Source organism: Elaeis guineensis, chromosome 5 (assembly GCF_000442705.2).
Source record: "Elaeis guineensis isolate ETL-2024a chromosome 5, EG11, whole genome shotgun sequence".
In the NCBI taxonomy this organism is placed as follows: Eukaryota; Viridiplantae; Streptophyta; class Magnoliopsida; order Arecales; family Arecaceae; genus Elaeis; species Elaeis guineensis.
The window spans coordinates 121,430,039-121,566,366 of NC_025997.2; the positions used below are offsets into that span (position 1 = coordinate 121,430,039).

A 136,328-nucleotide genomic window follows, 5' to 3' on the forward strand; every position below is an offset into this window, starting at 1 on the left:
CTGCTTCGATTTGAGAATGATTTTATTTACTGACAAATCTGAATCAATCCAAATCTATTTTTTATATATCAAAAACTAACTAAATCAAATCGAATAAAATTTTAAACCAAACCAAACGTATGGTTTGGTTCTATTGGGATAATTCAATTGACCCTCCATTCCGATGCTAAATCAGCCTTATGGACATAAAATACCGACTAACAATCAGTTGGCCGACCTATAGTCGACTATCCTCAGCCATCAATCAACTTAGCCATGACGACTCGGCTAATCTTAAATCAATGACCATCGATATATCAGAGTTACCGATCGATGTTCATTCAGATCTCTACGACTACTACCGAAATACGATCATTATTATCGACATACAGTTGGCTTACCTGAAACTGCCAACACATGAAGCGCGTAATGGTCAGAACATGATCAGTGGCGGATATAACCATCTATCTGACGATCATATAATGTCAGAACATACGGAACCCATGTGTCTAACCATTACAGATGGTTACCAACTACTTATCTATAAAAGGAGGTAAATGAACAGCATTTGGTAAGGCAATTCTGAGCTGATATTCTATCACTTTAAATATTTTATCTGCTGTTCACCACTCTCCACTGACTTAAGCATCAGAGGATCTTTGTCAGACATAATTTCAGTTAGTACGGACTTCTTTTGTAGATGCTCTTTTTTGACGACGGATGCAACAGGAGATTGACCGCAACAAATTGGCACACCATGTAGGGAGAGAATACGAGCAACCATGGCTAAGATCAGAGCTCAGCATTCAACGAAATCCGTAAGGCAATCTTTCCACCGAAAAAATATTCCTCCTCCTCCATTGGCAGAGTCCAGCTCTTCGCATCTTGTAGTCACTATGGATGCATAAATTGCTGCCTTGATGTAGCAAATGAAGGTGTTCATGGATGCAGTTCACATTCTCCAATAGCAACAAACACAGCTGCAGCAGCGACTGCTGGTGGAGGAGCTGGTGGCTCATTCAGTGCCGTCTAGGCACAGCTACTATCCTCCATGGTATTCACCTTCTTCATCTCCAGAATGATGGTGGTCTCGGCATTCTCACCGAGTCGAGTAACCACATTCTCAGCATTTTCACCACACCATCCATCCTTCGGGGCGATCTCTTTCTCCTTTTTGTGTACATGTATTAAGAAGAGAAAAAGGCCACGTGAACCTTCTCCTTCTCTATCCTCAAATTCTTCAGGGGACTCTACCTTCGGATTATCTCAATAACGATGGCTCGATGATTACGAATGCAAATTCAAAGGGATCGACCGCCAACTTACCCGACTTCAGGTGGAAAATTGAAAATCTTCTAGCGACTACGACTTCTACACTATCCAACCTCTCTCTCAGCGTATCTTGGATGAGCCGATTCTGTTTCGATTTAAGATACCGCAGATGGAGCCATATGACGGCTCCATCGATCCAATTGATCACCTGGAGAGCTACAAAGCTCTCATGATGATCCAAGGGGCAATCGATGCCCTCTTATGCATTAGCTTCCCAGTGACTATTCGGAAGGTTGCTCGAGCCAGGTATTTTAGACTGCAGCAGGGGAGCATAAACTCCTTTAAGCAGCTCGAATATTCTTTTGTGGCCCATTTCAGTACTAACCGAAAGATGCCACGGACGTCAGACAATCTTTTCTCCATCAAGCAAGGTGAGACAAAGACGTTGAGAGATTTTGTGGCTCACTTCAATATGGCTACACTTGGGGTCAGGGACCTCAATGAGGATATGGTAATATCGATCATGAAGAGGGATCTGAGGGGATCTAGATTCACCTATTTTCTAGATAAGACTCTCCTCCGGACCTATGCTGAACTTTTGAAGCATGCATACAAGTATATTCACATGGATGAGGGTGCTTCTGACCAACGCCAGACATAAGAAAAAGATCAAAAAAAGAAGTAGAAGAAAAGTGAAGCTCCGATCGAATCAAGTCGGTCAACCATCAATAAGAGAGCTTCACCTCTACGATGGAGTCCAAAATTGAACAACTATGGTAGGTATGACTCCTATACTTTTCTTTCTGCTCTCCATGCATAGATCTTGATAAAGATCGAAGGAGATGAGTATCTTCGACACCCCTCCATTGATGAAAGTGCCACTGAAGAGTCATGATAGGAAGAAGTACTGTCAGTTTTATCATAATTATAGATACGATACCGAACAATGTATCTAACTCACGAACAAAATAGAGATCCTGATTCGATAAGGCTATCTCAAAAAATTTTGATAAGATCGCTCGACTCAACATTTCATCGACCAACAACCTCAGCTACAAACTGAGGAAGCGATCAACAATCGGCCAACGATGGGAATGATCAATATGATCTCTGGACAACCGAAGGACCAAAGGGCAACTTTCGAAGAAGAGTCGGCAAAGAAACGATGACTTGACAATATAATTTTTTTTTTTGAAAGATGATGTCTGGAGAATACAAACTCTTCATGTTGATGCTGTCGTTGTCTCGGCGACGATAGTAAATTATGATGTAAAAAAAAATTTAGTTGATAATGGAAGCTCAACTCTTAACTTTTTTTCGAATGCGACTATCGACTGACCGACTTAGAAGAGTCTCGACGTCATTAGTCAGTTTTACTGGAGATGCAGTTATAGTGGAAGAAAAAATTACTCTTCCACTAACCATGAGAACAGATCCATAATAAAGTACTGTTCTTCTGATATTCACAGTCGTCTGAGTTCTGTCGGCTTACAATGCCATACTTGGACGGCCTGGACTTAATGCTCTGAGAGCAGTAGTTTTAACATACTATTTACTAGTCTAATTTTCAACAAAAAATGGAGTCAGAGAAATACATGGAGATCAACAACTTGCTCGATGTTGCTTCCTGATCTCCGTAAAGAATAATCAATCTAAAGACTCTTTGTCCATCGATAAATTGGACCAAAGAAAAAAATGAAAAAAGGGGTGAGCCAGTAAAGCAACTGATTTTCATCCCATTAAAAGAAGAAGATCCTGAGAAGATGGTCCAAATTGGATCGCAGTTATCTGATCCAGAGCGACAACAACTGATAAATCTATTAAGAGCAAATACTGACATTTTTGCCTGATCGGCAACTGATATGTCGGAAATTTTTTAGAAATAATAACCCATTGGCTGAACATTAATCCCAAAGTTGGACCGGTAAGATAAAAGAAAAGACCTTTTACTCCTGAAAGATAGAAGATCATCGATGAAGAAGTTGACCAGCTCCTTGCAGTTGGCTTCATCAGAAAAGCTAATTATCTCGATTGGCTCGCCAATGTAGTGATGGTGAGAAAAGCCAATGAAAAATAGAGAATCTGCATCGACTATACAAATCTAAATGAAACTTATCCGAAGAATAGTTTTTCTTTGTCAAAGATTGACCAACTAGTTGATGCAACTTCGGAAGACCGACTCTTAAGCTTCATGGATGCTTTTACAGACTATAATCAGATTCGGATGGCACCCAAAGATGAGGAGCACATTACCTTCATAACCGACAAAGGCATCTACTGTTTCAAAGTAATGCCATTTGGTTTAAAAAATATCGGAGCTACTTATCAACAGCTAGTCAACAAAATATTCAAAGCATAAATTGGATGAAATATGGAAGTCTAGGTATATGATATGCTGGTGAAAAATTTTCAAACTTCTGATCATGTTTGAGATTTGGAGGAAACCTTTGACACACTTCGATGATATCAAATAAAATTGAATCCGACTAAGTGTGTATTCGGAGTAACTTTCAAAAAATTTCTTAGATTTTTTATGTCATAATGAGGAATTGAAGCCAATCCTGATAAAATAAAAACTATTATTAATATGAAGTACTCAAGCTCCAAGAAAGAGATACAACAACTTAATGGAAGGATCGCATACTCAGTCGATTCATCTCAAGATCAGCAGAAAGATGCTTGTCCTTCTTCAAGACCTTGAGACAAGCAAAAGACTTCACATGGTCAGACGAGTACCGATAATCCTTCAAAATTTTAAAAGGATATCTAGCATTTTCACCATTGCTTACAAAATCAAAGGTCAGAAAAATTTTATATCTCTATTTGGTGACTTCGACAGAAGCAGTTAGTTCAGTACTCATCCAGAAGGATGAAAATCGAATTCAACGATCAATTTACTACACTAACAAGATGCTTAATAACACTGAAATAAAATATTTAAGGGTGAAGAAGATGATCTATACTCTAATCATATCATCACAACGATTTCATCTATACTTCCAAGCACATTCCATTGTTGTCTTAACAGACCAGCCGTTGAAAGTAATTTTATACTGACCTGATACTTCAAGTCAAATGATGAAGTGGACAATAAAACTCAGCAAGTTTGATATTCAATATCGACCACGACCGTCGATGAAGGCTCAAATTTTGGTTGATTTCATCATCGAGTATACTATATCTGATAATAACTCTGAGGATGAATGCAATGATAAATTAAAGCAAGTTGAAACTCCTGAGCCCGACTTAACATCGATGTGGGTCCTACATATTGATGGAGCATCCAACGTACAAGGCAGTGGAGTTGATTTCATCCTCACCAATTTTGAAGGGATTGTAACCGAATATGCCTTTCAATTTAACTTCAAAGCTTCAAATAATCAAGCCGAATATGAAGCTCTCCTTGTCGGCTTGAAGATTACCAAAGAACTTGACATAGACAACCTGAAGGTCTTTATCGACTCACAATTGATTACAAGGCAAGTCAAAGATGAGTTTGAAGTTCGAGATCCCGTTATGATGAAGTATCTTCTAAAAGTGAAAGATCTTACATCAACTCTAAAATATTTTGAGATCTCTTACATTCCAAGAATGGAGAATGCTCGAGCTGATGCACTTTCTCGACTTGCAATCACTTCATTCAACTCACTGGATCGGACGTTCATCGAATATCTCAAACAACCAAGTATTGACAAAATTGAAGAAGTGCTACAAGTCAATGATGAGCCAAGCTGGATGGATCTGATCGTCCAGTATCTGACTGATGAAACTCTATCTGCAGATCCTTCAGAAGCCAAACGATTAAGATGGATGGCCTCATAATATATTTTAATCAATAGACAACTCTATAAAAGGTCATTCTCTCTTTCCTTACTGAAGTGTTTGAGATCAGCAGATGCCGACTATGCACTCCGAGAAGTTCATGAAGGGATTTGTGAAAATCACTTGGGGGCAAATCTTTGGCTTATAAAGTCTTACGATAAAGATATTATTGGACCATCATGAAAAAAGATGCAGTTGAACTTGTATGAAGATATGAACCATGCCAGAAATATGCTAATATACAACATCAATCGGTCAATCAGCTTACATCAATTATTGCACCATGATCCTTCGCATAATGGAGAATCGACATACTCGATCCTTTTTCTCCGACATTCATCAGAGAAAGTTCATTGTAGTTACCATAGATTACTTCACCAAATAGGTATAAGTTGAACCTTTGACACAGATCGCTTAAAGTAAGATGGAAGACTTCATTCAAAAGTTAATCATATGCAGATTCGATCTACCGTACATTATTATCATCGATAATGGTCGATAATTTGACAATCAGTATTTCAAAGAGTTCTGTGCAAAATTTTATATTACACACAAACTCATATTAGTCGGCCATCCACAATCTAATGACGAAGTAAAAGTAACAAACCGAATAATCCTACATGGTGTCAAGACCAGACTGAATGAAACTAAAGGTCTCTGGATAGAAGAATTATATCTGGTCTTATGGTCATATCGAATAACTCTTCGAATATCGATGGAAGAATCACCATTCAACCTGGCGTATGGGACAGAGGCGATGATTTTACTTGAGATCGAATTACCATCAGCAAGAGTAGAACAGTATAATGAGTCGAACAATTCAGAATGTTGGAGAGCTGATTTAGATTTACTTTCAAAAATCTAATAGCAAGCTCAAGTTCGAATGGCAGCATATCGACAGAGAGTAGTCCAGTATTACAATTCAAAAGTCAAGCCAAAGGTCTTTCGTCCGGGAGACCTGGTCTTAAGAAAAATAGAAATTTCAAAGCCTCTGGATCAGAAAAAATTATCTCAAAATTGAGAAGGATCCTACAGAATAATCGAGACACTTCGATCAGATGCATATCGGCTAGAAAGTCTTGATGGAATGACTATTTCTCGAACTTAGAAAATCAATAATTTGAAGATGTGTTACCAATAAAGTTGTTCCCAATGTTAAAAAAAATATTGGAATTTAAAATCATAAAAGCTTTGATCAATTACATCTACGGAATGATATTAGATCGATAAACAATCGATCATTTTACTGACTACATCCCAATTTTTCACTGTAAAAATTGACTGACGGACTATATCTCGATTTTTCACTGCAAAAATCGACTTTAGTCGAAAGACTATTTATGCCGACTTAGCTTTAGCTAAGTGGAACATTATGCCGACTTAATTTTGATTGAGTAAGAAATACATCGACTTGACTACGGTCAATTGAAGGATATTTGGCTTACCACCGTCTATCAAATATCTAAATATATCGATTTGACTACGGTCAGTCGAAGGATATTCAGCTTATCATCATCTATCAAATATCTAAATATCTAAAAGATATACAAGGTATATCAATCGATATCTGACTAATGGATAAACTCTACTACAGTTATTATTGGACATCCAACTCATCGATAGATAATCGATTGTTCGATTGTGATTCCACGATATTGAAAGTATAAATGAAAAAAGAGAATCTGTACTTAAAATTTTTTTTTTTCATTCATTAAAGAAAAGATTATAAAATTGGATCCAAGATCCAATTACAAAATTGAACTATCTGATTACAAAAAATAAAAAAAATGATACATCGATAACCAGTCGGTTTCTTCATCTTCTTGCTCCGGCACAACCTCAGTAGTTGGAGCAGGTCCTGGTGCAGCCGGTGCATCTCCTTCAACCGACGCAGCACCCTCTTCAGCGGCCTCTTCTCCCGAACTAGGAGGAATGATGCTGCTCCAGTTCAAGTGCGGATATAATTTTTCGACCGCATCTCGACCGTCCTCGTATCTAACACAGTAAGAGGCAAATTCGCCCTTAAGAATCTCATCCTTGAATTCTTCTGAATCTTTAAAGTTTTCGATAGTCAGACTCAAGGTGCCTTTCTCCGACTCAGCTTCAGCCTTCGCAGAGGCCAACTCAGCATCGGTTAGTGCCGGCCTTTCCATAATGGCCCGATGCCTACTGCACTCTGCTTCCAGCTCTGCGATGCATCCGTCCCTTTTTCTCCGAAGCCGACTGATGGAATGCTTCTTGCTTCTAATCCGGGACTTGAGAGACATGATGTTTTGTTGAGCCGACTCAAGTTCGGCTTTAGAGGACTGAAGGTTGGTCGTCAAATGGGAGACCTCTTCTTGCAGCATCTTCTCCTATTCAATTGTCACCTAAAGCTGTTCGACGATCGCAGTCTTTTCGGCGTTAGCGGCCGCCACATTGTCCATCTACATCCAGTGAAAGCTGGTGATTTTTCGATATCTGCTATCTAAAGCGTGCATATCGTGCGCCCATTGAAAAAAAAAAGATAAGTCAGATAAAAAAATGGAGGAATGTGGAATTTTGAAAAATTATCCCAAGCATCGTCGGGTAAAAAAAAGAAAATATTTTGGACACTGTCTGATTTCTTCTGTTCTCCCTATTTATTGGTAGAAGCACAGCCTTGATGAGTCATCTGGTCAATAATAGATTGGCCAAGGCTGACTCACCCATAGGAATTTTGATGTCGAAGAAGGTGGAGAGGCCCGCAGATGACCCATCGTCGGTAGAAGTAGTCGGTGCTTTCCCCCGGTCTCCAATCAATGGTCGCACGCTTGAGACTGCCATGAAGTCAGTGCTTGACTGCGCCCGAAATTGCTCTGCTGGAATAGTTGGCACAGCTGCAAATTGTTCAGACTGGACCGTGACTTCTGATTCGGTCCGAACCCCCCTAATGGAGCCATTGATGGTTCTACCATGGCTTCTTCGTCTCTCACCGTCCCGACTTCAATGGACAGTACTTCAGTTGGAGGGAGCATTGTTAGAGCCGACAACACTAGGATCGGCTCGAGGGCTGTCTTCAACGAAATGTCGGGTTTCCTTGCTGGTACTGATAGGGAATCAACCCAACTCTTTCTCGATGGTCGGAAGGATCCAGCATCGATCGCTGTCCTCTTCTTGGCAGCATGCGAGCGGATGTCAGCAATCGAAACTTGTGCCCTCATCTGTATAGCTGCAATCAAAAGATAAAGATCAATACAAAATTCAGAAACAAATAAAAGAAAAAGTGAAGTGATTGATTATGTTATACCTAAAGAAGTTACCGAACTAAATCCGGCGTCATAGAGAGCCTGTTCGGTCATTAGCTCTCGCTACAGTGAAACTTTCATATTTTTAGTTCGAGAAAATCTTTTTGATCAATAGTATCCACTCGACTATTCTCGTTGGGACCAGTTCTCGGATCGTCCCAGCATGAAAAAAAATCCCAAGGAGACGAAGAAGAAATAAAGAAGAATTAATTCTTCCATCCATGAATAGATGATGGAAGACCGGAGATAAAAGAAAGATCCTTCCTCGAGTTGAAAAACCATCAACCTTTGGCTTTGGAGTGAGGACAAAGAACAAAAAAAGTCTGAAACAGAGAAGATTTCAGACAAACTCCAGAATCAAAAATTGAAGATCAGTTTAAAGGTCCTCAATATAAAATGCAACCTAGCCCGGAGGAAGAAAATTCATCCGACTGTCCAGACCAGGAGCGGAAAGCTGATATTGCTCTAAAATACAGTACTATTTCTGAAGCCATTCAATATTGAGCTCGAATAAGGAAGAGACTTCCATCTTCGGATCCAAAGGAGAATCATCGATCGGATTCTCCAACCGACTATCCCGAGAAGATGAAGCTTTCTTACTTCTACTCGCCATTGCAAATAAGAACAAAAAAAAATCCTAAGAGAAGGGAATGGGAACTCAATCTGGAACTACAGATTTCGTAAAGAACAAGACAACTTGGGGAGCTCCTGACACTGGGGCAGAACCTTCTGTTGTAGAGGAGAGTGACGAATGCAAAAGTAAAAAATCCAAATGAAAGTGACTTTATATATATAGGATCCCTCAACAATCCAGATGAAGTCACTCAAATCAAGATCTCCTCAGATGTCGACATTTAGCTACATCAAGATCGACTATTGATCGGATGGTTCAACGCACTTACTCCCAGATCAAGCCACCTCACTATTATCTGCATGACAGTACAGAGCCAATGACATCCAGACACGTGGCCAAAATTTACTAGTCAGAATCAAATCATTCAAATTTTTTGGATGCTGAATTATCTTCTCGAAATGACATCTTAATGATGATCTCATTGTTATCGAAATGATAAAATAGTTGGAGACCTCTCATATTTCAAAAAATCGTTAAGCCTGCAGTCGAATTGGGGCTTAAGACAATACGTGATAAATTTTCTTCATTCAACGTGACAGACCACATGACAATATATATGTCGGAGTACTTTGGACTTGAGAGTAGGGGGAAACTGTTGGGACAATTCAATCGACCCCCAATTCTGACTCTAAATTGACCTCATGGATACAAAATACTGGCTAACAATCAGTTGATCAATCTACAGTCGGCTATCCTCAGCTATCGACCGACTTAGCCACGACGACTCGGCTAATATTAGACCAATGACTATTGGCATATCAGAGTTACCGACTGATGCTCATTCAGATCTCCACGACTACTACTGATATACGATCATTATTACCGACATACAGTTGGCTTACCTGAAACCGCCAGCGCAGGAAGCACGTAATAGCCAGAACATGATCAATGATGGATATAACTACCCATCCCACATTCACATAATGCCGGAACATATGGGACCCATGTGTCTAACTATTATAGATGGTTGCCAACTACTCATCTATAAGAGGAGGTAAATAAACAGCATTTGGTAAGGCAAATCTAGGCTGATACTCTACCATTTTGAATATTCTACCTACTGTTTATCACTTTTCACTGACTTAAGCATCGAAGGATCTCCATCGGACATAATTTTGGTCGGTGCAGACTTCTTTTGTAGGTGCTTTTCTCTGACGACGGGCGTAACAGGAGATTGACCGCAATAGATTAGATTTTTACCGATTTGATTGGTTCAGATTCGATTTTTGCTCACCTCTAGGTATAATATAACATGTTTGAGTATAAACCAAAAAAATCAAGGGAAAATGCTATGAGCATTCTTATTTTTTGGCTAAACTAGTTTGCTTCTAGAAAGGTTTGTCCGCATCATGCAGACTAGAACAGCCTCTCCATTTAAAACTACCCTTTTCATCATTAGCTAAAGAACTTGACAGTGAAAATAAGAGATTTATTTGATACATTCTCCATTGATTAAAATAAAATAATATGTTGCATGCAAATCGAAGTTGAACTGCTGACATTGGATGGAATCCGAAGTGAAGCGATAAGGCCGGCTTGAAGCTAAAGAGTTTGGTTGGAGGAGCTCTCCTAGTGTCTGATCTGACATAAAATTAAAAATAGAAGTCCATCTGCCAAGGTTTGTCCGACAGAAGATCCTTTGATTCTTAAGTCAGAGAGATTCTATTAGAACAGATGAGAATTGAGAGAGTTGCAAAGTATAAGAGTGTGCGAGAACTTAAGAATGCATATCTGGAGGTCCCCTTGCGGCCCTTTATGTAGAAAAGAGATCGATGTCTCTTATCAAGTAAAGTGGAAGTAAGTCTTAACTGCTTGATGATGATTCTCATATTGTGTATATAGGGAATCTTAACTACATTTGTGGTGGTTAATCTTCAATTGCACCTATCGTCGGTGAAGAGCTACCTGCAAAAGAAAGTCCACTAGCCGGAGTTGTATCCGACAGAGATCCTCCAATATTTAAGTTAGTGGGGAGTAGTCGAACAGAAAGTTGAATATAAAGTATGGCAAAATATCAATCCAAAAATATTTTACCATCGTTGTTTCTTTACCTCCCTTTTATAGACAAACTATTGGTAACCGTCTGTAACAGTTAAGCACATGGGTACTATTTATTTCGATATCATGTGATTATGAGATGAACGGTTAGCATCCATTAATGATCGTGTATGTAGCTGTTACGCACCTTTTGCGCTGGTAGTTTCTGATATACCGATGGTATATCAGTGATCTGAATGTACCGACTGTATGTCGGTAACTTTGACATGTCGGTGACCATCGCTGTCAGGAAAGTCGATTGAGAGTTGTTGACAGTCAATCGACTTACCAATTGATAGTCAGTAGTCCGTATCCATTGGACCGATTGAAAGTTGGATGATGGGTCGTAAGTATTGTAGTTGAACCAGAACTCATTCAACAATCTCACTTTAATGGCCCATCATCAGTCGCTGACATATAGTCGATTGACTGACTATGAATCGGGGGGAGCAAGTTTGATTGCCTCAATAGTTGCCCTCCACTCCCAAGTCTAAGGTAACTTAACACATGGCTTGATACATGGCCTGACACGTTGGATGATGGGAGTTATATCTCGAGCCCCAATTCAGTGGTCAATTCGACTACAGGTATTAATGATTTTCTCGAAAAATCAAAAGATCTCCAGCCATTTTATCGTTTCGATGGTCGTGCGATCATCATTGGGGTGTTGATTCAGGGAGATGGTTATTTAATACTGCAATCGATTAGGCGACTGGATGATCCGATCGATTTGATTCTGACTAGTCGATTGTCGCCACGCATTCAGTTATTATTAGCTCCTAACTGTTCACGTGGATAGTGATGACATGGCATGATCAGGCGGTAGGTGTGTTGAAAAGTTCGATTGATGGTTGGTCTAGACATCACCATGTATCAAAATCTGAGATAGTCTCGATTTGAATGAATTTATTCCGACCGTCGATGGATCTTATATATATAAGACAGCTGATCGACCAACATCCATTTAGATGTAGGAGGCGCTTGAGATACCGTCGGCCCTAGATTGGCCGGCTCTGGTTCGGGTGTGGGGGTTGCCCGAGATATCGTCAGCATCACGTTGGCAGGTGGTGCTTCGATGACCGTGATGTCGTCACCCCCATCTGATCCCCAACGGGCAGATGTGATTCGATCGGTGAGACTACTGACGGGGCTGATAGGGCAATGACTGACTCAATGTTGGCACCTGGGATGACTATCGACGGAATGTCGGTCTGACTCACCGCTATCGATGGTGTATCGTGCTAACTTTTCTTCGGTGCTTGAGACAGCTCTGCACCGACAGCAAGCCTCTTCTTGACAGCGAACTATCGAATATTAGCTGCCGAAACTCACACCGAAGATCGCATAGCTGTAAGCAAAAGATAACAACTCAGTCACAAAATAGATTGAGTAAAAAGAGGTCGAGTAAAAAGTAAAAGACCAACTAAGCTATACATATGGTAAGCACCAAATTGAGTCCGGCATCGTAGAGAGTCTACTCCGTCAACAGCTTTCGCTGCAAAGGGACCTCCATGTTTTTCAATCAGAGAAAGTCTTTCCGATTGATGACTTTGACCTAATTATGTTCATTCGGGCTTGTCCTCGGATTTCTCCACGTGGAAGGAAAGTCCCAAGGCAGGGAAGAAGAAATAAAGAAAAATTGGTTCTTCCATCTGTGGATGGAAGAAGAAAGACCGAAGATAAATGATAGATCTTTCCTCGGATTGAAAAACCACCAACCCTTGATCTTTAGGTGTGGACGAAGGATGAAAAAAGCACGAAAGATTGAGGGCTGAGGATTGGTGGGGATCATGTGGCACAATAAAGCAAAACTGACGATTAGCCGAATAGAGTTTGGAGCCAATTGAGTAGGGCAAATCCCATAATAATCAAAGAGATTCCGAACAAACTCCGAAATTGAAAAATGAAGATTGGTCCGAAGGTCCTCTACATAAATTTCCACCTGATCCGGAAGAGGAGAACACACCCGACCATCCAGACTGGGCATATAGAGCTGAAATTATTTTGGGATGCGATATTGCTCTGGAGCCAAACGACATTGGATTCGGACAAGGAAGAACCTTCCACATCTTGATCCGAAGAAGAATTGTCAACTAGATCACCCGATCGACGATCCCGAGGGAGCTCATCTACTCTAACCTTCCCCTTGCCCTTCCTACTGCTACTGCCATCAGAAATGATGAAGAAATAAATTAAAGAATGCAAGAAAGGGAAGAAAAGAAGGAAGGAGAAACCTAACCTGGTAACTAAAAGAGACCGGAGATCACAAAAATGCAGGAGGAAGAAGAAAACACCCTCAACACCTACGAGCGAACCCTCGTTTGTAGAGGAGCAACAGACAAAATTGTAGTAGAAGACTTAAAGTAAAAAAAGCAGTCTTATATATATACAAGACCCGTCGACGGTCGGGATAAATTCATTCAAATAGAGACTGTCCCAAATTTTGATACATGGCGATGTCTGGACCGACTATCAGTCGGACCTTTCAATGTACCTACCGCCTGATCATACCACATCACCACTGTTTATATGAACAGTTAGGAGCCAATAATAATTGAACGCATGGCGGCAATCGACTGGTCAGTATCAAATCGATCGAATCGTCCGGCTGCCTAACCAACTGCAGCATTAAATAACCGTCCCCTCGAATCGACATCCCAATGATGATCGCACGACTATTGAAATAACAAAACGGCTAGAGACTTTTTGATTTTTCAATGGAATCATTAATACTTATAGCTGAATCGACCGTAGAATCGGGGCTCGAGATATAACTCCCATTATCCAACGTGTTAGGTCATGTGTCAAGCCACGTGTTAAGTCTTGGGAGTGGGGAGCAACTGTTGGGGCAATCGATCTTGCTTCCGTCGATTCACAGTCGGTCAACCGACTATATGTTAGCGACTGACGATGGGCCATCAAAGCGGGATTGCTAAATGAGTTTCGATTCGACTACAACACTTACGACCCATCATCTGACTTTCAATTGGCCTAATGGACACGGACTACCGACTATCAATCGGTAAGCCAATTGACTGTCGGCTTCTTTGGCAGCGATGGTCACCCGACATGTCAAAGTTACTGATATACAGTCGGCATATTCAAATCACCAACATACAGTCGGTATATCAGAAACTACAAGCGCAAAAGACGTGTAACGGCTACATACATGATCATTAATGGGCGCTAACCGCCCACCCCATGATCACATCGTGCCGAAATAAACGAGATCCACGTAGTTAACCATTACAGTTGGTTACCAATAGTTTGTCTATAAAAAGAAAGTAAAGGAACAGTGATGGTAAGACACTTCTAGGCTAATACTCTACCACACTTTATATTTAACTTTCTGTTCGACTACTCTCCACTAACTTAAGCATCGGAGGATCTCTGCCAAAAATAACTTCGATCAGTAGATTTTTTTTTTGCAAGTAGCTCTTCACCAACGATATGTGCAACTAGAGATTGACCGCAACAACATTAATTTGCAGAAATGATTGATCTTCTTGAGACGAGCCATAACTGCCTTATAGGATTGTGGCCGTGCCTTTAATATCAATTAGTTATCTTAAATATATTTGAATTAGAGACATGCAGCTCATTTCCATTAGTCGGGCGGTTCGCTCTAGCTGGCTTATTAGTTTCGGTCAGCACTTCGGTTTATTCTAAGATCAACAACTCAATCAATCCATGAGGCTAATGGCTCAATCGAATGCTAAGACTAGCAGCTCTGTTAATACCAATGTCGTTTCTTCGATTGGTCGTGGAGGTCAGGTTTACATATATAAACCACATCGATATGTTTTAAATTCAATTCCCATTGCTAACTCGGAAAGTTGACTTTTGTGAAAAGAGAGGTCCATTATTTGGAGGAAAAAAAAAGGTACCAAAATCTTGCTGTGATTGCCACCGGATTATCGGAAGAGTACTTAGGAATTTCTCTGAGCTGGTGAGCGGAGGAATTATTCCATTGAAATGGGCCGAACAGTGGACTTGCAGTCCTGGCCCGCAGTGTAAGCAGATTAAGCCACTGGTCTTCGTTGTGAATTGCTGGCTCACTTTTGGACCAGGGCTGATCCTGATCGTGGCCCAAAACTCACTACTAACCCACAATTTGGATAATAGTTAATCATATTTCATAGGATCACTTCTCTAAATCTAAATCAATCAACGTATTTTTGACATTATCCAGTCAGGTGGAGGGCTTATTCTAACCCAAACTTAAATATCTATTTCTTCCAACTGTAACCCAACAGTCCCAACCTCCCCTCTTCTTTAGCTAACTTCGGTTGGGCTAAGTGTGGATGGATTAATTGGATTAGGTTTAGGTCATATCGGTCATTTAAAATTGGAGGAAAGTTTCAAACATTTTTGTCAAGTTAGTATTCGAAGATTTTGTTTGGATGCATTTGTGCAACCCTATGACTTAATAAGGCTTAAGATATGGTTAAATGAAACATCGGGTCGGGTTGGTTCAAGTTGCCTTTTAGCTCAACCTTAAGCACTAATCCGGGTGCAACAAGAGTTTGGGTTGGGATTTGTTGAACCCTCGGTCCAACACAAATCATTAAAATCTCAGCAAGTCTCTACCCAATGAAAAGGTTGAATTGGTTCAACCTAATTAACGATAAGCTGGTTCTCAAGCAATTTTGAGGGGCAATAGTACAACTCGAACTCATCGGGTTAATATGTTGGCCGATCAAAACCCTATCCGACCGATAAAATGCTAGCATAGACTTGACCAAATCTTGATCCTGAGTTTAAGCAGCAATACATTGCCTACTCCATCGAGACCGAGAGGAGAACCACCACAGAACTTTCCACAATAGCTCCTCTACCATGACAACGGCTACAATTGGCTGGATAGATCATCATGCACTCTCCTCCTTAGGAGAAGTGGATGCAGATCAATATGCAGTCTACTGATACTCTTCACAATGACTCTCGATCCCTTGGGTTGCAGATGTTATATCCCGTGCATGAAAAGAATACACTGGCACTCCTGCTATAATAAAAAGGACATCCATTTCCTTGCCACGAACTTCTTGTTCATCAAAGAGAATGACTTCGCCATTTCTACAGAGGCTACAAACTTAAGCGAGTTGGGGTCACAAAACACTTTTGGTTCAGGTGGTTGGACCTACTGAGTCTGATCAGATAATCAGAGAACTTTATTTATTATTTCAGAGCATCTGATAATAGAAGACATCACTTAATTTTAGATGGTTGCCATAATAGTTGATGCCACTCCAGCTAACGTACATGCTGAAAGCCACTATAAGGTGGTGGTAGCTTTCTGGAGCACCTTCCCAATCCCTCAAGCAAAAAGGAACCAGATACAAATGCCCCACCACTTGAAAAGAAGCAACGAATCTGGAAGTATGATGAGGAACAATAAAAGCTTTGCTCATAGGAATTTCACTGGCAACTTCTGAGACACAGGTGTTGAAGGACACTGAAAGAAGAATATATGCCCTGGAGATGGTTTACAGAATATATGTTTAGGAATTGGAAAGCCTTGGTCAAAAAAGCTCAAATGAACTTTAATCTACTCCACTATGTTGTATTCTATTGAGTTCCAAATGTCAATCATATGGGGAGGGGATTCTTTGAAGTTATTGTGCACAACTGATTTATTTTTCCCTATTTTTGGAAGGAATAATCCACTAATCCTTAGGTAGAAATATACTTATTATGGTTATTTTTGGGAATGTTAGGGAAGAGAATTGCTTTTGCTGGAGTTTCTTTTACTTATTATGGTTATTTTTGGGAATGTTAGGGAAGAGAATTGCTTTTGCTTGAGTTTCTTTTATGGAGCATAAAAGAATCCAAATTAGATGCCAAATGGACACAAATCTTAGCAAGATATTGCCTATTCCATTATTCTAACTAGGCTACCATTCCTCCTTATAAGGTCTATAAGCATCACTGACATGCTGATCAGGAATCTGATGACAGGTTCAAAACTAAAGAAACAATGGAACCTCATACTGCTTACAACGGTAGAAGCATGCAACCAGACCATATTCAGCAAAGAAGATCGTTTCTTTGTTCTAGACCAAATCATAAACACGCCCGAGACCTGGAGAACGATAAAAGACATTAGCAATAAAATATCATCTGCTACTGCAGTAAGACAATGGTGTACTCAGCTTACTCCAAGGTCATATAGTGTGGTTTGGATCCTCAGTTAAAACTTATGACGGCAGAATTTGATTTCTCCATGAAATAACTTATGCAAATAGTCGTCATAATCTTGTAACAGCACCAAGCAGTGGGAGACTATTGTTGGCAGAAATTAATAAGCGAGGGAGAGCAATTAAATCTTTTAGTCATTTGACAGATGGAGGAACAGGAAATAAAAAATATTCGCAAGCTGAATTGGCTGTAGCTTTCATACCTAGGTGACATAAGCCAAAAAATATTCGCTGGTCTAAGGGGTGTGCATGTATTAGAACATTTTCTTCAGCCATGTTGACATGATATCATAACGCTAGTTGCAATTAACTCTCGCCATCTTCTTTGACCCTTCAACCTCAAGCCACCTGGATTTTCAAGCCATCTCTAGCTAAAGTTGAAGCATGCTGAGCTGCTAAAAACAATATATCCCATTTAATTCACAAGGGCAATTTCATCTTATTGTCACATTAAAAGCAAAACGAAGAAAATCTTGCCGTCCTCGCATTCGTATGGTTATCCTGATCATGGATATTTTTCTGATGAGACCTCTCTACTTTCCTGATCCAAATCCATTGTATTTGAGAGGTTCGTGTTTTATCTCTTCTATAAAAAAAGAAAAGGAAATCAAGCTATTCATATACTTGCATATGATTTATTCCACAGAATGACTACAGTAGAGTCCCTTGCCTCCTGACAACTATCTAATATTGACTGATTTAGATGAAGCGCAGGATAATTAGAAGAACAAAAAAAAAATGAAAAAAGAAAAAAAAAAGAAGAGGCAAACAGCAAGTAAAATATCATTTGGTAGAATCTCCAGTTGTGAGTATAGTTCAAGAATCTTGAAATGAATATAAAACCGTATTTAAAATTCAACAAAGACATGTCTGGATTCCTGACTTTCCTATTCATGTGATAACCCTCAAATGGTGGAAAGAGCTTGGGGTGTGCAGATAGGAGGAAGTTGGGAGTAAGAAGACCTCCAATCCCACATTCCAAAGACATTTGAGATCCTAGAGTTCACCTTTTGATTGAACTCTGTTCCAACAAAACAAATAAGGATTTGAAATGGGCAACCTCTACCCAATACCCTATGGTTCTCTCAACCAAACACAGACATTTGCCACTTGTGTGGGGCTATCAAAGATCCAGAATTTGGGTAACAGAAGAAACCCTACTTGTAATTTGCAGAATTGCATGCACCGCAATCTATGAACAGCAGAATAAGCTGAAATTTGTAAATCAAGACAGGGTGACAAGGACCCTTCCAACTGCAGATGCTTCAGCCAAATATGCTTTCTTGGATAAGCCAGGTGGTGGGCCCTAAAGTTTGAAATTTCAAATTCCAAAATACCATGAGTGTGAACTTGAGGAACCCACATCTCTCACCTTTTTTTACCCTCCAGAAAACACAGTCATCATCAACCTTTCCTTAGGGTGTATATTGCAGTATAGGTTGACATTAGAGGACCAATCAGAAGCTCCACACTGCATGAACAGCAACCAACCAATTTATTCACAATATGAAAATTCCTACTGAATCCTAAGACACCATCAGAATCAGGAACTGTTATCCTTACTTCCCAGGCTAGTCCTATAAATTACCAACCAAAGAATAAAAGTCACATAGTTGATCGGAAAAGGAAACATATACATTTCATATGGAAGATGGAATACATCAACCATTAAAGGAGAAAAAAGTTTCAGATGCCTCTGCTCTTTGCATCATTCGCCTTTAAGGACAGGTCTTTCTCTACTGACCTGGATGGTTGGAGGAAATGCTAAACTGGATGAGGGGTTACCATCACTCTGTAAGGGCAACTGGAGTTCAAAGTTTCAAAGGAGCAGCTGTACCAAACTGTCAAGATCAAACAGAAAAGAGGAAACATACTCCTGCATCTTCTTTTCATGTAAAAGAGGAACTCTATCAACTTGTCAATCTTGATTAGTAGGGACTGGTGTGTATATGCCATAATGGAAGTTTTCAAAGCGTTACATCAATGCAAGCTCTTAACACTTTGCTGTAGTCTGTTTTAAAATTCTTACCAGCAAAACAAGCCTCATCTCCTCAATTGTGGTGATGTTAAGATGATGGGATATTATTATGCATAGCCTTGTAATCTGATGTTCTCATTATACATGTAAACCATGTGGTCTCATTTAAATCGGTGGAACAGAGAACTTACATCTTGTAGTTTTCTATCTATTAATTTTTAGTGGCATGTCAATTTACAGGGATAAGAATCAATCTCATGTAACGATACTTCATACACTAAATACAAAACATGGCTTACTTGTTTTTGTCTTTCTTATGTAAAACTATGTTCATGACAGTTCAGATTATGGAGATTAAAATAGGACCATATAGGCCATTGGACAATGCATAAGTTATTCACCTTAAGATGACTACAGAGATAAATTCTCTCAAATTACTTTATTCAAGTTATCTGAGGTAAATGTGCACACTAGTCTTGGCATGAGGACATCAGCAACACAGAGAGTAACGTTTACAGCTATCTTTTATCCTGAACAATATTAAATTAATCAAGACTTCTGACATAAGAGGAATGGCCATATAAGCTTTCCAGAGCCTAGCGTGAGCCAAAATATGGTGTATGACTATAATGCGAGTGATGTTAGAGATTCATGACAGAAGTCTAGATAAACTACAAAACAGTAGCACATATGAAACCTGTGTAACAATGTAGGCATACAGACAAGGAGCATGATTGCTAACATAAATAAGTAATAAAAAATTACCTGTAATCAAAGAATTTGACATGGCAATTGACATCAGATTCTGACACGAGCCAAATAATTGAAATTGCAGACATAAATTATTTAGATTTGTAAAAATGAACGTATCTACATAAATGAAAACAAAGTGACATGCATAATCATGGGCATGCATGCATGTATAAAATTTCATGAAAAAAAAAGATTCAAAGATAACAAAGATAGTCAAGTGGTCCAACATGAGCAATTATGAAGTATGAAAGAGACCATCCTCTTTTCATTTCAGATATTAGTATGGTATATTTGCACTGAATTCGAGTCCAATAATTGGTGCTCGACTGATGGCTTCACATGAATGGCGAGTGAATGGGTCTCTCCTCTTCTGTTCTGCTATTTTGTTGAGTAAGTGCCAATCTTAATAGAGGAGACAAAAGGGATTCTGTACCTTGCTTTCAAACAGTACAAATGAAGCATCCACTAACAGTATAGATTTGCTTTCAAATATGATGTTCTGCTTCTCAATGCATCAGTCAACAGAACCTCAAGAACTTATGCTATCATTATACAAAATTGCTAAGGTTCCAACTCTTGTGGTCCTGAACCAGAATATATACCATTGCAATTTTTTAAACTGCACAAGAAAACTCATGGAATGCCAAAGCATCATGGACCAATCTCCAAGAATGACCTTTGAAGTCCCAAAGAAACAAGCCTTCCACATGCATTGCATCCAAGAGATTAGTCATTTCAAGCCACACGGGATGGGGCTATCCCGGTTTTCTCATGGAACAGGATGTGCCACCATCCCGTCCCATCCCGATACTTGAAATAGAGGATGTCCCAAGACGTCCCGATTAGAATACTGGGACACTAGTGGGACGGCCCTATCCTGACATATGGAATTATATCCCATCCTGATGTCCACTGGGACCTAAATCCTTGATTTCAAATAGTTCAAGGAACCATGAACTCAAAGATTTTAAGAAACATCAGGTTAGTGGCAGACTATTACATTTGGAATTCCCCTTCTAGGGGAAAAAGGTGTTTTTTTCCTATAAGGATCAATACAACTACAAATAAATGGTTATGGATATATTCCTATACATGTATCACAAATAAAATATATAGCATAAAAAGTTGATGTGCATAATTTGCATCAAGATTTGTTGTGCTAGTACCGAAGTCCGAACCGGTCAGCCGGCAGTATGGTAAACACTCCTGTGTGGTCTCATATCGGACCCGAACAGATACAGAGAGAGGACATAATAGGAGAAAGGAAGAGAGAGAGAGAGGAGGAGAGGGAAGGAGAGGGGACCTCCGGAGGCCATCGGAGGGCAACCAAGGTCACTACACTACTATCGAGCTCCATGAAAGATAGAGAAGGGCAGAGAGAGGGAAGGCGAGGGAAAAGAAGAGAAGAATTTTGGTGGGTTGGCGAGACTGTTGCATCGTTGCTAAGCCGATGGATGGCTAGAGGAGGGGCTCCACCCTCCTCCCAATTGAAAATAGGGGCTAAAGCCTCCAAAGGCCTCTCCTTTTCCTTCTCTCCCTCTTCCCTCCTCTGGCTTCCACCAAACTTGGTTGCGGCGCAGCGACCTCAACTGCCCTCCAATAGCCTCTAGAGGTCCTCTCTCCCTCTCCTTCTTCCCTCCTCTTCTCTCTTTCTTCCTCTCTTCCATCTCCTTCTCCCTCTCCTCCCTGATTTCTCATTTCGATAGCCAAAATTGTCCCGATCCACCACCAGAACGGCTCGATATGCCCCAAACCGAGCGGTTCAGGACGGTTCTGAAAATCCTAGTTTTTGCATAGAAGAATTGACCTAAGAATTGACAATAAAAGTTGACATGGTCCACAAAACATTAAAGCAAAGACAACGTATTATATCAGTTACCATGAAGATTGGACAGGATTGAGTGTTTTGTTTAGAAGATTCCAAATGCTTTTCAGCTTTATAAAGAGACCCTTACATGCACTTCTCATCACCATGAGAAGGAATGAAATCCAAAGCTCATTCCCCAACAGGAAGAGAGCATTGGAGGTCTACATAATAGAAGCAGATCAGTGTTAGGCACTAGCAGCTTCCAAAAGAGTTCTAGCACACAAAAGGAAAGGGTAAAAAGAAATAAAGGTAAGAAGCTACAAATAGATCATGCTTGCATTACATACACTTCTTTCATTATCTTCAACCTGATATCCATTCAACAGCAGGAAATGTATCGCCAACATCAAGGACAGAATGACCTGTTCTCTTCTAGGGCAGCCTTTCCACCAGTCCTACAAGCAGGAAATGCTCCAGGAAGTTCAGGACTATTTCTCTCCACTGATGCTAAGCCTCGATTGAAATGGACACCAGAGCTCCATCAACGTTTTATAGAAGCAGTGAATCAACTGGGTGGAGCAGACAGTGAGCATACAGATAAAGAAGAATACAAAAGAATAGCAGCAAAATTTGCTTCTTCCAGTAGAAAATGAATTCTTTCAAGTTTGCTAATTCAAAATTTTCATGTTTCAGGGGCTACTCCAAAAACAGTTATGAGGCTCATGAGCATTCCAGGACTGACTTTATATCACCTAAAAAGCCATCTCCAGGTACCAATAGATTCTCTATTTTTCACTTGAAAATTTTGATCTATGAACACTGAAAATAAGTTGGTATTCCGGTTTTCAGAAATACAGGCTTAGTAAAAATTTTCAAGCTCAAGCTTGTTCTGGGACTACCAAGAAAGGTAGGAAAGCAGTCTCCCAAAGTTTATCTTGGACATCTTTAACATATGGAATGATGTAAAATTAGATTCACCATTTCAGTTATAGGATCTGTAATAGCAGCTGACAGGACATCTGAAGTGAGTGGACCACTAATCAGCAATACAAACATTGCCTCTCATTCATACAAGTAAGTTGTCAAAAAAGCAAACACTAGATTATTCTTCTAAGAAAGTGGCACTGATTGTATGTTTCTGAATCTCAGAACCATGCAAATAAGTGAAGCACTTCAGATGCAAATTGAAGTGCAAAGACAGCTACATGAGCAACTTGAGGTGAGGGCCGGTAACTAAATAGCTAATACTGTTTCAAATGATGACTGACCAACCAACAAAATCCTGCTTTGGGTGATAAACTCTGCATTTTGAAGCACCTTTATTTTAATAATATGAACAAAAAGAAGATTCAATCATAAGCAGCATTCAACTGCAGGCACAGTTTTAGTGCTAAATGCCTTATGATTTGTTTTACAGTATTACATAATGATAAAATAGCGACATCATGACAAAGCACACAGACAGATAGAAATCCTGCCACCCCAAGAAACACGAGAGGTATACAGATGCAATCAAGTTTGCTTCCAATTTTCATGATGTAAATGAAGAGGAAGAGGGTGGTGCCAATCTTTGAATTCTTGCCAATTTTATAACAGGAAGAGCCCCTGGCCACCAAGGCATGAGGGGTATTGCTAATTTTCATGACATAAAATGACATGAATGAAACAACAAAAAACCTTCAGTTTATTAGTTCTGGTTGTTTAACACATAAAGTAAATGTGGCGCAAAGAATATGTGTGATTCCCATTTTTTAATCTACTCAAAGGGTTAAAAGTTGCAAGAAAGCTACCCTGGACTGAAATAATAAAGTTCCTTTTTTTCTTCTGTCCTTTTCCACCTGGCTAGTCTCTCATATCATGCCAATAGATAGAAGACAAGCCTTGGTCTAAACCAGAGATTATACTGGAATCAAACAGGTGCAGAGGCACTTGCAGCTCCGGATAGAGGCCCAGGGAAAATACTTGCAATCAGTGCTGGAGAAGGCCCAAGAGACTCTTGGAAAGCAGAGTGTGGGTTCCATAGGGCTGGATGCTGCCAAAGTGCAACTCTCTGAACTAGTTAATGAAGTGTCAAATGAATGTATCGGTACCGCATTTCCAAGTCTGAGAGAATCTTCCAGTTTACACACCCTGAAAGGACAGGCAGCCCAATTTGCTGACTATTTGGGGGATAGTTGCTTGACTTCATATAAAGATCTCCAGAAGGACCGACAGACACATCATGTCAGTGTTGGATTGAGAACTTATCCTGGAAATTCACCATTACACACACAACAGATAGGGGAGGATTCCACCCTTGCACAGACTTGTTTTGCATGGTGTGGGAATGTGAATGAGAGTAGAACACTACCTTCATCCAGAGTAAAAGAATCTGAAATGACAATATTTCCAGTCAAGGAGTCCAACATACTACCAAAGAGTGTGAAACCTGAAGGAGAAAATATAGGCAGTATTAGCCTTTCCGAGGCAAAACAAAATGAAGGTGATGGAGAAGACCCTTGTCTTGAAATGCCAAATGGCAGGAGATCAGCAGTCCAGCAAGAGAGTACAAATCAGTTGAATGGATTTGCATTGCCATGTCTAACAGTGCAGCTAGATCTAAATGCCCGTGATGACAATGATCGTTCTCTAGGCTCCAAGCTGTTCGACTTAAATGGTTTCAGCTGGAGCTGAGGATGTTGTGTAAAGCAAGCAGCAGACATGCTTAATGAATAACATGCTCCTTTACTGATATTACAAGTTTAGATTAATAGTCAGCATGTGGAATAGGCTGTATTAGAAGCTGATAGCTAACAATAGTATTAAACCTTGAAATGGTTAACAAGATATTAAAGTTCAACTCATGATTGAGTAGACAGAGACTATCCCTGCGGTATGGCATAATAGCTAGTGTTTCTGTTGATGGAATTGTATTAAGCAGCAAGATTTTTTTTCAGTCTATCATGATGTTGGCAAACTGAGTAATGAAATCTAATTAAGCATCTCTAGATTTCTTTCTGGAAGGTTGCAGCTGCATAGATTGAAATTGACTACTGAAGTAGTATGAAAAACTCACTATGATGGTAGTGTTATACACACAATGTTACTTTGCAACACCACAATCAGATGGTCAATAGATATCCCAGGAAGAACTGCATTGCATCCATAAGCTTTGCAGTTAGTCAGGATTCATACAGGTTCTTTTTCACATGATTTCTCATATTTTTGTTTCATCAGCAGCATAGACGCAAAATGATCCCTTTGGGGTTACACTAATGTCATGCTTTCTTCCAGGTGAGCTATATTGTTTTCACACGGTTACTAACCCACTACACAGCAATAACAAATCCTCTATTCAATATAGCTAAAAGAATTCTGTTACATTGCCAAGAAGAATTAAAATTTGATTTGATTTCATCGATCCAAAAAGTGAAACTAACCTGAAATAGAATATTGTGACTTCCCCAAACATGAAGCACATGGACTTTCAACAAATTGTCTTGAAAAAGACCATGCAATTAGAGGAAACGATGTCTCTGGTAATGTAGCCATAAGCAGACACTTCCAGTCAATTCCAACACAATAAGCACTATTACACTGTAAAATTATCATGAAACAGTAATCTTAAGTAGCAAGTTTTTTAAATGAAAAGGGAAAAAGATAGTCTGATCCTTATGCAGCATTTTTAACTTTTTGTGTCCTTTCTTGCAGGGACATTGTAAAGCAACATGATCAACACTTTCACTTCCTGTCGCATCACAAATTTCGTGCTGCTAACTACTTCAGAATCGATTGCTTTCCATATTACTTGTCATCAATTAATATATGTAAACTTGTTTCTGATTCAAATTTATTTTTCCAGCATCTTCCTGTTAAGTAGGCAATTTGAATTTTAGACCACTGTAAATATTTCCAAAACGGGACAAACCATAGATCCTCAATGCAATGCTAATATTCATAATTTTTTCATCTTGCAATTTATTGGCTAGTTAACTCTACTTCCTGTAAATAACCTAAGGTATGTGTAGCCAAAGATGATAATGTAGTGCCATGATAAAGATGATAATGTAGTGCCATGATAAAATTGATGAACAAGGTTGATTCAAATATTTAACAATATGTCTCAGTCTACCTATATGGATATCTTGCATAACCCTGAAGCATTGGCTATCCATGCCAACCTCTGCTCCACGACAAGTCAACAATACTTCAATGAGAACACATCTAAAAATCATATTTCTGCTTCAAGTTTCTAGCTTCCTGTGGTAGTTCCAGAAATATCCTTTCACCAACCTATATTCCATAGCTACTCTCACTTGGACAAGTAAAATTTTTAGGTTTTTTAAACCTGAAGATGCAAAATACAGTAATCTCAAATGAAAAAGAGCTTTAGAAGTATATGACTTGAGAGATGTCAAATTATTCTTCAGTCAAACTTACAGAGTTATAATAGTAACTACTTGAGCAAATAAAAGCTACCATATCGTAATTTGTATCAAGAAAAGTTGAAGGGAACTCCTATGGGTGTCAATAATGAGAGGCATCAACTGATTTGACAGTCAAAATAGTCAAACCAGATAGGGATACCCATGGAGCCTCTCCAATCTCATTGAGAATCAAATTCTATCATTACTCATTAGCCACAAAAGCAACTACAATTTAGTTGAATTCCATATTCTCCTCCACCAAAAAAAGGAAAAAAATACATTGATAATTACAATATCGTCATTATACAAAAGGGTATACAGCTTTGAAACTTTACAATAAAAATAGTGATGAAAAATTCCTTGTACCAAAAAAATAAGGATGAATTTTGAAACACGTCTTTAATATGTGATACACAAATAGATACAAATTGTGAACAACATCAGTAGTAGAAACATACAAAAGATACCACTACCCCAATGATGGTTTCTGTGATGCACAAACAGAAAAACAAGGATGAACATAAAAATACATGCGTAATTACGTGATGTGTGGTTTTATGTACAGAAGCACATCAGCTCATACACAGCTTTTCATACCAACCCAGTATGGTATTGGTAATATATGGGAGCTCGATATGTCCCCATAGTGATAAATGGCACAGATGTTGCATCTTCTTCAACAGTTCACCATGTGCTGATATAAGGACATGTTATATCTTACCAACTTGTACGGGCAAGGTATTGATACAGAGTCTGATACCAAGACTTAAACATTGATGTGAACCACGAATAAATACAAATTTAAACAATATTAATAGTGGAAAGATACAAATGATACAGCTATCCTTCTGACGGATGACATAATAAATCTTTTAAAGAACTATTAAAGATCATACAGTGCATTTTTTTTAATGGTCAATGATCCTTTGTTGGAAAAAAATTAGCTATACAAGCAGAAACAACCTAGAATATGTAATTTCTGGACAGTAAACTCACAAAGTAAGACTCATACCAATCATCACTAAAGTATGCAACGAGTGTTCAAACAATGTCTTTAATTGTATACCCAGAGATCCTGACAGGGGAGGAAAAAAAGAAAATAAAGAACATGCTCAAACATCAACAAAGATGCATGTGAATATTCCAGTCAGAATTAAAACAGATTGATGTTTAGGTCCCTAAAACCAGAGTCTAGATTTGGTTGTTGTATTAAGAAAACAGAAAAAAATGGACTCCAAGTCTTTTTTGTCAGGAGTTGACCCCACAAGATTCTTGGTTCCTTAAATGCCTTCAAAGATGGCTTTGAGAAGATCCTAAAGAAGTATAATTTTAAACACAGATGCTAATCTTCTGTTTTATTCTAAACATTATCTGTACTATGATGGCGAGTTCCATTTCATTCAAAAATAAATCATGGCTTATTTTAGTGTTGGAAAACCAAGATAGTAGCATGAAAATATTCCAAATCCCTTTGCTTCTTCACCACATAGAAATTTAAATTTATTGAAACCATAGAGTGACAAGCCAAAATATGGTCAACCCTTACCCCCTATTTGGCACGAAGGATGGATGGAGGAGGAAGGATGGATGAGAGAGAGGATAGATAGATTTTTCATTCATCCTTTCATATGTTTGGTAAAACATGGAAGGATGGATAAAAATAATTTTCTCCTTTGTTTGGTATAGGAGGAATAAAAAGAAGGATGGATGATATTTATATAACATTTTTACTAGGCTATTTTTTTATAAAAAATATTACTATTATTAATTTATAACACATATTTATACTAAAAAAATAAATAATATATAAACTTATAATCATTATAATCTATAATTATATGAAAAATTATATAAATATTTATTTTTAATTTAATTTAATTTAATAAAAAAAATTATAATTAAATATTAATTAATTAGATACATAACTAATTGCTTAATAATTTAATTTAAATAGTTAATTAATATTATACAAATAGTTAATTAAAAATAGTAAATAAAAATAAAGAAATAGAAGATAATTCTAATTATTTAATTATAATTATCATAATTATATACTAAAATTAAAATAATTAGTAATAAGATTTAGTAATATATGATTAATAGTATATATATATATATATATATGTATAATATGAATAAAAAAATGAAGAAATATTATAATTTTTTTAAAAAAATTAATGAGGGATAATTTTGTTAATACAAAAATTCATCCATCAATGCCCATCCATCCTTCCTTGCATCCTTCAAATTTAGGAGGATGTAAATTGATGGGCCAAGATAGCTGGATAATTCTTTCTTTTTCATCCATTCTTCCTATAATTTTTTAAACCAAACAGTAGATGGATGACATCCATCCTTCCAACCTCATCCATTCATCCTCTCATGATCCCAACCAAACATAAAGTTAAGTCTCGCACAATCAACTTTAGAATTCTTAAGCTAATCACTAGCAACCTCATTGCCTAATTGAGAGAATGTAAATTGGTAGACCAGGATATATGGATAACTCCTTTTTCATCCATCCTTCTTGTAATTTTTTGAACCAAACAGTAGATGAAGGCCATCCATCCTTCTAATTTTATCCATTCATCCTCTCATGACCCCAACCAAACACAAGGTTAAGTTTCGCACAATCAACTTTAGAATTCTTAAGCTAATCACTAGCAACCACACTAGCAAATTTTGAAGACCGAAGAAAAATGCCAAATAAACAAAATTCACACTAGGATGAATTTTGATCCCAATATTTACTAAGTATTGCACAAATTCAAGGGATTAAAAACCACACTGTGGACATGCATTCTAGTCATGAAATATATACTTCCATAAATTCATGACGAGAGCTTTTAACCAGCAATAGAAAAGTGGGATGTCTGTTCATCACTGCTGCTGGTAGAATCATTTACATCATGAGCCACCTCCTGGTACAATAGCATAGCAATCAAGTCAATCCACCACATCCTCTATTTTTTCCAAGTCATACAAACAAGCCGAAGACCTATCCAGATGAGGCATTATAAAAACATGACTTGCTTGCTGCTAAGAAATATAATCCTGACAAATGATTTATGATTTGTTTTCTGTAAAGCGTGCAACTATATTACATTGAACATAACATACAAGCTAAATCCTTGCGGAATCAGAAGACCACTTTTATCTTATTGGCTCAAGACTTCAGCCTTCTTGGTTTAATATAATACCATATTTTACCCTAAAAAAGATTGCCATGTCTTTTATCCATCTAAAATAATGTCTAAGTTACTGTTCTTTTCATCTTTGAATTTCTAAGAGAAGTTCCAATGCATAACGGTCAAATATTGAAAATAAGTTTAAACAAGTCCTTAAGTATAGCATGCTTCAAGTCCAAGAGTCTTAAGAGCTTATGATTTATCCATCTGAAGCTAAAGTACCTTTAAAGATATTAAGAAAAGCTCCATGGGTATTTTGCTATTCTTTCAATAACGTATTGAGCAATTTATTGATCCTTGTTCATGGTTTATCCACAATCAAATGCAACAATCTGATTCTTTTTTCCCCTGAAAACTGAGTGATGGAAGACAATTCAAATTCACTTACCTCTCTAAAACAGCCAAAATGGATGTCTACATAATTGAGCCTTGCAAGCCACCTTCTAAACATTCACTCAAAGAGCAGATTGATTCTGTCCATAAGATTTCATTGTCTAGTGATATCAGAAACTGCATGAAGTCAGAATGTGATGGTAACAAAAATCCATAATAAAACCAAGGTTCGCAGTCTCAGTAATGGACCTGGACCCTGTATCGGTAGCATGCCTATACAGTGTCGATATACCCCGTATGGGAGTCGGTTCAGCATACCAAGACTTGGCCGTACAAAGTCTCGGTTCAAAACTTATATGGTATGGTATTGCTCGGTATGGTGCGGTATGCATTGGTATGGCAAAACATGAATGAAACAACAGTGCAGCAAACAAAATAAAAAAAGAAGTTATGTTTTTAGAAATATGCCCTAAAGCTGGTATGAAATGTTCTTCCCCAGCTCAATTTTTTAAGGTTAACTTTTTCAGAGACATGTATATTCAGAGGAAGATGGTACAAAAGCACATATTCATCATCCCACAAAGCTAAAATAGCTCAAATGGCAAAGTGTCTCTTAAAATAGATTTTATTTGATATGTATGTGTGTGTGTGTGTCAATAAAAAGAGATTTGCTGCCACTTAGTTTATTGTTTGTAATGAGGAGACAACCAATATTCTCCATACTATGCTTCAATTTTTAACTGCCAATTTCTTGTCAAATGTTATTGCCAATAACTTAAATTTAACATAATTAGAGACAAAATCAAATTTGATAATCAATTTTTTTTACTTTAAAGTATAACCTATTCTGAGATATGATTCTTGGCGAACTTTGCAGTTTGTTTTCCATTTGGTCATTACATTGATCACCTTGCTGTTGAGATTAAGCAAGCAGATCTACAAAACTATCAGAAACAAAACTGTAGGCAATGATTGATGCTTAAAAAGACCATGCAGGATGACAAAAATGAATTTGATGTGCTACCTTTGGTTAGTTGCAGAAACAATACACACACACACACGCACACACTCGACTGGTTAATTCACAAACCTTATAAAGTGAAATATTAGTAGAAGCCATGAATGAGATGAAATTAAAAGGAAAATTATTTTAAATAATTTTATAGTAGAATGGAATTTTAAGAGACCCAAGAATGCTCCAACATCACTATCAGATTCAAGAAACAGTGCAAACTTTACCAATAAGCATGAGTGAGAAGGGAAAGCAAACTAAAGAATATGCTCTTTTAATGAGAACATAATGCAAGGAATACTGCAAACACTTCAATTCCAAAAAAGCAAATAAATAATATAAAAGGGTGATTGAACTATGACATTTTTTTTTTATACGGGGTGAGGGGGGGCTCATTTTTTTTTGGTACAAAATATGAACTATGACATTCATGGCAAACAATTAAGCAGGAAATGAGAGAAAGTAGAAAAAACACTGCAAAAAATTTAGCTAAGCAATGTTGCTCATTATCCAACTAATGACATAAGGCTTGCAAAAGTTAAGAGGTCACTACATCCAACCAAAAAAAAAAAAGAGGCCCTAGTTATGCAAATAAGAGGAAATATAATTCTCCTTAAGTCTAAAAGCTAAAGCTAAATATAAGAAATTATGGAAAAGAAGATCCATAACAGAACAGGAGATCACTCTAACTTGTCATGAAAATATTAACAGCTGAGCAAAGCTAACTCAAAAATGTCATCTAAAACTTTGTAATATTAGAATTAAGGTTCCACTTTCCAGAGCATTAAAAGGGTTATTCAGGATTCCACATTACATTTGCTGACCCTCTGAGTATGCCAAATGCACTTATTTGATACAGGAGGAACATGGATTAAGATACTATTTCATAGTCGGGTATTTCTAGTTTATTCCTATAAAAACATTATAACTAGAAACAAAAGTGGTGTGCCTGCCTACTTCTTGGTCCTACGAACTCTCTTTGGCCCCCACACTTCCATTCTTCCTACAGGGCATCCACAGGGGGCACGAAAGATGAGAACAGTCCGGCCATTCAGTGGCGCCATCTTCTTGAGCTCAGCTTCAAGTTCTTTGTGGTCCTCCCCTAGTTCCAGGGGGCGAGTTCCAAGCACATCCTTTGGCATCGGTGGCAGGCACTTGACGCACTCCTCCGACTCAAGCTGGATATCGAATTCCACCGCTTTACGAAGACCTTTGCAGTAAGGTTTCCCACATTTTCTAGCCTGATGACCGATGAACTCCCATGCAGCAATCCCGGAAATGAACATCAAAACGAATCCAGCAGCATAAGCAACAGGGGCTTGGTAGAGAACATCCCCCATGAGGTCTATGGCCAAAGGTAGGAGCTCAGCAGCTTCATGGAAGATGAACTTGAGATAAGGGACAGTCAGAACACCAAGTGCGCCGAGCACCAGAAATAGTATCACGGTGTCAATGGCGGCGAAGGAGGAGTGCTCGCAGAAGGGAGGGGACAAAGGATTCAAGGACTTGCTCCTCCGGTTGCGGGACTGGCTGCTGCGGTGCTCCGACGAGGCCTGGGAGTTGGCCATGATGCGGTGCTGCTCAAACGTTCTGCAGAACTCGATCAAGCTCCGGCACTCAGCCATTGTTAAATCCCAACAGATCAAACTAACAATTTTTCTTCACTTCTGATAAAACCACCAATCCGGAAAACTCAAAAGGTCGCGATCAATAGCTGATTTTTTAATCGAAAATTGATGGAATAGGCTAGATGGATTGAGATCGGAAAGATCGGTAGGAAAAAAAACCTGACGATTTCGATATCATCAAACCATCCAACGCGTATGGGATCCAAATACACCGAACTCAGGTGATAAAAACCCCAATCCAGATCAGGAATAGAGAAAAACCACAGTGATCTGAGCTCCGATCGAGATCCGTCGTGAACTCCCACCTGGGGTCTTGATTTGTGATCGAACCTAGGGATCGGAGCTCGAATCCGATCGACAGCGTGAAATTTCCGATCGAGGCCAAGACGGATCGAGGCCCCCAAAGAAATCGATCACCGATCGAAAAATTATTGATCCCGACGCCTCCGAGACCGATCCGATCGCTCTCTAATCCAAGAATTGGAAGAGAGGCAGTTTTTGTGCTACGAGCGCCGGCGCGTGGAGAAAGAGATCAGCGCGGATTTCGGATCCGCGAAATAAAAAGAGAGAGAAGGGCTAGAAACCGGAAAGGGGGTATTTATAGTAACGTCGGTCGATGGATGGGGTCGGTGAGGATCTTAACGGACGCACGATTCAGTTCTTGCTATAAAATTACGAGATTGCCAAACGCCAAGATAGTGAATTACTGGAATATATCCGCAACTCTTCTTCACAGCATGAAATTGGGAGGAGGAAATATCCTTCTTGAAAATGAGTTGTGTTTGAATTATTCTATAGGAGGGTGTAGTCCGACCCTAATAGGATCTAATTAGAATCTAACATTGAGTGTTGTAGGATCTGTTTGTTGTGTAAAGATCATATATAACATTAATTTTTATGAGTTTTAATAAATTTGAAGGTGCAATATGTCTTGATTTTAAAATTATCATTTTTATGTGTAACATAGTATAGAAGTGTATTAAAGATTCATTAACAGATAAATTTAAGTGTTTTGAGAGTGAAAAATTGAAAAATATTTTAAATTTTATGTAGTGTTATGACATATGATAATAATTATAAGTATAAACTAACGATATAGAATTAGGATTAGCAATGCTTAATCTATTTAACCCATTTAAACATATTCAACTTGTTGTAAGTTGGATTAGATTACCTATTTAATAAAATGATAAGATGTAGTTTTGAATTTTTGATCTGTTTAATGAATAGAGAGAGTTTTGATTGATAGATTTTTGATCTAATATGTATCTAATCCAACTTGTCTGATCCATCCTTACCTGATTGCTAGTCTTATACTGAATGATTTTTACATTTAAAGACTTTTTTCTTAATTTAATAAATAATTGGTTAAATTACTCTGGAACTAAATTATATGATATTCTATAATAGAAATATATTCTCGAGATGCATCATCTAAGCAACATGAATTACATGCATCACATGGACGATACTAGATCCTAATATGTCTACTTGAACAAGATCTAAAAAGCATAATAGGATTGTTTGTATTGGGATATGCAGATTTTCTTGATAAGCAGCATATGCAAGTTGTTCATTTAGATACGCTAAATTAGCTCGAATATTTGCCAAGCTTATCTTTTTTTTGCCTGCATTCTCTAAGGAAACTACTTTGGGATGCCCGCTAGCACCCATGAGGGACATCCATTCACAAATGCATATTGCACCAATTCTTTAAAAATACACCAATTCTAAATCCGAGATGACCGAGAAAACTTTTTATATGCATGAAATAAGCGAAACCTTAGCATTACTCGTGCCCCAGTTAATAGTGAAAATGAGTACATAAAGTAAAATTTTCAAATATAAAATAACTGTTATAATTTTATTATCCCAAAATTACATGCTTCGAACTAGTCTAAGGAGACTCGGTATTCACAGACAATTCTTACTCCTAGAAGGAGAGGGAATAAAAAAAAAAAATGCAAGATCCTTTTCTCTAAGCAGAGTTGAATCATTCGAAGAAAAAGACGATTTCAGCTTGATGTGGTCAACAGATGTTGCAATGATGTGTAATAGTAGTCATAATCGTGTTAAGTTGGAAAGACCATGAACCTCTTCTTTAACCATAGGGATGAGTTAAAAAAAAGAAAAAAAGAGAGACTTTGCTTGGAGGAATTCTAACCCTCAATCATGTAGCTGACTTCCAAGTCCTCTACCCATCTAAGTGGCAATATATTGGAAAGTATAATTAAGAGCAAAATAAAGTTCTTTGCTGTTCTTGTGCATTTGCAAATCAAATGCTAATAGTATTTATGCACTATGTGGCATACACGAAAGCATAAATATGAACAGGCGCACACGCACACACACTTATGTGTCACATCTTTATCAAATAACGTGGATTATTTATTCCACACTTGCTTGGATTGTTTGTGGTGTCAAGGGTCAACTCCATGTCTGAAAGGAAATTGCTAGTGGATGGACTTATGATCCAAAAACATTAGTGTCCTGCACGCCATCTTCTAAAGCATGGTTAGGCATCCAAGCACCATGCTAAAGTTTTGGATGATAGTCACTAGGTCACCAATTGAAATCTTCCCCCCAATCTTTACCTATCGATACACGCGATTTGGTGAATTTTAAACATGTCGAATTATACGACAAAAGTTACTTGTATAAATGTAGATAATGCAAGAAGAGTGCGGACGTATGGTCATACATCACATTTTACAAAATTCACATCTACTCCTTACTTTATAGCATTGTAAGGTCAGTCAATCTTGGCAGTTAAAGTCATTGAAAGCATCCCTTTTCCCACTTCTTGTTCTTACTTTCAGAAATATACTTTGATTATATAGAGGGGGCCCTATTTCATAATGAGGGCCCCTGCTTTAGTTGCTTGCCAACATCTAAAACTATTATAACCCCAACTTTCTTTTCTACTCACATGAGCTAATAATAATTGATATCAAGCCAATCAGTACCAGAATTATACTCAGTACAACAGGGTATTTATCATAGGTCCCATAATTCCTTCATTCTACACTCTCCAACTTGTCCTTTTACTCCTCTCTTCCTCTACCTTTTGTTGTTTTCCTTTCTTTTTCAACTCTCTTCATGGCCAAGCTCTGAAATTAAGGCCTGTGACTTTTTGGTAGGGATCACATGGAAAGATTAGGTGAAGCAAGTTCAGACCAATAAAGTGATAATAGGCTCGAATTCAGATTTGACGTGGGACACTTTGGAGCCCATCAGGTATATAACCAACCGATGTAGTCATGATGAGTACCCAAACATATGCCAATTTTTGGGGCCACGAAAGTAACAGTTTCACCTTTCCTCTGTTAAGAACGCATAAACAAAATAAATAAGATCTATCATGCATCCTAAAATTCTTTAATTTATTGGATACATGGCCTCTGGTTATGTTTCTATTGTAACATAAAAACCAAAGCCGGGCATTTGTGCAGAGATATGGTGGTTACCACCATCAATATTTGACATCTGACCATTTCATCATTTGTACCTTCAAAAGCATAGAAGAAAGGCTGCCAAAGAGGCAATTTATCAGAGATGTAACTCTGGCAAGTTGGTGAATAGTTGAAATTATGGTTGAGCAATTCAACTTGGTGGGGGACCCATTTTATTTGCACCATGCTTCCTTGCAATTGCCGCCGTTGATATAGTTGTCGTTATTGGTGTAGTCCTGGTCTATAGTCAACTGCTTTGATAAGTTCTTGCTTGTCACTTACGATAATGTCCATGATGTTTTGAAGGAAGGAGTCTTGCTTGATTTCAGAAGTTAGGACCACTTGTTTCTCCTGCCAGTCAGCCTCATTCATCAAATGTTGAAATAGTTAGCACATCATACCCACAAAAAAAATATTATCATAACCTTTTCAGAGAAAAAGTAAAGGAGAGTTGATCAAATGCGACACTTCAGTTATGCCGCTACAGCCGGTAATCGTCAGCAGGACCCACATGAAATGACCTATATACATACATTTCATGCTTGCCTTCAATTCTATCTAAGTCACATCGCTAGCCTTTGCAAAGAAACTTCACCGCTGCCTGTAAAGCATGTGTAAGAAGTCTCTGTCTTCAAAAAACATTTAGAAATGCCACCTTGCAGGTTTGAAAGTTACTTCTTTCTAGCACACACACTAGGGAGAAGAGAGCCAACAGGCAGACCCAGTCTCACTAGTGGTATTCTGTCACTAGAGATTTTCCATGCATGAGAGTAGAATTTTCAATAACCTCAAACAAATATATATATTAATTAATTTAATAATAATAATAATAACAACCTATCCTAACTTCACACGTGAAATCTCAAATCCACTTGGTGGCACTGCATCACTTGTGACTAGACCAGTCTGCAAGCTGGTTAGCTTCTCTTGATATATAGTGCTTCATATCTAGCCTTTAAGTAGGAAGCCCTAAAGCTAAGCCTAGTATACTTTTCAGGCCATGTTACATTAATAGGCCGACTTAAAATTTTTAGTAAGTTCAGCCTAGACAGCCCATTATTAACATCTTAAGTTGACCTAGACCAATAATATTTGCAAACTATTCATGCAATAGAACTGCAATCTGAATAGCATATCAACCCAACGTATGGGTTCAATTAAATGATAACTTTTGAAAAACTCATCATAGAACTTTAATGAATAGTCTTATTGACTAAAACCTCAAAATCTAGTATTAAATATATGGAAGGGTTATAGTGTCTGCATCAGCAAGATCTCACAAAGCTGGATCAACCACTTGACTAACTACAAACAGCAACTGCTTAAGAACATCTAAGCAAGGAGAGCAGGTGGAACAGAACTCTAAAGGTTACCTGCACCTGCTGTTCTTCTTGAAACTTCTATGCACTAGTTCCACTCATACGATAATGCAACTGTCAGAAGTTTGGGACAAGATCAGTTGTATTTCACAATGTTTTCTAGCTGCAACTGTGTAGGCATCATGACTGAGACTTAAAATGGAAAAAATTAGTGAAAATTAGAAACTGAGAGAAGTCAATGAAACTGCGAGTTGGTTTCAATATCAGGAATTTCAGTTACATTATAAGCTTTTGGTTGGAGGAGGGAGTAGCCATGGCATTGGAAGCCACGGCTTCCGTTCGAGGCAAGAATCCACCAAGGTGGAATGGACATGGAAAAATAATGGCAGGCAGAAAGATTCACAGATTCACATCCACTGAGGGTAGGGGAGGGAGGCTACAACATGGATTGGACCACCTCGACCTCGTCAGTTGCCCTGAGCTAGCGGACTGGCAACCGGTGAGGAGAAACACCACTGGCACCAAACCCTTATCCAAAACAGCTCAAACTGGAACTCAGTTGAGCCACAACCGTGGCCTGGACACTCATCTGGAGCCCATCAAGATGGTCGAGACCTGGTTGTGAGGAGGCAAGAGATCGAAGGCGGGCGGTGACAGAGCTCTCCCCCTCTCTCTTATGATAGGATGGGAAACTAGAGTGGTGGTAAAAGGTGAAGGGAGAGGCAGAAACGTTATTTAGGATAGAGAATTTTAGCCCCAATCCAAGGGCAAAATTTATTTCACCCATCCCCACGAACATGTTTTACCACCTTTGATAAAGGATAGCAGATGTCTACCAGAATTGTACCATTCTTGGAAGAGTTGTCCCATTTGGCAGGATAAGCCCAAATAGTGTCATTTGTCCTGGCTTATCCTACAACTAAATGGGGCCTTACCATACAAGCAATATGCATTCATACCCAATCACAAAGATGGGGTGTTAGGAAGATCTCTGCTAAGTTTTACTATACAGCCTGTGGTTGATTTCTCCGAATTGTCAATGTCATCATGGCTAGATTTAGAGGATCTCAGGAAGATCATTACATGCAGCATATCGATAAGTTATTTAGCTACTACCTGGTTAAAGGTATGACAAATGAATCCAGCCAAGTTCAATGTAAGCTGAGACTAGCAGGAGCCTAAGAGTTTTAAGAGCATGTTTGTTATTGATTTAATGAAAGAAAAATCCTTCTGTAACTTTTGAAGTGAAAATAAATACTCCTTGAAAAAATTGTCTCATAATATCATTGGAGAAGTGCTTATACGAAGTTCAAATATATACATATATATATATGTATATTCCGGCATCTTCTTTTGTGAGATTGCTTTTCGTTTTCAAATAGGCCATCCATAAAACCTAGTAATACAATATCCGATCATCAAACACCAACTATACCAAAAAAGTACTTTTTATTTAAGAACTTGAATGAATGTGATTTTTGAGAATGACTTTTAAGAAACTAAAAGCAACACAAAACATGCCCTGAAAGGAGAATACCTGACCTATGTTTCACAAACTTGGATACCTTTATGTGTCCAAGTGTCAAGTCTTTTGATCTGATTAGGGAGAAGAAAGATTTTTTTAACCCACTCAACTCGAATCTTACAAAAAATGATAGAAGAAGATGAAGAAGTTTCAAAAGTAGGGCTCAAGTCTCTTTTCTTTTATTGATTAATTCTCCCAACCATAAACTAAGGGACATAATTTTACTTATAATAGTGAGGTCCACCCTTACACAATTTGGATCAAACTTCTCTTCTTATTTTCTAGAAGGATGTCCACCATTGAATAAGTTGAGGTGGATTACTCTTCCTAGCTTAAAAAGAACTAGCTTTCTAAAAAAAGATGAATATAAAAAAAATACAAAAAATACTAAAATTTTATAGGAGATAAATCTCAACTTGTACATCAACTTTTCTTCTATTGCTCCACCTAATTCTTTATGGATTGAAAAATAACTTCTGATCAAAGTCTTTGACTAGCCTGTTTCGAGGCCTAAACGATGGAATTTTGGCTCCATTTAGTAGGGATGATAATTTTAGTCAATCCGTTGGATATCCGACCCGACCCAAATGGGATGGATTTTACCTAACCCATTTAAATTTAGGGACGGGTATGGATTTTAGATGAAAAGCCAAAGCGGGTTTGGGTCGGATGCAGGTAATCATATATCCCGTCTCAAACCTAACTCAATATATATATATATATATACTGCCCCATCCCACCCCACCCCCTCGACCTCAAATCGATACGATAACTTCTCAAACCCTTCGTTCTTCCCCAATCCACCCCATCTGCCATCCATCCTCCCATCCAAATTGGAAATCGAAACCCTAGCGGCGTTGTCGCCTTCGCCACCTCCTTGTCTCCCATCTCTCTGATGCTACAATAGGCGCCATCCATCTGCCATCCAAATCGAAAATCAAAACCCTAGCGGCGTTGTCGCCTCCGCCGCATCCGTCTCCCAGCAATCCTCCCTATTTCCCATCTATCTAACACCACAATAGGTGCCATCCATCTCCCATCCAAATTGGGAATCGAAACCCTAGCAGCATCGTCGCCTCTGTCTCATCGTTGGAGCTCTATTATTCCATGCCCTAAGTCGTGGCGATGGAGGAATATTGCCTCTCCCTCAAGCAGCTGGTGGAGCAATCCAAGGCCCTAGAGGAGCACTCTGACTTGAAGAAGAAGATCGATCTTCCCAAGTTCATCGTCAAGACGTAGCAATGGATGCTTCACCTCCATGTACTCGCCAAGTAGTGCTTTCAGGTGAGCTTTCCCTCTCAAGCCGATCGATCGCTAGGGTTTCTTGGTGATCTTTGTTCCCTAGGCTCCATTCCTTTCTTGCTTTAGTTTCCACAGGACCCGACCCGACCCAACCTAACTTGCATCCTCTGCTTTATCCAACCCGAGCCAAGACGGGTACGGAATGAATATGAGTCTAGATTTTTTTCATGACAGGACAGGTATGGATATTGGTCAATCAATCCCTCTAGGGATTAGCCCAAAGTTGTAGATCTCAAAAAGATATTCAATTTCAAAAAAAAAAATAACGATCATCTCAATCAAGCATCATATGAACAGGTTATTGCCTTCTGAAATTTAGTGTGTGATTCAGTTTCTTGATGTGGTAGATCTTGCTTCCAAATCCTATATAGATCTACTCATAGTGGCCAACATGATCCACATCGAGTCCTCATGATAGCAAAACTGATCCACATCGAGTCTGATAATCTTTTTGGATATTCGTAATGGTCAAAATGGTCCACATTAAGTCTAATGATCCACTTAGATCATCTTTCTACTTTCTAAAAATTTTCTTTTGTAGATCTATACCCGAATTACACACCAATCCTTTTCTAGGTGTCAAGTGCAAGTATATCTGGATAAAACAAAGAATCCAAGTGACATAACTTACGACCTTTTCTAAATTGATAATGGCTAGGAATGCATTGGACGAAGAAGAAGCAAACAAGGTGTCAACAAGCTTGTTGATCAGGAGTATCATAATCACACGATCAAGTTGGTTTCAAGTGCTATCAAAGTTAATTCAGCTGTTGGTGAAGTCACTATCATATATGGTGGCCATCATTCATGTTACAAGGAAACACATAAACTCCTATTGACAAACTTCAAATATTTGAAGAACTGGATGTGGATGGTCTCCATTTAGTTAACTTGCAATTGATATGCTCAATCAGCTTCCCACTGATGTTTACAAGCTGATTAGACTGAATTTTCACTAGAATCCATCTTCAACTTTATATCATTATCTAATCCTGCTATAGAAAGCCTGTAAGTATTACTTCATGCCAATCTTTTGAGTCCAAACATATCTCTGCCTCAAATTCCAAGCTTACATTTCACAAATTCCAGCACTTCGGCTATCACATTCACCCTGTAATTCATCATGTCTAGTTTGTATTATTTTGACAGTTCTTCAGATACCAATTGCTTACACAAAGTTCTTTCAAATATTAAAGGCTTCTATTCCTAAACCTCTTCTTTGTCCTCCAATTGGGTATAACATAGATGACTTGATGTTTATGTACTCCTTTTGTTGCAATCATGGAAAGTGAGTATCCTGGTTCTTAAGCTTAAGAGTTTGTTAGTCAAAAGCATTGCAAAGTCCCCATAAAAGTCTGTTCAAGACCACCTTCTTAATAACTAGAGGAATGTTCATCAATTCAGGAATGCACTCTTGACCCTATTCACAAAAGACCTTGCCTTTTCTAAAAAGAAAAAATAGTCAGCATTGAAGCTCTATCCAAGCACTACTAATCTCAAACCCCTCCACCCCCCAAAACAAAAAAATGTTTCAGTCCCAACCCCAAGGCACTTATCCGCCGTTCATCAACATTACTAGTTTCCAAATCCATTATTCAGCATGTGCATGATTACCGCAATTAGACCTTTCAAAGTTGCAAGAAGAAAACTCCTGACATTTGATATCCAAACTGATAGAACAAAAATTACAACAATTAAACTGACACAAAATCTTTCGTCCAACATCATTGCCTCTAAGCCATTCAACCATGGGCACAATTCCTTCAGAAGAGCACAAGCAGCAAACCACCATCCAAAGCCATTTAAAAATACAGACAGAAACAATATAAATTAATCCATGCTGGTCTTAACCCGTTCCTCACACTAAACAAATCTCTAATCACAGCAAGGAGTGCCAATTTCTGCCCTGGACTTCCCAATTCATCTGAACTCACCAAGGTATACAGATTCAATTAAAAACTCTGATAATAGGGTTGCGGTTGGGTTGGCAAAGACCAACCTCTTTTAAATGGGTCAAGTTTGGGTTTGGGCCTCGAAACAATGGACCGCCGTGGGCTGAAGAAGAAGCCCTTAAAGCCTAGTCCTAGCTGCCCTGATATTAGAAGTGCCACTGGGTTGCATCCGATCAGGTTGTAGCGGGTTCCAGTCAGATAATTAACTCCCAACCTGAACCAGACCCCTTTTTATAGTCATGTTGGAAGAAAAAGTAATCACACCTGAACCAATTATTTTACATAAACCCAGAACTACCCACCAATGCATTAGGGTGACACCAGGTCCAGCTAGGCAAACCCCCATCTAGAACCCACAGTTGAATGATAAGAACTAATCCAACTCTATAGACTATAGACAGATGAAGGAATGAATCCATATATAAACCTAAAATACAAGCAGTTATACCTATTCCCAAAAATTCTTAGTAGATATAAAGAATCTGAAGACATATATTAATCCTCAAGAGCCACTGTAAACTTAAGCTAGCACCGCAAATCACCACATATTTAAGAAAATCACCAGCCTTATCGATTAACTTACCATATATCACAACTGACTCAGGTGATCCATTGGGTTGGGGACCACAGCCCTATCTATATAAATGGGTTGGTTCCGGGCCGACCTGTTAATGATCTGTATTTATAAATAATCAGGACAAGCCCATTTATTTCAGTGGGTTTATGCAGTTTGATGGTCCAGGTTGCCACCCCTACTTGATATGGTGGTAATACGGTAGTGGATCAAGAACAAGTCAAGGCGTGGTTGGTTGATGAGACAGGTTGTGCAAACCATGGTTAATAAATAGAAAACATAAAATAAATTGAAGAGAAAATTGGAGTATGCAACACACTCAGTATTCATCATGTCTCTCTCTCTCTCTCTCTCTCTCATACACATTCAAATGCCCAATCTTAGATCCTCTCTTCCTGGCCCTATTTTGTTTTTTGTTTTTTAAAAGTGATTGATAGACAAGCCTTGATTGGGTTCATGAGTGGTTATGAGTCTGTGTAAGATAATGGGTTGTGTATAGATTTCTTCTACTCAACCCGACTATAGATGGGTGCATCAGTTGAGGGTTTTTTTGATCCAATGTGAAGTTGACCCAATCCAACCTCCTGCAATTCCCGGTTAGAGTACTGAAAACACCTAACAAGGTACAAGCCAAGATAACAACCCATCCTAAAAATCACATTCCTTAACCATATGCAACAATAAACAAGAAACCAGTAGGATGCAAGTAAATGTTCCTTGAAACACCTCACCTACCTCTCTAGCTTAGTTGCCAGATAACCAGAATGTGATGGGGGAGAAATTTTAGGACTTTAGGATGGGTAGGGATAGGTAGGGAAGTGTTGACATTGACACCTTTATCTTGAAGAAACTTGTCTAATAAGGAAATGTCTTGCTTCTAACTTACAAGAGGGGTTAGTGGAAACTGGTAAAACCTTAGCAGCATGAAACTCCTACCTAGGTTCCCACCTCTACTTTGGGATCTTTCAGGAAACAAGCTCATGCAACCCTTTCCCAAGCACTTCACTTTCTCCTTTTCTTTTAACCTTTTTTCTTGAGAGAAGGAGATCCACTTCGTTGCACCTGTTCTGCTCCTGCTCTAGGTAACAAAGAGAAGTTCTAAGATCCTTATTCATTTTGATTATGGATGATTATACCTAGAGTGCTCTTAAGCAATTAATTTCATACAGTAGTATTGCATTTCAAATAAAGGAACCAAAAAGTATGATGGAAGCATAAGAAAGAAAATACCTTTCAGTTCCATGTGATTCTTAGTCTCTTCACCAAGTTGCTTCCACAAACCTGTCAAAATTGCACTTGGAGTAATAAGAAAGCGGTATTCCACCCCAAGATAATTGCATCAAAGAACCTCAGAGCATTCCTTCTTGTAATCGCACAGATTAGAGAACAAAATGGTCACACCTTCCATTTGATCCTCGTAGAATCCATGAGGTACGTCACTAATGGAATACAGCGGTTGTATCTTTCAAAGATTTTCTTGCTCAATAATTGTTCTCCCTGCACCCCCTTCCAAGTGCTATAGATGAATACTAGTACATATAATTGAAATCAAAGTGCAGAAATATATAAACCCTAGAATTCAAAGCACTCAGAAGATTCATTTGAAGGAAGAACAATGGATAAATGAGAACCACCCCTCTTCAATCTCTTCATCAACACCTTGGCCTTTGCAGCCATTGCAATTCATAAACATTATAAAAAAAAAAAAGTACTCAAACTTATTGACTAACAAGATCAGAAAAAGGGGGGAAATGGTTAAGAAATTTGAATAAACATCAAATACAAACCAAGAAGATAGAACAGATTGATTAAAAATAAAAAACAGAAAAGGGAGAAAAGATGAAGTTAATATTAAAAGGAATATTTAACAATCACAAGCAGAAAAATGAGAAAAAATAAAAAACCTCAAAAGATGATGAAATTTGTATTAAAAAATACAGAAGATAAAGCAGATTGATTAAAACAAAAATTGGAAGAAAAACACGAAAGAATGAATCATATATTGAACCTACAACGAGAAAAGAAGATTAAAAAAAAGCAGCAGATGCACATGAAATTTGCACAGAAACATCAAAATTAAACCCATAAGATAGAAAATAATCATATAATAAAACTCCTCCAAGTACGACAAATAACAGCTTATTTAAAACGAATATCAAACCATCCATACATACGACAATTTTTTTTTAAAAAAAAAAAGCAAAGAACGGTGATGAAATCTGTGCAAAGGCGTCGAAACAAGTAAGCTAGAACAGGTTGATTAAAATAAAATTTACAAAAATCTGAACAAAGAACATAGATTCCACTTCGATTGCTCGGAGTATAGAGCTCAGAAAGAGGAGGAAGGGCAGAATGCTCAGGTGAGGAGATTAGCGAACAGGTGTTGCCGTGTGAGTCTGTAGTTCAGGTTAATATTTTGTATAAAACCATCGTACACGAGTTGTTCGCTGTATAGACTATGGATCACCGTCCAAGAGAGCGCCAGATTTAGATGCTATTATTGAGAGGTCGGGAGTTAGGAGCGGTGGACGACCGATGGGATACGGACGAAAGGAATAACGACGGAAGATCAATCATTCAAAAGATTCACGGGTTGGGTGTCCGCAACCGTTGATCGTGATGGTTCACTGTAGGACGCGTGTTCATACGTTTGACGGATAAGATCGTTTGAAACTTTGTACCGATCCGATTCGGATAAGTTACACGACCAAGTGGACCGTTGCTTCGATCATTGTGAAGCTGTTTGGCAAAACATATTTTTAAATTGAAAACATAAAATCCAATTTAAAAAATATATTTGATTATTTTTTTTACTATCATTATTTTTGAAAAAAAAGTATCAGGGATTATACTTGCATTCTCAACTAGAAAGAAGGATTCATCTTCCTGCGCACCCATCTATTTTTGGATCATTCATCATACAAATTTCAAAGCACTTTGAATTTCATCATTCATCTATCTGTATAGATCTCAAAATACTCGATAAATAATAGAATCATGAATTAGCACGAATGAAAATAATTTTTTTTTTAATATGAAAGATATGAGGATGATCCTTAGACTTCAAACTCAACATCTTTTGCTGAATCAAGACTTTCATAATTAAGAACAAAAGTAAGAGTTGGTGCTATACTCGGAGTTGAACCATCTGAGTTGATATCAAAGGGGCAAAAGATGATACCATTCAAACTAAAATTTACTAGTTATTTTAAATCTAACTTTAGGTTGTTTGTGCAAAGTTGGGAGATGTTAATGCTGCTGTTATTGTTGGTGGTAACGGTATTGTGATTGATAATGGTAAAAAAATATCTACTGCCTCATTTCTAGCTCAAGTGATTATATAGCTATCTCAATATGTTAAAATTTTACAGCTCTATATTATTTGAACTCATAAAAATTTGGTATGTTTGGATAACTTCAAAACTTCATAAATCATGAGCCAATCACAAGGTTAGAGCAAGACTGGTTGCATGTTTTTATTTGTGCCGACCAAGATCAAAAACATTCCATCTGGTAAATTTTGGTCAGCTTAAGTTTAGGAAGCTATATCAATGTTTTGTGCTACTTTTGGATAGATTTCCAGTTGAAAACAGGTGTAGTTGGGTTGAGATTTAGTCATAATACATGTTTTAGATCTAGATATGAAGAGTTAATATTACACTTTCAACCATGGTGCAAGTCCAAGTTGGGTATCTAGACTAGTCTAACTCTGCTGCAACCCCAATAAATAATGTACAATTCCTGCTTGCCTCAAGCAAATCAGTTGCTAACTGAATTGAGCTTAAGCTTTATATCTATTCCCAAGGATGCCAAATGTACAAGCTCAAGTAAGCCCAATGAACAGGGCATTGTCTCTCTATCTCATCCCCTTTACCCTTCTGTCAACATCATCCTTTGAGGTTACCATAATAACAGGTTTTTCCATACATGGTTTTATTCTTGCTTGCAAAAATTTTGGTAGTATAGGAAAAGGTCAATTCATAGTCTTTCTTTTTCTTTTTTATCCCTCATTCTGAGCAGATATTTTTTCCAATAAATATGAATCTCTAAGTTAGGGTGCAAGACTATGGACCAGTTAATATCAAGTGGTACATGTTTCAAGCAATGTGTACCCCAAACCATTTTCTGACAAGGCCATAAAATTCTGTGGTCCTTCAAGCAATTTTTGAGCAAAGAACATCCCAACACAAATCATGCTTAGGGTCATCTCTTCTCCTAATGACCTAGGCAATAAAATCCTCCATCACTTAAAAAAGCTAACAAATTCAATCAAATATAAAAGCTAGGATAGGTTTAAATCAGTTGTGTACTCTTATAAAGGTTAATACATTAATACAACTATTAATGGAGCATGCTACATACAATCAAAACTCAAGAGCTACTTTGCTAGAACCACTAAAACCATTACTTCTATAGCCACTTCTCCACATGAGAATTGTAGTTTCTATGCCTCAGGCTCTTCCAGGACTCCTGGGATCATGGCGGTTGTTTGCGCCTGATCCGGGATAATCATTACTTTCGATGTCCATCCTAGCAATTTCCTCCTCCATCATTCTCACTTCTCTGACCATTACCTGCACCGACAAACTCTAGATATAAGTATGTTACTAATTCGAACCATATCAATGCCAATACTTAATCTTTTCCTTTGAGTTCTTCTTCTTGTAACCAAAGTGTAGTTGCCACTGACAAAATCAGAAAAATTTGTAAATGCTAATAATGAAGAAGATCAGCCCATGCATGATTTGCTCCAGAAGTAACCTCACATGGACTAGAGTAAATATGTTGAATGCATCTTGACTAATGATCACATTTGTATAGTGACTAACTTCTTTAATATGTTAGTATAAAAAAAAAAAACTTCTTTAATATGAGTACCATAGAAGCTAAATTTAAAGAAACCTTATTTTTATGCTTGTCTTTGTCCACAAGCTAACCTGTGGATTGCGGACACATGCCCCAAAAACTGAAGGATGATAACAATAATTACTTATACCTGTCTTGATTTAAGAATAGTAGATGCATGAAACACGACATATACATGAGGGAATATTATTATCTTGAAAAATTTGTATCAGTATGTGTGTGTGAGAGAGAGAGAGAACCTGATCTGTCGCCTCTGGAAGTGGTGGTTCTTGGTTTCCTAATGCAAGGCTCCCTGCAAAAACAAACCCAGTAAAAGGGACTATTACTTTTATGCAGGGAGAGACAGAACAAGCTTCAATTTGTCAGATGACATAACAAATTTCTTTTCTTCTTCTTCTTCTTCTTCTTCTTCTTTAGGAAGATATGAAAAACCCATGAAGTTAAAAATAAAAAACTTAAGACATAACAAGCTTTAATTTGCCAGATGACATAACAAATCTCTTCTCTTCTCTTCTTTCTTCTTCACACATGAAGTAAAAGAAGTTAAGACATTACTAGATAGAGGTACAGCACCCAAAGGAAGAAGAAGGCATGACAAGAAGAGCAGCAGAGCCAGGAGTTGAAGCAAGGTCTTCTTCTGGTCCATCATGTGCAAGGAACCTCCCCCTGACCCAAAGTGGTTTATAACCAAAGCCTGCCTTGCTGTTATGCCAATCCAATGGGCAGTGGATGGTGCGGTTTATATAGGCCTAAGTGACAGGGCATTAACTCCACCTAAAGTCAACTGCTCTCTTATTTTATTTGGAGGTGTGTGCTCTCATCTCCCTTCCTTTTCCTTTGCCTTTTTAACCCTCCTTCATTGCCTCAAGACTCATGACAGTGACTGCCCACAGAGCTTTTTCCTCATGTTTATGCTGCAAGACCTGGCATATTGTAATGGTCAATGTCCAGCAGCACATGTATGATGATGCCCTGCACCAACATAAGCATAGAACAAGCACCTACATGCCTGATTGTTTCTGATTTATTAAGTGGGGGTGGTGTGCAGTGTGAACTCTAAGTGCATTTCAATGCAAGGGCTGATAAGGGCAATTGGTACATTCGTTTGTATATCATATTACTCTTGTTTGGTTTGCTAATTTATGGGATGAGGATTAGAAGGCTAAGAAGCATCCACATATTAACTAGACAAGGAAAAAGATGGACAGAGAGAACATATAAGGATTTGCATAGTGTGGCTTATAGCTCATGCTCAATGAAATTCTGCTTATGATGTGCATGGAATACAAATACTGTTGAGTTCTATCAATACATCTATTTACATGTATATCTATACATAGATGGATATATGAAGGGAACCCTAGGAAATATAAAGATGGTTCCGCTGATCGCTTTCTTAATCTTTCTTAAGCAAGCAATGGGCACAAAGCGCCTTAGGGAATTTACTGGAAGAGAAAAGGTTTGCTTTCTTAAACTTTGATTGCGTAAACTTAAACTACAACCAATATGGTTGATCTTCTTACCAACCGATCTAAGAATGATAATTATTTGTAACGTTCCAGGATTTTATCTAAACAAGCTATCTAGAAGATATTTTTTGAATTTTTTGATCCTACATAAATATTCAAAATCTTTTTTGTGCATAATTGATATATGACTAAACACATGTCTGCATTGATATCCTTGCTAAACTAAAGATCAAATTCCATTAAATTCAATCACAAACACTGCAATTGATCCATGCTCAGTCCCAAAAGGACCTATGTTGCAGCATCCCCTAGTTCATTTGGACAATTGGCTATGATCCAGGATCTTATCTAATAAGGTTAGTCAAAAAGATATTATTTGAATTTCTTAGTTTTATGCAAATAACTAAATATATGTCCGTACAAACTTTAACATTATTGATAAAACAGCACTACATAATTTCATTATGCTTTCTTGACCTAGAGCTGTGCTTTACTGCTGACTCCATTGGGATTACGTAAGCCTTAGGTGATGATTATAGCACTTTTTATTTGTTTTTTTCTGGTAAAAATGATTATAGTACTTTAAAGTGCATGGTTCATGAGCATTCATGTAAGCAAAGAAACACTAAATAGGCAATGAGATTCAATGTATGTGCATACCTATGGCCACCAATGCATTAAATCTCTGATAAATTTTGTACACGGCGAAGTATTAAGCATGTGAAGACATTTATGTCAGACATGATTTTATTATCAGGGGATCTTCTCTTGATGAGTGCCAAATGTTTGGTAAGCCTGTTGATGGCTGAAACTGATGACAGCCCACCCACATTGAGAAAAAGCAAGGTATGGGAGGGGGGTGTTGATGGAGGTCATGGCCCACCACAAAGTGGGACGCGTTTCCATATCAAAAGCAAGCAGACACGAGCACTAAGGGTGATAGCAACACATCAAAAAGAAACTTGATCTAATTAGAAACTTTAAGCTTGGAGAATCAAATTACATCAATCTTTGTAATCTTTGGCATTTGGAATTGGTCATGGTTCCTGTCCCCCGTGTTGAACAAGTGGTTTGCATATAGTCGAATCATCGACGATGCCACGTCGAGCCATCGTCCCTGTTCTTTGTTTTGTCGTGGTATTTGCATGATTTGTTTTAGTTTTATGGAGTAATTTGATAATATGGGATGGCTATCGTTGCTGGGGACCAGTTCTTGGTGATCCAATTAGTGAGAAGAAAGATTCCAAATCAGGACAAAAGTATGGATTTTGTGTAAACCTTATTAAGGAAGCATATGGAAAGAGCTTATGTAATTGTTGTGGTTTGATCATAGAGCCCAATAGCACAAGATTTAATCTGGACATTGCGAATAATTTAGTCTAGGCCTGTCCCAAAGATTAAGATAATCTTTAGTTTATAGGTCATCTTTAGCTAATGCTGAGCACTTGGATAGGCAAGCCCTTCTCTTGATGGCTTTCTTTCCTCTCTAGTGGAGTATTAGAGAAATCCAGATATGTTAGTTGCTCCCATTCTCCCATGTAGTACTATATGTGATTACTATCCTGTTTATCTTTATCCCCTGAGTGATCACCAACAACGTATCAGCATATGATCTTGTCTCCATTTAACTAATGAAAGATTTGGTACTTTGTGGAAGGAATTTTTTCCAACGGCAGGATCTTTTGGCTGCCGTGCTCGACTCTTATATGTTCATTGGAAAGCTCAATTTTTTCACCGGAGTGGATGAGGATGAGCTCTATGAAACTTTTAATTGATGCTTCATCATACCATGCAGGATCTTTTTCGCTGCCGTGCTTGACTCTTATATTAGTTATTGAAATGCTCAATCTTTTTTCACCAGAGTGGATGAGGATGATCTATATGAAACTTCTAAGTGATGCTTCGTCATACTATTTTTTTTTTCCAGGCGTTGCTTTTAGGCTCTGGTTAGAAGGTTATATGAGCCAAACTTCTAGAAATATTTAGAGGTTTGTTACGAGAATTATACCCTTATATCCTCTTTTATCTAACAAAGCTATTCGATCTCAATTTCTTGGTACTTTTGGATATCGAACTAGTTAGAGTCTATTTGGATTATTAGGCCCAAAATTCTATAAAATTTGATGGTTGGGTTAGTACAACTAGCAAAATCATTGGATTATAGGCTGGGCTAAGTCTATATATATAAATACCCAGAAACATCTTTAGAGTGGACTGAACTAAATCCCATGGAGAGAGGAAAAAACCTGCTGAGATCTTCTGAATACTTACAAATATAGACCTAATCACGTCTATAATTCAATAATTGTATTGATTGGACCGGCCCAACCTGCGAATCTTATAAGATTTTCAGCCTAATCATCCAAACATACTCTTATTTTCTTCAATTAATATGATTAACTTGCTAAACTTTATCCAGTCATTGAGCTACAGATGATTCATTCAACATGCTTCCGAACTAGTATGAGTAAAGCATCCCAAATACCTCTGGGGTCTCCAGAGGATGGAATGTTACATCAAAACAAGGTGATGCTAGCCTCATGGGGTGTGCTATTCAATCTTGGTCATCTATTTGTCTGAAAAGACTGATGTTTGTGTTCACTGTTCAAGTGGGGGTTCATTTGCCGACACATTGGCACAAACGGTTTGCTCATCGGAGTCATGTTGAAGTTTGCTGCAGTGAAACAAATGTGTGAAAGGATGTATCTGTGGCAAAGCACAAAATGTGAGAAAACCATCAGACAAAGCTGGAAACAAGGATGAGTTATTTAAATGATCTATTTATGGGAAATCATGTGTCTGTGTTAGGTTAGTTTATTGATAAAAACCTTTGCTTGTGGAGTTGAACATGACCAATCACATTATGGGTTCCGGTTGTGTCTTTCGCATGAAAGAATAATTGATCTTCTTTCACAATGTCAACATTTGTGTCTTGTATAAATTTCAAAGCACTCCAATTTCTTGCTTCCATTTGTCTGTATAGATCTTGTATACGATACAACTGTTGACCTCACGAAAGAAGGGGAATCATTGTTTCAAACAAAAGGTATAACATGAAGCCTCAAATTGTGGAGCTAAGTCTTGTAGATAGTTAAATACTTGTCACATTTCTGCCAAAGAAGTACTTGTCACCATGCGACATCAGGGAAATTTCGTGTTCAAATGCGAAACATTCAACACAAGATGTGTTTTGATCAAAAAAACACAAAATGTGTCATGTCTTTCTCACTGGGGGTGATTGTCTTGATTTTATTTTCTTCTGGCTGTCATGATGAGTCTTGGGATCCAACTTATCAGATAACATGGTACAGGTCTAGGCTGAGGTAGTTTGGGACTCCTTTTTCTTTGCCATCCCAGCTAGTGGGCACACTTGATTTTAGGGCATCATTGAGCCTTTGTATGTAAATTTGAGGATCGACCTTCCTTTGATCTTACACTTAAAACCTTAATTTTTTGGTGCCAGGTAAATGCAAACAGTAAAACCTTTTCAGAAAGTTCGATTAATGCTGTATTTTGTGCTTTAAGAATAAGATTTCTTTTTTAACATAACAAAAAAGGAAGGGTAAGAAAAACAAAACAGCTTCTGTTTCTTTCGTCAGGTTCAAATTTAAACCCAACCCAGCCTGCAGACCTCTAAACTCTAAACTTCGTAAGCTGCAACTTGGTGATACATCAGATGGATGTTGGACCCTTTAGAAACTGGTTGGCCATCACCACATTTACATGCGGCAGGGAGTTTAGGCCGAGTCCAAGCTTGAAGCCAATGCATTTCCAAAAGGCAGCCAGGCTCTTATTTATGTCCTGAATTGGTTATCCTGCATCAAAAACTTCCATGCCAATATAGCCAACATGAAAGTATTTAGTTCAGCAATGTTCTACCACCCTTGTTCTTAGCCCTACACTGTCCCAATTCACAAGGCAGTCAAGCCACCAATATTATCCTTTTCTTTCCAAAGCAACGCTCTCCGATCCCTCCATCTATTCTTGTTACCATCCATTTAGGAGGTAATTTGAAAGTAGACATATGGTAGCTAGGTGAAATTGTGATCACAGAATTTAGCAAGGTAAGCCAGCCCTCACAGAATATAAACATTCCTTCTAACATTATAAGCCTCTTTTTTTTTTATACAAGCGGACGATCACACTATTCTGATGCGAGTACAGTCCAATAAACAAGCCTCTTATCAATCTTCCCCAAGGAAGGAATCTAGATTTTGCACATCAATTTCTTATTATTAAGGAGTCCAAAATAGGTGAAGAGGAAGTACCCATGATTACAATTCAAGTTTCTTGCAGTTACTCTCTGCTTTGCATCATCATATAAATAAAAACCAATTAATTGTTAGTGAGCAGAAATCCAAGATGGGTGAAAGAGGAGCTACCCATGATCACAATTCAAGTTTCTTGCTGCTCTCTACTCTACATTATTTTGAGAACTTGTGTGTGCATGTTTAGTCCTATACTGGCTATATACTAGGTACATTGATTGGATACTTATATAGAGCCAAAAGATCTAATAATACCTTCTAACCAGTCTCTTGAGTGAGGTTTTATGTTGTTACAAATGACATCAAAATTAACCTAACCTATAGCTCATGTGAATTAGAGGCCAATATAGCATGGCCTGCTTGGGTGGACTATGAGCTGATAGTGATATTTATGATTAGATTTGGATCCTTAGCCTAGCAAAAATGCCAGGAGTTAAATAGGAGAGCATACGAAAACTTAAACATGCATGTTTTGTTCTATATTGGCTACGCGCTGGATAGATCTTGAATACTTAAAGAGAGTAATAGATCTTGGTTATGTCAAAGTGGTCCATATCGAGTCTGATGATCCTTCAGGATATTCATAGTTGCTAAAATGATCCATATCATTTGGGTTATGCTAAAGCAGTCCATATCAAATCTGATGATCCTCCTGAATATTCATAGTTGCCAAAATGATCTATATCGAGTCTGTCGACCTACTTGGATCAGGAAGGAAGGTAAATGGAATGGTTGGTGATTTTTCTTTCTTGCATGTGCACAAGATCTCCATCTTAGCAGAGGCTTTGCTTTGTTATTCGCATGAACCAACCAGGGATTCAAAGAATTGCTAAAGTCCATGGAGTATATCTATTTGAAAAAAGGAATTGCCCATGGATGGAAGGACTCAATTGAAAACTAGTAGTTTAGCTGATTGACACCTACTTTTCCAAATGAAATGTCTTAGATTCAAATATGATTGATGGTGAATTGGAAAACGTATCCTCAAAAGAGGACTAATGTGACATGCAAAAATTGTCGCGCTACCCTAAGATGGCTGAAAGCATGTATGAAGCTTCTGAGCTCATTAAGGCTTGATCCTGTGGTACATCCAAGTTAAATATTTAGCAGTTACTTGTTCAAGGTTTTCAAGCTGAGTTTAGATGCAAGGTCAGAGAACATATCAGTATTGCTCTATATCAGGGCCCAGAGCTGAGTTCTGCCTTGGTTGAGCTCAGAGGTCAGCCTGAACACTTGAACAAGTTTCACTTGTATCTAAGTAGCAAAGCCCACAAAGCCTCATAAAGGGGAAGATCATCACTTGCTCATGATTCCTTGCAGGCCAGAGCCTTGAAAGGTTTGAAGAGACTTAAAACAGTGGGATCCTTGGGCGATCCAACACTAGAATTTAGGGATAAGGACTCGGAATTAGGCCCAATGCTATAATATAACAGTTAAAGTTCTATTATATGCTAGCTTGATTGTAGTGCACCACATGTGTCCCATGTACATAGGCTGTTGAAATTGGGCCTTGTAAATGAGGAAAATTATGCGCCAAGTAAATTCCAGACTTAGATTGTATGAGTTTGATTCTGGACCTGGCTTAATTAAGATTGACATGTCCTGGTTGAACATGGTTTGTCCCACTGACCAGCAGTGTCATATTGATATCAATCATGCTGCTTTTTCTCTGTCCCAAAACTACCTATTTTGTGTCAGCTCTAACTTGTAGATATGTTTTTGCTAGATTCTGAGAGAAGAAGGATTAGCAACTAGCAGCCCGGATTTCAAAGGACATGCGTCGATATCTCATGAGGTTGCCATCCTGATCACCCCTCTAAACCTATCAAAATTAGGAGCTCTGGACATTTCAAAATTATATCAGGATGAGAGACTAGAGGAGTAAACTATGATGCTTCTTTCTTTTCTTTTTACTTTCTCTTGTTCCCTTTGCCCATCCTTAGCACGTTCTCTTCTAAAGCACCTTTACTAATGGATCACCCTAACTCCTCATGAGTGGATGCTATGGTAGGATCTGATCAAGATCTTTTGTGAACAAGAAATAAAAAGCTAACTGCTTCCTCTGTCTTGCTTTTTAAGGATGACATGTTGCTACCTTTTCCCTTATCCAGAAGGATGCTTGGTTTTCATACTCTTTTCACTTGTGAGCATGGAATCCTCTTGTTATGATGGACTGAAAGGACATGACCACATGGAAGACAAAAGCTATTGGGAAGGAAACAAGTGGCTCCCACATGAGACTTCCTTTTCTGTAGCCAGAGAAATCATTAAAGGTGGCAGTGGATCATGGGGAGTCACACTCAAAAGCTCAAGGTTGAGGAGGAGGTTGCTTGATCAATCCTAGCCCCATCCTTGCTTCCTTTTGAAACCATTCATTCTTGATTTTTCCTACCTTCCTCTTTAATTTGGTGTTATCAACCCTGGCCACCATGTAGTTCAGATTCTTCAGTGTGTTAACCATCAACTAATCAGGTTTCTCCAGCATGCACTAATGTCAGGCAGGGCTCATGTGGCTCATGGAGCCCAAGAGGAGGCTGAAGATATATTGTTGGGTCCTCTTATTCCATGGTGAGATTATTCTTCTATAAGATCTTCAATTTCTGGTTGAGAATAGAGGAAGGAAAAGAAGTGGCAAGCATCATGCTTGGGAGTTAGATCTTATCTGCTATCTGGTTTGGCTGCTTCCCACATCTTTGACAAACTAGAAATGGACCACAACATCAGTGCGAGGTGGAAAGTTGTGACAAGTGACATGTGAAAGGATCATATTTAGATGAATTTTGCAACATTTGAGAAGGGAACAAAAGCTAGCCTTGGCAGGTCGTCAGTGGCAACATTAACAGTAGGAAAGCCATGGTTATCCAAAGAATTAAAGCATGAAACTTAGGCCAAGGATTTCAGACACCTGAAGTGTGGATCCAAATTTTCTTCTAAGGGTGTTCGTAGCATTTTTCCAACAAATTTGTTAACTATGTGGGCCACAGGCCACTTATTCTTTTTTATTAGTTTGTAAGAAATATCTTCTTCCTTATCAAGAGAGTGACCCCTCTCCTCTCCCTGTTATTGATGAATGGCGTGGAAATTTTTTATGGGTTGTAAAGTAATTCCCTTTTGGGAGCTCAACAGGTGGCGGAGAAAAAGGTGAATTGGATTGAAATAGGAATAATTTTTTTTTGCAAGAAAGGTCAATACCTTAGATATAGGACTTTGCCTTTCCCCCTTTTTCTCTTGGTTGGAAGATAGCAAGAATTTGTCACAATAAAAGTCAGGAGACATAAAAGGTACATGTTCCACTCTTTTTCCTTACACAAGTAGCATATAATAAATTTTGATAGTATTTTCATGGAAATAATTATTGGATGGATGTCTGGCCAAGACACCACCTTCCAAGACCTTTTCAGTACCACGCGATGCAGCAGGAAGAAAGAATAAACAAACTAAAAAACAATCAAAATACGTGGATCAGCCACAAAAGGATTCGCCTCCACGGAGCATGCAAATTTCACTATGAAAAAAAAAAATTTACAAAAGGAGACATCACCCTCAACTCTTGTACACTCAGTTCTCTCTCACAGAAAGTTCTCCTCACAAAAACTCTCTCTCTTGGAAAACTCCCTGAACCCCTGAAGCGTCTGGCATCCACTGTCCAGGAGCCTCCTGCTCCTTCTCTCTCAGTGCTTCCGCCTCTCTCTCTTCTCTCGGGTTCCTTCTCCAGTTCACGCCGCCACAGGTGCTCACAGGTCTCTGTGAGAAAATCAGGCTAAAAGACCACCCGATCAGCTCTATTTAAAGGGCTTAAACTTGATTAGAGAAGAATTAAGAGTCCTAAACAAAGCCAAATAACCCCCTGGACCGTCGGATCAAGATCGGAAGCCACCCACGTCGTCTGATCGTGCTCCGGTCCATGGAATAGTATCGTGGACCATGAGAAACGCGTGGGAAACGCCCACGCGATCCACAGGCCCAGGCAAGGTGCCTGGGCCTGGGCCGGCCCCTGCGCGTGGGCCTCGGCCGCGTCTGCCTGGGCCGCGCACCCGCTTGGGCCATGCGCTCGGCTGAGCTGCCCGCCTGCCTGGGTCGCGCATCCCATGCGTTGGCCCCGCCTGGGCCACGCACCGCCGCCTGCAGTAGTGCCACCGCCGCTCCGCCGGCCCACCGCTGGCCGCCAGCGGTCCTCCGCCACCTCAAGTCTCGTGCCGACTTCAAAAGCTCGTATCTCCTCCATCTGAGCTCCGTTTAGGGTGATCTTGATCTCGTTGGACTCCATTTTTCGTCGTGAACCTCGCTGTAGGCTCAATATGAGCTGAATCTCGAGATATCAAATCTTAACAATTTTCATCTCGATTCGATATTCGGCCTCCTCCAAACTCCAAGAGCCTTTGGATCTCCTCGCCCCCATACCCTGGGGCAATCGCCTGCTGATCATGAATGGGCAAACATGGGAGTCGAGCCAGGCTGCTCGATCCCATCTCCATCGTATGCTGTGCTCCTCCTGACCTGAGACCTGCTCGGGGCATCATCCTGCGGTAATAGAAATCTTACCTTGCGACGTCGTCTCTCGTCCTCCCGACTCTCTTGTCTTATGCCCGATCCGCCTCCTGGAGCTCCACCTCGCTTTGGCTCCACCTGGCTCCCGAAGCTCCACCTCGCACTGGGCTCCCCGTCAGGTAATAATGTCATCTGCTCTTCTTCTTCCTCTCCAGCACAATCCTATCGCCGCATAGCACCCTCAGGATTCCTCCACCAGCTATCGTCCTATAGTCTTTCGAATCCAGTCTGCTAAGTGAGATAAGATTCTGCCTGAAATTTGGGTATATATCGGACCTCCCCCAATCTCCTCACTGCACCGTCATGTGTCCTCCAGCTGACCATCCCAATATTTCTGATCGCACAGCTCGATCCATCCGATAAATATACAGTGCCCTCACTATTCTCTAGGGAGTGAAACTGCTCATCTCTGCAACATACATGATAGGGGCATGCAGAATCTAATATCCACTGCTGGAAAGAAGTAGATACCTCATCAGATATCTCCAGGATATCTCCATCTGAATCACTGCCGGCCGTCGCTACAGCAGCCACCGTTCGATTTTTGAGTTGAGGATAATCTCTGGCTAGATGCCCCAACTTCTCACACCGGTAACACCTGATTTTGTTCAAGTCTCTCCTGGACTTAGACCGCCCTCGTTGCGATCTCCTGTCGCTCCGTCTACCATCTTCTGCTCCTCCAGAAGCCACCAAAGCTGAGCTACCACCACCTAAGCTTAAAGTAAGGTTCTCCCTCTTGAGAACTTCGTTCTAGAGTATCGCTGTGGTGATCTCGTCAATCTTGATAGTGCTCTTCTTCACTAGAAGAGCAGCCACCAAGGACTCGTACGAAGGGAGAAGCGACGCCAGCAAAACCAATGCCCTGATCTTCTCCTCAACATTCTCGCCAATGCTGAGGAGGTCGGTGAGGATCTTCTGGAAGTGGCTTAGATGTTCCTGCACGCTCTGTCCCTCAGTCATCCGCAGTTGATAAAACTGCCTCCAGAGGAAAAGAGTGTTGGTAAAAGACTTTGCCATGTACAACTCTTCGAGCTTTGACCACAGCACCGTCGGGGAAGTCTCGCTCAGCACATGGATCACCACCTCATCCTCCAGGTACATGTGGATGATGCTCATCACCTGCATCTGTAGCCGTTTCCAATTCTGCATCTCCATGGTGGTCGGCTTCTCATCGCACAAGAGAGCATCGATCAATCCCTGTTGGATGAGCACATCCTTCATCCTTGCCTGCCACAAGGAGAAATTGCTCTTACCATCGAACTTGTTGATCTCCATCTTGATTGTTCCTGTCTTCTCCATCTTCAGCCTTGCTCACCACCGCTGCAATCTGCGTCCTTATACCAACCTAGCCCTAATACCACTTGTTGGGTGGATGTCTGGCCAGAACACCACCTCCCAAGATCTTTTTAGTACCACACAATACAGCAGGAAGAAAGAAGAAATAAAATAAAAAATAATCAAAATACGTGAATCAGCCACAAAAGGGCTCGTCTCTACAAGGCATACAAATTTCACTATGAAAAAAAAAATTACAAGAGGAGACCTCACCCTCAACCCTTGTACACCCAGTTCTCTCTCACAGAAAGTTCTCCTCACAAAAACTCTTTCTCTTAAAAAAACCCCTGAACTCCTGAAGTGCTTGGCGTCCGCTGTCCAGGAGCCTCCTGCTCCTTTTCTCTCAGCGCTTCCACCTCTCTCTTTTCTCTTGGGTTCCTTCTCGGATTCACGTCACCACAGGCACTCACAGGTCTCTGTGAGAAAATCAGACCAAAAGACCACTCGATCAGCCCTATTTAAAGGGCTTAAACTTGATTAGAGAGGGATTAGGAGTTCTAAACAAAGTCAAATAATCTCTGGATCGTCGGATCAAGATCAGGAGCCACCCACACCGTCTGATCACGTTTCGATCCATGAAATAGTACCGTAGACCATGAGAAACACGTGAAAAATGTCCACACGGTCCACAGACCCAGCTGTGGACCACCCGATCCACTGGTACAGGCCCAAGCAAGGCGCCTAGGCCTGGGCCAGCCCGCGCACGTGGGCTTGGGCTGCGCCCGCCTGGGCCGTGCGCCTGGTTGGGCCACGTGCCCGCCTGGGCCGCGCTTCCGGCTGGGCCGCACGCCTAGGTCGCGCATCCCGTGCGTTGGCCCCGTCTAGGCCTCGCGCCGCCGCCTGCAGCCGCTCCGCCGGCGATCCTCCGCCATCTCGGATCTCGTGTCGATCTCAAAAGCTCGTATCTCCTCCATCCGAACTCTGTTTGGGGTGATCTTGATCTCGTTGGACTCCATTTTTCATCACGAACCTTGCTATGGGCTCAATATAGGTTGAATCTCGAAGCATCAAATTCTAACAATAATAAATAATTTTGCTCCTATATTTAATTTTTTATACAAATCAACATGTATTATGTCATCTTTATTATTGTGATATGTAGATTTTAATGTGCAACAATACAATAATAGAACAACAACAACAAAAGCAAAATATTTGATGATCTGTACGCTATAATAAAAAATGACATATCCTAGTAAGTAATTTTTTTAAAAAAATTATCATTTATTTATGATATTTCATTAATCTTTCAATTCATATCATCAATTGTATTATTTATTATAATATAATTGATCTCCTATACTTCATTGCAGGGTCAATTGAATGTATACTCTTGTTATGTGCCATATAGTTGTTTTTTTTTGTTTTTGATACAAGTAGAAGCTCACACTACTTTAGTGTGTGAATATTCGGTAAAATCAGAAAGTAAAAAATCTTGCAGAGATTGCGGACAAATCTAATTCTACCATTAGGTTCAATCTTCGATATACTCCGCAATATAAGATATGATGCAATTTGTGGTATTATCCATTTTTTAAAAAATATATAAATAAATATTATTAATATAATTATTAAATTAAATTTTATTATATATACATGAAATGGTTGAATAAAAAGAATACTTTGAAAAAATAATGCGAGTATTGATTTCGGATCTAAAAGTGTAGCCATACCATATCTATGGAGAAGAGTAATTCAACTCAAGTTTATATAAAATAAAGCTAATATTGGAAACAGCGGAAGGGGATAAAGACCAAAGGCGCTTTTCTCCAGCGAAAAGTGGGCTTTTGCTTATCCGCTCACCCACCATCCGAAACTGACACGTGTGAGCATAAGAATCATGGGTCCCACTTATTCCACGTGGAGGGTTGCAAGAGGCCAAAGATTCTGAAACGAGATTTTTATTGGCCGGAGTCACGTGATGCGGGGAAGAGGGTAAGATAGAGACATGGACGGTTAGGGGGGGTTGACTGTTGGGGGAGAGAACCCTTTTCGAGTGGGGCCCGCCGTGGGGGAGTATAAAGGCAGTGACGTGGTTGAAGGAGGCGGCCTCCAGGGTGACCGGCGGTTTCCGGTATGCCGCATCGTGGCTTGGATGATGCCTAACGAGGATGTTGATACTGTGGGATTTCCTTCCATCCATGCCCTCACCCCCCCCCCCTTCCAACTTACTATTTTATCTTAATAAAAAAAAACTAACTATTTTATAACCTTACCAGCGAGTTCACAGAAGTTGGTGGCAGAATTTATTGAGAGATCGTGGCCCATCTTTACGCATGTACCAAAATTATTTGTCATAAAAAAAATATTTTTTAAAAAAATATGGGTCAGATCTGACACTATTCAAATTATTTCATCTCCCGAGACAGCATTAACTCTTAATATTATATTAAAATTTAGAAATAAATAATTTTTAGCATTGATATTCTTGCAAATTAAAGGATCTATATATCATAAATCTGGGTGATGCTTCAAAATTGATCTATTTTATTTTATTTTTAATATAAACGGACGATCATATCATTTTGATGTAAGAATAATTTAAAAAATTAAAATATAAAAGATCTTGCAGAGCCGGTGGGCCCTCTCGTCTCGTTGCCAAGCTTAGGAAATCAATCAATTTTATTTAAAAATTTTAAAAATTATTTTATAAGATAATATATTGTCAATAAAAATAAAAAAAAATAGAATTGATATGATTAAAACTATCCACTACATGTTCCTCCTTTTTTTTTTTTTTATGTGCATGACATAAATTAATTTTTATAGATAAAAATTTTGACAAAAGATACTATTTTGAATATTTTATTGATGGATGTATTTTTAATAATCTATAAAATTATCCTTCTCTTTAAATTATTGGTGTATACGAATGCTGAAAGTTAAGATAAATACAAAGATTATTTGGTAAGAACTCATTTTGCAAGTATGTTGTCACAGTCATTATTTAAATCTTATTTTCTTGCTTTTGCTTCTCTCTTGAGTCATGCTTAGATAAAAAAATAATATTTTTTTAATTTTAAATTTCAAACTCTTGATCCATCATCTCTCCAACTCTTGTTTATTGTGTTAATTTATAAGATGCACTTCTCTTTCTCTTCTATCTCTTAAAAATATAATTTACAGTTTTTAATATACAAGATCATCAATTTTCATTAAAACTACCTTCTACCAAAAATAGAAGGAAAGAAAAAAAAATTAAAACCACCGGTATGCACTAAATGTGCCAGGTAATTTGGATAGCAACAGGACATAAGTGCTATATATCAAGGATAATAAATTTATAGAATTATCAACAAAATCAATACACTGAAAAAGAAAAAAAATATATTTTACAAACAAGGTGCAAGCAAGCAAGCATGTGTAATCTATGATCCTTTTTCTCCATTATTTTCCAATCCAGTGTTACCATTGTCGTTATCAAAATGGCCAGTGGCAGATCCATAATATCCATAAGCTTTTTTCAGATTAGGAAAAAGATACGGGACCTGGACGAGATATGCGACAAGATAACCTCTTCACCCCTTATTCCCGGTGACATTCACCGGCGGACACGATATGGGACCCGGGTGGGCCCGCGTCACCGTCCATACCACCACCCAACAGGAACTGGTGGCTCCGCTTCCCTTGAGGTCGCTGACTCGGACTCCCACCTGGCACCCTGTCCTCCCTCCCACCAACACTCACCCCAACCGGAAACCCCCCTCTCGACACCCAAATCTTTACGTGGGTCCCGAGAGACCCTCATGGAGTCCTCTGTTGGGTGTGACCAAATACGGTGTGAATTATAGCATGATTCCTCGCTCTAACCGGCATCTCCCGGTGCACGCTCCTGGTTTCTTTTACTAGTCCCCCCGTTCCCTTCTCTCTCTCGCGTTCGGAGAACGAGGAGGGGAGCACGATTTCTTTGATTTGGAGAGGGAGGGGGAGAGATTGCGGCGAGATGGCGGACTCGAGAGATCCGGCGATCAAGCTCTTCGGGAGGACGATACCTCTGACAGAGGGCCAAGGGCAGGCGGCGGATGGGGAGAACTCTGGCCCGGCTTCAGCGACGGAGGAGCCGCCGGCCGTGGACGAGAAGGTGAGGAAACATTGGGATTTTGGTTCCTTTTTTTGTACCCTAATCGTGTTCTAGGGTTTGAAAGGAAGTTCTCCGAAATGGTTGATCTTTATGTTCGCTTTGTTCAGTTGATTTTCTTTATTTATTTCCTGGAATTTCTGGTGATTTAGTGGTTTGTCTTCTGAAAGGTGGAGGAGATGAGTTTTGTTGGATTCTTGGTTTTGGTTTGAATGGATATATTTCTAATTTCTTAATGAATGAGGTATCTATATCTGTTTTTAGGTGTCTCAATGGCAAAAATTCATTTTTTTTGGTTAACACTTTGATGATTTCCAGCTAGTGGAACAATGATTCAGTTCTTGGACTTCTATTACTAGTCTTGATTGATATTCTGTTTGCTAGTGGTTCGAATTTTGGAATTCTTGAAAAGATAAGCTGATCCACATTTTTCTTTAGGAAAAATGGAAATTTATTCATTTTCGAATGATTTTGAATATCAATCAGAAAAATCCTACACCTAATTGTGCATATCCTTTGTGTAGCATATCTTTGGCTAACATGATTAGATTCTAGTAGGTTGCCTGGATATAGATTCCAATCCTTTTTTAAACAAAAGAAAAAGAAAAAGATGAGATTCCTGACTTTGCTCTAATCTTGGTATAAGTCTTACTTTCCTTGGTAATATTCTGAAAAAGGATAGGAATCCCATTTATGAAATTAGTTTAGCACCTAAGAGTGAACTACATATCTTGATAATGGGCCCTCTACGAACAGAAACTAAAGTGGGTGAATCAGGATTCAGGAGAACGAAATGTGAGGTTTAAGCTTGGTCATAACATTGCTTCTTCTAAATTTAGAGGGAAATTAGGATGAATTTGTTTTATTTTTTAAGTACTAATATCTTAAGCTAGGTTAAGAGAATTTGCATGATGTTGCAAATATTATTTGGCCAGAGGTCCGATATATTCAATGCAAAAAAGACAGGAGTAACTTATTTTTTTATCTAGTAAATCACGAGTGTGCTTCCAAATAAGCAGTAAAAGAATGTGATTCAAAAGGAAACTGAAGTTTAATTTACATCCATTACATGCATAATAGTGCTTTAGAGATTGTTAAATGATCAGAGCAACTTATCGAAAATAAAAAAGCAGAAATATCGAGTAGTTAGGGTACAACATTATGAGCAGTTATCATATCAGAAAATATAAAGAGTTCGCATGTGTTGGTGTCCACTTATTCTCAAAATCAATCTCATTCAGCACCAGCATTTCTCCACCTTTCTCCTTCACTAAATGCAGGATGGAATGTGATACATGGTAGCAGCGCTCAGCCTGAGAGATAATCAGATGGCTGATCCACAATGCCTTCATATATCTCTAAGGGGGCCTCTTCAGATTCAAGGAAGTTAGGATGCTTAACTATAGAAACTAAGGGTTGAAGCTATCCAGATTAACTGTTTGAAGTTTGTGTTTACAGAATTAGTTCAATGAGGAGATCTAAAATTAGAAAACCCATCAGAAACTTTAAGGTCTTCCTGTACTAGGAGGAAGAGGCTTTTAGTAAAGATCATTTTGCAGACTCTTTTTCCTTTTTGATTTACATATACAGTTAATGATATTTTTTCCCTACTGTTTTGCCTGCATTTTTATTTCACTGCAAAGTGATTTAATTTCATTCTCTGTTTCAGGAAGAAAGCAGAGTAGTCACAGATGCTGAAGTGAAAGATTCAGTTTCTGATGCAGCAGAGGAGTTGGACCGGACTAAGCTATCTAGCTGTTCTGGCTTGGACAGTGGCAAAGAAGATGACCATCAAATGTCCGCCCATGAAGACAAAGCAGTGGCAGATCCTAAGCCCGAGAAAGACCAGACTGAGGCCAATGCCTCCAACCAAGAGAAGGTGCTCAAGAAGCCAGACAAGATTCTGCCATGTCCTCGCTGCAACAGTTTGGATACCAAGTTCTGTTACTATAACAACTATAATGTAAACCAACCTAGGCACTTCTGCAGGAATTGTCAGAGATACTGGACTGCTGGAGGGACAATGAGGAATGTTCCAGTAGGTTCTGGAAGGCGAAAAAGTAAGCACTCCGCATCACACTACCGTCACATAATGATGACATCTGATGGAATGCCATGTAATCAAGTAGATGCTTCCGACTCAAGCAGTCATCAGGCTCTTCCTGCTGGTCTTTCTTCTCCTACAAGGCCCTTGAAAGGAAATGGTACTGTCCTCAAATTTGGTTCAGAAGCATCACTTTGTGAGTCCATGGCCTCTGTGCTCGGTGACAGAGAACAGAAGAGAAATGCTGAGGTGGGCTCTTCGGCTGGTGGAGAAAACAGGGAAGAACCCTCATGTGCATCTTTTGTGATGGCATCTAATTGCGTGGAAAATGATCATTCTAAAATTGCATTTCACAAGGAACAAAATGGCTTACAGAGTGGTTGTAATGGACTCACTCCTATGCACCACCTTCAATGTTTTCCTGGGCCTCCTTGGATTTACCCTTGGCATCCAGGATGGAACAATGTGAGTTCCATGGCGGCAGGTCGGTGCTCTTCTGAGCTGGTTTACAGACCAGAGAATGGCAGTCCGAATCCGGTCCCATGGTGCCCACCAATGATGGCTACTCCTGCTTTTTGTGCACCTACTATTCCGTTCCCATTTGTGCCGGCTTCATTTTGGGGTTGCATGCCTAGCTGGGCCAATGGAACCCTGAGTATGCCCTGGGTTGGATCAAATGGTGGCCTATCACCATCATCATCAGCAAGCAGCAGCAGTGGTTCAGGCAATGGCTCTCCAACCTTGGGCAAGCATTCTAGAGATGCTACTTCGCAAAGTGAGGAAAAAACAGAGAAGTCTCTATGGGTTCCCAAGACACTGAGAATTGATGATCCAGATGAGGCTGCAAAGAGCTCTATTTGGGCCACACTTGGTATTAAACCTGATGAGTCCATAAAGAAAGGTGGCATATTTAAAGCTTTCCATTCGAAAACTGAAAGCAAGGATCACACAGCAGATGCTGCTCAAGTCCTACAGGCAAATCCGGCAGCATTGTCCCGATCACAGACATTTCAGGAGTGCACATGAAGGATCTTGTTGCAACGGTTCCTGTGAAAAATTTCAATTCAAGGACTATTCCTGCAAATGCCCCACTTGAATTAAGCATGCTGGAGTTGCTTTTATTTGTGGCTCTAATATGGCATCATGTATATAAGTTATTTGATAAAGGATGATCGCTTTCGAGCTTACGCTAGCTTCAGAGCTAACTTGTGCTTTTCCTTAAGCGGCCGCTGGAGCTGGTCATGTTGTGAAGATTCTCCGCTTGCTCAAGAGTATATGTTGTGTATAGTAGAGGAGAAATGTTATTATCTATAGCTTCTGTGAAACATAATTTCTTAATTATTACCTCTTTCGCATTATGGGCTGGACGTTTATGTCCTCTTAAATTAAGAGAAAAGGATGGATTTTGTTTATATCTCCAATAAGTGATGGTTTGAATAGAGGGCAGAACTATGAAAAGTACAAAGTCTGAATCCCTTGACTCTTTTCTATATGAGATCAAGCTATACATTTCTCATCATCGTTTTATAGGATTTCTCCTATTCAGATATTGCATTAGTTCATGTGACGCAATTAAATTGGTTGTTACATTGTTTTTTTAACTCTTCAAAGTATGACATCTTTGATGCTGGAGGTTGAAACTTTGTGGAGCATACTCTTGCTTTTATAAACTAACATCTGTGTTTCATATTTGATGTTGTTTTATGTACTATTTTTCGGGGCTCCTACTATTGCAGGGTTTAGAAAAGGATAGGTGCATGCAGTCTTATCCTCGTGTGTGGAGTTGTTTCAATGATTTGTACTCATGGCACCTAGGCTACAATAGCACAACCTTACCATTACACTAAGATCCCACTCTCTTAGATGAAAAATTATTATAATGCGTTGAAGTTTCATATCTATATAACTATGATAGTTGATTAATTATCTTGTTCATATCCAAATTTTTGTGTCAATCTTCCATGCAACAGTTGAAAGAAGTCGATATAGCATTTGCTGTTAATAGAGAGCAATCCTATCATATATTGTTTTCTTTTCAATAATGGAGGAAACAAAATACTTCCCAATTCTATGGCATATTATGTATGTTCTTTAGCTACTTTTGGTTGAGTTATATTGCAATTATAAAGCATTCAAAATAATTAGGTCGTTTTATGTTAGAGCTGGAATTCAATATGCATGTTGTCACACCCTTCTATTGAAGAATGCATAAACCATGGTTTTCAATACTAGACCATACTGCTCCGTACCAAACGTGCCAACTTATATGGGTACGAAGCCGATACTCGGTATGTTGGTGTGCTAAGTATCGTTACCAAGAATTGGACTATGTCTAGAATAATCTTGTGTTTGATGCTAACGCTTTGTTTGAATAGCCCTCATGAAAGAAAGAAAAGGAAAGGAAAGAAAAGAAAGAGAAGGGGAGAGAAAGGGAGGGGAAACATTATCCTTATTCAGATAGTCTTCATAAGAAAAAAGATAGGAGAAAGAGGATAGATATTTTAAATCAAAAAGATCATTATACCCTAATTTTATTTGAAGATATATGGATATTTTTGTCCTTTATCTGTCTCATGTCCCTTTTGATGGAAATTGTAGGTGGTTTCATGCATGCATTTCAAAAATTTTTCGAAATATAATACAAAAAAAAATTATTTAGATTAATCTTATTAATCTATCATGCATAAGATCCGATCTAAAAATCATCCTACGCAAGGATCTATGACATGATATAATGCGTATACAAAATCTAAAATCATAAACATAAATCGAATTTATGTAATCAAACTAATATTGTAGATCATATCTACTTTGTGATTGAGTCCAAGACTCAATACCCGAGCGTGGGTCGAAGATTACCACTGCTGATTATCGAGGATCTAAGATTCTTCCAGTCGTGCAGTAGTCGCACAGATTGTCCGACCTCTACGAAAGTCTACACGAAGCCCAGATCTGACTGATCTTCCTGGAGTGCTAGCTCTTTATAGAGACCACTTGATGGCTGAACGAACTCCTTCAAATCTCACAGACTCTTCCGGAGGAAAAAAAGATGTTTAGGAGAAAAGTGTGGTGGAAGAAGATAAAGATGAGACCCTCTCTTCTCACTTTTTTCTCTTTCCAAAATCCTAAATGAGAACCCTAAGGAATACACACCAAAAGACCCACGCACAAAAGAGGCCATGCCCTACTTTTTTTTTCTCAATTTTTCATGGTGAAACACTTTCTCAGATATCTCTCAGATATCTATCGCATGCCTAAAAGAAGCCATTTTATTTTTGGTGTCTAATCAATTGGATTGGATGAGTTCAAAACTTGAATTCAGATCAAGGTTTATCCTTATCAAATTCAAACTTGAATTCAAATCAAAATTTGGATTCAACTTTGAACCAAATTCTATCCCATTTAAATGGGTATTGAGAAGAGGAGAGAAACACCTATGGGCATGAGTAAATTTCACGCAAAATCTGGATTTGCATGAATACAGAGGGGGCATAGAGATGAGGTGGCGCATAGGAAAACCAAACCTTTTGGACTCTTGGTTCATCCAATTAGATCCTTATCCAAATCCAATTTGGTTAGACCCAATTAGTTAATTGAATCTAATCTAATTAGGCACTAAATCAACTCAATTAAAACCTAATCCAATCAGAAATTAATCAAGCCCAAGTCCTGATCAAATCAGGAATCAATCATCCTTAATGATTAGATCATCTTATAACCTAATCGGGTTAAACCTAATCGAATCTAATTCAATTAGATTTGATCCGAATCTCATTGCTTAATCAAATTAAGCTAATCAACAATCTAATTACTAATTAATCATAACTATTAATAAATTAATTTATCATAACTTTTGTATAAGATTAATCATTAATCATATTGACAATTAAATCTTTGAACGATTCTCAATCATTGATCAGTCATTTGATTAGATAGGAACTTCTATTGTGTATGACCCTATAGGTTCGAACTTAAATCGATAGTACAGAAATAAATTTCTGTACTAATCGAAGTGACCATCTAGCAATGAAACCCGACGTCCGGATAGACCGAATGATTGCAAAGCAACATTCAATAACCTTTGGCATATGGTTACCGTATAATTCATCCCTTTGACCTTTAATGCTCAGGATGACTTCAGAGTTAAACAGTCAACTCTTGATTAGTACATCTGATTTGTGTCTCAACCTTATAAATCTTATGACTCCTGATTACCTTGGCCAAAGTTTTACTAAATTAAAATATAATATAGCACTATCTCTTGAAACTAGGAGAGGTCAATCCCATCTTGACTCATACACAGACTTCGCAAGTACTTGATTGTGTCCAGAAATCTTTCGTTACTGTATTAGAAATACAGGTAATCCGATATCAAAGCACAGTGAGTTGTTTGCAAGTCATAATGGTGATCTTAGGTCAGAGAAATACTTATATCCATATCCTTTGGAGCAGCTCTTGACAGCAGAGCGCTTCATAGTTTGGTCACATTTAGTAAAATGGACTCCTATATTTCATCTGTATGCCGTACCAGTGTCTCCATACTCCTTGGTTATGAGGACAATTAACTCATATAGTACACAACGATCTATACTTGATAAACGTTATCATTCTAGTAATAACGTATCATTTAGTTGCGAATAAATTTAAGAACTATTCGATAAATCCTCCTTTATCGATTAAAATATAGTTCTAAGGACTTCATCATAACATAAGAGTTCAATAAGAAAGCTGCAAAATTTATGATGAAATTGTCAAATAATTTTTATTAATTTATAATTTATATATAATTTATAAAGAGCGCAATCGTTTATAGATAGACGATTGGTTTTAGAACATATTTTTCAACATCTTTTTCTCTCAATTCTCTAAATTGAGAGAATTAAAAAATTAGTTTAATAGAAAAAAAATTAGAGAGAGGGTACCCCTCTCTTTTTCTCCCCCTCTCTCAAAAATTAATGTCCAAATAAGGGAAAGGGAATCCCTTCCTTTCCTTTCCCTTTAAATCCCTCAATCTAAACAAAATATAAGATTGTGCTTATGCGGCGTGTGCTGGAGAAAGCATGTTACTTAGCTACGGAGTACTACCATTTTGATACTGTTGGCTTGAGCTTTGCCATCCCGAGTTTTTGGGACTCCCTTGCTGTGCCTGCAGCGATCCGAAGAGTTATTTTCATTTTCTAGAAGCCTCCACCCTCGAGACTTTTGGCGGCACAGGGGTCGCAGCTCTTTGACCCCACCATCCCTGATGATAAGCTTCATGCCGCTTGGGTGGGTATCATCTGCATAAAATAGAAGTTGCGAGTTGAGAAGATCTTCATTGAGGATGATTCTGCCGCTGTCATTACCTGGATCCAGAATGAGACGAAATATTTGGATATTCACCCGCTTCTCAGCAATATTTGAAGGTTCCTTCGTCATTCCACCGAGATGACTATTCAGCATATTTATCGGAAGGCCAATAGTACTGTAGACTGAATGGCTTTCTTTGTGTTGCAGCTTGTTTCTGATTGATGCCGGAAGACAAGGAGGCACAGCGCTGGAGCAATCTGCAAAAATGTTCGGACTGGAGAATTGTACTCCGGTGAGAACCCTTCGATGCTCAAATCAGAACGTACAAACAGAGAAGCAGAGTTTTTAACTCTCTAAGATGGATTACTTACCTGGATCCTCAGGCTTTGAGTATTTATAGAGGAGACGGCTGTGTAACCATTTTTGGAAGACAAGTTAGCCGAATCTAGTATGGTTATTTGGTCGTGATTCTCAGGATCAAGCGGTTGCACCCGTAAGATTCTCAGGATCATACGGTTGCACCCAGATAGAATTGACAGCTGTAGTCAGTTGGTGCCTATCTTTTGAACCTGAGCCTGGTTAATCTACTTTCGAGGAGAGATCAGAGAGTGTGGTGTGCCGACTAGAGCTCGGAGCCAGTTGCCGGCCGACTAGGAGTTGGGACTAATAGTTTTTCGATCAATGTTCAGTTATCTTTCAAGAACGATTACACAGCCGTCTCCTCTATAAATACTCAAATCCTGAAGATCCAGATAAGTAATCCATCTCAGAAAGCTAAAAACTCTGCTTCTTTGTTTGTGCATTCTGACTTGAGCGTCAGAGGATCCTCGTCGGAGTATAATTCTTCGGTCCGAACTTTTTTGCAGGTTGCTCTAGCATTGCACCTTGTCTTCCGGCATCAACCAAAAACAAACTGCAACACTTTATTATTGAGCATTCTAGAGATTGAACTTAGCACCAAGACGATATCTGTCCTCGGACCCTAAAAGATATTTTGTATTCTGACTCTTTGAACTGCTCTCGCATTAGAACGATGTGCCCACCCATTTGTATCAAAAAAAAAAAAAAAAAGGGTACGGGACTATGCCAACATGTACTAGTTAGGATCAGATACAAATACTAAAACCGGCACCATAAACCTTGGTTTGAATACTATAGTATGGCCTTGGGGTACGAGAAGTGCTTGATATTCAATGCCGCTTGGCCATCATTGATTAGCGACCTAACATGTCTTTTAAGCAACACAACTAGAACCTGACACCTTCTAGTTTGATAGCACCGCTTTCATGCCAATGGAGACGTACTTAGCGTGTCGCAATTTATCCTTCTTATCAAGGTTCTCTTTTCTAACGGAAACATTCAGGTTTATTTGCTCAAAAATTGATTTTAACATTAAAGCATTAGCAGTGGAATACTAGGAGGTTATGGTGGTGTAATATTGGTCCCTTCATCGCAGAGGCTCCTGCAGGAGAAAAACTCCGTGCCATTATCATTTACATTATTTATCACTGTAATGACTATTGTTTCTGATGCAAAGGTATGCTGCTTGTTTTGGCCGAATATAGTTGTATGCCACCTCAAAGAGATAGAGATCTGCTATTTTAGTCACAAATAGGCCTAGATTGTGATGGACTAATCTCTTTTCGAATAATGTTTTCTTACTTCATCATGTGAATGAACATATAGCATTTCAGGATTAGAAACTTTTGGGAGGTTATTTGGATAATATAGGTTAGAGAGAGAGAGAGAGAGAGAGAGAGAGAGATAACATTTGAAAATTCTAATTTAAGTAGAATTTTCCATTTCAATGATTTTAGTTTTTTTCTTTAATAAAGATGTCTCAAAGCTAACCAGGTCTGAAACTTTGTAAAATTATTACACATTTCAAAAATTCATTTAAAACCACTAATCATCATTATTTTAAGGCTTATCCATCCACATGATCTATCAAAACTTGATAACTAGGGATGCCATTTCTTTAAGTAAGCCGGGCACTGTCTTTTCTTGACATCTAGCAAAATCAAATACAAGATGTTATTTATTTATTTATTTTGCATGAAAGCCTTGGAGTTTTTGTAAATGGCTTGGATTGTGTCATTAGAAAGGTTCAATGACTCTGTGGACATGGCAAGATAATCACCTTGGCAACAGTACCCTCTAATCATAACCACAACCATTTAGCCTAATCCAAACTAGACGAAAAGGTGTCTTAGTGCAGAGGCTCCAGCCATTATTGATTCTTGGGAGACTCAGATACATATAGCCTTACCGCTGCTTGTGGAAATACTGTTTCTATATTTTAAACTCATGACACTCAGGTTACAAAGAGGCAACTTTAGTGTTGTGTAAAAGCCCATATAGAATAGTCTCTGTTGCGGCCAACTTCCTGTCGCCTGTCACTGGTAAAGAGCACCTGCAAAACAGCGTCCTCACAGATCGAAGTTGTGTCTGGCAGGGATCCTCCGATGCTTAAGTCAGAGAAAAAATTGATGAACAGTAGTAGAGTATAGAGAGTAGCAAAGCTTTAGCCTAGAAGTGTCTTACCAGTACTGTTCCCTTATCCTCCTTTTATAGGTGAATCTAATGTAACCGTTGAGTACGTGGTCCCACTTTTTATGACGCTAAATTATCGGACCATAATTATAGAGTTAGTGGGTCGTTAATCCTCACTAATTATCATGACACGTAGTCGATAATCGTTCATAACGATTACCGTATGTTTAACAAACTGACCAACTATATGTTGGTAATATTGGTATGGACGACCGTCGATTGGTAATTCTGATATGCCGACGATCTTAGGTCGGAGATTGTTCTGCTGTTGATTGATAGTAGTCGAGTGTCAATCAATTTGCCAACCATGAGTTGGTGTCAACCGATGCATAGTCGGAGTTGTATGTTTGGTTGGTTGATCTTTGTTGAGTCGGATGTCAGGGGCTGGTTGACTTGAGTCGGGGGTCGATTGACTTACTTTAACAGTTGCCTCCCACTCCCAAATCTGAGGTAATCCGACATGTGCCACCACATGGTTTGTCACGTTGGACGAAGGGAGTCTTTTCGTACGATATCGAACCCTGATTTGGCTATTAACTTTTTCGGAATATGAGCGTCGGCTGTTTTGTCATTTTGGTGAGTATAAAATCATCATTAGACTGTCATATTGATAGGATAATTTAGTTTCGGATGTCAGTGTCAGATAACATTTTGGAAAGATGAATCGACGTCGGACGATATGATTCTGACTAGTAGATCTTTGCCACGTGTCTGAATGTCATTGGGTCAGAGCTGTTCATGCGGATAACAGTGATGTGGCTCGATCTGGAGTAGGTGCGTCGAACCGTCCGATCAACGGTTAGCCCAGATATCATCATGTGTTAACATCTGACGAGATCTTGGTTTGAATGCTTCGATCTTGGCCATTGAGGGATCCTATATATATAGAGTCACTTTAAGCCAACTTTTTACTTTTCATTTATCCTTTTTGCTGTGGAAACTCTGTTGGAGGATCGTCCCAACATTTGAAGACTCTTTCCTTCTCATCTTCCTTTTTAAATTTCAGGTTAAGTCCTCTATCTTTTCAAGTCATTCTTCATCTTCTTTAGCCTTTTACTCTTCAATGGCTAGAGGTTCTTCTTCTCAGGACGGTCGGTCGGAGAATCATACTGACGACTTTCTGTCAGGTCCGAAAGTGGAGGTTTCTTCACTTTCAGAACCGAATATCGAACGACTCCAAGAGCAATATCATATCTCAGAGCAGTATCAGCTCTTTGCCTCTGGTGCTGATGGTCGGATGAACGTCCCTCCTTCGGATCAGGTGGCCTTCTATATTGAAGATCTTTGGACGGATCTTTGATTTTCGATTTCGAAGTTCATCCAAAATATTTTGGACTACTATGGTTTCTGTCCTGCTCAGCTAGCACCGAATTTGGTCTGATTAATAATCAATTTTGCTCTGTTGTGTCGGTTACTGCCGACCAAATCTCATCTTTCTCTTTTTCGTACTTTCTTCATCCTCCGATCTTATCCCAAGGCCAGGGGTTGGTGGTTCTTCAACCTCTGAAAAAGTCATTCTTTCATTATCGATCTTCCATCGTCCATCCATGGATGGAAGAACTAGTTCTTCTTTGCTTCTTCCTCTCTTCCTTGAGACTTTCCTTCTCACTGGGGAGATCCAAGAACCGATCCCAACGATAACAGTTGGGTAGAGGTCGACATCAGGAGGACTTCCATCGACTGAAGGATATTGCGATCCTGCCGTAGAGGAAGCTTATGACCGAACAGGCTCTCTATGACGCTGACCTTACTTCGGTCGCCAACATAGATATAGTATAGTCGATCATTCCAACTTCATTCTTCCTTTGTTTCTGGATTGTGTTGACTTTTGTTCTGATTGCAGTCATGTAGCCGAGGGCGTGAGTGTCGCTCACCGACGTTCGTCAGCACGCTGCCAGGAAGAGGGCAACATCTAAGGCTAGACCTTTCCGACCATCGAAGAAGAGTTGAGTTGCAGTTTCGGTGCAGGCTCAAGCTGCTGCTTCAACATCGGGTCAAGCTGCTGCTTCAACGTCGGGTCAAGCTGCTGCTTCGATGCAAGCTCGAGCTGCTGTTTCAACATCGACTGAGGAACCCGAGGTGCTGACGGTTCCTTAGCCGATCTTGGTGCTGTCAGCTCCGACAGCATTTCCAACTGTGCCATCTGCAGAAGGGGCGGCAAGAGAGGGAGCTATCGCAGCAATGTCGATAGCTCCAACGACCAAGGAGGTTCGGGCCGAAGTAGAGGTTGCGGCCGAACCTGAGCAGTCAGCAGCTACATCGGTTGCTCCTTTGGTAGGAGTTTCTCTGACACAATCCAGTTCAAGTTTTCCTGCACTTTCAAATGTGGGGCCACCGATAAGAGATCAGGGGAAAGCTCCGATGACTTCGGCGGACGATGCGACATCAGAGGGTCACACAGTCCATTTCCATCTTGTAGTGCCCGGAGATGAGTCAGCTCTGGTCAATTCGACATTGGCCAAACGGCTTATCCAAGCTGCAATTCTCTCGACTAACTAGAAGAATCGAAGAAATTGGATAGTGGTCGAGATTTCTCGTCCTTCTATTCGATGATACTCGGTGTAAGCTGCATTACTTTTACTTTTTTTTTTTTTTTTTGTTTATATCTGATCCGACTCATCTTCCATCTGCAGTTGGTCCATGACATGTCTGCCTTAGAAGCCGGCTATGAAAAGTTCGACAACTTTTATCGGATATGGATGAATAAAGTGGTGGTCGTCGATTCTGAGAAGGTGACTGCCCTTGAACAACTTAAGTCGGCAGCTGAGCGGGAGGCCAAGCTTTAGCAAGAGATCTCCCGATTGACTAATGACTTGGAATCTTTTGGAGCCGAACTTGAGTCAGTGCGTCAAAATATTTTGGCTCTTGAATCACAAGTCAAGAGCAAGAAACACTTCATCCACCAGCTTCGACGAAAATGAGATAGATGTATTGCTGAACTCGAAGCCGAACATGGATGACATCGGGCCAATCTGGAAAGGCTGACATTGGTCGAAGAAGAGTCATCTTCCGCACGAGCCGATGCTGAGTTGGCATGAGCTGATACTGAGTTGGCATGAGCTGATACTGAGCTGACGAAGGTGGAAGCGAAGTCGGTGAGGGAGGCGTTGAGTCGAGCGATCAAGAACTTCAAGAATTCAGAAGAATTCAAGTAAGAGATCCTCAAAGATGGATTCGTCTCTTACTGCACTGGGTATGAAGACGACCGAGATGCAGTCGAGCGATCGAGGACTTCAAGAATTTAGAAGAATTCAAGTAAGAGATCCTCGAAGGTGGATTCGTCTCTTACTGTGCCGGATATAAAGACGGTCGAGATACGGTCAAAAAATTATATTCAAATCTCGATTTGAGCAGCATCGTTCCTTCAGGGTCAGAAGATGGAGCTGCTGAAGAAGATGCAGTGTCAGCTCAAGGAAGGACATCGACACCACCACCATCAGAAGTCGTCCAAATCCCTAAAGTTTTTTCAGAGCAAAGAGATAAAGATGGCGATGAAGTTTGATCGGTGTAGTTTTATTTTTTTTTGTAATCAGACACTTATAATCGAACTTCGATCTAATTTTGTAACCTCTTTATAATGAATGAAAAAAGTTTTTTAAGTTAAGATTTTTGTCTGATTGAGCTTGTCTGCAATGTAAATTGTTTAATTACTGAACATTAATCGACGAACCGATCGCTCGATACAAACATGTAGAATCATTTGTTAGTCACGTAGTTCTTTTTGACATACTTTAAGAATTAGGATAAACGATAATAAGTCAAATACCCTCAGTCTAATGATTAATCAGTTTGTACGTCATGTCGTTTGATAATCGATGATAAGTCGAATATCCTTCGACTGACCGTAGCCAAGTTGGTATAATTTCAATCCGACCTTGATCATATTGGCATAATGTTCCACTTAGTTAAGACTAAGTCGGCATACTAGTCTCCCAACTATATTTGACTTTTATAGTGAAAACTGAAATATATTTAATACTGAGACATCGTTGGTACTATGGCCTTTACAGTGAAAGCCAGTATAATTAATATCGATTTTTACAGTAAAAAATTGAGATAAATTTTGTATTGTAGTCGATAGTTCGATTTTTACAATGAAAGCCGATATATAGCCAATGGTTGATAGAAGTCGAATGAGATTGAAATTTTGAAATTCGATATTTCATTCTAAAACAATATGTACATGGGCAAGTTATTGATGATACAACTTTAAATTGTCGGCATCCCATATTCGGAGAATAGTTGATCCTTCAAGTGTTTTCAGCTGATATGCATCCGGTCTGATTACTTCGGCTATTCTGTAAGGTCCTTCTCAATTTGGAGATAGCTTTCCTTGGTCCAAAAATTTTGAGACTTCTGCTTTCCTGAGGACCAAGTCTCCTGATCGAAAGATCTTCGATTTGACTCTTGCATTATAGTATCGGGCTACTCTTTGCCGATATGCAGCCATCCGAATTTGAGCTTGTTGTCGGACTTCTGAAAGTAGATCCAAATCGACTCTCCGACATTCGAAATTGCTCAGCTCACTGTATTGTTCAATCCTTGTTGATGGTAATCCAATCTCGAGCGGGATCGTCGTCTCTGTTCTGTAAGCCAAATTGAATGATGATTCTTCCGTCGGCATACGAGGAGTTGTTCGGTATGCCCACAAGATCGGATATAGTTCTTCCATCCATAGACCTTTAGCTTCATTCAGTCAGATCTTGAGTCCATACAGAATTATTCGGTTCGTTACTTTCACCTCTCGTTTGATTGTGGATGGCCGACTGAGGTGAGTTTGTGCGTAATATGAAGTTTCGCACAGAACTCTTTAAAGTTCTGTTTATCGAATTGTCGATCATTGTTAGTGATGATGGTGTGTGACCAACCCAATCTGTATATGATTGATTTCTGAATGAAGTCTTCCATCTTATTTTTGATAATTTATGTCAGAAGTTCAGCTTCTATCCATTTGGTGAAGTAGTCGATAGCAACTACAATAAATTTTTTCTGACCAGATGTCGGAGGAAAAAGATCAAGCATATCAATTTTTCACTGTGCGAAGGGCCATGGTGCAACAATCGATGTAAGCTGGCTGGCCAGTTGGTGCTGGATATCCACATATTTCTAACATGGTTCATACTTTCGGACAAGCTCAGTTGCATCTTTCTTCATGGTGGGCCAATAATATCCTTATCGTAAGACTTTATAGGCGAATGATTTGCCCCCCAAGTAATTTTTACAAATCTCTTTGTGAACTTCTCGGAGTGCATAGTTGGCATCTATTGGTCCCAAATACCTTAGTAAGGAAAAAGAGAATGACCTTTTGTAGAGATAACCATTCATCATAATATATTGAGAGGCCATCCATCAAAGTCGTTTGGCTTCTGAGAGTTCTGTAGGAAGAGTCTCATTTGTTAGGTACTGCACGATCGGATCTATCTAGCTTGGTTCAACAGTGAACTGTAACACCTCCTCAACCTTGTCGATACTCAGCTTTTTGAGACAGTCAACGAATGTCCGACCCAGCAAGTTGAAAGAAGTAGTTGCAAGTCGGGAGAGTATGTCGGCCCAAGCATTTTCAGTTCTTGAAATGTGAAAGATCTTAAAGTATTTCAAGATTGATATAAGATCATTCACCTTCAGAAGATACTTCATCATGATTAGGTCTCAAGCTTCAAATTCGTCCTTGATCTGTCCAGCAATTAATTGCGAATCGGTGAAGACTTTCAAACTGTTGATGTCAAGTTCCTTAGCGATCTTCAAGCCGGCTAAGAGTCCTTCATATTCAGCTTGATTATTTGATGCTTTGAAGTTGAACTGAAGGACGTATTCATTTACTACCCCTTTGAAATTTGTAAGGATGAGACCAGCTCCACTGCACTGCGCATTAGATGCTCTATCAATGTGCAGGACCCAAGTCAACTTTAGGTCGGGTTCGGGAGTCATGGTCTGCTTTATTGTATCATCAGTTTCATTCTCTGGTTTATTGTCGGATACTACACATTCGATGATAAAGTCAGCTAGAACTTGTACTTTTATTGACGGGCGTGGACGATATTATATGTCGAATTCATCAAATTTTACTGTCCACTTTGCCATTCGACCCGAAGTATCAGGTCGATGCAAGATTGCCTTCAACGGTTGATCAGTCAAGACCACAATTGGGTGTGCTTGAAAGTATGGGCAAAACCGTTGTGATGATATAATCAGAGTATAGATCATCTTCTCCACTCTTGAATACCTCACTTCAGCATTATGTAGCACCTTACTGGTGTAGTAGATCGATCGTTGGATTCGATTTTCATCTTCTTGGATGAGCACCAAACTGACCGCTTTAGTTGAAGTTGCCAAATAGAGATACAGTGTTTCTCCGACCTTTGATTTTATGAGTAGAGACAGAGAGGCCAAGTACTTTTTCAAGTCTTCGAAGGACTGTCGGCATTCATCCAACCATGAGAAGTCCTTCGTTTGCTGTAAAGTCTTGAACAAAGGCAAACATCTTTCAGTCGACCTAAAAATAAATCGACTGAGTGTGGCGACTCTTCCATTAAGTTGCTGTATCTCCTTTTTGAAACTCAGGTGCTTCATATTGATGATAACTTTTATCTTCTCAGGATTAATCTCGATTCCTCATTGTGACACAAAAAATCCAAAAAAAAATTCAGAAGTCACCCCAAATGCATATTTAGCCGGATTCAACTTCATCTGATGTCGTCGAAGTGTGCTAAAGACTTCTTTCAGGTCCCGAACATGCTCTAAAGCTTGAGGATTTTTCACCAGCATGTCGTCCACATATACCTTCATGTTTCATCCGATCTGTGCTTTGAAGATCTTATTAACAAGCCGTTGGTAGGTGGCTCCGATATTTTTCAAACTGAAAAGTATCACTTTATAACAGTATATACCTTTATCAATTACGAAGGCTGTGTGCTCCTCATCTTCAGGTGCCATCCGAATTTGATTATATCCGATGAAAGCATCCATGAAGCTTAAAAGTCGATGGTCTGAAATTGCATCAACTAGTTGGTCAATCTTTGATAATGAAAAGCTGTCCTTTGGACAAGCTTCATTCAAATATTTATAGTCGATGCAGATCTTTCATTTTTTATTAGCCTTCTTCACCATTACCATATTAGCAAGCCAGTCAGGATAAGTAGCTTCTGTGATAAAGCTTGCTGCGAGGAGCTTGTCGACTTCTTCGTCAATGACCTTCTGCCTTTCGTGAGCAAAAGATCGTTTCTTCTGTCTCACTGACTTGACATTTGGATTGATGTTGAGTCGGTGAGTTATTCCATCTGGAGGGATGTCTGGCATGTCGATGGCCGACTAAATGAAGATGTCGGCGTTTGCTCTTAGTAGATTTATTAATTGCTGTCGCTCTGGATCAGACAGCTGTGATCCAATTTGGACTGTCTTTTCTGGATCTTCTTTTAGTGGGATGGAAACTAGTTGTTCAGCTGGTTCACCCCTCTCTTGATTCTCTCTTTGGTCCAACTTGTCGACGGGTAGAGAGTCTTCATGTTTATTATTTTAAGTGGAGACTAAAAAGCAATGTCGGACTAACTGTTGGTCTCCACGCATTTCTTCGACTCTGTTCTTTGTCGGAAATCGGACCAATAAATGGTATGTTGAGACCACCGCTTTCAATGCATTAAGGCTAGGTCATCCGAGTATGGCATTATAAGTCAAAGGAACTCGGACAACCATGAATGTCACAAAATAAGTACTTTGCAGTGGTTCTGTTCTGGTTAAGGGGAGAGAATTTTTTTCTTCCACAGTCACAGCATCCCTAGTAAAATCGATCAATGGTGTCGAGACTCTTCTGAGTCAATCAGTTGGTAGTCACATTTGAGAGAAAATCGAGTAAAAAAGAACATCAATCGAACTTTCATTATCTACAAAGATTTTTTTTATATCATAATTTGTTATTATTGTCAAAACAACAACAGCATCATCATGGAGAGTTTGAATTCTCCGAACATCCTCTTCCAAAAAAATTATTACATCATTAAGTCATTGTCTCTTCGCCGACTCTTCTTCAGAAGTTGCCCCTCGATTTGGTCATCCAAAGATCATGTTGATCACTCATGCAGTCGGCTGATTATTGATAGCCTCCTCAGTTTGCGGTTGAGATTGTCGGTCGGCAGGAGGTTGAGTCGGCGGATCTCTTTGGTACTTTTTGAGGTAGCCTCATTGGATTAGGGCCTCTATCTCACCCCTAAGCTGGATGCATTGTTCAGTATCATGATCATGATCACGATGGAACCGACAATACTTCCTCCGATCATGGTTCCTCGAGAGCACCTTCATCGGTGGGGGGTGCTATAGGTACTCTGCTCCTTCGATCTCCATGAGAATCTGCGCACGGAGAGCAGAGAAAGGAGTATAGGAGTCATACCTGCCGTAGTTTGGCTTCAGACTCTGTCGTCGGGATGAAGCTCGCTTATTGGAAAGTGGCCGACTTGATTCGGTCAGAGCTCCAACTTTCTTCTATTTCTTCTTCTGACTCTTGCCTTCTATCTGGCATCGGTTAGAAGCAACCTCGTCCATGCAGGTATACTTATTCGTACGTTCGAGAAGTTCAGTATAGGTCTGGCAGAGAGTTTTATCCAAAGGATAGGAGAATCTGGATCCCCTCATGCCCCTCTTCATGACCGATATGGCCATGTCTTCGTTGACATCCTTGACCACATGTGTGGCCATATTGAAACGGGCCACAAAGTCTCTTAATATCTCAATCTCTCCTTGTTTGATCGAGAAGAGACTGTTGGACATTTGTGACAGCCTTCGGCTAGTACTGAAGTAAGCCACAAAAAATGTTCAAGCTGCTCGAAGGAATCGATGCTTCCCGACTGAAGTTCGAAGTACCAGGCTCGAGCAGCTTTTCGAAAAGTTATCGAGAAGCCAATGCATAAGAGGATATCGGTTGCCCCCTAAATTATCATGAGAGCTTTATAGCTCTCCAGGTGATCGATCGGATCGGTGGAGCCATCGTATGGCTCCACTTGTGGCATCTTAAACCGAGATGGGATCGGCTCGTCCAAGATGTGCTGAGAGAGAGGTTGGGTGGTGTAAAAGTCATAGTCGCTAGAGGACTTTTGACCTTCCACCTGAAGTTGGACAAGTCGGTGCTCGATTTTTTGAAACTTGCGTTCATAGTCATCCAACTGTCGTTGCTGGGAGACTTCAAGGGTGGAACCTCCTGACGAATTTGAAGGAGAAGCAGAAGGTGTTCACGACTGTTTCTCCTTCCTAACACTGTGGAGATGGAAAGGAGAGGGGGAATGCTGCAAATGGTGGGTGGCACGATGAGATTGCCGAGAATATGGCCGTCCGTCCCGATGAGAGTGTCGAGACAGCCACTCCGGGGAGGAAGAAGGGGATCGCCATTGAGGACAGTGGCTGTGCTTGGAAGGCATTGACTGTGCCATCGGTTGCTCTATCGACAGTTGCTGCTACTGCTTGGTTTGCTGTTGTTGGAGGCTTTTGACAGCCTCCGTCAGAACATTCATCTGCTACACGAGTACAGCGATTTGGGTATCCGTGGTGATCACGGGACGCAAAGAACTAAGCTCTGCTACCGGAGGTAAGGGAGGAGGATCTTCCCAGCGAGAAGAAGGCCTCGCCAATCTAGTCGAGTGCCGGGCTCTTATTTTTGGCATGACTAATTGCAGATTTTTTCTCCTCCCTGCTGCGCCAATCTGTTACAGCCAACTCCCTATCGTCTATCGTCGGTGAAGAGTACCTGCAAAACAACGTCCTCATAGACCGAAGTTGTGTCCGATGGAGACCCTCTGATACTTAAGTCAGAAAGAAAATTGATGAACAATAGTAGAGTATCGAGAGTAGCAGAGCTCTGGCCCAGAAGTGTCTTACCAGTACTGTTCCCTTATCCTCCTTTTATAGGTGAATCTGATGTAACCATCGAGTATGTAGTCCTGCTTTTTATAATGCTAAATTATCGGACCATAATTATGGAGTTAGTGGGTCGTTAATCTCTACTAATTGTCGTGATACGTAGCCGATAACCATTCATAATGGTTATCACATATTGAACAAACTGGCCGACTATATATCGATAATATTGGTATGGACGACCTTCGGTTGGTAATTCTGATATGTCAACGGTTTTAGATCGAAAATTATTTTGCTGTTGATCAGTAGTAGCCGAGTGTCAATCAGTTCACCGACCATGAGTCGATGTTAGCCAATGCATAGTTGGAGTTGTATGTTCGGTCGGTCGATCTTTGTTGAGTCTGATGTTGGGGTTGGTTGATTTGAGTCGGAGATCAATTGACTTACCTCAATAGTTCCAAATATTAGGGGTAAATAATTTCGAACAATTTTTTTCACATCTGCTGAATGGTTCTTCCAGTAATCTTCTAGAAATTGAAACAATCAAGAGCTATTTAATTATTTTTGAATTTTTTGGTTTATTGGCAAATAAGTTTCTTCCTTATGTAGGTATCTTTTGTTCTCATCTGCTGTTAGATTTCCTTCTGCAAGGGCAGGAGTATAACTTCTGACACCTTGCTAACTGCCACCCGAAGATCCAACATTAGTAGATACCACCACTAATCAGCAAATTGCCTCAGAATGATTCATAATTCTTTTCACTCCTCTGGTTGAAGTGTCTTCGGATGGTAAGATTAGATCAATGCGGGGCCTTTTTCATTGATAAATAGCATGGGAACGTTTGCCTGCCTGCATTGAACTCTTGATTTTTATTGTTTTTGCTGCCTGCATTGTTGATTATATTTATTTTTTATATTTACTTTTTGCTAGTTAATATTATTCATTTATTAGTTAAGATGAAGGTGATACTTATTTTTTATATTTTACATATAAGATAGCTTCAAAGAGGATACATGATGCATCCATATTTGATAGATTACAGGCTTATTCATCATCTCAGTCCAATCATGATGAGTCACAGCAACAATCACTTTCAGCATATAATATTCAGTCACATAGACAGCGATTAGAGACCGCATTATCTCAGCCACAGTCATCAGATGTTGTAGATAAAATTACTTATTCTACTTATGTAAAGTTAAAATCATTGTACTATCTTATCTGATTATTGTATTTGAATACTAATTAGATAATTCGAGTTAGTCAACTTTTAGATAAAGAGGTCGAGGCACGACTCATGGTATTGAATTTTGAGGCATGGGTCAAAAGTTTTTTTTGGTATTTTGATGCTCATATGCAATCTTATGGGTCCAATGCAAGTAAGTTCAAGAGGTAATTAGGGGTAATAGCGAAAAATGGGATATATGTCCCATTGACATATGTATCTTCGACAGAAATGCTCCAATACATTCTAGATCACATTTGAAAAGAGGTGCAGATAAAATATATTTATAAGTTTTATTTTATAATTATATATTTAATTATAGATTAAGTTGGTGCAGAATTTCGCCGATGCTGGAGAAGCTGGAGTCGAGGGGATCACGGCCGCCGCCGGGACCTGCAAGGAAAGTCTAATTCAGAGTTGGAGGGTGCTCCGGCAAGACCCTCTGACGCTCAAGTCAGTACTCTGCTTCAACAGAAATGGAGTACTCGAATGGGATTTTAGCAGAGTTTAGAGATAGTGCTTAGAGCTTTTTGAAAAACTTACCGAAACTGTTGCCTTATCCTGTTTTATAGTAGAATGCAGTATAGTCCCGTCATTAATGGTGCAGACAACTGGAGAGTTGTCAAATCATCGAGGGCAGTCAAATCAGCATGGGTTGTCAGGTCATCAGAACTAACCCATGTCCTTGGCAGAACAATACCCCAGGACGATCGCGCAGCATGTCCTTAATAGGACAACAGCCCATAGCGGTTGTACGGTGTTTGGATGGGCTAGCCGACTATATGTCGGTATTCAGCTGCCGGGACGTCAGGTGATGACTAGAAAACACCGTCGGCTGATATCGTGCCTTGTGAAAGTCGGACGTCGGCTGCCACCCCCGACAGTGAGTCGGTGATATGGGTTCGGCCGGTTGGAAACAGTATTGGTCTGTTTGGCCGGCATACCTTCGGTCGGATATTGTCGGCAGTCATTGTCGGAATCGTCTGTCTGTCCAGTGGGTAGAGTCGGGCGTCGGTCGGACCGGTCCGAGGATAAGTCGGCGTAAGGGGGTCAGTCGGTATATCCCAACAAGGACCATGCAATGACTTCCTTCTGTCAATATAGTTTGTTACAGAGAGTGGAGTGGTGTCCGTTGTCGCGACTTGCTAGAGAGTTCGGGTCGGACAGCTGAAGTTCGGTTGGGACGTCTGGTGAAGCAGAATAGCTCTCTGTCTCAACGATCTAAGAGAAGCTCGAATATTTTTAAGGTTGCTGACGGGTTAACTGTTGTTGGGTGCCTTAGGTATTGATGCTGCAAACGGAAGTCATCTGCTGTAGAAGCTTGGCCGAAAACTTTCTGTTGGAGAAATCCGGCTGGAGTCCGATTGCAAGAGAGGTCCGTCTGAAATTTGTCTGATGTGGAGGCTTGTCTGAAGACTATCCGCTGAAGAGGTCTGGTTGCATGAAGAATCCGACAGAAGGTCGACCGATAGCGGAATTCGGAAGGCGCTATAGAAAGTTGACCAATAGAAGAGTCCGGAAGGCGTTGTGGAAGTTCGTCCGCTGGAGAAGTCTGGATGGCACTGTTGAAGTCCGGTTGGTGCTGTTGAAGGTTGATGGCTGGAGAGGGACAGAAGACACCGGAGACAGTCAGTCACTGTAGAAATTCGGCTGTTGGAGCCCGTCCGTTACAGAAGTTCGTCTGGAATCTAATTCTGTTATAGAAGTTCGGACGGAGTCTGGTTCTTGTAGGAGTCCGAAAGGAGGCCGCTTACTGTAGAAGCTCGGATGCAGATCGGTTGCTGTGGAAGTCTGGATGGAGACCGCTTATTGTAGAAGTTCGGACGAAATTCGCTTACTGTAGAAGCCCGGATGAAATTCGAAAGGCAGTCGACCACTGTAGAAATTTGAATGGAGTCTGGTTACTATAGAAGTCCTGCTGCTGGAGAAGTTCGGACACTGACGAAGCCTGAAAGAAGCTCGGAGTAAAGTCGATCGTGACAGGAGGAAATCTGGAAGAGATTCAGCGAGTAATCGATCACTGTAGAAAATCGACTGATAGTGAAGCCCAGAGAGCATTTGGAGCAGTCCGATAGACGACTGAAGGAGCTCATTATTGGAGAAGTCCGAATGGTACTGTGGAAGCTCGGACAGTCGAAGGAGTTCAGAAAGATGCCGCACAAGGTCGGAAGCTGGAAGAGTCCTGGAAGGGTTGGCCTCTTACGAACTTCGGCTGGGGTTATTTTCTACCCAACACTAGCCCCCCTACTTCTGAGTTCGGGTTTCGAATGAAGTACAGAGAAATTTTTATAGCCGAAGTTGTCCCTTTGATTTTCATACTCGATTGTTTCCAGATATTTTGGCGTTTGGCATGCCGGTGCTGAAGTCTTTTCAAATCGAGGTGATCCAAAAAGATTTTTTTAAAATTCTCGCTGGAGCGTCGCTCTAGGTACAGCACAATAATGATTCTGTCAGTTGTCAGCTATCTGCCACGACGAGTAGGACACGCGACGGTCGTAGATCAGCCAAAGGAGATTTGCAATCATTATTGCGCCAGACCCTGAGGTCTATTTAAACCCGTCCTCCTCCTTCAAAGGTTTCACTTTGCCTGAGATTTTTCTTCGGTCTCCTCTTCTTCCCCGAGAGCTTCGTCCTCCTCCCGCATCCCTCTCGGTCTTAGGCACCCTTCAGGTCGACCTCCATCACCTTCGTTGCCCTCCTGCACCTTTCGGACCAGTCTAAGTTAGTTCTGGAACCCTTCTTTTTCTTGCTGTTCTTTCATTTTTCCTCCTCTGTATTCCATCCGTTCGGTTTCTCCGTGAGCGCCTTGTTTCCTATTTTTTCTAATTTTTTTGAAATTTTTTGGGATTTTTATTTGATTCAAAATGTCCTCCAACACATCCTCCTCTAGCAGTTCTAGAAGTTCGTCAGCTCCAGCCCCCCAAAATCCTAGTACCGTAGATGAACCCGCACTTAGAATCGGACCTCGTTCGATCTTTGTACCAGACACCATTCCCAGCTCTTTTGACCTCGGACGAACTCTCGCTGATTAGGATTCAGTACGGGGTTCCTCCGGAGTATGAGCTTGAGCTTCCCGGGCCAACTGACCGGGCTAGCGCCCCTCCCCCTGGCCACTTTTGCTTATACCAGGAAGCCTTCCGCGCTGGGCTTCGACTTCCACTTCCATTTTTTGTTGTTGCTCTTTTTCGCTTTTTGAATATTTCTTTAATTTCTGTAGCGCCGAACTCCTTTAGGTTTCTGATAGGATTTCTTTCCTTCTGTCATTTAGCTGAAGTTCGGCCAACTCTTTCCTTGTTTAGAAACTTTTATACCTTTAAGCGTCACCCCTCGGTAAAGGACTGGTGGTACTTCTCCCCTCAGTTTGATAGAAAGGGGTTGCTGAAAGGTACCCCCTCTTCTATCCACAACTGGAAGGAGCGGTACTTTTACGTCCGATGCTCGACCCTGAGGCTGGGGTTGCCCCCATGAGGCTCCCTGAGGGACTCCGTCCGTCGGGCTTCCAGCCTAGAAAAGGATGACCTTGAAGCCTCCAATAAACTTAAGACTTATCCAGTTCCTCTCCTCTCTGACTTTCTGAAGGAGTAACTTTTATTCAATGTCGGTCTGAGCCCTCTCAACCCTACCGATATTTTTTCTTTCTCAAGTCATTCGCTGCTTCCTCTTTCTCTTATTCTGTTTTTAAGCTGTGCCGATCTTTTTTCATTGCAGATATGGACGCAGATGCAGCTCGGATACTAGCCAAAGATCTCAAGGCCCACAAGAGGAAAGGCGCCGCTACTTCTGGGTCGGCGAAGAAGGCGAGGGTAGAGGAGACAAGCTCGGTTGTGCTCGCCCAGGCGGCCAATGTCGTTGATGCCCCCTCCGATGTCAAGCCCGCAGTCTCTCGAGCTTCTTCAAGAAGCCCTCTGGCCGAGGTTCCCGCTCCAGAGTCTCATCCCGAGGAGGTACTGGGGGCCGAAAGGAAGAGAAGGAAGAAGATGGTGGTCCGCAAGATCAGCAGCAGCAGGGCTGCCATCGAAAGGTCCAATGGCTCCGAAGAGGATCCGAGAGAGAATCCCTTCAACAACAGGGATTTAATAAAAAGGTTGGTCGACGGGTGTGTTTTGCCCGAGATCGTCCACAGGATCGTCCATGCCAATCCTGAACAGCGGATTTGGGACTCTCTGGGATCTTTTCTTGAGGTAGGCCGACTTACTTTTTTTTTCCTTTCACTTCTTCACTTAGTTCATCCCTTAGCTTTCATATTGACTTCCTAGCCTCTCTTGTAGATTGGACACCAACTCATCACCAACATCGAGGCGATGAACAATGCAAAGAAGGAAGCAGTCCAGGCGGAGGAAGGTCGTCAGGCTGAGGCTGCTCGTCTTAAGGAGAAGGTCGCCGAAGCCACGAGTCTCCGAGAGGCACTCCAGAAGGAGGAACAAACCTCGACGGATCTGAAGGCTGCTTTGGAGGAAAGAAGGAAGGCAGAGGCCGAGGTCTCCAAGCTGAAGGAGCATATCCCAACCCTAGTCTCGGAGGCAAGGGCCCAAGCAGTAGAGGAGTTCAAGACCTCCTCCAAGATGAGGGATCTGAATATCAAGTTCGGCCAGGCCACCTTTATCAAGGGCTTCGAGCTTTGCCAGGAGAAGGTGGTTGAAAAATTTTCCAAACTCGATCTCAGCTTCTTGGATGAAGCGTCCGACGATGAAGTCGGATCTTCCAAAGCTGCTGCCAGTCTCCATCCAGTCGGGACCTCTTCGACTGCTGCAACTGCCGTGACCGACCTTTCGGGGGCGTCGAGCTCCTCCATTTCTGCTCCAGATGTTCGAGACCTCTAACTTTATACTTTTCCTTTGTTACAACTTTTTTTTTTCCTCTTGTACTTAAGAATTATTCAATCAATGAAATCAGATTCTTCTTTACAAAATGCTCTTTTTTCTTCTTTTACTTCTTTTTTTTCTTTTTTTTTTTTTGCAATGATTTGTGTTGTGACGCTCTTATTTTTCGACAATAGTGCCCTGCCAAAGCTCTTCCCCTACTGCATGGGATTTCTTTGAAGTCTATGATCCGGAATCTGAGAAGGAAAGTTCGTTACCTAACAAAAAAATCAAAGATGGACGATGAACTTCATAAGCTGAGGAAGAGCCATTCGGAAGCCACCGTGGAGGTTACTCGCCTTCGGAACCTCCACAAAAAAGACTTCATGGACTACAACCAGAAGAAAGCCAACTTCGTGAAGGAGCTTGAGGAACTCTAGAAATACGCCAACGATCGATCTTGGACTCAGGCCTCCAAGATCAGCTCCCTCGAGGTCGAGTTGGCGGCCACATGGGAGAAGATCGATCAATTGGAAAGGAGCTCGTCCTGGCTTACAACTCAGGCCGACCACGGTTGGGACTGATCGAAGAAATTCTCTGACCTCCAGAAGCAGCTACAGAATGTCGAGACGAATTACAACACTTGCCGAGTCGGTTGGTGCGGACAAATAGACAACTACAGAAGGAGGCTCAAGACGGCGACCGACGAGGTTGCTCGCCTTCAGAAGTAGTTGTCCGAAAGAGCCCAGGTCATTTCGGTTCAAGGCTCCGACGAGCTCCGATCCTTGAGGGGGACCATGGAAGAACTGTCCGTAGCCCTTGGGAAGGAGAAGGCCAAACTACAGTGGTTGAAAGTTCAGCTGATCTATGAGCAGCAGGCGGTCAAGGATGCAGAAGTGGAGTCTGAAGTTTTGAGGAAGAGGCTTCAGGAATCGGAGGGCGAAAGCCGGCGATTTTACCAAATGTATCGGGAGATGCTGCTAAGAAAGAAGAAACTGGAAGAAGAAGTTAAGAACTTAAAGTAATCCCTGATAACGACAGAAATCGAGAGTTCGAAGTCAGAAGAAGTCGAGCTTCCTTAGAGCTTCTTTTGCCTTTTGTTCCATATATTCTTTTTCTTTTCTTGTTGTTGTTATTTTTTTTTTTTTGGCCTTCAAAGGCTTTTGTAATGCTCTCTTTACTAATGAAATGAAAAGAAATTTTCTCATTACCTTGTCCATTCTTGCTCTGAGTTGTTGTTTATCGAACTTCTCTTATCTTTTGTCTTATTCGATATCGACATTGTCTGAAGATTTCTAGTCATCGCCGTGTTGATTCATCCTTTTTATTCATGACAGAAGGTCTTTTCAAGGCCATTAGAATTTGACGCTTTCTCTCATTGTTCGAGCTTGGGGTCCGAACTTCTCATTCCTTTGAAGAAGTCTATTTTCTCCTGCTAGTGTTGGGTTCCCCCTTAGAGACTGAGGAATTTTGAAAAGAGTTTTCTTCCTCGTTGAGATGAGGTCCCTTGTGTCTTAGATGTAGTTCGCTTTTTCCTTATCTTTAGTGTAGCTCGTCGCTTTCCCTTTTTCTCTATCCCTTTTTCTTTTGATATTTGGGCGAGGATTTTTCTTCTACTCCTAACGGGGTTGTAGGGGTATAGATGAGCCGTTGAGGAGGCTTTTCTCCTCATCCAGTCTTAAACAACCAGGTTTTCGTTTATGTCAGGACGAGGTTCTCCTCCTGTTTCCGACACAGTCAATTTCAGCTCATGTTAGGATGAGATTTTTCTCCTGTTCCTAATAGGACTGTGGGGGCACATAAGGACCGTTGCAAGGGCCTCTCCCTCCATCCGATCTCTTAATAATCGGATCTTCGACTTTGCTCATGTTAGGACGAGGTTCTCCTTCTGTTCCTAACATGACTGTGGGGGCGCATAAGGACCGTTGCGAGGGCCTCTCCCCCCATCCGATCTCTTAATAACCAGGTCTTCGACTTTGCTTATGTTAGGATGAGGTTCTCCTCCTATTCCTAACATGGCTGTGGGGGCACATAAGGACCGTTGCGATGGCCTCTCCCCCCATCCGGTCTCTTAATAACTGGGCCTTCGACTTTGCTCATGTTAGGATGAGGTTCTCCTCCTATTCCTAACATGGTTGTAGGGGCGCATAAGGGCCGTTGCGAGGGCCTCTCCCCCCATCCGATCTCTTAATAATCGGACCTTCGATTTTGCTCATGTTAGGACGAGATTCTCCTCCTATTCCTAACATGGCTGTGGGGGTGCATAAGGGCCGTTGCGAGGGCCTGTCCCCCCATCGATCTCTTAATAATCGGGCCTTCGACTTTGCTTATGTTAGGACGAGGTTCTCCTCCCGTTCCTAACATGGCTGTGGGAGCACATAAGGGCCGTTGCGAGGGCCTCTCCCTCCATCCGATCTCTTAATAACTGAGCATTCGATTTTACTCATATTAGGATGAGGTTCTCCTTCTGTTCCTAACATAGCTGTGGGGCCGCATAAGGGCCGTTGCGAGGGTCTCTCCCTCCATCCGGTCTCTTAACAATCGGACCTTCGACTTTGCTCATGTTAAAATGAGGTTCTCCTCCTGTTTCTAACATGACTGTAGGGGCGCATAAGGACCGTTGCGAGGGCCTCTCCTTCCATCCGGTCTCTTAATAATCGGGCCTTTGACTTTGCTCATGTTAGGATGAGATTCTCCTCTTGTTCCTAACATGGCTATGGGGGCGCATAAGGGCCGTTGCGAGGGCCTCTCCCCCCATCCGGTCTCTTAATAATCGGGCCTTCGACTTTGCTCATGTTAGAATAAGGTTCTCCTCCTGTTCCTAATATAGCTGTGGGGGCACATAAGGGCCGTTGCGAGGGCCTCTCCCTCCATCCGGTCTCCTAATAATCGGGCCTTCGACTTTGCTCATGTTAGGATGAGGTTCTCCTCCTGTTCCTAATATGGCTGTGGGGGCGCATAAGGGCCGTTGCGAGGGCCTCTCCCCCCATCCGGTCTCTTAATAACCGGGCCTTCGACTTTGCTCATGTTAGGACGAGGTTCTCCTCCTGTTCCTAACATGGCTGTGAGGGCGCATAAGGGCCGTTATGAGGGCCTCTCCCCCCATCCGGTCTCTTAATAATCGGGCCTTCGACTTTGCTCATGTTAGGACGAGGTTCTCCTCCTGTTCCTAACATGGCTGTGGGGGCGCATAAGGGCCGTTGCGAGGGCTTCTCCCCCCATCCGGTCTCTTGATAATCAGGCCTTCGTTTGTGTCGGATCTCAATGAAAGCACCATCCTGGGGTGTGTGCGCATCTTCTCCGGCCTTGGCAGCTGCTCCCTGATCTTCATCAGCACTTGAGTTTTTGGAGTATTGAGAGGGGCGTAGGTATGGAATCTTCCTGGGGGAGAGCTCCGCCAAACCCTGCAGTCCGAGCTTCTCTGCCTACGAGCTCAGGGGGGAGTTCGGACATGCTTTTCTCTGGAGGGAGTTCGAGAATGCGGCCGAGCTTCACTCGGCCTTTTTTCGGCTGCGGGCTTACCGGAGTCACCCGCCTGCCGTTACTTCGTGGCCTCCTCGTCCTTCAATTTGAAGGCTTCCTTTGCTCGGGCATATCCTTCGACCCGAGCCAGCAAATCAGCGAAGTCTCTGGGATACTTCTTTTTCAGAAAAAATAGAAGGTCATTCTTTTGAAGACCGCTCTTCAGGGTGGCCATTGCAACTGATTGGTCCAAGTTTCGAACCTCCAATGCGGTGGCATTAAAACAGTTGACATAAGTTCGGATAGATTCTCTCTCCTTTTGCTTGATGTTGATGAGGGACTCCGAACCTCTCCGGAGACGTCAGCTGCTGACGAAATGAGCTACAAACTGATGGCTCATTTGATCAAAGGAGAAGATAGTGCTCGGCTTCAGTGTCGAGTATCAATTTCTTGCTGCTTCCTTCAAGGTAGATGAAAAAACTCGGCACAGGATGGCATCTGGCGCACCATGGAGCAGCATTATTGTCCGAAAGGCCTCCAGGTGGTCAACCGGATCCGAAGTTCCGTCGTAGCTCTCAAATTGGGAGAGCTTGAAGTTTGACGGGATCGGTTCCTGCATAATCCTTTGAGAAAAAGGAGGGTCAGTACAGATATCCTCACCGTAAGCAGGGGAAGCATGGCGGAGCTCTTCGATCTGCCGATTTATCTCTTGGAACTTTTGATCCAGGAGATCTTCTCAATCACGAATCTCGGGGGTCTTCTGGCAGAATGGAGGTAGAGACCCTCCGGAGGTAGAATCGTGATCAGACAAAGGGCTCTCCACCCTCTGCTTCCCCTTTTCGAAGGATACAGGGCGACTGGCCCAAGTGGGCTGCCCGATCGTCGGCTTCTGAAACTCCGACGATGCTCTTTCCAGCCGCACAGATGCCTGCGACTGCTGCTGCTGCATGGCCTACACCGTTTCGATGAGGCCCCTGACCTGCTGAACCAGCAAATCGAACTGCTCCATGCCGACTACCGTTGCCGGAGGAGGAGAAGCCTGAGAAACTGGAGACGAGATCGGAGCCGGTGGGTCTTGCTGAGATCTGGCCATGGAGGTCGTAGATCGCCTGGTGGATGTCTTTCGGAGAGGCATCAGGTTGGGATCTGGTCGGAAAAGAAGAAGAAGATGTCGAAGAAGATGACCGGAGACAGTCCCTTTGAGTACTCCTTTAAGAACAAGGATCCTGCGAAGACACAGCCCCCTTCCTCTAGCGTCAATTCTGTTGGTGCAGAATTCTACCGATGCCGGAGAAGCTGGAGTCGAGAGGATCACGGCCGCCGCCAGGACCTGCAAGGAAAGTCTAAACCGGAGTTGGGGGGTGCTCCGGCAAGACCCTCCGACGCTCAAGTCAGTACTCTGCTTCAATAAAAATAGAGCACTCGAATGGGATTTTAGCAGAGTTTAGAGATAGTGCTTAGAGCTTTTTGAAAAACTTACCGAAACTGTTGTCTTACCCCATTTTATAGCAGAATGCGGTATGATCTCATCATTAATGGTGCAGACAACTGGAGAGTTGTCAAATCATCGGAGGCTGTCAAATCGACGTGGGTTATCAAGTCATCAGAACTAACCCATGTCCTTGGCAGGATAATGCCCTAGGGCGGTCGCGCAACATATCCTTGACAGGACAATAGCCCATAGCAATTGTACGGTATTTGGACGGGCTGGCCGACTATATGTCGGTATTCGACTGTCGGGACGTCGGGTGATGACTAGAAAATATCGTCAGCTGATATGGTGCCTTGTGGAAGTCGGACGTCGGCTGCCACCCCTGACAATGAGTCGGTGATATGGGTTCGACCGTTCGGCCGGTTGAAAACAGTATTGGTCTGTTTGGCCGACATACCTTCGGTCGAATATTGTCGGTAGTCATTGTCGGAGTCGTCTGTCTATCCAGTGGATAGAGTCGGGCGTTGGTCGGACCGGTCCGAGGATAAATCGACGTAAGGGGGTCAGTCGGTATATCCCAACAAGGACCACGCAATAGCTTCCTTCTGTCAATGTAGTTTGTTACAGAGAGTGGAGTGGTGTCCGTTGTCGTGACTTGCCGGGGAGTTCGAGTCGGACGGTTGAAGTTCGGTTGGGACGTCTGGTGAAGCAGAATAGCTCTCTGTCTCAGCGATCTAAGAGAAGCTCGTATATTTTCGAGGTTGCTGACAGGTTAACTGTTGTTGGGTGCCTTAGGCGTTGATGCTGCAGATGGAAGTCATCTGCTGTAGAAGCCCGGTCGAAAACTTTCTATTGGAGAAATCCAGCTGGAGTCCGATTGCAAGAGAGGTCCGTCTGGAATTTGTCTGATGTAGAGGCTTGTCTGAAGACTGTCCGCTAGAGAGGTCCGGTTGCATGAGAAATCCGACAGAATGTCGATCGATAGTGAAATTCAGAAGGCGCTATAAAAGGTTGACCGATAGAAGAGTCTGGAAGGCATTGTAGAAGTTCGTCCGTTGGAGAAGTCTGGATGGCACTGTTGAAGTCCGGTTGGCACTGTTGAAGGTTGATTGCTGGAGAGGTACGGAAGACACTGGAGACAGTCGGTCACTATAGAAATCCGACTGCTGGAGCCCGTCCGTTACAGAAGTTCGTCTGGAATCCAATTCTGTTGTAGAAGTTCGGACGGAGTTCGGTTCTTGTAGGAGTCCGGAAGGAGGCCGCTTACTGTAGAAGCTCGGATGCAGACCGGTTACCGTGGAAGCCCAGATGGAGATCGCTTATTGTAGAAGTTCGAACGGAATTCGCTTACTATAGAAGTCCGGATGAAATTCAGAAGGCGATCGACCACTGTAGAAATTTGGATGGAGTCTGGTTACTGTAGAAGTCCTACTGCTGGAGAAGTCCGGATATTGATGAAGCCCGAAAGAAGCTCAAAGTAAAGTCGATCATGACAAGAGAAAATCTGGAAGAGATTCGGAGAGTTGTCGATCACTGTAAAAAATCGGCTGATAGTGAAGCTCAGAGAGCATTTGGAGCAGTCCGATAGACGACTGAAGGAGCTCATTATTGAAAAAGTTCGGATGGTACTGTGGAAGCTCGGACGGTCGGAGGAGTTCAGAAAGACACCGCACAAGGTCGGAAGCTGGAAGAGTCCTGGGAGGGTTGGCCTCTTACGAACTTCGACTGGGGTTATTTTATACCCAACAGATTATATTTGGAAGAAAATGTGAAATAAGTACTCTTGTCTTTTATATTCATATATTTTATGTGATTACTAACTTTGTTAAATTTTAATTTTATAGGATAACACAGATGCCCCTAGTGAATATAGAGAAAATCGTTTAAGGTCAGTTGGTGAGATGTGGAGGAATTGAAAGTCTTATATCAAATATTATTACTATGATGAGCATCAGAGGGAAGAAAATTTTATCTCTAGACCTCCTCTGTGTGTGAAAACTGATCAGTGGGAGATACTTGTTTGTTATTGGGGACAAGAAGATGTCCAGGTACTTGATCTTTTGTGATTAGTTTCTTTTTATATAATGAAATTATATATTATATTTTTAATTATATTAATAACTTTTGTAAGCATAGTGTGCACAAAACAAAAATAGTAGGAAGATGTTGGAAGGCTTGCATAAGACAGGGAGAACTTCATTTTCTGTTATTAAAGCAAATGTATATTTAAAATATTATAAGTTTATATTAAATATAACTCTAGTGCAAATTCTTATATATATCTGGATTATTTATGTTAATAGATAGAAGCAGAAGGATTAGAAACATATCGATTAAGCATGTTTATTAGAACACATACTTCAAAGCAGGGTGTCATTGATGCAGATGTACAAGAGTGTATTGTAAGTGCATAATTTAAATTTTTTTTATATATAGTATATTTTACATATTAATGTCAATATTATAATTTTTTATTACAGAAGGAGATGAAACGATGACTTGAGGGGGTACCTGAGGACGAGCGCACACCAGAACTAAAAGATCGTATCTTTGTGGAGGTGATGGGAGAAGATGGACATAGACGGATGCGTACTTGGAGTTTGAGCATGACAAAGCGACGTTTGCATCAGCAATCTTATCAGGCACCATCAGAGGAGACCATTAGGAGGATTCGGGATGAGCTTCAAACTGAGTTTGATGACAAGTTTCCTACCTGGAGGCATAGCTCCATCAGATGCGTGCTCATATGATGAGTGGATGTTTTGCACATGGTCCAGTAAGTACTCCTCATTTGGTGCCATCCAGTAGTGGGCAGGTATGATTTATTTATTTAGTTAGATTTATATTATACATTAATTGGTTGTTATTTATAATTAATTTTACATCTTTCAACTTTTCATAATATATAGGTTCCAGATGCATCTAATGCTCACCAAACACATGCATCGAAAAATGAGAGATTCACTTAGGTGCCTGATGAGGGTTGTGATGATATTCTTGTTGTCCAAATTTTCTTTCGAACTATCATTTTTAATAGTTTTGTCGTTAAATATTTTACAAGGAGCAAAATGTAGAAAAATATTTCAAAATAGTTGTCCAAAAATCCTTCTAAAGAAAACATAGGCAGTATCAATTGCTTAAGGTGCATTGCATTTAGATTTATGCAAAATGAAATCACATTTACCCTTATTCTAACAATATTTGTTTCCTCTTGATTTCACAAGTCATTATATGTTATACTCTATTCACTTTGGCTGGTTGTTTCTTGTCATTATATTTGTTTCTTGCCTGGTTGTTTCTTTGCCTGGTGAGCCATGGAGTGCATGCTCGCTATCGCCATATCATTTCCTCTTGATTTAACAAGAAGTCCAATTTAAGTTTTAGGATCTTCCATTCTTCAATTTCTGTTGTAGAAAGATTTTTCTTTTCCTTCTCTATATCAAGGTGATCAATTTTTTGTAGCAGTTCATCCTTCTGAACTAAAATGTTTCCTATATTCAATTGATTCCATCGTTTAAGGCGGGACCGAAGCATTCGAAGTTTTAGAATAATGGAGGTAGCAAAATCTTGAGAAGTAGGCCCCATGTTCCATCATTGTTGAATCATATCTTTGAATCCTGAAATTGTAGTAAGGACATAGTGCCTTCCCTGTTAATGAATTTATCGTAAGAATCCACTTAGAAGACACAAACTTTTAGTTTGCTTGAAGTTACAATGTGAACCTGATGGCGAATGGGATTGCCCCTATTGCACAGATAATGTCAGGTCTAAATTAGCTCCCAGTAAAGGATTCTCAGGTGCTGTGAGACCAGTTGACCTTCGCTTGAGACGTATATTAAAGCATCGAGCAGATGACCTTGAATATTGTGTTCTTTGCGAGTAGGCTTTTAGACATGTCTAGTCCATCAACTTGGCAGAGTTTTCTATTATTAATTTAAGTGTTTCTTGTAATTCATTCATGTCAAATTGCCATACATGTTTGTATGTTAATAGATTTCTTTTTTGTTGCATATAATATACTGGGATGACCCTTTCACCACTCCGAAATTCGATGCAAACTCGTGTGTTTTCTACAGTCAAGTATGTCATATATTTTGCTGTTGTTTTTTTTTTTTCATTTTATCTTTTTTTTCTGATTTTACTTGACGAGATCATTGCAGTTCTTTGAAATGGACATAATTCTCTTTCCTTTTAGTACGACAGACTGTATCATTTTAGTTGTTTAGAGGATCTTAGATCATGTGAAATAAAGGTCACAAATAGACCCCACTTGATTTTTTTTTGATGAATTCTATTCACACATAAAAATCACAAACAATGGTTGATATATTACATGTTCATATTGTTGGCACATCTTTTGGCACAAGAAGTCGGAAATTAGCTCCCAGTAAAGGATTCTCAAGTGCTGTGAGACCAGTTGACCTTCGCTTGAGAGGTATATTAAAGCATCGAGCAGATGACCTTGAATATTGTGTTCTTTGCGAGTAGGCTTTTAGACATGTCTAGTCCATCAACTTGGCAGAGTTTTCTATTATTAATTTAAGTGTTTCTCGTAATTCATTCGTGTCAAATTGCCATACATGTTTGTATGTTAATAGATTTCCTTTTTGTTGCATATAATATACAGGGATGACTCTTTCACCACTCTGGAATTCGATGCAAACTCGTATGTTTTCTACGGCCAAGTATGTCATATATTTTGCTGTTGTTTTCTTTTTTTTTCCATTTTATCTTTTTTTTTATTTTACTTATCGAGATCATTGCAGTTCTTTGAAATGGACATAATTCTCTTTCCTTTTAGTACGACAGGCTGTATCATTTTAATTGTTTAGAGGATCCTGGATCCTGTGAAATAAAGGTCACAAGTAGACCCCACTTGATTTTTTTTGGTGAATTCTATTCACACATAAAAATCACAAATGGTTGATATATTATATGTTCATATCGTTGGCACATCCTTTGATACAGAAAATCAAAAATTACAGGTGGATTCCATTATAATTTTTATTTTTAAAAATTTATTTTTATTAGTGATCTTATTTTATATTTTTTATAATAATTTATTAAATAAATATATATTTTTTATTTATTTTCAAGTTTAGGTATACATTTACGAAGTCGAAGCAAGTAAATTTTTTATTCTATTTTATTTTTTATTATATTTTAGATAATAGATATGTACTTGAATATTTATGTTATGTTTGAATAAAATCTGGATGAATTTTTAATATTAGATAATATATTTTAAGTTATTTTTGGTTGAATAGATTTATTTTTAATATTTGAGTATTATGTTTTATTTCTTCTCTAATTGATAAGCAGGTATATCTATAATAGTTACAAGTTCACAGATACATTTATATAAAAAAATAAAAGATAAATATAATTTATAAAAATATAATTTATATTTTTTGCGATGGTATTTACTGTCGTAAATAATGTATCAAAGACAACAAAAAAAAATTTTACTATTACTATTTGCGATAGTAAAGTGCTGTAAAGAAAAAAAAATTTTGCTACTACTATTTGTGACGGCAAAGCACTGTAAAAAAAAAAAAATTTGCTACCACTATTTACGACGGTAGAATGCTGTAATAAAAAAAATTTTACTATCAAAACTATTTGTGACGGCTATAGTTATCATAAAAATAAAATATTATTTATGATGGTAAAATATTATGATAAAAAATTATTTATAACGGTATCTTTCATCGTAAATAAATGTCACAAATATATCTTATACGATACTTTTTTGCGACACAAGCAATTATCATCGTAAAAATTTATCATAAATTTTTTTTGCTACGGTATTCTACCGTCGTGAAGTTTGTAGTGCGGCTGAAACGATAACGATTAAAATACTATCGCAAGATCGTCGTAAATATTCTTTTACGATGATAAGTCATTATTTATGATGAAAAAATACCGTCATAAAAAATATATTTCCTTGTAGCGTGTCAGGGATTTATTTTTTTCAACATTCATGAATTGTGAGTTCAAATGCAAGTGTTTGAACAGTGTATATTTCTTGCCATAAATCTATATATTCTGGCAAATATCCATAAGCTGCTTTTACTTTTTACAAGAAAATTACTGTGTTTCTTAGTTAAGAATATGGATTAGCAAGGAGGCAGAAATGAATGCTAATTAAACTCATAATATGTGCATAAGGTGTGAAAAATTCTGCAGTTGATAGGGACGTCCCATTCATATTCATACAGTGATACAGCAAATTGTCTTAAAGGTCTAGATCTGAAGCTTGGTGGACATGTCACTTAAATCCGGCATGTGGTTTGTGCATGTCATGTGGGTGTTAAACTCAAGCATAATTCAAGTGTATGACATCTCTAAGAATTGGAGAACAAATTTGGTTGGCTTCTTGATTTGATCATGGATTAGTTTTGCTTCCTTTGTGCTGTGCTAGTTGTCTTGAACTTTGAGAACCTGAGTCTGATCAAACTAAGTGTAATTATTTGGTTGCATGGATCGTCTCCTTTCGGATGAAGGTCGAGAGAAGAATGTGAAGGGAAAGATTGCCGATGAAGGTAGTAGAAGAGAGAAGAAGACAAAGGGAGAGGAAGAGGAAGAGGTAACAGTGGAAGTATAGCGACTGGGAACGGAGGAAAGGCAGAAGTAATGCGTGGAGAGCTAGGAAAGATGAAGCTCGGAGGGGAGGAGATTATGTTGAGGGTTCAAGAAATTAGAAAGAATTATGATTTTAGATCTATATTTTAGGTCTATTGAGGATTATGTTTTATGTCGGGGTTGGAAAATCTAATGCTCGGTGTATTTTATTTTTGAATCAGAGTGATGTTCAAATTAGAGATCATTGTTTCGGTATCTAATTCCGTATTGTTATCATTCTATTATTTTGCTGGTAAGTCGAGGACTAGAATCGGTTTGACGTACTAATACTCGAGACGTTTTCTATATCATATACTGATTTGATATCAATATCATATAGTATAGTATGGTATGATCGGTGTGTGTATATATATATATATATTTATTTATTTATGATAAATATCGATTTAGATCACATTTTGAAGGCGTTTGATAAACTCAACCTAAAATTTGTCCTCTCTGCAGCATGGTGTCCCGAGTTCTATTCAAGACGGTGACAACAGATTGATCTGATTACTTCCCTGTGATGTCCCCACCCTAGTTATTTCCTTGGGATGATGCATTAATATCCTTGCCTTAACAAATAATGGGTCAAGATGTACGGCAACATTGGCGTCAATGCGTTCCCATGGAGTTGCCAAAACAAAGACTTCTTTTGTGTATTGTTTATTTTGTTTGTGGGAGGTGGGGCAAGACTCGCATCAATACCCATTACCTAAGATAGAATAGAATTTATTGAGATATACCGACTGACCCTGACGCCGATTCACCGACGGATCCCGATGCCGATCCATTCTCGAGATGGATCGGCCGATTTTGCTAATCTGACGACGGGCGACACCGACAGTAACTACCGATGATGTCCGGTCCGAGCGTGTCGGCCAAACAGACCAACACTGCCTCCGATCACTTGAAAGCCGACCCCGCATCACCGACTCCCTGTCGGGTGGGACATCACCGTCTCCCTGTCGGGTTGGACAACCAACGTCCGACTTCTACAGACCCTTCTAGACGCCGACCGTGCTCTCGAGTCGCCGCCCGATAGCCAAATCCCGATATATAGTCAGTCGGCCCCTTTCAAAAACGTCGAACGACCGGCATGGGCTGCAGTACTGTCAAGGACAGGCCGTGCAACCGCCAGGGGGCGTTGTCCTGCCAGGAACCTGGGGCGCTGTCCTGCCAAGGATGCGAATTAATTCCTAGGACCTGTCAGCCCGTCGACGACATGACAACCCCCGGCGATTTGACAACTCTTCAATTGTCTACATCACCGACGGCGGGACCATATCACCTCCTACTATAAAACGGGATAAGGCAGCAGCTTACGGGGGGAGAACCTCTCTTTCTCTCTCCATCGCTGAGTCCCCTGATTCCTCTCTACTGTTGCCTAATCTCCTCTCTGACTTGACCGTCGGAGGGTCCCCGCCGGAGATATCTCTGGTCAGTGTGGACTTTCCTTTGCAGGTGTTCGTTTTTCGATGACCAGACGATGAGGGGATTGGCCGCAACAGAATTTATAGCAGTTTAGTCCACATCAAATCACATTTCTTGACCACAAGTCTCAGAAATTGCAATGTGATTTAATCCAGAAATAATTTGCTTAAGTAACATTAAGTGTGAAACATGCTGAACTAGCAAACATTTTACATTATGTTTTATTGCTGTTTTCTAAATATTGATGTTCAAGATTCATGAAAAGTGACTCGAAATCTGTCTTCAGACATCAGACTTGTCCCACAAATATAACAAATATTCACAAATAAGCTTTTTTATGAATAAGGACTGGAGAGGGAGAGAGGAATGTCAAACATCCTCGATCAACTTTAAAATATATGTATATGAATTTTGCAATACAACACACCATCTTAAAGATCACAAATTTGAGCTTGGTGGACATGCCACTTAAATTATGATCCGGCACGTGGTTTGCACATCTGTAGGGTGCTTGGTTCGTGACCGAAACTAAAATCGGAATCAGAATTGAAATTACAATGGATTGGAATGGACATCGAAATGATCAAATCTTTTAAAACATTTGGTTTATAATCAGAATTAAAATTAAAATGAAAATTTGAATCCATAGAAGAAAGAAGAATTAAGTTTTAGATAAATTAAGTCATTCCCATTCCACCTTAAAATTAAAATCGGAATGGGAGTCTCCCCAACCAAGCGGCTGGAATGGGAGTCACCTATTCCGATTCTTATTCCATATCTCTATTCTCCCCAACTAAGCAACCCCCATACTATAGCTAAAGATGAGTTGAATATAAGTATAATTTCATGTGTGTGACATCTGAGAAGTTTCAATGTAAAGCCCTTTTTTTGTGGGGTAAAAAACTTATTCGGGAATTCGTATGTTTCTAGATAAACATTTCTCGAAGAATATTTAAACATAAAAATAATTTATTCATAATTTTTTATGCATTAAAAAATAGTTTCAAAATCTGTTATCTGTATTTTTTTGTATCACTATTTTTTTTTTTTTTTGAGAATCCAGATGGAAGAAAGGCTCTTCTCTCGAGTTTTTTATTTTTAGTAAAATGGAAGGCATAAAAAATATGGATTACAGCTGAGTTTACTTCCCTAGCTTAAAAATAAGTACATATATTTGCATGGGTGCATCACTATTTTTTCGGACAAGTTATTAAAATCTATCCATATTTTTTATAATATTTTTTATTATATAAATACCATATTAATTATAATAATATCTTATATTATTATGATATCTTACATTAGAATAATAAAATAGTATATAATATAATAATATATTATAATATATAATATATAATAATATTCAATATAGTATAATATAATATAAATTTTATTATTATTATTATTATTATTATTATTATTATTATTATTGTTATTATTATTATTATAGCATTAGAGATATTTTGTGAATAAATGCAGAAATTATTTTTCTAGCTTATGAAAACATGATTTATCCATCTCCTAGGTGGTAAAATTTTTCTCTTCCTTGGATAAATGCTATACATAAAAAAATAACTTAGGATAATGGCATTCTCATATATTTTTTACAAAAGAAAAGAATCAAAATATGAATAGATTTAAATCTGAACTTGGCATTGAACCATCTAGTGGAAATGGAAAACTCCGATCATCTACATCTCAAACGTCACCAACTAATTCTTGTGATCTTTACCCAAAAAAAAAGAAAAAAACTAATTCTTGTGATGCTGCATTTCTTCTTTTAAAAAGATAGATGGGTCAAGAAAAGTACGGCCATGCTGGTTTGAATGGGTTCGCATGGATTCCGTTGATTTTTTTGGCAAACACATGGAGTCTCTTATCATGTTACCATGAAGTTTTCCAAAATGTAGACTAATTTGTGTTATTTATTTTGGTTTGTTGAGGGGGAGCATGACTTGGCTAACTATCTCCAGAAACCCGAGAATTTAAGCATGATGTATGACATGGAATCATATACATCAAAGAATTTTTCTTGGATTCAATTCTTCAACTCTCAGAAATTGCAATGTGATTTAATCTCTGAGATTTGTATCAGAAAGGAAAAGGAGTAGATTACCAACCAACCCCCCCCCCTTAAGATTTATATTTATTATACTTACATCCAATAGTTTAACAGTATCAGTGAAACCATTTATCTCATGTAAAAAATTAAAATTATCCTTAAGTGGAGAGAATGATGCACATGTTTTATTATATCGTTAGATGATTATTATATCATTTCAGATTATTTTAGTTATTTTTAAATTTTTTCTAGTATAGTATTTAGTTTCTATTTAAGATGAACAGTTTGACGAACATTCTGATATGGGTTAAAATATTGGATAAAACAAAAAATCTCGGAAGGATAACTATAGGTTTTTCAAACTATTACATCTAAGTATGATTAATCCTAATCTCAAAAGGGATTTTGCAATTTACTCAGAAAAACAAATTGATCTATGTACCTCTTAAAAATAAGTAGAACATGGAAGACTAGCAACGACCTAGATCTAATGTAGGTCAGCTGGATACCCTCCAAATAAAGAAGTCAAGCAACGCAAATCCTTAGGATACTTCAACTCCAACCGAGTTTCCCAAAGATTCATTTGTAATGGGAATCCGAGACCGGCAACTGCACGTTGTTTAGGTTGGTTGTACCTACAGAGAAAGACTTCATCACGAAAGAAGACTAAGCTCCAAACAAAAAAAAAAAAGGAAGACCACAATAAATATCAAACGAAGACTGAGCAATGTAGTGCTCGTCCGGATTTTGTTGTCACATTCCAAATCCAAACTTGTAGTCCAAGCCCAAGAAGGATGATGAGCTTCTACAACTACCCTCAGTGGCCATCAAAACCTCTGTTGTGGCCCAATCCATGTCCAAAATACCTTGTTGTGGCCGTTAGATCCTATGCTAAGAAGTACGAGAAATGTGAAACCATGGAAGGAACTCGAAGTAAAACGTGGAGGAAACCGGTCATGGGCTCAGATCCAGTGGGCCATGTTGTTGCCCATTTCCAAGCCGACCTGGCCTTGTCATAGATTAGCTTTGGTCAAGGTCTCAAAGGAGCTTTTTACTCTGGAGGTTCTCAGGACACTTTCGCAGAAGTTTCAGGCACCATTTTTTTCTCCAGATGAGGCGTACAAAGATAGGAATAAAGCAATATAATTGTATGGGAAGTTAACTAGAGAAAGGACTCCGTATTTTTCCTACCACTTTCCATGCACTTCCTAGAAACCAGTTGTCGTATGACGAGCTATCTATAAAGCTCTTCACACATGACGAATCCTTACCTCATGACCATTTTGATCTCAATTTACACCAAGAGAAGTCGCAATGGAAGACACCATCCTCTTCGACTCGATCACATACTTTCTACTTTGCGACATAACCAGTCTCTTTAAAGAATTCCTTTACTGTTGTTTAGTGATCATCAATCTTCTTTTCGCCGCGATCAAGTTAATCATTCGAGACGAATCTTTCGTCGAGGAGGAGGAAGATGAAGATGAGACGCTGCCACCCGAGCAATGCCACATATGCAAGAGCCAGGAACTGACGTATGATGATATCAAAGTGGTGATGAGCAGGCTTGGGATGGGGGGTTGGAGAAGTGATGGAGTGCTGGATGGTGGAGAGGTTGACAAGTGCAAAGAATGTGGACTGATGGAAGGAATTCATAAGTTGTTGGAGGAGAAAGAAGCGAGTCTGGAGGAGTTAGAGGAGGCGTTCTACGTGTTCGACAGGAATGAGGATGGATTCATAAGCCCCAAGGAATTATGGAGCGTGCTGAGGAGGTTGGGATTGGAGGGGATGAGTCTGGGGGATTGTGAGAGGATGATCGCAGTATTTGATGAGGATGGTGATGGGAGAATTAATTTCAGAGAGTTTAAGAGCTTGCTGGAGGGTGCTAGGTAACCCTTTCTTTCTTTTTTTTTTTTTTTTTTTTTTGACAGCTCTATACTCAGTTTGCATGCCTTTTCCTTTTGTCAGTGCACAAAATGTGCTTTACTTGTTCCTTTTTTCTCTGTTTTTGGGTTGTGTGTGTGTGTTTTATTTCAGTATCCTGCTGGATATGACTTTATAGATGTCGAGGAACATTGAAACAATTTCAGTGTTCTCCATGGAAAGAGAGCAAGCTCAAATTTATATGATAAAAAGAAATTGATCAGAGAAGGTAGGGCAGATGACAAACCTATTAGCTGGGGATTCCATGAGTCTCCATCGCCAAATAACATGTCATTTAGCTTTCAGGATGCAAATGACTGGCACGTTACGAATGTCTCACAAGAATTCCTATTCAGAGCCTTGAATTATTAAGGATTTAATGGCCAGCATATGAACCACACAATTTTGTAGGGTAACTTCGTTGCATGCTGATATCTTCAAAGATTTACTCTTTTTCAAGTTTGGATCTCCTTTTTTCCTTCAGTATTAATGCTGACATCTAATCTATTATTGTGAATGATGGAAAAGAAGCTATTACAGGAGTCTTCAACCTGAGCCCTAAAAAAGACAGAAAAAAAAAAAAGAGCCTCTACAGGTGCTGATGCAATTCCTAATCTCCATCATTAACATATATCAAATCAAACTTTTACTTATTTTATTACAATTTACAGCCTAATTGTCTTAAATTCTCCCAATGTTCCCATAACCCTTGCTTCGAAAAATTCACAAAATCAAAGGGATTTTATTGAGCAATCCACATAGAATCACCAAGGAAATCATCCTTTGAGATCATTTAAAATCGAAGTTTCTACTCTCCACTTGTTGCTTCCACATTATCAGTTGATACATCAGCCTCAGGTCTATTCTCAGATTCACCTGTTTTGCTGGTGAGTTCTGCCTCCTCGATCTTTGAAACACGAAACATTGCTAAGTGAGTATCACCTGCATGAGAGGAACAGCAGACATCATGTGGTAGCAGCAAAGTAACTAATTTCAGACATTTAGCCTAACATTATGATGGCCTGATCATCACTGAAACTACAAAACTAATTCTATTCTTCCAAAAGCATGTACCAAATGTTATAGAACTCCCGGGAAAAGCAGCAGCCACAGCTCCCGGTTTTAGCTTCTGGTCATTGACATATGTCCCATTTGTACTGTCCAAATCCATCACAAGTAAGGATCCATCCCTTTTCTTGAGCCGAGCATGTACACTAGATACTGTTTGATGAGAAGCCAGATAAGTATATATACAATGAAACAAGTGAAAATTGCAGCTGGAAACAAAGACATACTTTGTACAGCTCCTTGTAGACCTAAATTTATCTCCAAGTTATGACTGCAGTTACAAACTAACTGCTGTGGTTTACATGGCAAATTCTATATCAACAAAATTAAGCTTATGGAGATGGTCCAAGGATGAGGATTCATATGCATTTTTGAGGTTGTAGTTCATTGAGTTTGGAGTTTATATGAAAGATATCAGACAAGACCATAGAGGATATTATATTTAGAGACAAGGAAATACCAGTAGCAACAGGAATTACGATATCTGCTTTCTCTGGAGTGCGGCCTACGGTCACCACATCCTGGAAACAAGACCCCACAATATGTATCAACTGGTCTCCTGTTACTGTTTAATGATTATGCAACACTTACGGAAGCTATCTCAAATGCACCAGGAAGTGGAACTCGGAATCCAATGTGTCGTGTATCTCCATCGCCTGCAGCTTATCGACAACCTTAATTAGGAATAGATTTGCCCGAGGGGAGTATTAAGAGTATTGTAGGCAACAAAGTTGTGATCACAATCGGAGAACATGAAGCTAAAGTATTTTTCTTTATTATTCAAAAAAGAAAAAGAAGAAGGAAAACAGAGTAATAGCATACAGTTAATAGCATTTAAGTTGTTACATCTCTTTCCTTGCATAGGTTAAGGATTTCTTATGCTAGGAAGCTGAACCAAAAGTAAGTTCAGATTTAGAGGGCAATAATTGGTGCTGTCATAGTAAGAAGCACCTAAGAAGAATTGCTCTGAAATGATGTATTAATTAAAATTATACTGTTAGTTGAAATAAGATATTGTTTAGATGTTTGTATTTTCCTATAAAGACATTAAACATGTAACCAAGGCAAAATGTTGTGTTATATACATCATTTCTTAAATTGAATTAGCTTGGCATTGATTACAGCAAGTACAGATGCTGAAGCGTGCCAGTTCAGTCTTGAGGATTTATCTTCATGTCCCAAATGTTATTAGCATACCGTCAATGAGACTGCCTGCCTCAAGATATCAATATCTCAAACCATGGGAAGTTAGGTTCCCCTTATGAGGTTATGATGCAATGTATCACTTACCATGTCAAATTTTGTTAACAAATATTATGTGCCCCATGTTATAGAATGTTTGCTCTGGTAACTTCTTGACAGAAAAGGAGCAACAAAGCATCCGGGATAACTAAACTGAAAACTTCAAATTGTTGTAGGGAGTCTTCTTCCATCAATCACTCTTGCTAAGATAAAACTGCTTTATTAAAGCAAAGCTTATCTAAATCACATCTCATAACTTTAGTCCAAGTTTTCCAAAGAGACATCCTATTGCATAACCATCCAAATTTGAATATCTTCACTCACAAGGGCTGCCACCCCTGATCTTTATTGCACATTATTACAATCTCAACCAGTCTCTACTATCAGGTCTTTGCAAATATTTCACTTCCCTTTAGCATTCATGTTAGAAACGAATGTCCGAAAAAAGAAAAAATGTTTTTGCTTGGAAATTGAATTTGCTTCTCTTTCTTTGAAGGCTTCACCAGTCAAAATGACATCCTTCACATCACTAGTTTAGAAATCCAATTCTTGGTTCTTAATAAACATACTATCATTTGTTACCCCATTTCAGCAAATCAAACTGGTAACAGAGTCAAGAGTGCATGCAAACAACATCAATCAAAATAAGCTTAACCTCACTTATGGTGGATAAGAAGTGAACAATTTATCTTTTCTATCAATAAGCAGAGCCAATTTCAACTTCAATGGACTTTGTATTAGAATTAAGAAGAAAAATGAGCTGTTTAGTAACGAAATCAAACCCTGATTATTTGTTAAAAACGGATCAAGTCTAACAGCTTTATTTACTTATTTCAACACAAATACCAACATGGACAAAAAGAGAATGAAGATTGCATCATTGCTATAATCCTCCTAACTTAGAACTTATGCAAACTGCAAGCTCAAATTTCGAAAAGCAACACCTAAAATCATCATTTTTAAGCTAATTTGGAGATAGAACATGCCATTAACTAACAAACTTATCGGATAAAAATGTAATGCTGAGGAGGTGAAGACAGGTAACTACAGACCTATGGGCTCAAGAAGCCATCTCTCTGAAGGATCTGGCAATGGGTCTTCAGTTGGGGAGGACCTCAAAGGACTCCAACTACTCTCCTTCTTTGTTGTAAGGTGTGGCAGTTGCTTTGATGAAGAACCCTGGAAGGAGATAGAAGGAAAAGGAAGGGAGGCAGAGATGAGTGTCTGGAGAGGAAAGTGTGGAGATGGGGAGCTGAGAGGCCATCTTGGGTTGGATAATGAGAGAGATGAGGAGGCTGCTAAAGCTTTCATTTGCTCTGGGTTTTCTTATACCAATATTGCAGCCCCAGAAGAGAAGCTTAGGAAAGGCCGTGATCTCGGCCAGTGCCCGGTTTCGACAACGGTGTAGTAACAGCTGCAACGGTTGTATCTTTTGGCATGGACGAACCTCATCCACACACACCGTGAAACCTCACCCTCCCCTGGTTTTATGCGGGCCCCATATAAAGCGTTGCCGGATCTGCATTAAAAAAATAGATGAAAATAAAAAAATTATTGATTAGAACCCTCCTACTACGTATATCTTATATTATTTAATAAAAAATTATTATATCAATCTAAAAAAATGAATTATTTTTATTCAAACCAACAAAAAGTTGATAGCTATAAATTAAAGTAATATTTTTTCCTTCCAAATTTCCAACTAAATTGGGATAATAGTGCTGCTTTTTCAATAATAAATATTGTGATAATTTTTTATTAGATGGTGTAAGGTGTATATAGTATAATTGTTCTAATCAATAATTTCTCATGAAAATAGACTATTTTGATGACAAAAGATGGATTCATCTCAATTCCTATAATGTTGAGCGCGCAAGTTGATATCTACCTCCCTGATATTTCAACATGCAAAGTAGCTTCTTGTAGTTGTGGGCCAGAAATAGGGAGGAAATTGGACTGATCAACCTGAGCCTAACCCGAAGTGAGTTTAGGCATAACCTCGGCTGAGTTTGGGCTCAAAATTCTGAACCCAAATCCAGATTGTGTTTGGGCCAAGATATCAAGCAACCCAACCAACCTTGGAGTTGGCCAAATTTGGATTAGCTTCATAGTTTTTGACATATTTTTATGACCGGCTATCAATATAATGCCAAACTTCCGTATTTTCATACAAACCTGGGACTAATAATGGCAGAGTTCAACCCAACCCAAATCCGAACCCACAAAAATATATACTATATATATTAGATACAATTTCATCTTCCAAGATCTTACTATGTTACTTGAAATTGGGTTCCACGTATATTCACATGTTGCCATTCCTAGCGCAATTTGTTTTATTTTTAGATATAATTCATATGACGGGGGAATTTACACGTGGCTTTTTGGTGACCCAAGCCAATTTTTATTGGGGTGGGTCAGGTTGGTTTGGGCCAATTAGATTAGTTTAACCAAGTCACATGAGGTCAAAAATTGAGGTCAGGTTGGGTTCTGGTTGTGAAACTTGGGTTAAAGATCGTGTTGGGTTTTAGGCCTAGGTCTCGAGGTGTCAGGTTAGGTCTAAGCTGGCCTCCAGCCCAATCCATCTTGCCCCACCTAATTTCCACTCTTAGCCAAAAATGGGCTGGAACCAGCCTAAAATTGGATTGGTACGACTCTACAAGATTGGTGAAGTAGAAAATTGAACCGAGACCACTTGGTATGATAACCAAAACTTTATCGGTTTGGCCATCAGTTGAATTGGCATGAGTTGCTCAGTAAAATATCAAGGGAAATTCTTTGTGTATCATAGATGGTGTAGAAAATTTAATGCAGAGCGTATCGTCTTGTTCGATTAGTCCATATAGACTGCTTTCCAATGCGCATTTAATACCTATAGCTTTACTTTTTTATTTAAAATTTTTAATGATGAAAATATCTCTATTCTTAAAAAAAATTATGACATTCTATATCCATATTATGATATTCTGTGTCTAGAAAAATATAATTTTTATCCACAGGATATCATAATATAACGCAGGATGTCATAATTTTTTCTAAAGAACAGGAGCATTTTCATCATTCAAAATTTTCAAACGAAAAAATAAAGCTGCAGACATTAAATGCGCATTGAAAAGTGATTGGATAAAAATGCCCCTTCTATATTATAATATCCTGAACTATATTATGACATCCTGCATGCAACAAGTCATAATTTGACGCAGGATGTCATAATTTTCTGAACTATATTATGATATCCTGCGTATAAGAAGTCATAACATGCTGTCGTAATTTTTTTCAAAAGACGGAGATATTTTTATTATATAAAATTTTTAAATAAAAAAATAAAATTATAGATATTAAATATGTATTAAAAAATAGTGACTATGCAGACCAATCACATAAAATAATGTGCTTCACATCAAATTTTTTATATCACGTGCGGTGCACAAAAAATTTCTCAAAAAGGATGCCAAACCAACTCAGTTTCAAATTTTCAGGTCTGGAAATTTTGGGCTGCAAAATGACTGCTCATGGACCCAACCATTCACACCTGAATTTGGAGCTAAGCAAATAATATGGATATAGATAAATAACATAGGAACAAACTCCCACCCCCTGATCCCATGTCCTCTACTCTTCTCCTCCTTATGGCATTGCCCTGTAAGTTTGAAACGATTGGGTCTGATGGGAGCTCAGGCTTGCACAAGGCTCCAGTGGACAGCACGTTGAGGAAGGTCCACCCTCACACTACTTTATACCTGGGCCTGGGTCTATGATGAATATATCAGGTCCAGACTAGGTTGGAAGTGGCCCAACCGAAGCCCAGCCCATCTCACATGAAAGTTATGTGTAGCTTCAAGGCCGATTTTCAGACACTCAAAGGTTATGCGATTGCAAATTATAGAAGTTGCCAATAGAGGTGAAGGTGGCATAAAATATCCATTCGAATCCGATTTCGTATCTGAAATAATTCAAATATAGATAAAAATTTAAGAATCTAATTAATATCTATATCTATATCTATATCCATAAAAAAAAAATAGATATAAATATAAATAAAAAACTATCTGATCCGTATCCGAATATTCAAATCTACCTATAATCCTATATAATTTTATATAGTACTTATTAATTTTAAAAAAATATACAGTCATATAAATATGCTATAAATTTGATTTATCATCTATTTAATAATATTTTTAATTTCAAGATCATAAAATTTAATTATCTAATTTATATCCATAATTTTATTCATATTTTTAATATCTGAATTATATCTGTATCTGTTTAAAATAAATATAGATATAAATTTTTACGTCTGAATAATATTTATATTTATTAAATAAAATAAATATGGATATGAATATACTGAAATTCAATCTGGTTTCAACTCTTATTGTCCATTAATAATATAGTTGGTAAAAAGTCAGCGGAGTGGAAAATTTCTAGAGAAAATTTTATTGGGAGACATTTCATATGTCCTATGAAAAATGACAGGCAAACCCTGTTGGTTAATTTCTTTGCAGTTTTCTTATGATTATTTATGTCTTCATTGAATTACCATGCATGATTAAAGATGAATTTGTTCGATTGATTGCTGCGATAAACACTCCCTCTTGATCAATTACATTACACATTTTGTTACTTCGTCTAGAATGCAAACAAAGAGAATGCTAGAAGAAACGAGGCCTATTTTTATGTAGACAAAGGTTTATGTTAGTATTGGTTGGGCTGATCCAGCCCTTCAAAGTTATTGGACTTGAAACTTGATACCATGAGGTTAGGTTGGACTTTGGTCAACACCAACTTGCCGATAGGATTTGCTTATGGTAAACATAAAAACATGCCAGCAAAAAAACACCACTATTATGTTTTGTTTTGGAAAAAAATCACCAATAATGACTACTCCATTAATCTTGTCTAATAGTAGGAGGGTTCCATCTTGTTGGTAAGTAAGGATCAGCTATCAGGTGCACATATTAGATTACCATGAAGTTGATAACTCTAGCACACGTCAAATTCGCAAAATAAAAATCTAGCTATTTTTGTGGCATGAGAGCACTAGATTTTTCTCTACCAGTCAATTTGCTTTATAAGATACAACCCTCTAGAGGTTGTTTTTCTTATCTCGATTTAGGGTTTAAGTTAGCTCGCAACTATATTATAGTTGTATTTCTTGTGATTTTAGGACTATAATTTTTCCATCGCTATTATTTTCAGGGTTTATCGTCTTAAAGGAGGGCTGGCTTGCTGTCAGTTCTCCTTTTAGCAAAGTTCATTAATCACACTCATTCTCCTGTTACCTTTTTGTTCTTTGAAATACTTAGAATCCTAGATTGATGTTCTAGGATTAGGGTTAGATTTGTTTAACAACTATTGTCTATTATTTTAAGTCTCGCTTTGTTTGATCTAGCATCCTAGGCCTAGGGTTAAGGTCACCACCAACCATGTAAACCCTCGTCAAGTCTTTGAGACCGCTAGTTTGTTCCACCTACTAAACTTTTTGCTCATTTGAATGTTTTACACTTCAAAGTTGGAATATTGTTAGTTAACAACTATTTATTTGTACCGATCTCACCTTCTTAACTCCGACAGTCACATTTCCAAGAATCCCAACTTTTGTACCTTCGATCATTACTGACAAAAAACTAGTTAACATACTTTGAAATTTAGAGGCCACAATGGCCAAAACATCTAAAAATATACCTTTTCTAATCTCTACATGTCCAGCGATGACTCCCTTACCATCAAGACCACAATATGAGCAACAACATCATGAGATTTATATTATAATCTGGAAATGTATGATTAAAAAACAAATCTTGGTTTGCTCATGGTATTAAAGTAATCATGGATGCAACCCCACCTGTCATTTATATAGACCAACATTTCAATATTGCTGATCTATTTGTCAAAGTATGTATCTTTGAATCTCTTAACCAATCACAATTTGGGGAACCTGCCATATTGTACATAGTGGCTTGTCTCATGGTCCCATTGGAAGGTATGGATGGTCTTGCATCAAAGAATACAAAACATTGACCTAACTTTGATCTGATTAATGGACTCTAGGCTCTAGGGAGAGGTGCCTTTTGGTCAAAGTGAATGAACTACCGGGATGAGTCTTTCTAGATTCTCTATTGTCATGGATGGGATGCAATTATGGAAAATTTCATCAGATATATTGTCATTTTGTTGACAAAGGACCAAGGGTAGAGCAGTGTTGTCATTGATGTGCTTGCCAAATCTAGTTGTACATGCACTTGAGTTTGGCAAACACAGGAGGTATCCTTTTCTTCATCATCCTGGGTAGGTGAAGCTTGGAAGGCAAAAGGTCTGTGAATAGACCAGACTTTGGTGAAGCCATGTAGCTTTTCTTTGTCTGGGGCCCGAACCTGGCCTTGCCCGTACCCATGGGCTCACAAGCAAATTATTGTTGGCTTTTACTAGATCTTGGTTCAATATTTCAAACTTCCTCAAAGTTTGACATGTGCAAAAATTTTTTAGCATAGGTTATTCTAAAAGGCAAAAGAAAAAAGGACAGAGTATAAAGCTATGACTGAAAGAGAGTGACAATTACATCTCCTCAAAGTTCATTCAAGTTTTCTCAAGAAACTCCCTCCCTTCTACTTTGTATTATATATCCCCCTCACAAGTCGAAATATATTTCAAAGTTACACTGCAATAGCCAAATTATCTCAAACAACTTATATCAATGCCTTGCTGGCTTCACACTTAACCTTCCTTTAAATAATTTAGTTGTCTTTTACTTTACCAATGTTCCTAGTTTAACTGTAAGTTCACTTTGACATTTAAATTTCTTCGCATTAAACTAGTTAATCTGCTTGAATGGAGCAAAGGAGGCAGAAGTCCTAGGCTGCACTTGGCCAATGTGCAAAATTGCATTCTTGATTATGTTTGAGTTTATGTCTGTACTTATGTGCATGTATGCATGAGCATGCACGTATTCATGTATGCATGAAACAGAAAGAGAAAGCAAAGGCTAGAAAATAATTTAAACAGATATTAAAAAAATAAAATGAAGCGTGATCGTATACCAAATGCCAATCGAAATCAAACACACTTGACACATTCTTCTAAAGCTCTACTCTCTCTATGACAAGCTAAAGAACCTCAAATGATTTTTTTAGAAGTTTGTTAACTTGGAATGTAGCAATCTAGGATCTTTTCTAAAAAATTTAGTTAGAAGATATTATTTGAATTTTTTGATTTTGTGTAAGAATCTAAGATCTATCCAGTATATTACTGATGTGTTACTAAATATACGTTTCTGCAGATCCCTCACATACTTTCTCTATTTAAGTTCCGGCATCCTTGCCACGCTAAGTATTCGAATTTATTTAAATCTAACTACAGACAACACGATTGGCCTATGATTAGCCTCAATGAGCTCATGCTGCAGCATCCTCTTATTTACATAGGCTATAGTCTGGATCTAATCTGATCTTATTTATTAAAATCCAGGACCTCATCCAAAAAGACTAGTTAAAAAATATTATCTGAGTTACTTAATCTTGTATAAATATTCAAGATCCACCTAATATATAATCGATATAAGATTAAATACATGTGTAATTACACAGATACTCACAAAAATGACTTCACCTAAGGTTTCTAATCAATGATTTTTTCTTTTTTCTGAAGCCAAAGTTCTCTATCACCTCAATATGAATTGAGATGGGGACCATGGCATATATAATTGGCAAATCAAACAGAGATAGTGAGAAATGGGACCTTTAAAATTGTTTTGAGAGATGGATATATAATTATGCAACGCAAGTCGCTTAATAGAGAACAGCTTGTTCCTAGGCCTTTACGTTGACCTCGTGACACAAGAGGAGCCGTTCCACATGTGGGGATTGGACACAGTTCCTAAGATATTTCTACCATGTTATACTTAAAGTCTGCCTTTTTTAATTAGCTTTGTTGGCTACGATGGAGCGTACGGAAGTTGGGATTATTGGAAATGTAATTGTCGGGCTTTGGAGAATGATCAAAGCATAAACAAATAGTTGTTAGCTAACCCCACCACTAACCCTATGAATGAAGAGTTGAGAAACTAAGTGTTAAGGGAAAAAAAAAACATAGTAATAATAATATAATATGGAAGTGAGTTATAAAGAGAGCAGAAAAGAACTAAAAGAAACACCATTGAACATGCAATAAGACTGAAAAAGAAGTGGTAGCTATCAAGTAATCCAGGGCTGATTAAATAAAGCAAGCATCAAGAAAATGGTAGAGATAAAGCGCCGATGGCTTTGACCATCAAAGAAATGGATATAGTTGCTTGCTAACTAGCTCTGACCATAAGAGAACTGAATCTAGTTAGTAAATCCAAAATTAGTTGTAGATAGCAAAAATATTAGTCTAAAATGACACCTATAAATGACAAAATGAACATCGAACTCGAAAGCAAAATAACGCGATAACCCTTAATTAAAACCCTAAATCCTCAGTGCTTTTCTGGCTAACTAGCAACAATCATGGGATCTTCTGCCAAGAAAAACCAAAACAAATTGAGAAAAAGGAGAATCTTGTAGCTCCAAAGTTTTCTGAAAAATGACAAAGAGCGTTAGCTAACCGTAGCTCTAACATCTATCTAAGCAATCATGAATCAACTAAAAGCAAAAAGGGAATGATAAAGACAACAAGCCTATCGGTCTTCATGATAGAAAGAAAAAGAAACCACATTGCTCTCGCACAAAAGAAGGCAAGAGTCAAGCTATATGGAGATCAATGTTGATGGGAAAAAAAACACATGGCAGCAGCTAGCTTTGCATTGTGGCATGAGATGATTGGTTGCATTCCCAAAGTCGGTGCTGGATCTGAATGGTATAAATTAAAGTCGGTACAGGTGTTAGGCTGCGTACCATTTTTTTCCTGAAGGAAATGGACAATATGGATGGTAGCAAACACTGACCCCTTGACCTAGATGGGGTATTTGAACCAACCAAAGCAAAGGATGGTCGCAGAGGGAAACTAGCAGTGGGGACGAGGACCAACAAGACATGGTGGGAGGGAACCCCAAGTGCTATCACGTTCCTTGATTCCCTTTGCTCCCTTGGTGGGTCCTTCTTAATTAACACTCCAACGCACAGCTAATGAGAAGACTCGTACAATTGCACACGTTGCTCTCGTGGAGATCCCTGGGGTCGTGTGGCTTTTGTGAGTGTAACTCAAGCTTGTCAGCAAGGAGAGAGAGAGACATTGGGGAGAAAGATAGAGAGGAGAGAGTTGAACGGGTGACGGGACGCCAGTCGTGGGCGGCTTGTGGCATGGTTTGAAACACGTGTGCAGAGAACAACGAGGTTGATGTGATCTTGGAGCCTACTATTATTGAGCAATTGGTTAAATTAGAATCCGCAAATAGATGCACATGAGTACCACAAGTTTTAGATTTAAAATAATCTAACTAAAATCTTAATACTAGCTAAAAAGATATGATATTAATTAACTAGTGCAATTTTTAGTGGATCATGTCTCAGTTTGGTCTCTTGGTTTACTAATATTTTCTTCTTTCTTCAAAATTTTGAGGGCCAAGATATATTGAAATAATACTTCATTTAGTAGTTTCGATCTTTCCTTTCTACTAAATAAGATTTTCTCAAAGTCCATCAATGCCGGATCAGTTATTCTGGAAATCCATCATATCTAAAAACTTTATAAAGAGAGAAGTTAAATTAAAAGTAATATCAAAATATTTGAAACTGTAAATAGAATAACCTGAGTAGAATATCAAAAAATCAAGCTATAGTTTGAGGATGACACATGCAGCTTTTATGTAGTTTAAGGATGATGTGGACTTAACGAATCAAAAAGTCTTTCTACTGCACTAATGATGGAAGATTGCCGTCGTTTTATATACAAGATTGGTGTGACTCATAAGAGTGCAAATTCTCAATAGCCATATATATGTCCGCCCTCCAGGTCTTAATCTGCTCAAGAGGTCATAACTCCAACCTATCGAAGTGGTCATAATTATTGATAAAATGCTTAAAGACATCAATATCTACTTCATCAATTATATTTCATCATGATAGCACTCATAGGATATTAGTTATAATGCACATGCAAGTGAACACAACTGTTGATAATTTCAGATTTAGGATAATTTAGATAAACTATGTATAAACTAGTTTTTTTAATTCCGAATAATAGTTGTAAGCTATTTTCTCTACGCAGAAGGAGATGATTAATAATTATTTCAGACAAAGGATAATTCAACTAAAGTTTAAATCATGGGTTTCATTCAAATTCCGGTGAGATTCAAATGGGTCCTGGATGGGCTCAGTTGCACCAATTTTTATATAGAGCCATAGATAGTAAAAATTATGGAAAATGAAGAACAAGAATAACTGGCTAAGATTTATATTTTTTATTGAAAAGAATGTGCATAAGCCTTTTACCTGCAATCAAAATCGATGCAGTCCTACATTAGTATGGCTGGAAGGTCATTCCTATACTCTAATTTCTTGGTTGGCCGAAGGCAAATAGCATTAATGGCATCCTCATCTCTGTCAAGCACGGCTTCATCTCAAAATCTGCCATATTTTTTCTAAAGACCAAGTTGCTGATGAATAGGAGAACATGGCTTGCAGGGCCGCTGGTTCCTTTGTGTGGTTCAGTGATTTCCCAGTCATTACCACCACCAAGGGCCAAGCTGATGTTAACTGCAATTACTTTAAGCATTTATAAGTGAGCTTATTCTCTCTTTCTAGCCCCCAAAAAAATGAAGAGGTACCTTTAACATGTAGTCTATTGCATAATTTTAACCACAGTTTTTATTATTTTAACTTTTCTTTGTCCACTTTGAAAAATTGTTAACAATATTTATCTAGGATCTCTTATCTACCGTTCTAGGAGTGCAAAGAGCTGTAATTCTACAAATTTTAAATTATTTTCGATTATGCCTCAGCTTAAAGATCAGTGGGGAGATATTGTGTTGGGCTCTTAAGTGAAGAGGTATTATTTTAGACTTTGGTAACTGATGTTTTCCAAGTGGGATTAAGTTGCTTTAAATTTTCCTTTTTAGATTAAGATTAAGACAAGATTAATATGTGGTTACCTTACATTGTTGACAGATGTTAATTTGTCACTGACTAGTTCTTATGAAAAAGAAAAGAAAAGAAAATAGTTCACTGCCATTTCATGTAGTTTCCAGATTCTGAGATTTGAATGTGCGATAGGAAAAAAAAAAAATCGAAAGGCTATCGGGGATATTTTAATGAAAAAACAACTTTTGACACTACAAGGATATTTTGGGATAGGAAATAGGGGTTCTTAAAAGGATGAAGGTTTTCATATAGATGAGATATAATCATTTGTAATAATCATCATATTTGCTTATATTATTTTTCCATTATAATTTATTTATTACTGTATATAACATTTATTAATTGAGAAACTAATACTAGGTAAATAGCAATATCACTATTCCACCTCCTGCTCCTCCTCCTCCTCCTCCTCCTTTCTCTTCTTCTTAAATAAACATCTTAAATAAATAGATTTCACATTGGAGATAAGCATGCACAAGTAGTACTACCTTGAGCAAAGTGATGTTTTATATACGTTGGATGCATACTCCGTATACCTTTACCTAACATTTCTTTGTTCTTGTAAACAATTTTCATATGTCATCAAATTTCCATTGTCTAAATTTATCCATGTATATAAACAATTATGCAAAGATCTTAAAGCTAGGAACACATGGAAGGTGCTCCACAACCGACCTCTAGAACATAGGATGGGATAGCATGAAACCAACTAAATGTCAAAGATGTCTCCTTCAATTCCTTAATAAAGAGAGGTGTATTGCACCACATACTCGATGGTCTCATTGCATCGATCTTATCCTGGACTACAATATCACAAACATGTGAAGAAATTGTTAAAACCATCATGATGAATATGACTGCCGCCAGCATGCCATGAAGTCAATTTATGAAGCAGCTACCACCACGGATCCTTATGATCCTGGACCGACATATCATGGTTGCATTGACATGTGGCACTTGCTTAAATATGTGGTAGAAATGAAATTTAACTCTTATGATCTCAGTCAATTTCTTCAGATATTGGTTCATATGATTTCATTATATATATGTATGATCCTCTAATCGACTTATTTAATCTTACCAAGAGGATTTTAATATGAACAATTACTGAAGATCGATATATAAATAAAGGATTATTACATAGTATGATGGTAAAAGACTTGGACTGGTAAGCACAATGGTTCATATTTAAGTCATTAAGCAGTCACTCTATGTAAAAAATATCAGACACTAAGTCTATCTCCAGTCCACTCTCGCATTGTTAGAATTATAACGGGAAAATAACCCTCCTGTGTAAAACGAAGATTAATCCCAATTTTGTTATGTAGATTGATATTGTATTTTGCATTTTGTTAGATAAACCAATATTCTAAGTCCACTCTCATATCTCATAAGCCTTTACTTGAACTGCATTATATTTTATATCTTTTTGATAAAAGCCCATAGAACAAGACATGGATAGTGTTGCGGTCAAGGACTCATGGCTCGACACGTGATGTATTGTCTACTCTAGTCCATGTATTTTGCCTTGCAAAATGCACCTCACGTAGACAAGATAGTCCTTTTCTATATAAGTGATCAGAATCGTCCTTGACTCATAATCAGTGTAGGACTAATGATGCCCTCCTTTTTATACCATAATGTGGTTTTCTAGTCAAGGAGGAGTCAATGTACGAATGGAATGTACTCTCCTCCTTATTTTTATCATAGCCTCTTAGTAAAGAGGGAGTCTGTATATGGACAGGATGTGCTCTCCTCCTTATTTTTACCATAGACTCGTGTATGGATGGAAAGAGTCCCACAATTATAGAGATGGTCCCCTTTTTGGTATGTCAATATTGCGGCTAAGGACTCATGGTTCGATATGTGAGGTATTGTTTGCTCTAGTCCATGGACCTCACAATTTTGTCTTTGAAAAGACGTCTTATGTGAGAACGATGGTCCCTTCCTATATAAGCTAGAGTTCTCTTTGACTCACAAAAAAGGAACTCACAATCAATATTGAAACTAATGGTACCACCGTTTCTATGCCATAATGGATAGAAAGAATTTTTTAATAAATTACAACAATAGAAGAAAACTGGATAGGTCTGAGCAATGACACAATCAATTATTGAACATACACAGATATTTGAGTCTATAGTACAAAGCAACAATTGTCAATATTTAGGAAGTGGGGGGGAAAAAATGGGCCAGAGGACTCAAGGAATGTGACATATGGGGGACCCCTTGTTGTTATTCTTAGTTGGATGCGGAAAAATAGTACCACGAGAGCTGTTTATTTGGAATAAGTGGTCTTCTCTTTCTAGATGCCTGGAATAGTTTGGTCAAATAAAGTTGAGCCATAAGTTGGCTTTGTCATTGGAGGTGATGGGCCGACTGTAATAGAAGAGATAGAGAGAGTGAGTGAACCTGGGCTCCTCTTGCTTTTTTATGTCAACAAAGGCTGCTGCATCTCATGTCTGTTAGCTTACGGGAGTTTAGAAAGAGACAGCCCCAACGAACCACCTTATTGTGCGAAAAGAGACTCCCCACGTTGGGATTTTGGAATGTCTTATTCCATTCCCTTCCCCGCCTCACAGAAACCACGTTGGGGTGGACGGTGAGAGAGGTGCCGACACCGGCCCCACCACCCCCATCCTTCTATTTGTTGTTGGGCTTGTGATCCGCGTTTAGGCCACGTGGGCAAAATTTATAGAGGAAGCAGGTTCCCATGCCAATGTGCCAGAAGGTTTGTGGTGCTGGAATCCATCGACGTTAGATTCCATCCAATTCTAAAAAATTGTTGGTGTTTGATCCATACATTACTTTCTATTATGTTTTTATATATTATATATATATATATATAGAGGGAGAGAGAAGAAAAAAAAAAAGAATCAGATTAGAATTAGATTGATCGGATTTAAATTCAGATTCGATCAGATCAAAACTTTATAATAAAGATTCTATATCAATGATTTAAACCATTAAATATAATATACTATTTCAAAATTATCTACATATAAAAAATCATATAATTTGAAGACTTCTGACCTATGCATCAAGTAGTCAAAAATTGGACAACCAAAATAAAATAAAATTAGATATATTTTTTGATCACTTGATGAATAGCCTAAGAATCTTCAAATCATATGATTTTGGGTATGCAAGCAGTTTTGAGATAGTAGATTACATATAATAGCTTAAATCATCGATATAAGATCTCCATTATTCATTTTTTATTGGAACGGATCTGAGCTCAAATCTGATCTACTTTATCCAGATTTGCCCCCATATAAATATAGGAAAGCAAATAAAGCAGCTGGTTAGATGGTATCTTGTATGGCTAATCATACCAGAACTATGTTATGTGATTTTACAATATATTTTTCTCAGCCATCATTAAATATTTTATTTGTTAGTTTTGATTGATTTAATTTATCTGATTTCCAAAAAAAATGATCAATTTTTTTAAATAAATATAAATTGAGTTTATGCTATATAAAAATATTAGTAAATTCTTATCAAGAAGCAATTTCATTAGAAAGATCTGGACGATGACATGAGTAACAGTATTATCCATAGAGTTTACCATGCACATATCCTTAAAGAGTCCAAGCAAATTTTCACCGTACTATTGTAAAGTTCTTAAAAATATATAATTTTGGCAATGCTACTTAAAAGTAAGTGATCCTTACACATACTTGAAGTGAATGGATTGTGCAGGATGGTGGAGCGATAGAGTTCTTTTGAGATGGAAAATGCCAATTTAATCTATCCATACTCCATCTTTTCTAACTTCTAGGTTCTTTTCTGTCTCACCTAATTACTTGATCGTTAGATGTTAATCAAGCAACCAAATGTCGTGAGCTACGATTTAATAATATGTTTCCCTTAACTTAGATTAGCCTTATCCTATGTAATATTTTTTGTAAAAACCTTCAAAACTGCAATATGTCATGGATGTCTCAGGTAATCTTAATGGTCATAAATTTTGATGGTTTTTCTTCCTTTTTCTTATATGTGTACTTGCACGTACATACTTATTAGCTAAATTTGAAATTCTCAACTTCATTGCAAAGGAGGTTGGATTTTCGTTGAGCTCAAATTTAACCTAAACATAACCTAATAATAACCAGCCAATCCAATCCAATACATATACTATAATAATAATGCTGTGGGTTAAGGGTGAAAGTGGTATAGATAATATCCATTCAAATCCATGTTTGTATCCGAATCTATCTAAATATGGATAAAAATTTGAACATCTAATTAATATCTATATTTGTATCAATATTAGAACTAAGCAAATAATTGAAATCTGAAGAAATCCACCCAATCCGACCCAATAAACATCAATTTTGGTCAATTGAAAGATAGATCGGATGGAATCAAGTTGGGGTTTGTCAAAAATTAGTTTTTTATGATCGAATTCGGTTCTTATATTTTTAACCTATATGAAATTGAACCTAACCGATGTAGTATTTCACAAATTCACTTTCATTTTAGGACAACATCATTTAGACTTCAATACTTCATTCTAAAAAATATCGCATCACTTATTTGGATTTATGAAAATATTAATATTGAATTGTTGACGGAAGTATATCAATTTGAAATAATTTTAAAGTGAAAGTGCAGTTGCTTTCAAATGAATAAATCTTCTCTTTTTCTTTTTTATTTTGTGTAAGTTTAAAAATAAGTCCAAAATTTATAACTTATAAGGTTTAGATTTTTTTGCATTAAATTGACTAAAAAAGGTAAATAAGCTTAAGTGGGCCAACATTGGACTTAAATCAACATTGTATCAACATTGAAGTCCAAACCTATACAACCCATCCGAACCTACTACAAACTGTTTATTTCAATTTCAAATGGTTTATACATGATAAACGGTCGACAGCATGATGGATTTTTTCAATCTGATTAGATTCGATCAAATAAAATTTTTCTCTCAATCCGATCGAATCCGACCAGTGTTTAGCCCTAATCAATATCTTGTAAAGAAAAATAGATATGAATATGAATAGATAACTATCCAATTTATATCCAAACTAGTCGAAGATCCGTGCATTGCGTGAGCTGGATGTCTGAAAATAATTTTTTTGTAGATATAATCAGATTGAAAAAAATTATATCTAAATAATAAAATAATTTCATTCAAATTCTTAGTGTCACTTCATATTTTCAACTATCTATATAAATAAGCTTTAATTATAAGAATATAATAATATCATATATTAATAACATAATTTAATGTGAAAAGGTATTAAGCTTTAATTATAAAAATATAATAATAATATACATTAATAACATAATTTAATATGAAGAGGTGTTCTTTTCATATGGCACAACAAAACTCATTTGAAAAGTTGAGTTGGCAATACTCCAATACTCCTTCACAAAATATTATTATTATTATTATATATATATATATATATATATATATATGATATCTAATTCTATCTATAATCTCATGTAATTTTATGTAACACTTAATAACTTTTAAAAAAAATATACAGTCATACTTAAATATTATTAACTTAATTTAACATCTATTTAGTAATATCTTTAATTTCATAACATAAAATTTAATTATCTGACTTATATCTATATCCATATCCATACTTCTAATATCCGATTCATATCCATGTCCATTTAAAATAAATATAGATATAAATTTTTGTATCCAACTAATATTTATATCTATATTTGTATCTATCAAAAAAATAAATATACATATAAATATATTGAGATCCGATCTAATTTCAGCCGTAGTGCGGGTAGTATTTTTAAATGTATTATTTGTCTAAATGGAGTTCAAGATTCAAACACTAAAGTGAAGTCTAATGAAAATATCATGCACAACAAATCTAGAAGAAACTAGAATATAACCCTATGCGATGCATGGTATACAATTTTTATCTTTTTTTTTTGACTATTCATGAATATAATGGCATAACAAACAATAATAGATAGAATGATTCAACAGATAAATTTTTTTTTGCATAGTATTATGGTCGAGCTAAAACTTCTATCCTTAATATCGATATCTATATGGTAAATGAAGAACTTTTCACAACTTAAATTTTTTTGTAGAAACTCCAGTCATTAACACCAATGGTCCAATGCTATGCAATATGTGGAGGTCAATTTTTTCTCCTTTTCTAGCTATTTTTGAAATATAATATAATAAAAATAATAAATTATAATAAATAGAAGGATCTAATAGCCAAATTTCTAGTATACATTAAGTGACAAACTTTAATGATGGTCAAATATATTAATATCACAATCACTAATATATATATACATACATACATATATAGTATATTAAGCAATGGGCTTTAATTATAGTCAACCACATTAAATTTTGTATCATTAATACAGACTTGTATATAATAAAGAACAAAAATCCTATAGTGCACGCGCTAGCGAAGGTTAGGAACCTCTTACATTTTAGCCATTTAACTTATAGCACAGATCTTCAAGTAGCAGCTAAAGAGGCAACATGATAAAGGGCCAGGGCCGGTCCTGATATTTTTTAGACCTAGGGCTAAATAAAAAAAAGGGGCCTTCTCTAATAAAAATTAACATATTTTAAATATTAATTATTATTAAAAAATTAATCCACATACAATAATTTTATATAGATATATTCGTTAAGCAACGTGTAAAACTTATTATTAACCTATTTAATTATTTTTTTTATTATAATATTGTAGAAAACCAACTTTGCATCCCATTAGAATATTAATGCAGGGCCTAAGGCCTAGAGCAGTCGTCCAATTCGACCTGCCTCTGTGCTGGCCCTGCTTCCCTCCTCTCTGTCAATCTCTTGAAATTGGTTTACTCACATTCCTCGATACCCTATGATGCTTGCCACAAGGGGTCACAAATATGATTCGCAAGGATCATCGAATCTAATCTACTGATTCACATTTTTTGTGCATGGCACAACATCTCCATGAAGTACTTATCACATTCTCTTACCCTCTCACTCCCAGGCAGACGCAGACGGAAGAAAAAAAAAAAAAAAAAAGGGCCTGGGGGCCTGGGGCGGTCGCCCGCTTTGACCCGCCCCAGGGCCGACCGTGTAAAGGGCGCCTGCTAATAGAGTCCCTCCCATCTCTTCCTGTAGCTCCCATTTCCTATTTTTTTTTTTCTACTAATTCCTATTCTTCTTCTCCTCTAGTAGTCTTTTTCTTTCTCCACCTCTCATATTATAAAAAATATGATGTTTTCCGATACACAATCTCTATCAATTGATACACATCTCATAAATTAATCATTCAACAACCTGATACATACAGCAGTATTAATATACAATACTACAACATAGTGTTCACTAATATATAATTCATGAATAGTTGATACACATCTAGTAAATTATTCTTTAAAAAAATAATGGATATGAGATGGACTCTAATAGTGGGTGGGCCCTCTTCTTTCTTATCTCTTTAATGTCAAAATCTGTGCCAAGATGATGTAGTAAAAAAATAAGACATGCTCAAGCAATCTTCTCTAGTTTGGACATGACAGAAATTAGTTCACTTGGTGAATGAAAAACTTCATACAAACTAAGCCCCCATATTATATATATATATATATATATATATATATATATATATATATATATATATATATATATATATATATATATATATATATATATATATTAAAACAGATATAGAACATAAAATATATGCCAATACAAGGCCTCTTTCCCAAGCAAGTGCCATACACATTGCTATAGTTCTTTGTTACTTCAGTGTTTTCCTAAATATCTTTCTAAGATGCCATAAAACCTTTGTGGTGCCTCGGTTCTAATCTCTTCTACACCAGAGGCTACGGTTTAGGGGCGCCTGGAAAGGTCCGAAAGGAGCTAAACTTGTCGTTTATCTAACTTTTTATGGATATTTTCTCATGAAAATATAATAACAAATAAACATTCTAAATATCTTCTTGCTTTTATATGAAGCTACTTAGTTTGTTTTTTCCCACCCTCCTATTCACTTGAGTGATACTTGAGCAATTGCAAGTCCTCCATGGTCTAAGATCCGGGACATTCGTAAGTCTAACAAGACAGGTACCATTTTTTTGTCTTTGGCTTGTAATATAGGCCTAATCAAATTCCGTCAGAAACTTAGACATCCTAATTCCCATCTGGCTTTCATATATATATATATATATATATATATATATATATATATATATATATTATATGGAGGAATTAATATGAATACAATCAACAAAATTAGAAAATAAAATCTTTACAAAAATGGGAGGAATCACATCTAAAGTGTTCTTAATCTGTCCACTCGAATGTTCCACAAAATCTATCTTACCTTTTCTATCAGTCGCATGATCCATTTATAGGAATTTCCGAAAACTAGCTAGGCTATAGTGGACATGTTAACATGGATCATATGATTCACTAATTATTTGTTTGAATAGAAGTTTATTATGTATTTGAAAAATAATTACTCTTGAGACCATGCGACTTAAACTTTTATATATATATATATATATATATATATATATATATATATATATATATATATATATATATATATATATATATATATATATATATATATAGTTCCAAATGCAGATGAATGATGTTGGGTGTTTTTTTTTTTTTTTTTCATGCGAAAACAAAGAATTGTTAAATCATATCCACTCAGATGTAATTCAGCAGTTTGTCCTTTGCAACGCCAATGACATTGGATACCCTCATGGTGCAAGAATCAAAGATTGCTATGTGTGAAAGCTTGTTGCTTTGAGTTACTTTTGCCATCAGCTTTGTCCGAGCTTGTATATCTCGCAATCAGAGATTTTTTGTCATATCCTTGCGTTTTAGTTTGTACTGCAAGCATTGCTTCCATGACTCCCACAAGGGAAAATAGATGACGAGCAAGAAAGTGGCCTCATCAACATTTATATCTGAGAATCTTTCCAAATTAAGTCGGCTTCATTGTGTTAACTCTCTTGGAATTTAGGTACAAATTATGTCAGGCATGTGGTTAGCATGATCTAATCCAAACCAAACAAATCAAACAAATATTACGAATAAAATTTATAATATTGTATGGATCTTATGACCTATTATAAATAAAGACTTATAGTTTACATCAATTTTCTTTTTTTTAAAATAAATCATTAAATTTTTATTACATGTTATATTAGCAACCTCTAGGTTATAATCATGGAAATTAATATGGGCGTACTACACTCCCCAAAATATGGTGGTGTGGAGTCCAAAACACATACAAAATATTAAAAAAGAAGAGAGTTGATCACATTAGGAGTAGGAAAGTGGGAGATTGACCGGGTGACCGGTGACCCTCGGTCAATTGGTGCACAAGTCTTCAAAGTCCAAGCAATGGCAGCTTAAATATATAAACACAAAAGCAACACTCACCAGGTCCAGAGTCTAGTTCTCTTATTGAAGAGTAGTCTATACGCAAGAGAGAAGTCTAACTGGGTTAAAATAAGTGACCTTTTTTTATATTTTTGATACTTAGGCAAGTAAGTCCAAATTGATCTAATATGACTTAGTGCTGACCCAACTTATTTTTGGGTCAATGCATGAGCTGAATGAAAATTGTTATTGATGCATTATGTTTGAGTCGTGCAGTCTTGACTTCTGTGATACTTTATATGATTGGGTCTTCCCAATCTGGTAGGTATATCTAGGTTACTTCTCGCTCTCCTTCTTGGACCCTTGAGAATATAGGGGACTTGGGACATTTCTTGTTATCCAAAAGACATTATAGATTTTACATACTGTGAATGTACCTAGATCGCATGGGTTCGAGAGATCCAAGTCTAATGAAGAGTGGCTACAAATATATATGTATGTCTATATGTATGTATGTATGTATGTGTATATATATATATATATATGTATGCCCGCGTGTGTGCGTGTGCGTGCGTCGGTAGTATCTCTCTCTCTCTCTCTCTACACACCCATCATTAATGCACTTAATGGAGTATTTGTAAGAAAATATAAAAGGCATTTTACTTATAACAAAAACAAAAGAGGTAACACATGATCATCTAAGACCATCTTGAAGATTTAGTAGCACAAAAATCTTCAATTTGGATATTGATTTTCAAAAAATAAATTGTAGTAATAATTTAAGATTTGCTAACTTAAGGACAAAATCACTCTGATATAAGTTATATTATCAAGAAAACATATTGTTCAACTACTAAGTTTGGTAACTGTGTTGTTACATGTATTTCTTAAATGTAGTTGTATATAATCTCATAGAAAAATGACGTATGGATATGGAAAGGCTATGGACGTAATGTCCTACAAAGATTTTAATTTGTTTACCATGAATAATAATAATAATGTAAGTTTATTTCATTTAGCTTTTCTGCATATTTGTTAAAAAATTCTCGATTATTTTGTTTTGTTGAAAACAAAATAGGAAAACCCTTGATAATTCAAATAAAATTGCCTTCCTATTAACTCCATTTCTAATTTATAAAACTTCAATTTGACCAATTAATTGTTGCACTTATTTTGAATTTGTTTTGCCACCCTTATTACATATATAACTTAATTTTTATTTGAAGAAATTTTGTATAAATCTTATGTTTTTTATAATTTTATACAGAGGTTAATATGACATAATAAAGAAAAGTTACGTATGTGAGAGTATGGATAAATATATCTTTTGCATGAATAATAAATTTGTCTATTGCCCAAATCAAGTTTTGTGTAAATAGAGATTAAAGCTAATGGAAAGGAAGATTTGGTTATATCATCAAAGTTATTTTTCAGGTATCATTTTTGTAAATATAAATAAATTAGGAAGTTTTCTACAAGTGTGTGATAATATAGGTTATTCTTTGCAAAAAAAAAAGTTTTTAAAGGTGTTGATAATAATAACAAAAATGTATAAAATCAAGCTAGAAGAAATCAACCATTTGCATTTTTTTTGAAATGCCAAAATTTTAACTAACTCCAATTATTTATTTAAAAATAATTTATGCAACATTATTTTCTTGAAAACATAGCCAACATTGTAAATATAGATTTTGAATTCAATGTTTTAGAAATCATGATATGCCCATAAGCTGTATTGCAAACATTTTAGGGTGCCATTTAATCAAAATTTAAGTAAATATAGAATGACACTTATTATTATATTTGCTGGTATTAGTAAGTTGATGAAAAGTTATGCTTCATCAGAAACATCTTTGCATCCCTTGAGCAAACATTACTCTCTCCCTCTACTTTTGCTTACTCATTAATGTTTAAAAGTGTAATCATCAATCTAGAGTTGATCACATATAGAAATTTTAAAATATTATCAATGAACATATTTTAAAATGTTGTTATTGTTGTCATTGCCATTATATTAAGTTGGCACTTGGCTGCATAAAAGAAAAGCCATATATTTTAGCAATCAAATAAGAGGAAGCATTGACATCTGAACTAAGATGAGTGCATTTTTATTTCAACAAGTGTTTTGCTCTTTTATCTTTTGCTCAAGCAAATGCTAGATTGATGATGCCAATTTTTTGATCAGATATGGAATGCACAAGAACGCTCTATTACAGATTGCAACATCTCAATGCAAATAGTAACTTGTTGAATAGGAGGGATATGTGTTGAGAGTATTTCGACAAATGTCAACACCATAACAAGAATGCGAGTTCAACACATAAATAATATCTCAAAATAATTTACGTTACAAGAATATAGACACAAACATGTCCTGTGTAAATCCCTAAAGATCCACCGGCCATGTTCGCCCATTAGGTAAAAAATTATTTCAAAAATTAATTTTAAAAAATTAATTTCATATTAAGAAGCTAATAAATATTTTACAAATAGATCTAAATCTTTTTCAATCTGTTATACAGATACAGAACTTTAGATTCTTTCCAACTATTGTATAGATAGAATCCTAAAATATTTTCAATGTGTTCTCTTCACTTTTTTCTTTTTTTTTGATACTTTATACTCGGGAAGATACCACACATATATCTCGTTCTTCTTTTTAACATAATAATTTTAATATGAATGATTAATTTAGAATACAAATAAAGTCATCATTTATATAACAAATTAAAATTATTACAAGAAAGGATTACAGCCATCCATCAAAGGTATGTGATGAAGAATCAGGCATGTATATCACACGTGCCAAGGCCTGGTGTGCTTGGGAGGGCAGGAGCCACGTGGGTGAGATGGGAGGGTTGGGGGATTGCATTGAGACAAAGGGAGTTAGTGGGTATTTTTGCCAAGGCCCAGAGGGACAGAGCGCAGCGAGAGAGGCAGCCGCAGTGGAAAAATAAACAAGAGAGAGGGAGAGGAGGGGGTATCTGCCCACCCACACGAGCGGTTCCTTTTTTTGAACTCTTGGGCATGCATTCCCCGATGCCCACAGAGCCGCAGCAATCAGTCTCAAAGTGAGAGAGAGCCGTGTTGTTCTCTCTCTCTCTCATCCGAGGCTGTTTCTTTTTCTCCCTTGTTCTCCTTTCCACTCGGCCGTTTTTTTTTTTCTTTTGTTTTTATGTTCTTTGGCTCTCCTCCCTTCTCCCTCTTCCGCATGCTCTGTTTTCTTTCCACTTGATTTCCGATGCAAAACCCTCGAAGAAAAATCCTTCCTTTCTTCATCTAAACCATCTGGATTGAATTTTTTTTTCTTTTTCCTCATCAAAGGTCCCTCCTTTGCGATCAAAATCTCATCTTTCGGCGTCCTTATGAGTGTTTGATCATAGGGTTGTCTTCTCTTCGTGAAATAGAATCAAAACGCTTGTTTTTCCATTCGCTCGTTCGATTTTGAGGAAAAATGGGCTCCCTGAATCCGAAATCCGCGTTGGAAATGGGCTTCTTCCCTCCTCCGCCGCCGTTGCCGCCGTCGTCATCTCCTCCATTTCTTGGTGCTTCGAGTTCTTGCTCGGCGGAGAGGGAATGCTGGCCGTGTGATATGGGATATCCATCGGAAGAGAAGCAAGATGAGGGCTTTCAGGGCTTTGAGGGAGGACAGGGGTATCCTGGGGGTGAGAAGAGCGATGGAGACGAAGGAGACGAAGGTGAGAACGCCGGTGGAAAGAGAGACAGCGAGGGTGGACAAGCGAAGCTCTGCATCAGAGGCCATTGGAGGCCATCGGAGGACGCCAGGCTTCGAGAACTCGTCGCCCAATATGGCCCCCATAACTGGAACCTCATCGCTGAGAAACTCGATGGAAGATCAGGTATCGTATTCCAACCAAAAGATCGATTTTCTTTTTCGTTAGCAATCCTATTCCATGGTCTTGATCACCAAAAGTTGCGTTTTTTATGATGATTGATGAACTCCGTTCTCCATTTTTGATGATTTTTGGCATGGAACAGGGAAGAGTTGCAGGCTGAGATGGTTCAACCAACTGGACCCAAGGATCAACAAGACTTCCTTCACTGAGGAGGAAGAAGAGAGGCTTTTGGCTGCCCATAGGTTCCATGGGAACAAATGGGCTCTCATTGCTAGGTTCTTCCCTGGGAGGACTGATAATGCTGTGAAGAACCATTGGCATGTGATGATGGCAAGGAGGCAGAGGGAGATGTGCAATGGTTATAGGAGGAGGAAGCTCTCTTCTCTCACTCCCACCAGCCCTTGTGTTCCAATTCTCCCCCGGATGATGGAGTTGGTGGGCACTGGCAACAACAATGCTCACAGTGGGGAGTCCACCATCACCACCAACAGAGATGAGTCTGCCTCCAGTTCTACTGGCTTGTCCCCTAATTCCCCCAACAACTTGGTTATCCCTGGTTTTGTTAACAGATTTGGGCCATCAGAGCTGCCTCACCACTTTCAGTTCCTTATGGGTATAAGCCTCTTTCATCTTTTATCATGGACTTAATACTATTCTTTTTTCTCCCCATTTTCCCGAGGGTATTAGTATGATAATACTATTATTGTGCTCTTATTTTTGTTTTATCATTTTATATAGTTATTTTATAGGTTTTATTGTTACTTTTACCCTTGTTTTTTTTTTTTTTTAATTTCTTCACCTAACGTTTCCTTTTTTATCTGGTTTGGCTGGTTTCCATCCAAAGACAGAGAGAGAGAGAGAGAGAAGGTTGGTTTTTCTCGGGGGTGGGGTGGTGGAGAGGTGACCGGTGACGCCTGGTTACCTTATTTAGTTTATAAGTTTTCCCGTTTCATTTTTCTGTCATGGTGTCATTATTTTGTGTAATTTTATTTTATTTTTCTATTCCAGTTTTATTTGGAGAAAAGGATGGGGGTGACTCCATCCAGGGCACTATACAAAGAGACTACGAATAAAAGCTCAAAAAGCCTCCATATAAACTCAACAAAAATATTAGCAAATTGTTTAATATATATCTTTTATTTAGAGTAATTATTTAAGTTGGTTTCATGTTGTTTTTCTTTTGCTTCCTTTTCTCTAGCATCCAAATGTTTTTCCTTTTGATCAGCCTACTCCTGGTTTGGTGGTTGAATGCTTGGTTCTTTTTTGCTTTATTTTTATTGAGATTTCTTTTTCATGGGTCTAGCTTTTTGCCTTTTAAAAGTTGCCAATATCAAAAATCTTCTTTCTCACCTAGCTGTTGTTATGGATATTTTCACCTTTGCTTTCTGGCTATTGATCCCCCCTTAATAGGCTATTATTATTATGATGATGATTATTATTATTATTGGTTGCCTTTACTTTTTCAGGCTCACATGAAAAGCTGGTGGCTGCAAGAAATGTGTGCAATGAGAAGTTTGGTACTTCTGATAGATGCTTTTATCAAAGTGCACCCGTATTGATGGCCATGGGTGTGGATCAGGCTGGCCATTCTGAAGCTACTTCTGAGGCTTCAACAACTGAATCAGTGGCTAATCCAAAGAACAATGCCATCATGCATGCTGAAAGAGATAATGATGGAAAGAAGATGACTTTCACCTTCATTGATTTCCTGGGGGTTGGAGCAACATAGAAAGTTTTATCTTGGAAAAGCGAGAGGGTTTAAAGTTGATCAACTGAAGCTTTGTGTTTTGGGAAAATGGGCTCATAGGCCCTGTACAGAAAATCCAAAAAGAAGGTGAGGAAAGGAACAAGGGAAGAAAAAGAAGAAGAAAGGAGGAGGTAGGAAAGAAGAAAGAGAAGTTTTTACTTTTGGAGTGAGGGAGAGTGGGGGGGGGAGTAGGAGGGTGTGGTTGGAAACCTTGAAGCCTTTGTTTGGCTATGCTGTTGGCTCTCTAGTATTTTGGCTTTTAGTAACTAGTACTGTAAACCTGTTTCAATTCCAATCCAGACAATGTCTGTAATCTACAGGCTTCAACTATTGCAGGGAGAATATTTTGATTTGCTTTGAGTGGAAAAGATCAAATGATGGTACTGATTGATTAACACTTTTTTCCTCTGAAACTAGTTCCTCTAAGGTAAATTTCCTTTTATATCCCAAATGCCCATGCTATATTTTTTTTACCTACAACAAGTTCTTAACTTTGTTGGTAGCTGATACAGCTATTGCATTTTCAATTTCAAGTGCTCTTTGATATGAAATCATAGTGACCTTGATTTACTACTTAAATGACAATGATATATTTAAAAATTTTGAAGTAGTTAGAGAGTCACTCACTTCTTTCTAGATAATATGCAGCTTTCTTTGTTAAAACAGACTTCATATGTTCTCCATCTGGTAGACCACGATGTATTGAAGATCCTCTAGCTCAAGATACATTAAGCACTAGTTTCTGAATAATGTTCCATTTGATCAAACTGTGGCTTCTTTCAGCACTCTAATTTGCTACCAAACATTTTCTCAAAAAAAAAAAAAAAAAAAAAAAAAAAAAAAAGCTGTCAAACATTGTGAATAATTTATTGACCGGACTTATTGCTAAATGGTAGTCACATGTGAATAAGACCATCAGAGCATCAAAAAACTGGTGGAATTGATTCGAAGGTTGTCGTAGGGGAGACATCATCAATCATTCAAATGTTTAGGGTGCTGAACAAGGTCTTAGAGAATGCATGACTAACTGACAAGGATGTTTGATTAAAATGTACTGTAAGTACTGAATAATCTTAACAGAGTTGATTGACTATTGATTGGTTTCCTCAAGCTCATCACTCCAAGATCTTGCATCTCATTATTCTTGTGTTAATCCAATCTAACCTGTTCCTTCTAAATTGCTTTATAAAAGAGACCATATGATCAAGCGTCTGTTAAAGTGGATGTTCAGTAAAATAAGGAGTGGAATTAAAAATAAAAATTTTAAAATATAGAAGCAACGGGAAATTCAAATGGCTGACATCAATGTAATGTAGGTCTAAGATGATTGTTTCGTGTGTCCAAGGGGAGAACCAAAAGGAAAGGTTCCTTGATGCCTTCTAATACTGGTGAAGCTTCCTTGATGCCTTCTAATAGAATCTAAACATTCCTTAACCAATTATACCAAATGGATGGTAGGATATAAGTGAATATGCTTATCATCAAATCTTTTTGGAATATCTCTTTTGAACTATACTTGCTGCATTCATATTTGCAGATTTGTGGCTACTCATGGGCAACCTTCACAGATTTATGACCACTTAAAACGAAGGTAAATTTGTTGGCTAGAGCCATTGATTCCAGAGAGAATTTTTTGCAGAGTGGGAATTATCTTATGAGTTGAAAGAGTTGCTGCATGCTAATTCTTTGGTTGTTGCTTTCTGGAGGAACTAAAACTCTCTTCTTTATTGAAAAAAACAATACTGCCTTCAATTTTAAACGACACTAATGATAACCAGCTGATAGAGGAAGGCATTCTGTGTCATATAGAAACACAAAAGATGTCTCTTAAAAAGTAGACGTAGTCTTCTGACTCCTTGTATTTACTGGAGGGTCCAAAGGCGACCAAAAGCATTATATTCAGCAACCGTAAACCAAACAGTGAGCTCCACATCCAACTGCTGGAACTCTTCATGACATGAGCTATTGGAATGCTTTAATTAGTGACTGTTTTCTAATAGGAGTTCCAGTGGACAAGGGTCAATGCCCAAATATAGCCAGAGGTAAAGGCTGGCTTGGCAAGTAAAGGGGCGATCTTTCTATTTGGTTCTGTTCCATGGGCTGTTGGTGTCCACAGGGAAGTGGTGAATAGTTGCTGCCACTTGGTTAAAACCAGAAAAACAAGTTGAAGGGACTGTTAGACAAGGTGGTGAAAAGATGCTTCCTGCCAAAACCAACCCCACAAGGAAACATATCAAACTAAAGCACTTTAGGTACAGGTTCTGGGGTAAAACAACACAGCTCTCTCTCTCTCTCTCATTTCATGAATGGTGGCCATGAATCTTGAAGGT

General features: G+C 38.6%; 6 protein-coding genes, 1 long non-coding RNA gene and 1 pseudogene across 12 annotated transcripts; 4 read left to right on the forward strand and 4 right to left on the reverse strand.

Moving 5' to 3' along the window:
* Nucleotides 1-17,652: 17,652 nt before the first annotated feature.
* LOC140858046 (uncharacterized) lies at nucleotides 17,653-26,206 on the reverse strand (annotated as a pseudogene).
* LOC105046091 (myb-related protein 2) lies at nucleotides 21,201-25,427 on the forward strand. 4 transcript variants are annotated; one of them, XM_010924588.4, is made up of 7 exons: nucleotides 21,207-22,054; nucleotides 22,132-22,330; nucleotides 22,439-22,515; nucleotides 22,595-22,652; nucleotides 22,732-22,819; nucleotides 22,895-22,964; nucleotides 23,663-25,427. In XM_010924588.4, the coding sequence occupies exons 2-7, from the start codon at nucleotides 22,138-22,140 to the stop codon at nucleotides 24,416-24,418; spliced, it is 1,242 nt and encodes a 413-aa protein (XP_010922890.1). In that variant the 5' UTR covers nucleotides 21,207-22,054; nucleotides 22,132-22,137; the 3' UTR covers nucleotides 24,419-25,427. The 4 variants fall into 4 exon arrangements, with proteins under 4 accessions (XP_073114460.1, XP_010922890.1, XP_010922889.1 ...); XM_010924587.4 differs by having other exon boundaries at nucleotides 22,135-22,330; XM_073258358.1 differs by having other exon boundaries at nucleotides 22,162-22,330.
* Nucleotides 26,207-31,419: 5,213 nt separating the features above from the next.
* Nucleotides 31,420-32,881, reverse strand: LOC105046090 (uncharacterized protein At5g19025). Its single transcript, XM_010924586.4, has one exon. It carries the CDS (start codon nucleotides 32,307-32,309, stop codon nucleotides 31,638-31,640), a length of 672 nt encoding a protein of 223 aa, XP_010922888.1. The 5' UTR covers nucleotides 32,310-32,881; the 3' UTR covers nucleotides 31,420-31,637.
* Nucleotides 32,882-35,651: 2,770 nt separating this feature from the next.
* On the reverse strand, nucleotides 35,652-48,030 carry LOC105046089 (uncharacterized). Of its 3 annotated transcripts, XR_012141628.1 has the most exons (6): nucleotides 47,858-48,030; nucleotides 47,542-47,594; nucleotides 43,838-47,010; nucleotides 43,667-43,717; nucleotides 36,190-36,365; nucleotides 35,652-36,115 (listed from the first exon to the last, which is right to left on the reverse strand). It is a non-coding gene; the product is annotated as an uncharacterized lncRNA (long non-coding RNA). The 3 variants fall into 3 exon arrangements; XR_832196.4 differs by lacking the exon at nucleotides 36,190-36,365; XR_012141627.1 differs by lacking the exon at nucleotides 36,190-36,365 and having other exon boundaries at nucleotides 35,652-36,127.
* A 14,721-nt stretch (nucleotides 48,031-62,751) lies between these two features.
* On the forward strand, nucleotides 62,752-66,456 carry LOC105046087 (cyclic dof factor 1). Its single transcript, XM_010924583.3, has 2 exons — nucleotides 62,752-63,003; nucleotides 64,670-66,456. The coding sequence occupies exons 1-2, from the start codon at nucleotides 62,866-62,868 to the stop codon at nucleotides 66,068-66,070; spliced, it is 1,539 nt and encodes a 512-aa protein (XP_010922885.1). The 5' UTR covers nucleotides 62,752-62,865; the 3' UTR covers nucleotides 66,071-66,456.
* Nucleotides 66,457-105,005: 38,549 nt separating this feature from the next.
* On the forward strand, nucleotides 105,006-105,860 carry LOC105046086 (probable calcium-binding protein CML46). The gene has a single exon (XM_010924582.4). It carries the CDS (start codon nucleotides 105,076-105,078, stop codon nucleotides 105,652-105,654), a length of 579 nt encoding a protein of 192 aa, XP_010922884.1. The 5' UTR covers nucleotides 105,006-105,075; the 3' UTR covers nucleotides 105,655-105,860.
* Nucleotides 105,861-106,280: 420 nt separating this feature from the next.
* Nucleotides 106,281-109,409, reverse strand: LOC105046085 (zeaxanthin epoxidase, chloroplastic). Its single transcript, XM_010924580.4, has 5 exons — nucleotides 109,047-109,409; nucleotides 107,344-107,408; nucleotides 107,213-107,273; nucleotides 106,759-106,905; nucleotides 106,281-106,626 (listed from the first exon to the last, which is right to left on the reverse strand). Exons 1-5 carry the CDS (start codon nucleotides 109,303-109,305, stop codon nucleotides 106,493-106,495), a joined length of 666 nt encoding a protein of 221 aa, XP_010922882.1. The 5' UTR covers nucleotides 109,306-109,409; the 3' UTR covers nucleotides 106,281-106,492.
* Nucleotides 109,410-131,483: 22,074 nt separating this feature from the next.
* On the forward strand, nucleotides 131,484-134,395 carry LOC105046084 (uncharacterized). Its single transcript, XM_010924579.4, has 3 exons — nucleotides 131,484-132,254; nucleotides 132,394-132,864; nucleotides 133,718-134,395. The coding sequence occupies exons 1-3, from the start codon at nucleotides 131,849-131,851 to the stop codon at nucleotides 133,978-133,980; spliced, it is 1,140 nt and encodes a 379-aa protein (XP_010922881.1). The 5' UTR covers nucleotides 131,484-131,848; the 3' UTR covers nucleotides 133,981-134,395.
* The last annotated feature ends 1,933 nt before the right edge of the window (nucleotides 134,396-136,328 follow it).

What these genes read in the sequence shown, in the direction of transcription:
- LOC105046091 (XM_010924588.4), top strand. Translation starts at nt 22,138, where the DNA reads ATGTATCGCCAACATCAAGGACAGAATGACCTGTTCTCTTCTAGGGCA. An exon ending in ACCTAAAAAGCCATCTCCAG is followed by an intron (nt 22,516 to 22,594) that starts GTACCAATAGAT and finishes TCCGGTTTTCAG; the next exon opens with AAATACAGGCTTAGTAAAAA. An exon ending in ATTGCCTCTCATTCATACAA is followed by an intron (nt 22,820 to 22,894) that starts GTAAGTTGTCAA and finishes TCTGAATCTCAG; the next exon opens with AACCATGCAAATAAGTGAAG.
- LOC105046090 (XM_010924586.4), bottom strand. Translation starts at nt 32,309, where the DNA reads ATGGCTGAGTGCCGGAGCTTGATCGAGTTCTGCAGAACGTTTGAGCAG.
- LOC105046087 (XM_010924583.3), top strand. Translation starts at nt 62,866, where the DNA reads ATGGCGGACTCGAGAGATCCGGCGATCAAGCTCTTCGGGAGGACGATA. An exon ending in CGCCGGCCGTGGACGAGAAG is followed by an intron (nt 63,004 to 64,669) that starts GTGAGGAAACAT and finishes TCTCTGTTTCAG; the next exon opens with GAAGAAAGCAGAGTAGTCAC.
- LOC105046086 (XM_010924582.4), top strand. Translation starts at nt 105,076, where the DNA reads ATGGAAGACACCATCCTCTTCGACTCGATCACATACTTTCTACTTTGC.
- LOC105046085 (XM_010924580.4), bottom strand. Translation starts at nt 109,305, where the DNA reads ATGAAAGCTTTAGCAGCCTCCTCATCTCTCTCATTATCCAACCCAAGA. An exon ending in CGTAATTCCTGTTGCTACTG is followed by an intron (nt 106,906 to 107,212) that starts GTATTTCCTTGT and finishes CTCATCAAACAG; the next exon opens with TATCTAGTGTACATGCTCGG. An exon ending in CGGGAGTTCTATAACATTTG is followed by an intron (nt 106,627 to 106,758) that starts GTACATGCTTTT and finishes CCTCTCATGCAG; the next exon opens with GTGATACTCACTTAGCAATG.
- LOC105046084 (XM_010924579.4), top strand. Translation starts at nt 131,849, where the DNA reads ATGGGCTCCCTGAATCCGAAATCCGCGTTGGAAATGGGCTTCTTCCCT. An exon ending in GAAACTCGATGGAAGATCAG is followed by an intron (nt 132,255 to 132,393) that starts GTATCGTATTCC and finishes GGCATGGAACAG; the next exon opens with GGAAGAGTTGCAGGCTGAGA. An exon ending in CCACTTTCAGTTCCTTATGG is followed by an intron (nt 132,865 to 133,717) that starts GTATAAGCCTCT and finishes TTACTTTTTCAG; the next exon opens with GCTCACATGAAAAGCTGGTG.